The sequence below is a fragment of the Lepidochelys kempii genome, chromosome 10 (assembly GCF_965140285.1).
Source record: "Lepidochelys kempii isolate rLepKem1 chromosome 10, rLepKem1.hap1, whole genome shotgun sequence".
NCBI classification, from domain to species: domain Eukaryota; kingdom Metazoa; phylum Chordata; order Testudines; family Cheloniidae; genus Lepidochelys; species Lepidochelys kempii.
The window spans coordinates 7910937-8053663 of NC_136389.1; the positions used below are offsets into that span (position 1 = coordinate 7910937).

Genomic DNA, 142727 nt, shown 5'->3' on the forward strand with positions numbered 1-142727 from the left:
AGCCCCACCAAACCCCTCCGGCCGGCAGAAAGTGGCACCCCACTAAAAAAGGTCAGTGATTCCCAACTTAATTTCCCTCCTGCCCTGGCCTGACTCCCTGGGGCCAGTGGCTCCAACCCAGGGGAGAATTGGCTGGAGCTCAGCTGCCCTGGAACATGCTGCTCTGAGCCTGGAGGCTTTTGCGGAGCACTCAGCCACCCTGCATCCTCTGGGCCTTGTAGTTCTCTGCACAGAAGCCGCTGGGAAGCCTGGGTGGAGGAAACTACACTTCCCAGAATGCCCTGGCAGGGTTTAAAGTGATAACCAGGAAGCAGGGCTGGGTGCTTGCTGGGGGGGAAGGGCTGTCACAGCTGATCAGGGGGTGAGGGCGTCCAGAGGTTCCACTGAATGCCCCTCACCCCCAGCCTGGGCATGGTTTGTGTCCACACAGGTTATAAAAGGCTCAGGGCCTGGTCAGTTTAGGAGATAAGCTGAACTTTGAATGCTGGTAGGTGGTGCTTTGCCATCCCACTTGGACTGCTGTGGAGGACTGAGTAATTTGGATTATAGCAAGGTATTGGTTGCAAATTTTGCTGTTCATTTGTGCAGTGGTTTTGTGTGTGTGGTGGGGGAAGCACGAGACGTGCTTTCATTCGCTAGGATTTAAATCTAGGGCTTGGAGAGCAGCTAATGGTGTGCATTAACTAGCTTCCCTGGTCTGTAACATTGACACACACACCCAGGGGTGGGGTCAGGCAGTTAGTCTGTCAGTGGATTTCAGTTTGTACTTCCTGATTTAGGGATAAATAGGTAAAATCAGGGGCAGTTCTGTGTGAGGCAGCTGTGTTAACTAGACTGTTTTGCACAACAGAATCTGACTGTAGGAATCATAGTTATGACCTGACACTAACATACAAAAATATTGTCATCCATCAGCGTTCTTATGTTCTGTGCAGAGCTGCACTGATAAATATCTTCTCCTCCCCCTCTTCCCCCTGCCTGTTGTTCCTTTGAAATTGGTGCAGGGCTAGGGACCAGCTCGGGACCAGCTCGGCTTTAGTGGGAGGCGGTGGAGGGAAAGGGCCTTTATCTGTCATTAGCTGCTGCTTTGGGGTTATGTTGACCTCACATCATTTGCTTTTGCTATCAGTGCTCTGGCAGTTACAACTAAGCCATTAATAGCCAAGGTATTTTTTGTCTCTTTCAGAAGTCTTTCTGAAGAGTTTAATAACAATTTGTATGGAAGCACTGCTCTTAGTGCCTCACCTCACCCCACTCCCGTGTTATTGCAAATGTCAGTGGTTTAGGAGGAGTGAACATTCCTAAAATGATCTGACCACATTTTGGCAGAGTATTGTGTCTTGTGTTTACATTGTAATTCTTGCAGCTGCTTTGCTCCGTATTGAGACTCAAAGCAGGGAGGAGGGGGAGGTTGTTTTCTCAGCTGTTATAGGCCATCCTCCTGCTTGTGAGCTGCTGAGCACTCTCCAGTCCTGCTGACTTCGGTGAGTGTTATTTGGGGCTCTCGGTAGTTGGAACCCCGTATTGCTGCAGACGGGCATGCTGTAACATGGATTGTTGTAAAGATGAGCAAAAATGTGAAAGCAGGAGCGCTGTGTCACACAAACCATATGTTACTTCATCAAACTATGCTGAAAACAAACCAGTGTGCGTCTGGTGAATGCTACGCTCCGGCTTTAGGAAACTGTGTGTCTGCTTTCATGTTTGTTTGTGTTGGAAGAAATCTCCAGGGTATATTTAGTTCTTCCCTGTGCATAGATATATCTGTGAGTAGTTGTGGTATTTTCATTGCCTACAAAGCTAGTCACACACTATTTCACCCTTTATTTCAGTGACCTTTTAGGGTGCTAGTTTCAATATTTACCTGGATACGGAACTCCCTTAACTTCAGTGGAGGTACATCCATCTATTCCAGGGCTCAGTGTGGTCCACTGTGTATATTTTAGGTACTATTGCCTTATAAATGACTTAGACGGTCGAGCCCAATGGGTGTAGAATCAGAGTCCGAGCCAAGGCCGCTTTAGATGGGCACTGAGAATCCACTCCATATAGCGTACCTGGTTTTTCCAGCACTCCTATAACTGAAGTGTGACTCCCAGCATAATGTTTACAAAAAATTATCCAGTGGCTTGGCTGAGGAGCAACTGGGGAAAGCTGTTACTTATCTGTGTAATTACTAAACGAAATAAAGAATAGCACGTGTGCAAAAATGTGATCCTCTTCCCCTATCCTTTCTATGATATTTGCCTTTTTAAATTGTAAATTCATCAAGGCAGGGACCATGTCTACCTCTAGGGCCATGATCCTACAATGGATGGACTGCTGAGTCTACGGCAGCCTCACTGACATCAATGCAGTGACCCATTACAAGAGTGCCCCCGCTCTTTGTACAGTGCATGGTCTGATGCTGGATCAGGGCCTGTGTCTGTACAGCGCCTAACACAGCAGGGCCCTGGTCTTGATCCAGGCCTTTGGGCAGAGCCATAGTATAATCTAGGCCCTGTTTCAACTCTTCTATCCCCCTTTTTTAGAGCGCCCCTTTGCAAATCCTGCAGTGTCTATGATTTCTGTTGCTATCTTTGGGAGGAAAGTGAACAGCCCTTTTGCTGACATGAGTCTTTCTTGTCTTACACATACAGTTACTTAGTGACTGATGTGGTGCCGAGTTCAGATTGTGCTGCGTTTGTTTTAATTTCATAACAGTACAAACCCCTTGGAGAGACACCGTCCTAATGACTTGAAATTAGACGAAGGTTTCTAACCATCAGAGGAGTGAAGTTCTGGAACAGCCTTCCAAGGGACGCAGTGGGGGCAAAAGACCTATCTGGCTTCAAGATTAAGCTTGATAAGTTTATGGAGGAGAAGGTATGATGGGGTAACATGATTTTGGCAATTAATTGATCTTTAACTATTCATGGTAAATAGGCCCAGTGGCCTGTGATGGAATGTTAGAAGGGGAGGGATCTGAGTTACTACAGAGAATTCTTTCCTGAGGATCTGGCTCGTGAATCTTGCCCACATGCTCAGGGTTCAGCTGATTGCCATATTTGGGGTCGAGAAGGAATTTTCCTCCAGGGCAGATTGGAAGAGGCCCTGGGGTTTTTTTGCCTTCCTCTGCAGCATGGGGCATGGGTCACTTGCTGGAGGATTCTCTGCTCCTTGAAGTCTTTAAACCATGATTTGAGGACTTCAGTAGCTCAGACATAGGTCAGAGGTTTATTGCAGGAGTGGGTGAGTGAGATTCTGTGGCCTGCATTGTGCAGGAGGTCAGACTAGATGATCATAATGGTCCCTTCTGACCTTAATATCTATGAGTCTGTGAATGAGTTCCCCCCCTTGGCCTGCGAAAGCACAACCAAATCTGTTTCATGTTGGCGGCAGTGAATTTGATGGGTTCTGGAGGAGAAAAGAAATTGAGCCTCCTATTAATGATGTTACTGACAATGAGTTAATAGGTCAACAAGCCAGGATGTTGCTTGTCAGGTATTGACGGGGTGCTCAGTGCTATATGAAATGGGGGGGAGAGGAAGTCCCTGTCCTTGCCCCTCAGGGCTTAGAATTTAAATTAGGTACAGACCATACAGTCCAGACATGTTGTGCACTGGATTATTAGAAGACGGACCATTGGTTAATGCTGAGAATCCTTGTCTTTTAAGGAGACACTTGACTGAAAGGAGGACTGGTCTAGCCTTGTGTCCACAAGTCAAGGACCGCCACAAGGTCAGCCAGCAGGGATCACAGTAATCTAGGGTTGCCAACTTGGTAATATTTAAAAACCGGACACTCCCGCAGGAGTGCTAGACCCTCCCCTGCCCTACCTTTTCCCTCTGAGGACCCACCCTTGCCCCACCTCAGGGCCCTACCCCTGTCTGCCCCCATCACTCCCTGCTTTTCCCTTCCCACCCGCTCTGCCCGGGTCAGGAGGGACTTGCCTGTGGAACCAGGTCTGGGAGCTGCAGCCACCTGATGAAGGTAGGAGGCGGCCCTGGCTGAGTAGGGGCTGGTGAAGGTGATGACCTGGCGCCTCCCCCCCATCAGTAACCGGGCTTTGGGTGTCCGGTCAGTAGATCTGACTGGACACTGTCAGGTCCCCTTTTTGACTGGACTTTTAGGTGCAAAACTGGGCACCTGGCCACCGTACAGTAATCGGTAGAGCTAGGATTGATAGGAAAGGGTCCGGGTCCGAGTCAGGCTCGGGTTGGAGACCGGAGGTGTGGAATCCTAGCAAGCTAGACCTCTTCGTGGTTACCCAGACAACTTCCTGGGGCTGGCCTCCAGAGTTAAATAGAGAACATGGGCCAATCAGAAGGCCAGAGGGTGCTGTTGCTCTGATCCTTTGGGCAGCACTTCCTGGGGTGCCTAACTTCTACAGTGCTCCTTGGGTGTGGCTCTGCATGGCCTCCAGCGGTGATGCAGGAACGCCAGTTGTCCCAGGCTCTGCAGGTTCTGGTCCTATGGATCTGACCTTTTTGGGGGCAGCAAGGAGGCTTGGAGAGGAGTGGCAGATGGTGGCTGACATGGAGTGCAGCTTGCTGGTAGGAGTTAGGAGGAAGGAAGACGTGTCGGCAGTAATGGAGCAGGCCTGGTGCCTGGAATGTGACCATGAGATGTTGGAACATGGCGTGAAAGGCGAGGCCTAGCTGGTATAGGGGAGAGGAATATGGCTGTGCGACCAGGGAGAGGAAGATGGGTTTACTCGCAGCATTTTGTAGAGGCTGGGGGTGTGGAGGGAGAAATTAGAGGCACAGAAGCCTGGCGGATGGTGTGAGTCAAGGCACAATAGAACGGTTGCAGTGGGAATGGAGAATAGGGGATGGATATTAGATAGGTCTTGGTATCCAGTATAGGCCTGAGCCTACGTTGGGAGTTCTGTCTGGGCAAGGAAGGGCAGGATCAGGCCTTGTGTGAGCTATTCCTGTAGCTTTGGGTGACCAGATGTCCTGATTTTATAGGGACAGTCCTGATATTTGGGGCTTTGTCTTATATAGGCACTTGTTACCCCCACCCCGTGTCGATTTTCACATTTGATATCTGGTCACCCTACTGTAGCTCCTTCCAAGCACTGTAATTTTCAGAAACATTCTGTAAGTGAACCCTTGCGGCCTCCTTCTGGATTCAGTAATTCCCCATTTGTCCGTGATTGTAAAGCATCTGAAAGACGCCCTTTGAAATAGCTTGTGTAATTCTAGCTTTAAAGCGAAAAGCATGGACAGGTTGCTGCTGAAAGAGCACAATGCGGGAATGGATTCCCGAGGTTTGAGAGAATTCAGTTCTCTGCAGCCCTTTAGCCTTGCAAAAACGGGGTTGAGCTGTAAATAAATTGCATCTGATCTAATGGCCCAGCTCTTCCCAAATCGCACTGCAATTCTAGATAATTCAGAGGACCCACGAGGCGGTCGGGAGTGCAAGTGAGCTCCTTTCTCTGTGTGTGCAAGATGAAGCTATTTCATGCTTAGTGCACTGGGTACCCTTCAGGGAAGAGGCCTCTTGCAGTCAGTCATTGCTCTCTTTTAAATATTGGTATTACTTGCATGGTGGGATCTGAGATGTGGGCTCTGAGAATCAGACTGCAGTTGGAGCTCCCATCTAGTCTTTGTGTGGCCCCTCCTTCACGAGAGTATCTGAGTGCCTCACCAACAGAGTGGTTCAAAAAGTGAAAACCTTTGATGGCTTGAAGTGGTCTTAGCTTCAGAACTGTTTGAAACAGACCCATTTTGCGGGGTTTTTTTGTTTTGTTTTTTGTTCTGAACTGTTTTTCAAAGTGGTTTGCAGAATGTTTTGGTTTTGCTAATCCCCAAATTGAGCTGTTTTCAATTAAAAAAAAATTGGGGAGGGGAAATAAAGGTAGGAAGAGTTTTTACAGAAAAATTGACAATATCGACAATTTTCTTTTTCAAAAAAGACCCCCCCCCTTTTTTTTGGATGAAAAATGTCTTGCTCAAAAGATCCTGATCCGCTTCATTCGCAAACATGGATGAATTTATTCTCCAGACACCCGAAGAGGCAGGTAGGTATAATTCCCACTTCACAGAAGGAAAACCTGAGGGCTGGAGTTGGGGTAGTAACTACCAGGTCACACAGGAAATCTGTGGCAGAACTGGGAACTGAGCCCAAATCCCTGGAGTCTCAGTCCAGCTTTAACCACAAAATCACCTTTCCTCCCTGGTAGTGAGCTGAGGCACTAGGAAATACCATGCCCTTTTATTTAGCTCAGAAACATATATTTGGATTTCCCGCACGACACACCCTTGTGGTGCCTACCCAAATACCACCCCTCCCCCTTAAACACGTTTAGTTGTGTCTGAATCACAGATGAGAAATCTACTGTGGGGAGGGGTAGCTCAGTGGTTTGAGTATTGGCCTGCTAAACCCAGGGTTGTGAGTTCAATCCTTGAGGGGGCCATTTAGGGATCTGGGGCAAAAATTGGAGATTGGCCCTGCTTTGAGCCTGAGCCTCCTGAGGTCCCTTCCAACCTGATATTCTATGCTATGACAGGATGGAAGTGGTTGATGCCCTTGTCTCTGAGCGCTTGCAACTTCTACTGGTCTGGCTCTCAGAAGCACTCAGTAATCCAGTCAGGGGCAGGAGGCTCGGTATTAGGGTCACACGCGGTCCATATTTAGTACCTAGCATCCTAACTCCACAAAGCACTTTGCATACCTTTCCAACATCCCTTGGGGGCAGCAAAAGGATTTGTCCACCAATGCCACTGAAGCCAGTTCTGGGGTTACACATGGCACAGTAATGCTTCGCCACAGTTTAGGACAGGAAGTGAAGAAGAATACAATATCCAGCTGACGCTCGGGAGGGAATCTAGAATGCGACATCAGAGTCCCGATTTCAGCAGGACACTGGCGATAATGGGCCCCTTTTACCTAAATAAATCAAGCTGTGGGTTCTTCATGATTTCAACTTTATCTCTTTTGTTGGTGCTTCTAGCAGCACAGCATCCTTTAGTGCCCCCAGCCTCCCGGAGGTGCCTTCTACTGATCTGTACATTTCCTTCAATGTCCATTGGAGGTCTCCAGTCCAAGTACTGACCCACTGCAACCCTGCTTAGCTTGTGGGAGCTCACGGGACCAGAACGCACAGCGATAGGACTACAGACATTTATGTGGCAGGAATATACTGCAGTAGACTCAGTTGCTGGAAGAATCTGATTTACCCTTCCCATGGGCCTGTATTCAGCCTTCTAAAAGATGCAATCTAGAAGATAGCTCGTGACCATGCGAGACGGATGCCCCTGCTGACTTTGTTCCTTTCCCGCAGGTTGATTCCTCAGCCATGACACTGCTGCTCGGCTATGTCAAAATGACCGATTCCACCTTCGCTGCTGCTGTCCTTTGCATTGCTTTTAACCCGCTTTTCTGGAATGTGGTAAGTGTGCTATCCAATGTTCCCTCTAACTTTTCCCAGGCACGTGTGGGATGAATTTTGTGATGTGTACCAATATGGAGGTCATGTGTGGAGGGGGTGAAGCCGAGGGGTTCGGAATGTGGGAGGGGGCTCCAGGCTGGGGCAGAGGGTTGGGGTGTGAGTGGGGGGTGAGGACTCCGGCTGGGGGTGTGGGCTCTGGTGGGGGGGAGGGGAGGATGAGGAGTTTGTGGTGTAGGGTGCCCTGGGGCTGCAGCAAGGAGAGAGGACTCCCCCCAGCCCTCTCTCGCCGCAGCAGCACCCGGGGACAGGTGCCTCTCCCTGCCGCGGCAGCTCCGCGCCTGGGGAAGAGGTGCTTCTCCCGCTGTGGCCCTTGATAGGCTGCTGCACAGCTTAGAGGGAACTTAGGTGCTATCCATTCCCAAGCCGATAGATATTAACTTGGTTGTTCATTTTGGATGCCATCTGGGGCAGTGACCGTGTTTGGCCTGGTTTCCCGACTGGTCGTTTAGTCTCTGATTCCACCTGGCAGTTGGCTTCTTTTTCCTCCTTAGTAGAAGCCTGGAGGATTTTCAGCCCCCCGACTTTCTTTTTCTCCCTTAAGGGTGTGTTTAGTGCTCTGGGGACGTGGGAGGGCTGCGATGGGATGGGGTGGACTCTGTGATGCAAGTTGAGTGCTTTCTCCCTGAGAGTTTGATTCTGCCCAGTGCAGATGTGGAAAGTTGGGCTTAGAAACACGCAATTAATAAGGGGTGAATAAAGCGGAGACTTGCCTGCCGAGCGCAGCCTTCCAGTTCAGGAGCGGTCTGGGCCTGACTCAGTAAAAAGAGCACTGCTGTGAGATTACTCCTGCCTAGGGGCATCAGCGAGCCCCAGGAAAGGGAGTGCTTAGCTTGATGCCTTATTTTAGCACAACGAGGATCACGTTTAAGCTTCTGCTGCCTCCGACTCACCCACCCCTTGCCCCTAACCTGCTCCCTTGAACTCCGTGAATAAGGGAGAATGGCTTGAAACTTACTACCTGTCAGGCTGGAGGTTGCTATCCTTACATGGGCCTGTGTGTTGCTTCTGCTTGCACTTGTGCTACAGCCTTACCCGCCCCTGTAGCAAGTGGCAGGATCTAGGTCTCGCTGTCTGCCCACCTGGCTCTGCTGCAGGTTGCTTAGGCCATGGCGTACACTTCTTCTCCACAGGAGGCCCAAACAGAGGAGGAAATGCAGGAAGGATTTATCTTCATTTTGTTCTTGTTACTTCAAAAATGCTTCCTCTCCTAAGCCTGCCGGAGCTAGGATGTGTCTCTGTTACATTGGTGTGCAACTGGAGAATAACTCCCTGACTTTGGCCCAGCCACTCCAGATTTATGGTCTGCAAAACAGAGAACAGAACGTGGCGCCTTTGACGAAGTGAAATTAACGTCATTGACTGCCGTGGAATTTGGAAGCCCAGGGACCGTGTTCTGTTTGCAGCTGCTTTGATCCTTTAGCAATTGCGTTTCCTGCTGAATTACTGTGAAAAGGGCTACTTAGGAAGTTGGCACGATCCCTCTTTAGAAAAAGATTAGCACCACTTCTAATACCTTGAGATGCAGATTTGCCATAATGCCTTACAACTCGGAAGTATCTGGCATCTCCTTTTGTCCCTGTTTATTGTACACTGGCTCTATACAAAGAAGACACAGTCCCTGTCTTGAGTTCCTTAAATCAAAGGCCCTGTTCCGTTATTCCTTAAAACTCCTGAATTAACTTCAGTGGGATGGCTCACATTAGGAAGGTCTGCAGGATTGGGCCCTGGATCAGATGCAGACCGTACAGTAGAGGTAGGTATAAGACACACTGGCCGGAGGATCAGTCGGGAGGTGGTGAAGATCAAGGCTTTTGCAGCAGAGCGTTTTCCGAGGGAAATGAAGGGAAGGAAGGCTGCTCACTGCTGAGGAGTGGGAGGCAGTGCCAAGTGTAAAGACAACCCAGAAGGTGTGAAGATGAGAAGGATGGAGAGGGGAGTTAGGAGTGGGGCTTGGGAGGTGCATAGCAGGAGGTGAGCAAGAGGAAATGATAAACATTATTCAATCCTTTATACAGCACCTATCACCATGGCAGCCAGGCACTAATAGTTACAAATATAAAAACATAAACTGCATTAGCCACCCAGGATGATTTGTTAGATAAGTCATCTGCTGCTGCTGCCAAAAATATGTTGACAATCAAGTCATGGGACATTAAAGAAACAAAAACAATCAATGAAAGGCTAAACCAAGTAAACACGCTTTCTGTCATCTCCTGAAGTCCAGCAAATCGTTTTTTGCATAGGCCACAACTCAGTGCTTATGGATCCCGGGCATGGCTGAATGCATGAAACCAACATTGGTAGCTGCTGTCGTGTTATGCCCGGTGGGACCTGCGGTGGGATAAGCACTGTCCATCCCAGGATCATAAAGCTCTTAATAGGCATTAATCAATTTTAATTTCACAACACCCTTATCAGATAGGGAGGTATTATTAATATCCCTCATTTAGAAGGTCACAGGGCAAGTCTGTGCAGAGTAGGGACTAGAACCCATGTCTGACTATAAGCCATGTGCCTTGACTACTCTTTCTCCCTGGGTACATCTAGGGGCAAATCCTCAGCTAATACAAATTATTGTAGCTCCATCGAAGTCAGTGGAGGATGCTTCTGTCATGGAAGCATTAATGGAAATTAGACTCAAAGTGGAATTTTGGCCCAAGGTTTTCAAACGTGACCAGTGATTTTTAGGTGCCCTGATTTTTGGATGCCCAACTTGAGCTGCCCTAAAGGAGCCTTATTTTCAGCATGAAGTTCCCTAATTTTTCAGGTCACTCATTAAAGAGTCTAGTTGTGTCTGTACCTCTAAAAGGAAGATGCCAGGTGAATTCCTTATTGGAATCATTATTTAGCATAACTCCCCCCCCCACCCCAAATTCAGACGCTGGTCTGTTCGGAAAACATGAACTCTAGGGGAAAACCTCATTTAAAAAGGAGGGAAAAATGCTCCATGCTCTTGTTTTGTTTCTGAGTTTGCGGGCTAGGGTTCCTGAGGGTTTGGATTTCTGACTCTTGGAATGTTTGTGAATGCCTTGAGGGATGGCTAAAGGACTAACCCAGGTTTGTATCACCACCTTGTCTGCTCTTAAAGAAGAGAGAGAGGAGATGTACCAGCAGAAACTTCAAAGTGCTTTTTCTGGGTCCGTTCTAACAATTGAAGCACTTTGTCTTCACCAGTAGGTGGCACTGCAGGCAAAATGTGGAGAGTCTCTTTCTGGTGGCAGGGGGAGGGCTGAGGATGGAGCCATAAAAAGGAGCCAGACATAGGTTTGTGTTTATCATTTTTAAAGTGGCATTGGGTATTTCTTCGGGTGCAGGGGATCTGATGGGACTGTTACTATCTACCGCGCTGCTGCGGATGGCCAGCTGATTTACGCTTCTCTGCTCGCTGCTAATGCTGCTCTGGAATGTATCATGAGGGGTTGCAGGTTTCGAATCCAGCTCTGGGGGGTCCCCAAGTGGTACCCAGACTATCACCGCTAACCGACAGCTCTCTGGCACCAGCAGGGAAGGGGGCTAGCAGAACTCTGGCCCATCAGAGGCTCCAGCCCCACCAATTGGCCCAGATGCGCTAATTAAGCCAGATAGAGGCACAGGAAGTTGTCTGAGCAGCTGAGTGGACTCTGGATCTGCTGCTATACTGGCCCCTGACTCCTGGCTCTGGTTTGACCCTGCTACTGTTCCCTGACTCCTGTTTGACCTTTGGCATTGCTGTCTGACTCAGCACTGCCCTCTGGTTCCTGACTCTGGCTTGACCCTTGGCATGGCTGTCTAACTCCAGTCCTGACCCTCAGTGTGACTCCTTCCTGACCCTGATTTTGGCTCAACCTTTGGCATGACTCCCGACCCCGACCGCAGCCCTGACTCTTGGCATCAGCCTGACCCTAGCTCGGGTTCTGACTCTGACTTTGTTTCCTGGGTTCCAACCCTGTTCCGTCCGCTAGGCCTGACTGCCCACGCTCCAGTCTCTACATATATCCATGTACTTTCACCTCGCCAGGCACTACATACTCAGTGTTGCCATGAGATGGGGTTTAAGTATTGTGCTTGCTTATTTCTGGGCAATAATATCCAGTAACTAATGCTCCTGTGAGTTATCACAGTGTATTCTGTCTGGGAACGTGACCTGTCTGAGGGTTTTCTGTAGTAGTTGTTGCTATGATAACTGAATGCTTAGGCTGAGATTTTCAATGGAAGCCTAAGGCACCCAACTCCTACTGACTTCCAGGGGGACTTGGGCCACTAGCTTCCTTAGGCTGCTTTGAAAATCCTAGCCTGGGACGATAGTGCTCAAAAGACTTGCCTGGCAATTTTAGGAGCACTTTGGACTCAATTCAGGTCTGCTATAAGTGGGCGCAGTGCTATTGGCTTCAATGGAGTTGCAACTAATGGCTCCACTTCTGGATTTGCCTTTGTGTCGTCTTAGATTAGTAAAACAAATAGGCTTAGAAATGGAACCTGATTCCCATTTTTTTGTCTTGCTGTAGTACCCAGGTGCCCTAGTAATGCACCAGGCCCCATTGTGCTTGGCACTATAAAAATACAGAATAAGAAGAGGGTCCCTGCCCCAAAGAGCTTCCAATCTAAGTGTTTGACAAGGGCCAACAGCTGGATACTGTCTCTGCCTTTGCCCTTCCCAGCCCCCTTTCTTTGTATCCTCCCCTGCCAGACTTGTCTTTGTCTTCTTCCATGCTGCCAGTCTCCCCTTCATGCACCAAACCACCTGCCTTTCTTCCTCATTCCTTCCCGAAGGCCATTCCTGCAAAGCCTGTCAATAATGATCTCTTTGATTTCTTTACCAGCACCCAATGTACTATGTGTCTGAATTGTTTTGTCTGTGTCTGCACTAGATTGCAAGATCCTTGGTGCAAGGCCTGTTTTTCTGTACAGTGCCAAGTACGCAGTCTGAGCTCCGTAAATGACGGGATGCTGGCCAAAGGGCTGCTTGCGTGTTAAAATACGGACTGTGTGGTTAGAAGGTGATTTAGCAATTGGGTGCTCCAATTTATTTTGCCTGTCTCACTGAACTTCTTCCTGTGCAATTTCTTGCAGTGGTTGACCTGGGTTTTCCATCTTTGCTTTGCACTGTGTTAGAATAAAGACTTAGGATGCCATCCTGGCCCCACTGCAATCAATGGCAAAACTCCCACTGACTTTAGTGGGCACAGGATTTCATCCTTGGGCTTGATACTTAGTCCTTCTGTATTTGGGCTGCGTGTACTTTCATGACAGCAACCAGACGGCAGCTGGGCACCTTCTTTCTGTTCTAAAACCAGGTGTGTTTGATATGCATTTGTTCCTATAAGCACAAGTCTGTGTAAATACAAGGGTTATTTCTTCAGATCGAGATCGATGTGCAAATGAAGCAAGAATTTGTGTGTGTGAAAGAGAGAACACACCTCTAACACAGAATCCCATAAAACTCATAGGGACAAATCTGCTCCTGGCATATCTCCACTGGCAGTCAGAGATACACTTAAGGATGCATTTGGCCCATATTGTCTAACCTTTCAGCATCCACAGCTGCTTCTCCCTCTTCTGGTAGCCACATGGATGAAAACTTAAAAAGCCATCCCAATTAAAAGCCAACTCTGTCCAACAGGTGGCCACAGAGTTATGTTGCTCTTGGACATGTTCTTGCAGTGATTTTCCCCCCCGCCCCATCCATCACCTCCAGTTTACCGCCTGCTGCTGACCATTATGAAATAAGCTGTTATGTGCTGTGATTCCCTGAGTCAGAATCCAAGAGAAGAATGGGAAGGAAATACGGGACACGCTGGAGCTTCTGCTTCATATAACTGATTTCCTTGTGCATTTTTTTGTGGGGGCCAGTGATGGTATCCAATGGTTAGTACATGGGACTGGGAATTAGTACATGGGAGGTGATACGACCTAGGTTTTGGAAAGTGACTAGTCATTTTGGGTGCCTGACTTGAGACACCTTAAAAAGTCCCTATTGTCAGAGGGGTGGTTGCTCAGTGTTTTGTGAAAATCAAGCCCCTTTAATGTGTCTTGAATTGGGCACCCAGAACCAATAGTCAACTTGGAAAATTGTGGCCATGTCTAGTCCCACCTTGAGCAAGTCTCTCAAAAGTCACAGACTGGGATTTTCAAAGGGGCCAAAGGAAGTTAGATGCCCAAATCCCATCGAAATGCACTGGAACTCAAGTACCTAACCCCCTTGGGCTACTTTGAAAATCCCCACTTCCTCTGTTTTGTAAAATTAGGGATAATAATGTTCACTCACCTTTAGGAAAGTGCTTTGAGATCCTCTTATGAAAGCTGCTACGCAACTGTGATTATTATTTGCTTGGGCATGTAGAGATTGTCAAATCTAATAAGGGTATGAAAGATACATTTGTGGGCCAATAGAGTGGTGAGGAATTTCTTTATTGGGGGAAATTCGATGATGGAGTCTCAAATGCATGCTGACATCTGCTTTTACGTGACCCAGCGTAAGATCTGATACATTTTGTCATTCTTTGTGCTGGGAGAGAATTGCATAATCATCGTCCTCAGCCTTTCAAAGCAGCCAGTGATAACTGTCTTCATCTCCTACGACTCATGGCAGGACCAAAGATGTTCAAAGAAAAGTTACGGGTGATTTTTATCTGTGTGGCTAGTCAAACCATAGTGGATTTGTGGTACTTTCTACCTGATCGGGCAATGTAGGTTCAGACAGTCCTGCGTAATGCTTGTTGCAGGTATGTGACAACTATCATCTTGGCTAACTCATAAGAAAACACCCCAGGATCTCGATTGTCAGGACTGTAACATTCTTTGTCTGTGCCAGCACACCTGTTTAGCAGCTAAATTTAGAGTTTCAGCATCTATGCGCCGGCTCTGATACATACAACAGGCGCTAAAATCTGGGTCAGATATCCTACTGTATTCAGTGTCACAGTTGGGAGACTTTGTCCTCCTGAGACAAAGCAGTGCCTGTTGTCTGAATACAATTGGCAGAGGGGGAGAGTGTTTCTCTTTGGTATTATTTTCTTTCCTCTGTATATTAAGTAATTTTGTTTTTGTTTTAATCCTCTAGAAACCATGCAGCGTCCGTTAAGGTGACCAGATGTCCTGATTTTATGGGGACAGTCCCAATTTTTGGGTCTCTTTCTTATATAGGCTCCTATTACCTCCCACCCCTGTCCTGATTTTTCACATTTGCTGTCTGGTCACCTTAGCATCCGTTGTTAAATACATCGAATGGCTCGGATTTTTACAGATGTGTATGAGAGGAGGGATGGCTGGATGGTCAAGGTGCTAGCTGGGACTTAGGAGACCAGGGTTCAGTTTTCTGTACTGCCGCAGGTTATGTCTACACTACAAGTGCTTCGGCTGCAACTAGGCTTCTGTAGTGTGGACATTCACAACAGTGACCGAAGGGGTTTTCTGTCACCATCCCCTCAAAAACTAGCATCAGTACTGGGCCTTAGCTTGGCTTAACTTAACTCTTTCACACCCCTGAGCAACGTAGCTAGGTCGACCTACATTTTAGGCGTAGGCAAATGTGACCTTGGGCAAATGTTGCTTTAGCTGTGTTGGTCTCAGGTTATTAAAGAGTCAAGATGGTCAAGGTACACTAGTATCTTTTACTGGACCAACTTCTGTTGGTGAGAGAGAGAAGCTTTCAAGCTACACGGAATTCATTCACCTCACCCACCTTGTGTCTCTAGTGACCTTGGGCGAGTCAATTAGAGTATGTCTACACTGCAGCGGGGAGCGTGTTTCCTAGCACAGGTAGATAGACCTGCATGCTATTTTTAGCATGCAGGTCTATGTGGCCTGGGCGGCAGCTCATGCTAGCCACCCATGTACATAACCAGGGAGTACGTGTGATTGCACTCAGGCAGCTAGCCCCATCTGCCACTGCTGCCCTTTTGAGTATGCTGGTGCCTATCTGTCTCCCTGCCCTGGGAAGCACGTTCCCAGCTGCAAAGTAGACGAACCCTAATTAACTCATTTGCTGTCTGGTAGGGCAGTGAGCTGAATCCTGGTTTTCTAGGTCCCAGATTAGCACCCTAACCACGAGTACCATCCTGTCTATCCTACCATTATAAAAATCTGGGCCATTAGAAGCAGTTAACAAAAGATGGTGCAAGTTTTTCTACAGGATTCTATTATTATTATTATTTATTATTATTATTTTTTAAAGAAAATGCTAAGGTAATTAGAAGCATGCCCAGAAGAAAGGAAACCATGAAAGGAAGGAGAAACCCCTTTCATTTTGCAATGGAAACGTGTATCATTTTATGGTCTAGAATCCTGTGGCACCAGCTGAAAGTCTGATTCTGTCCATTTACATATTTAAGATTTAGAAGCCTGTGGGGGAACATTTACAAAGCAAGTCTGAGAGGTCCACTTTCGTTGGCACCCAGGGAAGAGATGCACACTGTACTTTGGGGGTCTCCGGAGGTGTCTAAGGGTCTGAGACGTCCCTGTCCTTACAACAACTCTATAGTGTATTTAAAGAGCAGCATACTGTATCATCCCCCTGACTGTTAATGATGGCGCATATTTTGAATGGACCAGTTGTGTAAGAGCTTCTTTGGTACAGGATAAAGATGGCTTGAAGTACAATAAGTGCTCTTTCCCGTCCAGTCGCCACAAGCTGCTGGTTTTTCAGATTTCATCTTCCGATTCGTAGGCATTTTGTATTCGGCTGTGAGCCTTATGTGCTGCCAGTCACTGGCTCCGTCATTTGCTTAGCAGAAGTTCTAGAATCTCTGATCCCACTTGGTTGGGAAGTGGTGGTTTCCTCTTTGGAAGAGAAATGCGTGGACCCAAACTCAGGCTATTCTCGCTTAATCTGCTTTTGATTTACGAACGGATGTACACACCACCCATGCTGATTTGCAGAGCCACTGTGCGGCTGCAGCTCCCATTGGAGTCTGACAATTCTGCTGTGCTTCAGATCTGGCTGGCAGCTCCATTACCGCTTTGAGGGAGGGGGCTGACGCAGCAAAAGTAGCCACCACGGTCACACCGTTGTAGCCTCACAGGTAGAACTGGGGCAAAAGCACTCTGTGATTATGTCTCCAGCCAGACTATAGCTTTTCTGTGCCTTAATTCTGAGACTCCTGAATGCTTCGGCTCATTGGTTTGAGATACTAGCCGCCCGGCAGCTTTTATTCCTGTCTTTTGCTATTTTAATGCAGACTCCTACTATTGGACCAGATTCAGACTGGGTTTGAGAGGCAGCAGGTCCGCTGAAGTCAATGGAATTAAACCTGCCTACACCAAGAGGCAGAATTTGGCTCAGTGGGCTCTTCTTAATAAATTGGGAGGCAGGGTGGTCTAGTTTGTTAGCGTAGGGGACTGACCCCATTGAAATCAATGCAGGCTAAAGTCAGTGGCAAAATGGGGCCAGCATTTCACCCCAGGAATCTTGATTTCTGTTCCTAGTCTGTGCAAGCGACTTGCTGTGTGACCTTCGGCAACCACTTTGCCGCTCTGTGCTGCTTGTGTAAAATGTGAGTAATGACACTGAATGATACAGTGCTTTGAGAGCTGTGTAAGTGTGGAGTGTGCTGACGATGCATTTACTTCTTAAACTTCTGTTGCTAAGGCATGAATTACTTTGACAACACAAGCACTAGACAGTTGCCCAATAGTCTTTTTCTCATGCTTCCCTTTAGCTGGTGGGCCTCCTGCCGTTCCTGAGGCATCTCCCTGATTTTACCCTTTCCCCGATTAGGTCTTTCATAGCAGGAGGAATGGACTGGCCTTGTTTTGGAGCTAGCCTGTCATTTCTAAAATTGGTCAGCAGGGGGCGCCGAAGCAACAAGATTCCCCCCACCCCCTGCCATTTTGATCTCATAACAAGGTCTGGGTAGAAAAAAATCCTATATACTGAAATTTATCCCCATTGATGACCCCTGAAGGATGTTTATTACCAAGTTCTTGAGCTCAGTGGAAAAGAGATAACAAAATATACTTGTCTCTACCTTTCTCCGTCTCCTTTTTAGTAATCATTGTTTCACTTACAAAATAGTTAGTTTTAAGATGACACTCGACAAAAGTATAGTGTATTCATGTTATAGTGTGTGTGAAATAGCTGTTTAGTGCTTAGATGCCAATATGGCTCCTGGACATCTGCCATTTGGCTCATGGCTACTTATAAGTCACTTTCTGAGCGTGCCATGCAGTCGGATACTATGGTGATCGGGACCATGGAAGTACTAGAGAGAGGATGCGGAAAAAAACTCTTAAATTGACGTCTCCAGGTTTCTTTAGACTTACGATACTCCTTCCTTTCCAGAACAAGTTTGTTTGTTAGGTCGGTTGTGTCATATGCCTGCTTCCCAAGGATGAGCTTCTGATCTGACTGGTATTTTGTGGGCATGGGTTTGCCTATGAGCTGAAGGAGGGGAAGGGACTGGCAAGCAGGGCCAGAAATCCCTCTAGAGAGGTTGGACTAGATACTCTTTCCATTCCCTGCAAAGCCAGTGTCGTACTACTTCTCACAAGTCGTCACTCTTGCTTTGCGCACGGGGTTGTGAATTTCACTCACAATGCATTGCTAGCCCGGTGGCATGTGAAGTATCAGGAATTCAGACTGATCAGGAAAAAATACTAAAGACCCAGTCAGCAAATGTATGATATAAGCTTTCTCACTTTCCAAGTGTGGTGTCCCTTTCCCCAGAATGAGGCACAGCTCCCATATGTGGGTGGGGTCTTTTTTCCCCTCTAGTCATGAAGCCTAAGATCAGATCCACCATGTAACTGTGCTGACTCTGTGCCATAAAAGGACAGAAGTGTTTTTAGAAACAGGAAAGTTCCTCTGGCCCAAGTGCTGCTCCTCTTCAAATGATCCTTTAGTGCTACCTTCCTGGTCTTTCCCTGCCCTTTTTCAGAAGTAAATGTATGCATCCCTTGAACTAATCTGTGCTCTTTGCTTTGGTCACCTTCTCCAGCAACTGTGAGGTGAATTCTGCCTTTGATGCACAAACATTAAAGGGTTGGAAAAGATGCCTTGTAGTGAAAGACTCAAGGAACTCAATCGATTTAGGTTATCAAAGAGAAGGGGAAGGTCATGGTCTCCTAGCACCTGCATGGGGAATGGAAATTTAATTGGCTCTTCAGTCTAGCAGAGCCAGGTATAACAATATCCACTGGCCAGGAGTTGAAGTTAAAAGAAATTCAGACAGGAAATCAGGTGCAGCCTTTTAGTGGTGAGAGTAATTCACCATTGGACCAACTTACCAAGGACTGGGTGGTGAATTCCCTGAATTAAAACCAGTTAGAACAGGATGGAGAGAAGTCCTATGGCCTGTATTATACAGAAGGGCTGAGAAGTTGATCACAATGATCCCTTCTGGCTTTATAATCTATGAATACATGGCTCCTATTCCAAAAAGGATGTGACTGCTGTTTTGGAAGGCAAGTTCTTTGCCTTCATAGGTTAAATTAGGAGATATGTGGAGGAACATCAAAGAAAGCGAGAGAAGCAGAAGAGATGGGTAAATGCTTCACCCTACATTTGGGTATAAATACACCTAAGGTTTGTCCTGTTTTTTGCATTGATCATCCTGTGTTCAAGTTCTGCCTGCATTTGCTACTTACTCTTGGCTTGCTATGGCCTGATTCTTATCTATGCTGGGGAAACTATTTATGGGGGCAGGAAACTGAGTTTCTTCCCAGTTATTCTGGTGGGCTGAAGATTCCTTGTCCTTGCAGAAAAGGACCCCATGGAGTCTTGATGCCTGCCAGGGCAACACCGCATCTAGAAGCCAAATTACCATGTGGTCTTCAGCAGCAGACAATAAATCTACAAAATTCAGAACCGGATTTTGAACAGACAAAGTCTTTGGGAGGATGGGATGTGGGGGGGTTGATTTCAGATCTGCAGTTCCCAATGTATCTGTTAAATTCAGGTCTGGCTTTGGATTTCAAATAGCCCTAGAGTTGGGATCGAGGGTTTGGGTTCAGACCCATCTTTGATAATAAAGATGCTCTATCTTAATGTCCGACTATAATGGGGAGAAAATTGTAACATACTCAGAATATATCTAACATAGGAAGAGTACATTTCTCTCCCATTTCCATTATGAACATCACACAATAGATGTCCCTGAAAGGGGGCAGAAGTAGGTTAATGCTTGTTCAGATTGCTTTGGGCCTAACACGGCCACTTGTATTCAAAATGGGCTTACTGCACCTTCCCCAAATTAGATTGCACTCTGAACTGTGAGCTGTTCCTAGTAAGTGACCTTTCTGAGGTGTGTTTTTTGTTGTTTTTTGGTTGCTGTTTTTTGGAATGACAGTATGGCCAGTCATTTTAACTCTCAAGGCTGGCAAATTAAATGGAACTAATATTGTTCCAAAACTTTCTCAGGTGTTTCCCAGAGGTGGAATTGCTCAGAAGGTAAAGCGAGCAAATCACATGTGCCGCAATAGGCGACAGCATAGACAGGAAGCTTGGACACTGGCATGGATGCTGTGATCTCGTTGAAGGATCCAGGAATTCCTAATCATTAGCAAGCAAGGGTTTGTGCCATGAATTGCTGACTTGGTAAATAGTACGTGCTCCAGAATAATGTACCAGGTGGCTCTTTAATATTTACTGAACCAATAGCCCATAACAACTCGGGGTGAGCCACTAAAGGGTTTCATGCCAGGAGCTGGTTGGGAACGCTTGGTTTCACAAAAAGTTGATTTCTTCGTGTGTTCATTTCCCCTTAAATAGCTTGTCTTTTGGAGTTGTTGTGGCCTTGTATGTCAAGGTCTAGCTACATAGGCAGCCCTTTATGTGAACTTCTGACATACTGTTTGTTGCTGGTGTGTCTGTAGAAGTGCACTAATGCTACTAAAACTCCAGGTTCTGCTTAATGACATCAGTTTACCGGACCCATTACAGAAATACAGTGGCTTTTCATTTGAAATCATGGATACAGCCAATGACATTTTAGACCGTACCACACTCTGCGATGAGATAAGTTTGGAGGTACACAGATAATGAAATCAGAGTATTGAGTGAGAGGGTCTGATTCTTTTTTCATTTACATTAACATAAATCTATGGACTTCACTGGGGGCTCTGTGAAATCAGCGGTGTTATGCCAGTTTTATACTAGTATAACCAAAAGCAGAATCTACTTGAATCTTGTCCTCCAAGTTTGACGCTTCTAGCCACAATAGTTTTCTGTGCATAATGAGTCAACTACATATGTTTGTCAACTCAGCATTTCTTTATAACGTGCCCACCCTGAGTTTGTCCATTGACTGTGCTCTATCGGCTTTGTGTAGGGTAGTAAATTATGGTGTGAATCCTTGTGAAAATCGTTCCACATGTGAAGCTCTCCTATCCATTTGCCAGACATGTTTCTCAGATAAAAATGTGTGAAGACAAAGGCCGTTTCCTGTAGAACACTCTTAAACTTCATACAAGGGATTTATGTACACTGCTTCCCTTAGCGTGAAACACCCAGGCTGTAAAATGAGAATAAACTCCTATGCAAGAAGATCATTATTTCTATTAAAGACTCTAATAGTTTTTTATTTTTGGTTATATCTTTTGCATTGAGCATACACCTATAAGTGCGTGCAGACTAAAACTGGTGTCTGCTATAAATATTCCAGTGATCAAAATATACCTGTTTCTTTATCCCAGTCACTGCTTTTCCAATCTACTTTATGTATTTAGCTCTTTGGATTCTTTCTTGCAGTTGTCTAAAAAGCAACTCTACCCCCGAATATCACTCACATTGCACTGTCTCCATTGGAGTACAGTACTGATTCCATTACTATGAACCATTATGAAAAAAGTAAGGCAAGTCCAATTATTTCTGCAGTCTCTTTGAAAAAGAAGCTTTAAAAAAAAAAAAGACCTTTTTCTGAGCTAGTCTCCTGCTTGTTATGTTATGGAGTTTGAACATCTCATCCCCAAGGACAGAAGAACAGAATGCTGCACTCCCTGTATTAGATAAAGATCAAATTGTCCTTATCTATTGTTGGCCTTTCAGATGACAGCAAAATCATAAACATTCTTGTCCTCAAAGATCCATGGGAAATGTTCCAAAGTGTAAGTTACCATGGAACATGGAACATGATATTTTGAACGGTGGTTGTACATAGAGAGAATCAGAAGCCCTCTAGCCGAATTTTGTGCTCAGTTGAGTGAAGCCAATGCAATAAGTACTCTTTTCAAATTAACTCTCACTGCTTTGTGAAGGGGTATTGGATTTCTCTCTGGTTTTGTACTCTGAGGGTTTTTTTCCCCTTTTCCCCTTAACACCCTTTGGGAGAGCTTACGCCAAGTACAAAGTGTCCATAAGGGTGGACTTATGAGCTCTCATTTGCAATGCAGAGTAGTAGTCCGCAGACTGAAACAAACGGTGGCGTAAAATAATTCATTGTTTCCCTTTGAATTTGTTTTTAATCTGATTATTTTGCCCTATTGAAATGTATGCACAGGATTCTAAACATTGGTTTTTCCCCTCGTTCTTTCTGCTAGACGTATGCTGCAAATTAAGGCTGTAGTCAGCAAAGGGCTGCACTTCCATAGCTACTGATTGCAGAGGCTCCTGAGGATAGCACCCAAGGAGATGAATGCTGATTTAACTCCCTGCCTCAAGGAGACTTGATGGCAAGTGTGGTTCTCCCCCCAGCCCTTCTTCAGCAGAACGGTGTGACTTGCTGCACATGGGGCCACACTTTGCATATGCTCACAGGCCGATAAGGTACCCCATTCGTCGCTGGGTATGTCCCTTTTATCGTCCTGACCAGGACTTCGGAACCGTCAAAGAAAAGACTGCTCCCTGATCATCCATACCATGTTTTACACTGAGTCCAGTGCATGCTGGGGCAGGAGTTTAGTGCTGTGTGGATACACTAAGCCCTTCACAGCCCTTGCGCTTTCTCTAATTGTGTCACTGCAGGCACCTCCACGCTACCAGTGATGTCCGTCTGGATGCCCCATTCGTCTGTTTCTCTGACAGCTGCCTGCATGCTGCCTTCAGTTACTCTCCGGAGTGTTAAATTCCTTTCCGTATCCTCATTCTCCAGGCCACATTCTGATTCCTCCTAAAGACCCAAGTTCCACTCCTTCCGCCCCGCTCCCCGCAATGCCCCATAGAAATGAGTGAAAGACTTTATAATATAAGCTTTACAAACACAAAAATCTGAGTTATTCTCCGGGCTTTCCAGTGCATCTAGTCTCCCTTGTGCCTGATTTACTCAGCTTGTGCTTGGGTGCAGGGCAAGTCTGAAATTCATGTCTGCAGCACACTCATCGAGAAGACCATTCTCCTTGTTGCAATCTCATTTCTAGAGACCTGTGCAAAGTGAGCTTTAACACAGTGCAGTTCTTTGTCCCCCTCTAGCAGTTAGGCCGTGTATAGAGATTAATGAGTGGTGCTCTTGCCTCTAAATCAGTGGTTCCCAAACTGAGGTTTGTGAACCCCTGGGGGTTCGCAGAACATTACAGGGGGTTTGCCAGAAAAATTTCACTAAGGGCGGCCAGAGGACCCCGGGCACTGAAGGCAGCAAGTGGGACCTGTTGCAGAGCAGACAACCCAAGCCCCAGGGAGAGCAGGGCCGGGCAGTTGGGGCTGGCAGCCCAAGCCCTGCCCCCATCAGCAAGGGAGCCGGCCGCCCGAATCCCAGCGCTCCGCACGGGGCTGGCAGCCCGAGCCCCAGGGAGAGCGGGGCCGGGCAGTTGGGGCTGGCAGCCCGAGCCCTGCCCCCGTCAGCAAGGGAGCTGGCTGCCCGAACCCCAGTGCTCTGCGCGGGGCTGGCAGCCCGAGCCCCAGGGAGAGCGGGGCGGGGCAGTTGGGGCTGGCAGCCCGAGCCCCGGCAGTCATCGGGACCTGCAGCCTGAGCTCAGTGGAGCTCAGGTGACTGGGGTGGTCAACGGGGTCCAGCAGCAGGAGCCCCACGGAGTGCAGAGGAAATTTACATTTAAATTCCTGGAAATATTCATTTTTAGGAGGGGGTTCATGAGATTTCAGTTTAGTGAAAGGGGTTCACGGGCTGTTAAAGTTTGGGAACCACTGCTCTAAATTAAGTCTCTATCCTTTGGCACAAGCAGTAGAAATTAACCCTTTTCGATCCAGAGGTCCCAGCTTCAGTCCCAACAAATGATCAAACCAGGGGCGTCATTACATTTAATGAAGATCTGTGATTTGCATAGCGTTGAATATACATTGGTGTGTCCTTTTGAGAATGTGACATTTGAAATAAACAGTAAAGAGACTGCAAAAGTAATTGCAGGCTAATCGTCAATCATTTCCTTTCCATTGTAGGTTTTTTGTTTTGTTTTTGGTTTCTATTATGGGGGTGTATTGTGTTTTTATTTTACATTTCAACATTTGACACCACTAGCTTTCTAACTGCTCCATGTATATAACACCTTTAATTGTTTCCTGTCGAATTAACTGTTGTGCCTAATTACAAACTGCTGCAGGACATTCTCTGCATTGAAAAGAGAGATGCTAATGGAGAACATTAGGTACCATATTAAGGGTGAGCAAGGCTCAGGCTTGTTGAGATGTGTACTTGGCATACTAATCATGCCATCCGGGCTGTTTAGGGATAGCAACACAGTTCCTAATGTAATCAGCCACTGGCTGATTATTGTAATTTTTACTTGCTGAGGAGATGATGGACTTCATTAAAGGCCACATGAAACGCTATCAGGACTACACTAACGCGCGCGCGAGAAGAAAACAACCTCTGTCTGCACGGTAGGTAGCAATAGGAATGATCTCGATTTAGTATTGAATTCGACTGTGTGGCTAATGAGGTGGGCAGAGCTGGAATCTAAGCAGAGCAGTTAGGGTAGACAAATTGTAAAGCCCTGTTTAGGTTTGAAAACCAACATGTCAAATTTACACAGAATGAATATAAACAAATAACACAAATATGTAGGGACAAAATTAGAAAGGCCAAGGCACAAAATGAGATCAAACTAGCTAGAGACATAAAGGGTAACAAGAAAACATTCTACAAATACATTAGAAACAAGAGGAAGACCAAGGACTGGGTAGGACCATTACTTAATGAAGGGGGGAAAACAATAACTGGAAATGTGGAAATGGCAGAGGTGCTTAATGACTTTTGTTTCAGTTTTCACCAAGAAGGTTGGCAGTGATTGGACGGCTAACGTAGTGAATACCAGTGAAAATGAGGTAGGATCAGAAGCGGTTAAAATAGGGAAAGAATAAGTTAAAAATTACTTGAAGACATCTAATTTGTCTAAGTTACCAGGCATGAAATGCATCCTAGAATACTCAAGGAGCTGACTGAGGAGATATCTGAGCCATTAGCAATTATTTTTGAAAAGTCATGGAAGATGGGAGAGATTCCAGACAACTGGAAAAGGGCAAATATAGGGCCCATCTATAAAAAGGGAAATAAGGACAACCCAGGGAATTGCAGACCAGTCAGCTTAACTTCTGTAACCGGAAAGATAATGGAGCAAATAATTAAGCAGTTTTCAAACATCTAGAAGATAATAAGGTGATAAGTAACAGCATAGATTTGTCAAGAAAAAATCGTGTCAAACCAACCTGATCACCTTCTTTGACAGGGTAACAAGCCTTGTGGCTAGGGGAGAAGCGGTAGATGTGGTATATCTTGACTTTAGTAAAGCTTTTGATACTGTCTCGCATGACAGTTTCATAAACAAACTAGGGAAATGCAACCTAGATGGAGCTACTGTAAGGTGGGTGCAAAACTGGTTGGAAAACCATTCCCAGAGAGTAGTTATCAGTGGTTCACAGTCGTGCTGGAAGGGCATAAGGAGTGGGGTTCTGGGTCCGGTTCTGTTCAATATCTTCATCAATGATTTAGATAATGGCATAGAGAGTACACTTATAAAGTTTGCAGACGATACCAAGCTGGGAGGGGTTGCAAGTGCTTTGGAGGATAGGATTAAAATTCAAAATGATCTGGACAAACTGGAGAAATGGTCTGAAGTCAGTAGGATGAAATTCAATAAGGGCAAATGCAAAGTACTCCACTTAGGAAGGAACAATCAGTTGCACACATACAAAATGGGAAATGACTGCCTAGGAAGGAGTACTGTGGAAAGGGATCTGGGGGTCATAGTGGATTCAAAGCTAAATATGAGTCAATAGTGTAACGCTGTTGCAAAAAAAGCTAACATCATTCTGAGATGTATTAGCAGGAGTGTTGTAAGCAAGACCCGAGAAGTAATACTTCCGCTCTACTCTGTGCTGATTAGGCCTCAACTGGACTATTGTGTCCAGTTCTGGGTGCCACATTTCAGGAAAGATGTAGACAATTGGAGAGAGTCCAGAGAAGAGCAACAAAAATGATTAAAGGTCTAGAAAACATGACCTATGAGGGAAGATTGATTAAGAATTGGGTGTGGTTGGGCTGGAGAAGAGAAGACTGAGAGGGGACATGATAAGTTTTCAAGTACCTAAAAGGTTGTTGCAAGGAGGAGGGAGAGAAATTGTTTTTCTTAACCTCTGAGGATAGGACAAAAGGCAATGGGCTTAAATTGCAGCAAGGAAGGTTTAGGTTGGACATTAGGAAAAACTTTCTAACTGTCGCGGTGGTTAAGCACTGGAATAAATTGCCTAGGGAGGTTATGGAGTCTCCATCATTGGAAGTTTTTAAGAGCAGGTTAGACAAACACCTGTCAGGAATGGTCTAGATCAAAGGTTCTCAAACTTTTGTGCTGGTGATCCCTTTTACATAGCAAGCGTCTGAGTGTGGACCCCCCCCCGCCCCCTGCCATTTAATTTAAAAACTCATTTTTTATATTTAACACTATTATAAATGCTGGAAGCAAAGTGGGGTTTGGGGTGGAGGCTGGCAGCTCATGACCCCCCCATGTACTAATCTGGTGACCCCCTGAGGGGTGCCAACCCCCAGTTTGAAAACCCCTGGTCTAGATAATACTTAGTCCCATCCCCTGCACTCATGGCAGGACTAGATGACCTCTCAAGGTTCCTTCCAGTTCTATGATTCTATGTCCAGCTGAAGATTTGGTGTGGTTTGGTTTGGTTTTTCTTTGTTTGGTCATAATGGGCTGATTGTATGTTGATGTGTTTGCAGTTTGAGAAGCTTATGTTCTAGTTTCTCCCAAACATCCAGATTGTCCCTCCCCTTCACCCTCAACCCATTAGTGGAGCATGTTGGAAGAGCTCTCAGATTCGTCTGAATCTCTAATGATTGTCCTACTTGACGTCTTGGCTGGTCCATCTCCCCACCCTAAATTTTCAGGTGAATGAAGAGAGAAGTCAGAAATTAACCTGATTCCAAGCTACTTGCACAGTGAGAGTACAACTCAGCATGAGCAAAGGTGGCAAGATAGGACCCTTTTACAACCCCTAATGTCATGAAGCGTTAGAGAAACCACTGTAGTATGTTGCAATGTCCTATGGGAGAACAAGAAGCAACTCAAGTTTAGCTCTCATACCTTACTAGAGCAATGATCAGAAGATTTAATAAATGTCAGATTCCTCAGATTGCTTCGTTTCTATTACATCTGGAACCACTTGACCTTTCAAAACTGGCTAGGAGTGATTTCAGAGCTCTGTCACTAGAACACTATGACATCTATTGATAATGCGACTTTTGAAAGATTGGCAGATTGTTAAAATACTTACTGGTTCTGCGGATGCCTCAATGGAGATTTGGCCAGTCAGATATGTTTGTTAGGTGGGTGCATTTGCCAAGTGCTGTTGACCATTTTTCATCTAGCCAAATCCCCTAATTATATTTGACCAATATTAATTGTTACTGCAGTGGTGAGTGTGGCCACAGATTTGCATTTATTATTTGACAGCATCCAAAAGTGTGATAGGTGCCTCACAAAATAAAAAGACATGAACAAACCCCTAAAAATCTAGGGCCCCATTCCTGCAATCAATTCCACCTGGGCCACACCATTGCCTTCAGAGGGATTCCATCCAGGTGCTCGATTCTGCCCAAGTGGCCCAGATGTCAGGATTAGGGTCTGATTTCAGAAATGTCACAATGGAGATTGGGGGACAGGAGAGGAGGGATGGTCTCTAGAGGAGAGATGTCATAAGTGAATTAACGTGGTTCCTTGGTGACTGCTAATACACAGCATGGTGTAGCAAAGAAACTTGGTTTAGTTTCTATATAGGATCTGTAAATATCATTGTTAAATAACTTTTGTAGATGTCACAGTAGAAGCGGATCTTCAGACTAGAGATAAGGCCTGTTTCAGCAAAGCATGTAGGCATCTTTTTAAATCCCATTGAATTCAATAAGACTTAGGCACTTCCTTCGATGAATCATGGCCTAAACCAGGAGAGGGATGTGACTTTGTGCACTGGCTCAGGAAAGATGCTCCGTGCAGAGAAGATGGCATGAAAGCAAACACAGTTAAGCTTAAGAAAGAGGTGGTCAAATAAGCTGCCAAGGGTGATCTCCTTGGTAAAGAGGATGAGATGGGAGGGCAACGTGATGCAATAAGATCTCTGATAACCCGTGTGAGAGTGATTCTAAACATTGTTCTGCAATGTAAACTCTGTGGGCTAGAATGTTAGCGTTCACCAACATGGGGAAGGGTGAATTTATATTAAAACAAATAGTTCTGCTGACTTTTGTAATCTAGCCCGAAGCCAGGGGCTTTCAGAGGTTTGGCGAAAGGTGTTCTGCCCTGGTTTCTTGATATTAACGTTTGTCAGCAGCACTCAAATGGAAATAGTGATTTTGATATTTTTTTCTCCCCAAAATGTATTCTTCAATTCTAAGTCTGGAAGGGACCATTACTATCATCTAGTCTGACCTCTTGTCTAACACAGGCCATAGGACTTCCCCGAATTAATTCCTGTTTGAACTAGAGCATCTCTTTTGGAAAACCATCCAATCTTGGTTTAAAAATTGCCATCACAACCCTTGGTAAGTCATTCCAATTCTTTGGAAGGTAAAATGGCTTGTATGAAAGCAAATGCAGGTTGAGACCTCTAAACCACTTGAAAATCCCCTCCCCTCCTTTGACCTTTTGTTATGAATTTGAGCCTGTTCTGTGAATTTCACAAGTTAAAATGGGCCTATATTTGTGGGTGAAAATGGCTTTTGCATCAAAAATGGGAAAATACAGGGTTGGGGGAGTTAGTATGCAGAAGTAACCATTTAATTAGAGTTGTAAGTAAAGTGAAGTTCATTTGTGCACACAGTCGCTGAAACTGAAAGTCCCCCCCCTCCCCCCGCAAATAAAAAAAAAAAGTTAGGCAATATTCCATTAAACAAACATCTGTGACTTTCTGTCCTAGGAATAACTAAAATAAGTAACATCCAGCTAGCCCTAGAGCGAGTATTCTTCCAGGTGGCCTCTGGTACAAACCCCAAATATTGATACATTCCCTGAACCCCTTCCACCTGCTCCATCTGGGCTCATTCTTTTGCTCTCTCATACTTGTTGAGGAAGGTAACAGTTTCTGCAGCTGGCTTTGTTTTTACACCAAGAGACTCTGCTTGTGGTTGTAGAGGGAGTGAAGTGGGTATTCAGTGTATTTTAGCAATGTGGTCTGGTGACTTAAACACAGGACTGGGAGCCTGGCACTCCTCCATTATATCCTGTACTCTGTCTCTGCCGCATAATATGATCTTGGCCAAGGAACTTTGCCTGTCTGTGCCACACCTTAAAGTGGGAGTTCAAATCGCTTTCCACCTCCCCTGGGGTGTTGTGGATAAATTAGTATTTTTGTAGCACTTTTTTGTGTGTAAATTCTAAAGCCAGAAGGGACCATTGCAATCATCTAGTCTGACCTCCTGCCTGGCACAGGCTAGAGACCCTCACCCAGTAATTCTTCCATTGAGTCCAACAACATCTAGCTAGACTATATCTGTGTGTAGAAAGACACATAGTCTGGATTTAAAGACTCCACCACCTCTGTTGGGAAGCTGTTCCAATGGTTAATTACCTGCAATGTTGGTTTTTTAAATTATGCCTTATTTACAATTTGAATTTGTCTATCTTCAGCTTGGATCCTGTTATGCAAACAATGGGCTCTCTGCTCCGAAGAGCCACTGTTCAGATTTTTGTGATGGAAATTGCTAGTGAGTGTGAGATTATATTCTGCGTCATTTGTTTTTGCTAAAGCGGAAGAGGATTTGTCTCATGGAACATTTACAAACTTACGCTGCTTTAGAGAACATTGAGTGGGGCTTGTTTTTATTGCAACGGGCTGATGAGATGGGACTTCCATCACCAGAAATCACATAAGCACTATTAGAGAAATTAAATTATTATCAGGCTATTTATCATGGATGGATGGATTTAAGGTAAAAGGCGCGTTTGGAAGTAATCTCAAAAGACTACTCTGAGGTAAACTGCACTCTAGTCCTTATGAAACCCTTCTCTGTTTACCTGAGGAACTGTTTTGTTTCCCCAGCTCAAGGCCATTAAACCGAGGTGACCTATGTCGTTTCAGTCCAATTACATTCGCTGGAGATAGTTTCTTTAGGCTACACTCCTGCATTGTTTGTTTAACCCAGCTTTCTTTAGTATTGATTTTACCCCTTTTAAATAACGAGAGTAGTCTTACTCTTGTCTCTGTTGTTGAAGATCTGACACCAGCCTCAAATGACCTCTCTAGTATCTAACATGCACCAAGCTCTTTGTAGAAGAGACACCAGAGAAAACCATTTAATTTCTGGTGCTTAAATTGCCGTTTTCAGCATGGGATATTAACAGTAGCTGGTGCTTATGTTGTCATACTAACCCCTTTCAACACCGAGAGATGTGCTAGTATCTTCCACTGGAAAAATGAGACCCAAAAACCTGCTCAAAGTTCCACCAGAGTTAGGGCCAGAGCTGCTCCGGCTGCTAGGCCAAGCATCTCTCCCAACAAGACACATACACAATCTTGATTTTGCATAAAAACCCTTGATCAGTCTGCTGTTTACTGGTGTTTCTCTTCTTCAGTTTTCTCAGGTGCTAGTGTCTCTCATGTCCTTTCTTGAATTTCTCACCTTCTGCTCTCACAGGAATTCTGCAGATCCTTATTTTCTCTGTGAAACTGTTTCTTCACCTGCTGGTGTAATTCTAGTGGAGACAAGAGTTGGCACATGAACGATCAGTTTACTATTTTACCAGGCTAGGAAATGCTACCTCATGTGTGAACTGTCCACTGCTGTTTCTTTTGGCTGAAAAAAAATAACAAAAACTCAAGGCCTCATCCAAAGACCAATAAAGCCAGTGGAATAACCTCCCTTGACTTCAGTGGCAATTGGACCAGCACCTTCCACCTGAGGATCTCAAAACCGTTTACAAATATTAATGAGTTAAGCCTCTCCTCATTCATACAAGGGGAATCTGAAAAACAGAGGGGTTGATTTGGCTTAGCCTTCTTGTGTAACCTTGGACATGGCGGAGTCAGGAACAAAGCCCAGATCGTCCATGATCTAGTCTGAAGCTGTAATCAGAGGGCCAACCACCTTCCTGAACAGAATCATATATATGTTTGCATTACTGTTAGGACCTAGAAGTAAAAACAAACAAAAACAGAAGACTAATTCCATAATGAAAGTTGATTACTCCAATTTGTTGCTGGATAATGTCATGAATGGAAAATAAGAAGGGATGGTCCTATGTCCTATCAAGCTACTGGGAATTACACTTTTCACTGTGAAACATGACCTCGTAGATTTTGCTATGGTACATTTTATATCTAATTATTAGTATTATTGGCATAGCACTGTAAATGGACTTGGCTCTTTACAGTATGTGTAGAAAGACAAGCTCTCCAGTCTAGAGGTCCTGACGCTCTCTAAATCAGACCATTCATTTGATACCTTGGGAAATGTTTTAATTTGCTTTTTTAAGTTGTATGGATTGGAAGCTGGTGGTCCACTAGCTGATAGTGGAAGATTCTTGACTAAAATTGCTACATAGGTTTGTTTGTTCTTTTATTTTTAGAAATATTCTTTTATTCTTTAGAAATCCATTGCCAGCTCATTGCTGTCTGTAATTGACCACCTTGCTGCTACAGAAACAACTTGCAGTACAGAGCTGCTGTTTCCCTCTGTGCAGGAGGGAAGCAATCAAATAGCTTTTAGTAGCTGAAGACAGGAGCAGAACCTATTAGTCTGAGATCAGCTGATGGTAGCTTCCTCAAGAGTGCTGGAAAACCGGATGGATCATCCTGCGTTTATCTGATCGATACTGGGAGTGGAGAAGCACTTTGTCTGAGTGGCCTCTGTGAGTTGGCATTTCTGGGAATGGCCTTGGCATGGCAGCACTCAGAGCCATTGCAGCAGTAAAACACCAGCTCTCCAGGGTCAGGTTGTCAAAGGGTGATGCCCGGAGTATTGGGAATGGCCAGTGGAAACAAAACACCTAACCCTTTCCATGGACCCCCGTTTATGGAGAGTGCATTTTCTAGATTTGGTTTGGCTCTTCCTCTTCCCTGGCCCACCCACATCTGGACTTTGCAGTGTCCTCATTGTGATGACGACTCCCAGGGTTCGCGTCGTTTACCATGTGTATATTTCCCCTCAACAAACTCTTGTTTGCTTGGGGCCAGATTCTGATCCCCTTAATTGCATGGAGTAGTACCTGACTCCTCAGGCCCCTTGATTGCAAGAAGGGTAAGGTTCTACTCAGCAGAGACCTCTGCCCACGCAGTTCAAGGCATGGACATATTTGGCAGCCAGTGAAACTGAAATTCAGGTTTACTGCTGTACCGCTATCTATTTGCAGCAGGAGCCATTACGGGACTGGGGTCATGGTTTGTCCATTTCATCTGTGCTTTGTGTGGCAAAAATAGTTGAAAACTTTTGTGCCTTTGCAACTACATTGTCTTTATCTGGGGTGGGCAGAACTGAGGGGCAGTTGCGTCACCTGAAAATACTTTTAATTCTTAATTTTTCAATAGCCTTATTAGTCATGAGTTGCATTAGCAGCCCCAGTCATGGAGGAGAGTCCCATTGAGGTAGAATCATAGAATCATAGAATATCAGGGTTGGAAGGGACCCCAGAAGGTCATCTAGTCCAACCCCCTGCTCAAAGCAGGACCAATTCCCAGTTAAATCATCCCAGCCAGGGCTTTGTCAAGCCTGACCTTAAAAACCTCTAAGGAAGGAGATTCTACCACCTCCCTAGGTAATGCATTCCAGTGTTTCACCACCCTCTTAGTGAAAAAGTTTTTCCTAATATCCAATCTAAACCTCCCCCACTGCAACTTGAGACCATTACTCCTCGTTCTGTCATCTGCTACCATTGAGAACAGTCTAGAGCCATCCTCTTTGGAACCCCCTTTCAGGTAGCTGAAAGCAGCTATCAAATCCCCCCTCATTCTTCTCTTCTGCAGACTAAACAATCCCAGCTCCCTCAGCCTCTCCTCATAACTCATGTGTTCCAGTCCCCTAATCATTTTTGTTGCCCTTCGCTGGACTCTCTCCAATTTATCCACATCCTTCTTGAAGTGTGGGGCCCAAAACTGGACACAGTACTCCAGATGAGGCCTCACCAATGTCGAATAGAGGGGAACGATCACGTCCCTCGATCTGCTCACTATGCCCCTACTTACACATCCCAAAATGCCATTGGCCTTCTTGGCAACAAGGGCACACTGCTGACTCATATCCAGCTTCTCGTCCACTGTCACCCCTAGGTCCTTTTCCGCAGAACTGCTGCCTAGCCATTCGGTCCCTAGTCTGTAGCTGTGCATTGGGTTCTTCCGTCCTAAGTGCAGGACCCTGCACTTATCCTTATTGAACCTCATCAGATTCCTTTTGGCCCAATCTTCCAATTGGTCTAGGTCCTTCTGTATCCTATCCCTCCCCTCCAGCGTATCTACCACTCCTCCCAGTTTAGTATCATCCGCAAATTTGCTGAGAGTGCAATCCACACCATCCTCCAGATCATTTATGAAGATATTGAATAAAACCGGCCCCAGGACCGACCCTTGGGGCACTCCACTTGATACCGGCTGCCAACTAGACATGGAGCCATTGATCACTACCCGTTGAGCCCGACAATCTAGCCAGCTTTCTACCCACCTTATAGTGCATTCATCCAGCCCATACTTCCTTAACTTGCTGACAAGAATACTGTGGGAGACCGTGTCAAAAGCTTTGCTAAAGTCAAGAAACAATACATCCACTGCTTTCCCTTCATCCACAGAACCACTTATCTCATCGTAAAAGGCGATTAGATTAGTCAGGCATGACCTTCCCTTGGTGAATCCATGCTGGCTAGGTAGGCCCGGTACACACACAATGAAATGACCCCAGGATCTTAGAATCTAAGGCTAATAGAAGAGACCACCGGGGCGTTCAAGGAACCTGTGAGGCCCACAAGGTAACTGTGAGATGACTGTGGTCAATGTAATAGCCAGCACTAGTGGAACACCAGCTGCCTCGCTGTCATTCAGTGTTTATGTAGGCACCGCAGCAGAGGTGAGCTCGAATAAGAGACTTGGAGGGTGATACTGTAATGGCGTTGCAGATGTTTATGGGGAGCACTGCTGTGGGTAAGGGGTAGCATGGGAGAAAGGATGCAGGCGGTGGAGGAAGCATGGGACTGCTGAATGGTAAAGACTAGCATTGTAGGTGGGGAAGGGTGGGGAGTTGATGCTCAGCAGTGCACAAGGGTCGATGGGGGCCAAGGAAGAGGTGAAGACTGGTCATTTGTGTCTGATGTGCTGGAAAAGCTGATGTCCCTTTAGAAAGTCAGAGGGACATGAACGCACTCCTTCATTCAAGGCAATCCTGCTCTCTTTTCCTCTTGCGTCTGTTCTTTCAATGGCACCGGGGGAGGCAGACGTGCACCTAAAGGGGAATGGTCTTAATCTGAAAGATTAATTCAGAAAACCAGACCCTCAAATGGATTCTTGATATCTATTCTTTTACTATACTATGGAATACTATCAAGGTGAGATGATGGCTAATTGTAACAGCAAGTCAATTACTGTTTAAGCAGCTAATTAATGTCTCCTACTCAGCACTTGGTCTGTCGAAGACTGCATGGCAATATCTCATCTGCAAAAATACCTTGATAATTCCTGTATGATCTGCACGGAGAACATATTTAAATAAACTCATTAGAGATTTCATACAGATAGCAGCTACAATTATCAGCTTGTACAAATTAATTTGCGGTTTCTGTTCTGTTCTTTTTTTTTTTTTATTGCCTCTACTGCCCAGAGCTTCTGCTGATCACGTTCTTGCTGACAGTGGAACATGAGTCCTGATGGCAGTGTAGTAAATGCCTTCAGAACTCTTGCTGATGGATGAGAACACCCCCTGTTGTGAGGGTGCAGGTGATGGTCGTAGGTACAAACTGTGATGAATGTAGATAGAGACTTAGAAGAGCTCCTGCTGGTTGAGTCTCCAGCTGCCAAGGATGTCTAGTTGAAGCGTTGCTAATACTTTCATTCCCTCACGGCAGACAGCTGTCGCTTTGACAACACACAGAGTAGTAATGTCCAATCCTGGCTGAGCATCCATTTCATTCTCAAGTCCTTCTTCAGTTACGTGGAAGTGTGCCTGCTGGGCCTTGTCAGTAGCTGAACTGACAAGTCAGAGGGGAGGGAATTGGTGTCAGGTCAGTTAAATGATACAACTTGGGGTGATTTATTAATGTAGTCCCCAGTGACAGCCACAGCTAAATATAATCCGACCAACTGCGGACAGCTACTTACCACGGTTTGTTGCTGGGTGGTTATGGGTTATACACCCCGTCTCCAATCTTAGTCCAGCAGCCATTTGAGAAAAGCATATGCTGGTTCATTGGATCCTCTAGACTTAAGGGGAAAATGAATGATTCAAGGAAACCATCCAGCAGCAATCAGTGTTTGTTGTGATAGCACACATGCAATTCGGGGGTTCAGAACGGCCAGATGTAGGCATCCTCTAGGCCACAAAAAGCAGAAGCACAGACAGGTGGCTTGAAAGGTGATTCCTTTCCCCAGATTTGCACTGAAGTCTTGTGTTTGACTTATGAGCAAGATAACGCCAGATACTCAAGAGCTTTGTGCAGGTGATGTACAGGCGAGCAAACCGTGCATTGCTAGGGGTCTTCTGGTAGAGTTGCAAGGATTTTATTAATTTACAAGGATCAACTCAGATGCTATACTGCCCTTTACTCCCGTGAGGTGTAGGTAGCAGGGCCCAGCAGAGTGAGTCCATAAAGAGATGTTTCTGCCTTCCCCTCTAACCATATGGAAGTCAGTGTGGACTTAGTCTGCCTTGACTCTTGTGGGCTCCCTTGCCTCAGATTAAATCCATCCATGAATGGCATCTGCCAGCGGACAGCATGATTTCTGGGATTGTGCTCCCCTACAGCTCGGGGGCTTGGAGACAGGGTGGCTCTGATCTTTGGCAGATCCCCTAGGATCCATGAGATCAGCAGGGCACTCTGCTCCGCCCCAGACTTCCTCCTTTGCCTCCCTTTGGGGCTAAGCCAACTAGGAGCAGCTAGCCCTCAGTAGCTTTCATTATATTTTTAACTCAGTTGCACTGACTACAGCTTAGAAACCTAGGAGTTGCCAAACTGGATCAGAACCAAGGTCCATCTATCCCAATGTCCTGTCTCCAACAATGGCAGCACCAGATGCTTTGAAGGAAGGTGTAAGAACCCTGCAGCTGGCAGATGTGGGGTGATTTGCTCCCCTGCCCCTCTAGGTCTCATCCTGGTGTCTACTAGTTAGAGAATGGCCTGAAACATGAAGTTTAATAACCCTTCACAAGCTTTTGTTATCATGAATTATGTTAATGACACATCACGCTAATTATGCTTGTTTTACCTGCCCGTCAGCTGGATGGCCCCTCTGCCAGTGTGAAAAGAGTTCACGGTGTATCGTTTCCTAAACACTGCATCGGTAGAATTCCTTGTGCGGTGAATGAGGCAATATACGCTAGGTCTAGGGACAAATCCTCCCCGCTTCACTCTTCCTCCCCTAAACCCAGGGAAAGGGGCAGAATGAATTGGAGACCAGCTCAAGAGCACCCACAGATCCCGGCACCCCTTTCCTTACATGTGCCGTGTGTTGGAGCACACCTCTGCAAGCGGGAGACGGTGCTTGCTACACACCAAGGGCGAACACGTTAAAACACCCAGGCCATCCTGTTTGTCCCTTATGGGCATCAGGGTGGCTTGGTAGTGAAAGCACCAAACTTCGGTGTCAGGAGATCTGGGTTTATTTTCCAGCTCTGGCACGTGCTCCCTGTGCGGCTTTGGACAAGTCACTTGGGCCTCGTCTACAAGGCACCACAGTCCAGACTATGGGGATGTGAACTGTAGAGCGCTGTACTGTGTTGCATTCTGGTTGCCGCATGTAAACCCTCCTGGTGTGAACTTAAAGGTAGTGTACATTGATGTAGTCCTGTTTCTACACAATGCTAATCCTTCCTTACCTCATTGCAGGGGTGAAAGTAAGTCGAGTAACTTACCGGTATGCTGGGGCCAGCTCTGGCCCCCAGAAGGGGTGGGGCCTAGGGCAGAAGGGGCGGGGCTGAGGGGGTCAGAGCCATCCCCAGCCCACCCTGTAAGGTAAGTGCCGCCCCTCCTTCTCCCTCCCCCCCCACCGGGGTAGCCGCAGCAGCCCGGAGCTCCGGGGGCTATTTAAAGGGCCCAGGGCTCCCCTGCTTCTACTGCCCCGTCCTTTAATTAGTCACCGGAGCCCTGGGGAAGCGGCGAGGCTCCAGTGGCTTTTTAAAGGACCAGGGCGGCAGAGGCAGCTGGAGACTCGGCCTTTTAAATAGCCCCTGGAGCCCCCACTACCCCAGGGCTGGGGGACTATTTAAAGGGCCTGTGGTGCTTCTACCACCCCGGTCCTTTAAATAGCCCCCGGAGCCATGGAGTAGCGGGGCTCTGGAAGCAATTTAAAGGGCCTGGGGCTCCAGCCACTGCTGGGAACCCCAGACCCTTTAAATTGCCCCTGGGGACAGGGCCGGCTTTAGGATGTTTGCCACCCCAAGCAAAAAAATTTTTGGCTGCCCCTGTTGTTTTTTTTTTGTGCCCCCAGCTCTGCCCCAATTTAGCCCTTCCCCAAATCCCTGGCCCTGCCTCCTCCCCCAGGCATGCAGCATTTCTGCCCCCGCCATTGCTTCCTGTGGCTCCCCCCTCCAACCCTAGCTCACCTCCGCCCCCCCTGCTCCCCTGAACACACTGCCGCTCCACTTCTCCCCCCTCCCTCTCAGGCAAGCAGGGGAGCAGGCGGAGTGGAGGGGAGCCAGGGTGGGGGGAGAGCGCAGGAAGTAACGGGGCGGGAGGGTAGACGAACTGCTCCCCGCCCCAGCTCGCCTCTGCTCCACCACCTCCCGTGAACGTGCCGTCGCTCAGCTTCTCCTCCCTCCCTCCCTCCCAGGTTTGCCGCGCCAGACAGAAGCGGAGTGGCGGCAGCGTGCTCAGGAGAGCGGCCGGAGGCAGAGCGGAGGCGAGCTGGGGCAGCGGGGGCACATTTCTAGGGGTGGCATGGCCGGCGCTGGAATGCTGCCCCTAGAAATGTACTGCCCCAAGCACCTGCTTGCGTTGCTGGTGCCTAGAACCGGCCCTGCCTGGGGAAGGCGGGCTGCCCCAGTATGGGCTCTTGCCGGTACGCCGTACCGGGTGTACCGGTTTACTTTCACCTCTGCCTCATTGGTGCATTGTAAGGCTACATTCACTAATGATTGTGAGGGGCTCCGATACTGTGGAAATGAGGGTCAGATAAGGACCTAGACGGTTGGATTAGCATAGCGATGGCAAAGATATCTCGGGCTCAGAGGCATCTGGTTTCATGCTGTACATCTGTGGTAAACCGAATATAAAAATGGAGTCCCATCAAATAGAACCAAGCCTCTATTTCAAAGCCGGAGCAAATTAAAATGTAACACATTTAAAAGTCACCTCGCTTGGATGATGGAATAAAATCCATTTCCCTGGAACAAACACTACATATTAATGAAAGGCTATTGTCAGTGCCTTAACAGAGCAATAAATAGCATTTCCAGTTGATTAAATGTTTAAGCAAATTTGAGAGCCAAAGCTGCTTTTGAAGTGGATGTCACGTTTGTAATCTGATTTTTACAGTCCTGCTCAAATTAAATGATTTAGTTGGGGATTGGTCCTGCTTTGAGCAGGGGGTTGGACTAGATGACCTCCTGAGGTCCCTTCCAACCCTGATATTCTGTGATTCTATGATTCTATGAAATAAATGCTATAAGATTTTTGCACCTATAAAAGACCAGGCAATCCAAATCAATTTCTTGTTCGCTTCAGTGGCAGCCATTTGAGCTGTGTTTTGTTTTTTTTCCCTTTACTTGTGTTTTGAGCATTTGTACAAATCGCTGGGAAAGGGCTCAAATCGAGTATGAATCATGGTTTGTGGGGAAACATTGGATCACTTGGAATATTGCCAGGATGTTCGAGTCAATGTAAAAAAGTTTAACAAGAAATGAGACCGAGTACATTGGAACCTAGAGCATGCTTTCAAGAGGCTCCTACTGCATTACTTTTATTCTGAGTGTTGGAAAATGTTACACAGATAACTTTCAGTCATCACTGGACTTATCAAGAGTGGGGGAAGCATGACCAGGTAGTGAAAGTCTTGGGCTATGTCTCCACTAGAAGCTCTGCAGTTGTGCTGCTATAGGTTAGATCGGGAGCAGTGGAAATGCCCTAAAATTGGGGGGACAGATGCCCGAACCATGCCACTGCCGTGCTGCCCCCGAGGCCCCGCCTCCACTGCACCGCCCGTTGCCTCCCAGGCCCCGCCCCCACTGCGCTGCCCCCAAGGCCCTGCCCTCACACCACCTCTTCTCCCCGAGCCCCCGCTCTCGCACAGCTCCTCTCCCCAAGGCCCTGCCCTCGTGCCACCTATTCCCCCAAGACCCCACACTCCACTCACTCCTCTTCATCCTCTCCCCGCGTCGCTTGCCCGTATGGCTGGTAAAAAGTGGGTTGGCCCTGGCCCCCTGACCTCCCCTGTTCTGGCACCCCTGGTTTAGACACATCACTGTGATGGAAGAGGTTCTTCCATCGCGGTAATAAATCCACCTCTTTGAGGGGCGGTAGCTAAATTCTTCCATTGACCTAGTGCTATCTACAGTGGGGCTTAAGTTGGCTTAAATGTGGCTCTCAGGGGTGTGAATTTTTTCTCACACCCCCATTGTGACGTAGCAAGGTCAACCTAAATTTTAGGAGACCTGGATTTAACTGTTGTCTACATCCAGACTTTTGTTGTGTGACCTTTGGGCAAGTCACAAAACCCCTTATTCAGTCTGCAAGACTTAGCTACCTCCCTCACACGGGCACTGTGATACTATAGATGTAGGGTCAGATTCTCTGCGGTTGTGACTGCAGCTAAGTAAAAGAAGGCATGGCAGCAGAGAATTTGTGTGACTATTGCACTTTGAGATCCTTCTAGCCACTCCGTACTCATGTATCGCTGAGGTATCTGGACAGCAGGAGGAGGTGCTGTAGAAGTAATAGTCATCTAGTATACCCCAAATCACTTAACATTCATTTTTGTGGTTTGTATCATTTATTATTTGGAGTGGGGTAGCACCTAGAGGCCCCCAACACACTGGGGTGGGGCCCTGTTGTGCTAGGTGCTGTGCAAACACATAGCAAGAGACAATCTCTACCTTGAAGCGTTTGAAATCTATCTGTCAGGTGTTCGTTCTCAGCTGAAATTAATTGAAAATTTATCAGAGATGCAGAGGGTTTTTTGTTTTGTTTTGTAAAGGCCAAAAGGGACCACCATGGTCTTCTAGGTAGACCTCCAAAGATTTGTATTTCAGGAGAGACTAACTGATGCACTCCACTCTGATCCAGCAGGGGCAGCCTTGCCAATCTAGGCGCCGTAGGAAGTGTGTGTGTGTGTGTGTGTGTGTCCTGATTTGCATTTGACCTACTCCCCGAGCGAAGTACTCTCTGGATGTGTTAAAAGCTTCCAAAATAAGCCTCAAGTCACAATCCAACTGAGTGCAGCCAGAATAATTCCCATTGAAAGCATCAGTATTAGGAAGTTTGCATAAATTACCAGCATATGGCTACATTCCCCCCCATGACTCAATCACCTGTTGTGGTCCCTTTTTTAAAAAAAATTCAAAAGGCGGTAACTCATCCGACCTGGTTTCTTCCTTTGACTGATTCAAATAGCAGGTCCCTTTTTAGCAGCAGCGTGACGCACTGAGCTTTAAATTCAATTTAAAATCAAACTATTTATACCAGCAAGCAAGAGACTATAAATCTGATTTCTCTGTCCTGAAATTACAGATCCACTAATGACTATCGTTGTATAACTAATTGAATCAACTCTTGGCATGCAAAACCGGTGCCCTGCTTATCTGAGTGTTGCATCTCTTCGCCTGGCGAAGCCTGCCTCACTCGCAAGAGGTCGCACTTTGTGCTTTTGGACCAACATTGCCTTTCAAATTCCCTGCTCTCTGCTTCTATGAACTGGTCATTTATCAAATACACTTAGAATATATACATAGATGGAGTTGCAAGACGCATGCAAGGTGGGCCATGTTCAGTCCTGGTGTAAATAGGTGAAACTTCGTTGAAATCAAAGGCACGACATTCACTTCTTAGAGGTGAATTTGGTCCTAAATATGCCACTGACGTAGCTGCAGCCACTTCCCAAACATGTTACATGTTATCTGTATGTAGTGAACTTGGGCTGGTGCCAATCCTGTGTGTGGGCCTGATCCAGATTCTGTTGAAGTCACTGGAAAAAATTCCCATTGGTGATCCATTGATGAATTCCCAGATGATTGAGGAGCAATGCTCTTTAGATCATAAGATCTCTGGGGTAGAGGTTCTGCTGTTTGTTTGTCTATACAGCCTCATTGCATCTGTGCTGCCTCAGAAATCAATGGAAATTGAAAACAGTATTGCTCTACTGCGTGTTAATTCATTGTCCGGGGATACACTATGCATGTGTGGGTGCGCGTGAATGAATACAGAACCATTACTAACAAAAAACATATAATAGAATCTTAGACCTGTAGGGCTGTAAGGGTCATCTAGGGTCAAGAGGTCCTTTACTCCATCCCTGTGTGCGGAGTCAAGATTAAGGGCTGATCTATGCTGAAACCTTATATCTGCATAATTACGTCTCTCAGCACTGTGAAAAATTCACACCCCCAGAGATGTAACTATGCCAACCTAACCCCAGCTGTAGACAGTGCCAGGTCAATGGAAGAATTCTTCTGCCGACCCAGGAGGTGGATTGTGATGGGAGAATGTCTCCCGTCGCTGTAGTGTCTACACTGAAGCACTACAGCGAAGCAGCAGTCCTGCTGTATCATTTTAAGTGTAGACAGACACTAAATATGTCTAATTTATCCCTGACAAATGTTTGTCTAACCTGTTCTTAAAAGCTTCCAGTGATGGGGATTCCACAACCTCCCACGTAACGTGTTCTATTGCTTAACTATCCTTATAGTGAGAGAGTTTTTCCTAATATCTAACCTAAATCTCCCTAGCTGTAAGCTAAGCCGTTTCCTTCTTGTCTTACCCTTGGAGGACATGGAGAACACTTGATCACCATCCTCTTCACAACAATCTTTTACCTATTTGGAGACTGTTATCATGTCCCCCCTCAGCCTTCTCTGGACTAAACATGTCCAATTCTTTCAGCCTTTTCCCATAGATCATGTTTTCTAAACCTCTTCTCTTATATGTAATGGTTCTAGATAGCAATGGACAAAGATGACACAGGAGAATAGAGAAGACCCCAGTGATTAAAACTGGGAATCACTAACAGGCAAAGGCACAATGGACATGCAGAGATAAACCAGTGGGTTTATCTGAAGTGTGTATCTGTCATTTAAGGAATATATTGGTTCACAGGAGTTTGAGATAAAATGTACATCTGGCATCAGACCCCTGAACTCCGCCTCAAATTATCCTGCAGAGGATCAGCCTGGGGGAGCGATACCTCGGCAGGGTTGGGGCCCAATCCAAAGCCTTTGATATCAGAGGAAAAATTCCCATTGACTTTAGTGGGCTTTAGAGCAGGGTCTTAGTGAGGTGCCAGAACTGGGAGGGGAAACTGTACAAGCTGAATTTCCCCCTCTTGGCCACTTGTGTTTGCCTTTGCACAGCCCAAGCCCAGACGTACAAGCTCATTTAGTGTGACCTAACTCAGTCGCTCAGCATCACTTCTCTCCTCTAGTGACAAGGGTTTTAGCTTGTGAGGCCTGGAGTTTGTATTTTTGAATGGCTTCAAAAGCCAAAATAAAGTATGGGAGCAGGCAAGGAATTGCCATAAATTGGGCCATGGCTTATCTGATCCAGGGCAATAGAATTGGGAAAGTATGGAAGGATTGGCATGAACAAGGAGAATAAATTGAGCGGTAGAAAAAGAAAATACCACCTTAATATTTCCCCCTCTCTACACAGTAGCAACAGTCCTGGCTAGTGTGTGTTAGACTCTCCAGGCTTCCCTATGAACAAGTCATTGAGGTTCTAACCTGATGGAAAAATGTATGCACTACTGGGGTTTAAGGGAGGCTCCCAAGAGGGTTACAGAATTTAGAAAGGGGTGTTCTCTAATGTGTTCTTTTTAAGCCAAGTCAGTTCAATATCTTCTGCTCCTTTCTAATCAATTATTAAATGATCATTCGGCTCCTGGTACTTTTTAGTTCTTATAAAAGCCTGTGTCTAGTTCGGGGGTAGCATTGTCAGCACTAAAATAAAAGCAACATGTGTCTCACTGCCTCAAACACCCTTTGTTTTTTGTCCGTTTAGGTAGCAAGATGGGAACACAAAACCCGAGTTCTCAGTAGAGTCTGTGGCTCTCCATATACTGCATGTTACTGCCTGGGCGCTGTCATCCTGCTGCTTAACTTTATACGGAGCCATTGGTAAGGACCCTATTCTATCACTTCAAGTTAAAGCAGGGATCAGGGATAGTGACTATGGAAACTGGGCTGGCAATATCATGCCCCACTTCTCTTTGAAAAGCCATCTTCCTATTATGCCAAACCAGCCAAATTTTGGAGCCAAACCCAGACCCCTGCCCTTTTTTTCCCCCCCGCAACTAAGGAAAAAATAAAATCAAAGAAGGAAACAAAAATATTTCTATTTCCAAGGCAGGAAGGGTGGGGAGTAAACAGGAAAATCAGAAATATTTCACGGTGGCCTCGTTTAACTGTATTAGTCACTGAGGTTCAAACTTTCTTGCTTTGTATCCCTGTTCTACAGAGAAAAAGGGTGGCTCAGTAGTTTGGGTGCAAACCTGGGATCTGGGCCTTTGGATCTCAGTTCCCCATTTGTACACGTGGGCCAATAGTCCTGCCCTGCCTCCCAGAGGGCATGTGAGGGTAAATACTTTGAAGATTGTATTCAGATACTACGATAAGGGGACCCTAACCCTATACAAATGTAAGATCAATAGATTTCTTATGTCTTTCCACTGACCTGATCATGACTGATAACTAGCAGATTTTTTTAAAAAGATCATTATACAATTCCTTGTAAGTTTTATTTTTTGTATTACTATTTCATGAACTGGATGCTGGCCAAAGGTGCTGGACTGTTGGTGTTTGGAGAGTAAAGTCTTGCAGGGGCAGAACAGGTGTGGCATAGCCATTGCCTGGACAAGGTTTTCCCATGCTGCCCTGGCAAGACCTTCATTCTCCCTGCTCCAGACAAACGTGGGTCTTTCTGTGGAGACTCTCAACAAAGGTGCTTCTGGCTCTGTGATCTGGATGCCTGTCGACTAGGCGCTGCTGGCTGAGATCGCCAACTTATTTCACATGAGTCACTACATATAGCCCTTAGGTTGTATCAGCTTTGGGGGACCAGCAGCCTGGGCTAGATTTGAAATGGCAGAATTGGGGATATGACACCAGCTGGGTCCTAGTGTCCCCAGAGTGTGCGTGTGTGTGGGGAGGAGTTTCTCCCCTGCACAGTGTTGGGTCCAAGGGGATGTTGCGGGGAGAGGTGGCCCAATTTTATCTCCTCCCCTCCCAGTGGAGCTGCATAAAAAGGCAATGCAATGGAAAATTGAGCCCACAAAGTTTACATCACGGTCTTAGTGGCACTGTGTGTATTTAAATCTGAAGTTGCTTCTTATAGTACATCTGCTACTGCAGCTGACTGAACAGACCCAGATACATGGAGTATGTGCTGGTGCAATGCTTCCTTTCCTACTAGGATTGTTGAGGCATTTTTAGCTCCCTCTATTACTCAGCTGCCTCCAATTAAAAGATTTCATAATCTAATCACATGGAATCTGAATGCTGAAATATTTCAACAAACGTGCCTATGATTGAAATGCTTAACTGGAGAAACATAAGGATTTTGTGAGAGCTTAGATGCCTAATGGGAAACAATAACCCACCCATGCTAGACCAAAAGGAATAATTTCATACCGTGTTAGATGATGATAATTTGGGAGGTGTGTCCATGGACCAGGCATTTAGCAATATGGAGCTTTTTGCCTTTCGCTCACTGGTTGGAATAGAGCCCAAGTTACGAACAAGTGCTTACGTGAAGTGGTGTTGAGACGGAGCAGTGGATTGAGTGGCAGGAGAGCTGTGCGCTTTCCCAAACCTTGCCACTGACACGCTATTTCATCCTTGACAGGTTGCTTAACTTCTCAATGTATCCGTCTGTTTTTTTTAAAAAAAGAAACCCAATCCCCAAAATAAAACACCGGCTCTCTGGGGCGGGGGCTTCCTTGATGTTCGAAAAACACATGGTGCACTTTGCATGCTTCAGCGGTGTAAAGAATAATTCACCCTTGGGTCCTTGGCAAGTTATGCACAGAGCCGTCCCTGGGGTATGGCGAATCTGGGCGACCGCCCTAGGCCCCACACTTGGGAGGGGGCTGCGCTTTGAAAAAATCATGAGGAAGTGGGTGGGGAGGTGAGGTGGGAGGGGAGTGAAAGGGTGAGCGGGGCAGGTGAGGAAGAGCCCCCCCCCTACCAGAACCTCCCCCCAGCACCTCCTGCCCTCTGGTGGGCCCTGCCGATCAGCGCCTCCCTCTCAGCGCCTACCACCTGCTGCAGATCAAATATTTCGCGGCATCAGAAGGCAGTGCCGGGGAGGGGAGAGGAACGGGGGCACAGCCTGCTTTGGGGAGGGGAAGGAACTGGGCAGGGGTAGGAAGAAGCGGGAAGAAGCAGGGCAGGGAGGGGCCTTGGGGGAAGGGGTGGAGTGGGGGGAGCCCCCTGGCAGATTAAAAACTCTGCACCTATGTCCCGGGCCCTGCCACCGCCTAGGGACACCGCTGGGTATGCAGCACCTTTCATCCAACTGCAGAGCGTTAAGTGAGTTGATGGCCTCTCTCTCAGTGGACAAGAGACCTTGTGGCAAAGATCCCTGGTACAACGGACATTAAGGCTGGGACGTTTGAAGGAACCTATGGGAGTGAAGTGCCCAAATCCCACTGCCGCTTAAGCCTTTGAAAACCTCCCCTCAGCTATTTTAAGTACTTATGTGGTCTCTGTTACCAAAGTATTTGAGTACTTTACAACACCCCTGTGAGGTAGGGTGGTGCTGTTATCCCCCTTTTAGCACTGGAACCCGGGTCTGAGACACCTAGGGCAGCTGATGTTCCCATGTTGCCACCAGGAGGCCGTGTAGAGCCACATCCAAGGAACATCATGGAGATTGAGCGCTGCAGGAAGTACCACCCAAAGGGGCCAGAGCAACAACAGTCTGCTGCCCTCTGAGGGTATGTCTACGCTACAGTTAAACACCCGCGGCTGGCCCGTGTCGGCTGACTCGGGCTTGGGCTATGGGGCAGTGTAGATGTTCAGGCTTGGGCTGAAGTCTGGGCTCTGGGACCTTCACCCCTTATGGGGTCCCAGAGCCTGGGAACCAGCCTGAGTCGGAATGTCTACCGTGCAGTTAAACAGCCCCTTTGCCTGAGCCCCATGAGCTTGAGTCGGCTGACGTGGGCCAGTTGCAGGTGTTTAATTGCAGTGTGACCCAAGGTTACTATTTAACCCTGGAGGGTTCCCCAGGAAGTTGTCTGGGCAACCACGCAGACATTCTGACTTGCTGCAGCTCTTGACCTTGCGTTGTCTTTGCTTTCTGATTTGCTGTCTCTGACCCTGACTTTTGCCTCCTCACTTCAGCCTGATAAATAGTCCTGATCTCTGGTCTCTGACCTTGGTCTTTTGATCCTGGTGTTAGCGGTTACTATGATCCCTGTTCACCTACTGCCTCATGGCCATTCTTGATTCGGTGACATCAGCCTAGCAGTGACCACTAGGCCAGACTGCCTATGCCTCAGTCCTATACACCCATTTTACTGATGGGAAACTGAGGCACAGTGAGACTAAGCAAATTGCCCAAGGGCACAGCAGGGAACTGAACCCATGTCTCCAAATCTGCAGCTAGCCCTTTAACCATTGGGTCATCCTTCCTCTCTGGTAATGGCACCTGAAAAGTCAAAGAGTGGCATGGGGAATGAGAGACCCTCTCGCTCTGAGAGATGATCCCTCTAAGTTAGGACTGAGGTGCACTGGAAAGGCAGGATGATTAGGGAAGCTCACACTGTTGTGGTCTGTCTTGTCCCTGTTGCATGTCTAGAGGATATCCATCTAGCTCTAGCATCTTTCACCAATGGGTTGGGGTGCGTATATGGAGGGTAAGTTTTGAATTCTGTATTGAAAACAAACAGGGGAAAGCAGAATCGCTTTGTGTTTAGTTACTAGAATCAAATGATCTCTGTTAGCAGCCTTTAAGCATCATGTTTTCTTGTTCTGCTCTCTCTTAAGGTTATTTACCCTAACTGACTAACTGTACAGCTGCTGCTGTAGGCATTTTTTTTAATCTTCAGGACCAGAAGAAACAAATCTGTGCATACTCATTAAAAGTTAGAGTATTTCCTGTGTAGAAGAGCAGGGATTACCTGTGCATTTAGCAAGCAGGCTGTTTAAACTCTTATCTGAGATCTGCCTTGATAATACCTATGTTAGCTAATGATATAGAATAGATGAGACACTGTACATTATGGTAATATATCCTTAAATGTTAGTTCAGTGAAGGTAACACACAGATTCTTACAGACTTCCCCCTTGCCACATTTTGTCTAGGAGTTGATAGGCTAGAGTCACTCTAGCTGCACTGCAATAATTAAAGATGGGTCTGAACTAAATTCCCAGATCCAATTATGCCAGGGTCAGAGCTAATGGATTGTTAGTACTTCAGATAATTTCCATGGCATAAAAATATGAGTGGAATTCGTATATGGATTTGACAGATTTTGCTTCTTAGAAATGACACTGCCCGCTGCCCCCCACTCTCCTGTATTCCTCAAGGCCACCGCATGTTGCTGAAACTCATGTAGGGAAGCTTGTAGTTAGTTTAGACCATAATTGAATTTAAGGCAATAAAAAGGGTCTTGTGTGTAGTCAGCTTATGTATTCCGGAGAGAAGTCTGTTTGGATTTCACAGGGGAACGGTCTCACCAACCAGTTTCACAGCTGAGCTGGTTGCTGGCTTTCTGGGATACAGTACAAAGCCTTCTATCTGGTTTTTGACACATACAACAGCCAGTTCACAGGTGGAGTACTCCACATTTTCAGAGGCTGTGCCAGCTACTACTAAACTAGTTGGCATGGCTTGACCATTGGCATACACAGCCCTGGTAGAGCTCCCTTTGTGGACACTCCCCAGGCTGTTGTTCGGGTCCCCTATGCTAGAACAGCATGGTCCTAACCTTCCCTTAGACTGCAGCACTGTTTTTCCCCTGGCTTCTCTGGCACAGGCTTTCTGTCTGTTACCCCTTCAAGGAAATTGGGTTCCACAGCCCAGCTGCTCTAGGCCCCCCGGTAGGCCCATTGAGAGAAATTTGAGGCCATAGTACCTCATGTTCACAGGGCCTCCCCTCCCATTTCACTGTATTTACACAGACATTACAGACCTGGTTGGGAGCCTGAACTCGGGGGTTTTAACCACTGCCTTTAGTTGGTACCAGAGTAGGTTCAAAAGGTGCTCTAGTCCAAACATATGCCTCTGCCAGGTAATCTTGAATGGAGAGAGCTATGGTGTCAGAATGGTGGTGATACGTGTGGATGAGTTTTGTTAAGAGCCATCACCTCTCCAAAATGAGCCTGCTTTCAGTATTGCAAGGCCCCTAGTGTAAATGCTGACCTTTGTTTGTTTGCTCAAGATTTGATAAGTTATGATGGCTTTCAATCCTCATTTCTGGCCCCTGCACTTGCATAAAGACATCAGCAGGCTCAAAAGACTACAGAGCACAGATGGCAAAAGAGCAACCAACATGTAACGTGAAAACCATAAGCAGTGCCCCGTTGCCTAATGGAGATGCTGTAATCTCAACGGCTGATTATGTCAGGAAAGTGAGTGCAAAACACTGTCTTGCTGTTCCATTCTCTGTTCCTTTCTTTTCTTTTTCTGAGTCATGTCTGCTTCAGTGTGGCAGAGCCAATCTAACTAGTAAAGAGCAAGCTGTGCTTCATACATTAAATAAGTTACTGGGCAGGTTCCTAGTCCAGAATCTTTGGGGATGCACGGTGGTTAGTGAAGCAAAAAAGAGAACATCTTGTGGTTTGGGTTTTTTTGGTGGTTGTTTCAGATGCCAGCTTGAGACTGTAATGCTGGCCATTTAAAAAACAAATCCATTGAATGTCTTATGTGGGCAAGTGGTATCTGTGAGCAAGAATGAACTGTGGACTCCACCAGGTGTTTAATTTTTTCAATAGCTGCGTTTTTTTATTTTAACTGCAGTTGCAAAAGACTCTCTCAAAGTCATGGGGAGGGAACAGAGCATCCCTGGAGAAAGCACAAGAGGTTAAAATAAAGTTTTGCAGCGTGTTAGCTTTTCCTCCAGTCGTGGAAATAAATCTTGCTGCACTGGACAGAGAGGACAGTGAAAAGCAACGACAGCCTTGTGTGTCTTCAGTGTAGTTGGAAATGAATATCTTGGGTCTAACTATATTTTGCACCTTAGACAGTAGGTGCTTCCTATTTGGAACCTTCTTTATCAAACTCAGCTCATTTCTTGGAAATGGCTCCAGAATGGCCTTTGACCAAGGGAACTGTTTAGCAAACTGCGTAAGAGAATTAATTGCTTTTGTGCAATTGTTACTGCTGTTAGATTAAAATTCTCCGTGATCAAAGTTCTTTGTTCTCGCAGGGCCTCTCTCACCTGTAAAAACCTTTTCTGATCTTCTGTTTGGCCGCCCCAGAGGTTTGCGACATTTATCCTAAGAGTGCCTGACTTGACGAGCCTTTATTCTCCCCTTAATTTATGTCCAAAATGACTCTCCAATGCATTAGCCTAATTGTTGGTATCTTTCCCCTGTGTGGACTCAATACAGTCTCCCTCCAGTGCTGTCACCTGATCCCTCTAGTTTCTCTTTTTGCTGTGCTTTCTGAATATGTATACTAAAGTCCCAGTTACTTTCCTCTCTCTCTTGGTTTCTATGTCTTGCCCCCTCACCATGGTATCTGAACACCTCCCAAAGTTATGAAGTGAACATTCACACCTAAAGAGAGAGACTTCTTCGGCTATCAGAGGCTGGATTTTGGTTGTTTTTGGTATGATTTTATTTTTAGATGGAGTGTTATGGTGTGTGGGCTGGGCAAAGTAAGTGGGGTTTACATTTTGCTCTGCTGGCACTAAGGTTCCTGGCCATCCTGGTGTCTTCTGGGAAGGAGTTCCAGATCTATGAGCCAATCGCTGAGCTCTGTCTCCTGCACGCTGAAGTTTCTCTCCTAAACTTGACAATTCCAGGAGAATGACGCCATCCCAATGGGATCTTGCCAACCCCTGCCATGTCTTTCAGGCAGGACAGCGGGATTGCATAACTGACCATCTCAAATGCTGCTGAGAGGTCTGGCAATGAGCATTGGATGCCCGTGGCCAGAGGAGAAATCCCGGGCCAGCTCAGCTCCATGCCCTGGGCTGATCAGGAGAAGTCCAGGATATTGGCCGTGTCCAGATGGAGCTGGAGGTGAGCCTTGGTGAGCTGCCCAATTAGCTCGCTCAGGAATAGGAGGGTAGACACTAGGAGAGGATGGTTGCAGTGGGTGATAGCTTCTTAAGCACGGGTTGGATTGTAAGGGGGATGGTATATCTTCCTCCTCAAAGGGGACACTGACAGTCTCGGCAGGCAGGTGCCCCAGCTGCTCTCTGCTCTCTCATTGCCCAAGAAGGGCATAGAAGGGAGGCCTCTCTTTTCCTGAGCTGCTTTTAGGACTTCCTGTTGTGAGTGGGCTGAATTCAAAGAGATGTGTTATTGGGCCGACGTCTCATACGCGGTTCCTGCTTTCCTGAGATGCCGTCTCCAATGCAGGTGATTTTCTCTGAAAAGTCGGATGATAATTTGTCATCGCTGGAAGTGCTGATGATTCATGATCCACACTGGGTGTGAATGAATAACCTGGGGGTGAATCAGATGATCTAACACAGGGCCCTGTGGTATCATTTAAATGGACACTGTCAACTTGAATTTCTTTTAAATGGGCTACTTTTTGAAAATGCATGTCCCTTTTAAAGAGTGTTGGGCAGGAGTATTTAAAATTCCTCTTACAAACACATTTGATAAGGCTTTCTCTCCTCCCCTGCTGCCGTTGCTGGTAAAATACAGCCTTGCAGGGTTTGGGGGAACCGTATCCATGAGCACTGCATGTACCTCCTAGAGCAGGACATGAGAGAGTGATGTCTGCCACAGTTCAGGGTATCTGCACCTGTATTCCCTCTTCGTGGTCCCTCAAAGGCACCCACTTAAGGTTTCTATCTCCCAGCCATAGGCGCCGACTCCGTGTCAGAGAAAAATTAGCAGGTGCTTAGCACCCAATGGCAGCCAAGCTCCCCTCACCAGCGCCTCCCATCCGCTGGCAGCCCGCGCCGATCAACTCCTCCCCCTCCCTCCCCGCGCCTCCTGCATGCTGTGGAACAGCTGTTCAGTGGCGTGCAGGAGGTGCTGGGAGGGAGGGGGAGGAGCAGGGATAGAGTGAGCTCAGGGGAGGAGTGGGAAGAGGCAGGGCGGGGGTGGGGCCTTGGGGGAAGGAGTGGAGTGGAGGTGGGATCTGGGGTTGAGTGGGGGTTGAGTCCCGTCCCATCCCCCTCCCCGGGGAAAATTTAGAATTTGCTTCCAGCCATCACCTCTCTTGGGTGGAGACTCTCATCTCTCTCCTTTCTGACTGTGGGGGTTTAAGGCTGCCTGGCTCCCTGGATTACACTGCGGGATTCCCAGCAAACCAGACTACCTAACAACCAGCGTCTGGGCTTTGCTTTCTCTCTGAGCGCTATGAACAGTGTATCGCCAGCAGTTACAAGTTACCCCACAGCCCATTCTAAGCCAGCATCTTTGTTCTTAAGGTAAAAGCATCACAGAGAAAACATTATTATTTTTTTTTTTTTAAGTTCCTAGATGCATGGTACATGCTTACCAGAGGTGTCTTATGGAACTTGAGGAAGCCAGAATTTTTCCAATCCTTTGGCATGGGTTGGGACAACTCTTTAACTGGAGGTCCTGTCCATTGGCTGGATCAGGAAAAAGGCCCTGAGTCGATTTAAATACAGTCCTTTTATGCTGAAAGCCCTCTCTTTGGCCGCTGGTCTCCAGAAAGCCCAGTTTGAACCAGCCTATGCAAGTCTTCCGAGGGTGGGGTACCTCTCGGGAGACATTTACAACCTGCGTGATTCACCTTAATCACCCCCCACTGTTTTGAGTTCCTGGAGGAGCTAAACGCAACCCTTTTCCCCGCTGTCGCTGTGTACAATCCCTGGCCTACAGTGATACATAAGCCATTCATAACCTTAATACAGTATCTTTGGGGAATATATTGTATGCGGGTTGCAATATCTGTCCCAAATTTGTTGTGCTAGGGCATGAGATAGGAAGTGCACCTGACCATCAGCAAAACAGAGAAGCTGTCCATATACACAGTGCTGTCAAACAAGGGGAGCAAACCTAACGAAAAGATTTCTGAGTAGCAGCCATGTTAGTCTGTATCCGCAAAAAGAACAGGAGTACTTGTGGCACCTTAGAGACTAACAAATTTATTAGAGCATAAGCTTTCGTGGGCTACAGCCCACTTCATCAGATGAATAGAATGGAACATATAGTAAGAAGATATATATATATACACACACATACATACAGATAAGTTGGAAGTTACCATACAAACTGTGAGAGACTAATTAGTTAATTGTAGTGATAATCAAGATGGCCCATTTAGACCGTGGACAAGAAGGTGTGAGGATACTTGCTTAAGGAAATAGATTCAATCTGTGTAATGACCCAGCCACTCCCAGTCTCTATTCAAACCCAAGTTAATGGTATCTAGTTTGCATATTAATTCAAGCTCAGCAGTTTCTCGTTGGAGTCTGTTTTTGAAGCTTTTCTGTTGCAGAATTGCTACCCTTAAATCTTTGACTGAGTGGCCAGAGAGGCTGAAGTGTTTTCCTACCGGTTTTTGAATGTTATGATTCCTGATGTCAGATTTGTGTCCATTTATTCTTTTGCGTAGAGACTGTCCGGTTTAGCCAATGTACATGGCAGAGGGGCATTGCTGGCATATGAAGGCACATATCACATTGGTAGATGTGCAGTTGAATGAGCCCCTGATGGCGTGGCTTGATTATCACTAGAAAAGTTTTTTTTTTTCTCCTGCTGATAATAGCTCATCTTAACTAATTAGCCTCTCACAGTTCGTATGGTAACTTCCAACTTATCTGTATGCGTGTGTGTATGTAATATATATATATATATATCTATATATCTTACTATATGTTCCATTCTATGCATCCGATGAAGTGAGCTGTAGCTCACGAAAGCTTATGCTCAAATAAATTTGTGAGTCTCTAAGGAGCCACAAGTCCTCCTGTTCTTTTTCTAACGAAAAGAGATGCCGCCGCCTTTTTTTTTTTTTTTTTGAGGGTTCCTTGTAGATATGAATGGGATTGTGGGCTGTGATTGTCAACATACTGACCTAAATGACATGCAGGCAGGTGCAGTTAGAAAGGTTAAGTGGTTATCAGGGAGAAGAAGCTGTGAAGAAAATGATGGGGAAAAGGAGTTGTTGATGGTAAAGGCAGGAAGAAACCATCTGCTATTCGCAAAAAGAAAAGGAGTACTTGTGGCACCTTAGAGACTAACCAATTTATCTGAGCATAAGCTTTCGTGAGCTACAGCTCACTTCATCGGATGCATACTGTGGAAACTGCAGAAGACATTATATACACAGAGACCATGAAACAATACCTCCTCCATGGTCTCTGTGTATATAATGTCTTCTGCAGTTTCCACTGAATGCATCCGATGAAGTGAGCTGTAGCTCACAAAAGCTTATGCTCAGATAAATTGGTTAGTCTCTAAGGTGCCACAAGTACTCCTTTTCTTTTTGCGAATACAGACTAACACGGCTGCTACTCTGACATCTGCTATTGTGACGCTGCTGGTTGCAGCATTCGCTGCTAGTGAATTATTGGATCTTCTACCACAATCAGCCCCCGTTGACTGAGGGGTGCGCTCGCTGCCAGTCTAATTATTCCTCTGTAGTAGGACTGCTCTGTGAATAGCAGACTCGCTGCCAGCATCATTACAGCCGCTTCCATATTTGCTGCACCTGAAATCTCTGCCAGGGAAGAGATGCTTGCATAAGTCTCACTGTGATCTCTGTAAATAACCTCCCACCTCTACCTCGACTTTCCAGTTATTAAAAAACTTGCTCAGTCGTGCAGAGACATCCTCTGGCGATGCTCTCTGCCTTCCTATTTCCAGGTCTTTCATGACCATTATTAGCTCTCTGTTTTGAGAGGGTGGCTAAAATTTGTGGGGCGGATAGCAGGGAGCAGTCATTCTCACAGCAGCAACCCAACCTTCTTGACCAGGCCCTGGAGATCTTCCGAAGGAAGGTGCTTGCACAGGGCTATTACTGCAGCTCCACGGGGTCAGGCCTGAAGCCAGCGTGGGAGATTCAACTAATGCAGATTTCAGTGCCCAGTTAGCTGGTGGAGATTCACACACCCGGAGCATCAGGTTGCAGTTCTGCTCTGGAGACTGTACAGGCTTCCAGATCGTTTCTGAGTGCAGTTCAAGGTGCTGGCCTGATCAACCAGGAGTGCTGAGCCCTTTTGAAAAATCAGCTCACTGATTTCACTAGCCTAAATATGGATTTAGGAGCCTAGCTTCAGGCTTCTATTCTTGACAATCTTGTTGTTTGTTCCCTCTGTACCTGGTTGGATTCCCTTCTGCAACCTGTAGGAGAGACCTTCCTTTCCCATAAGCCCAAATAAGCTTTATTCTTGCTTTCGGTGTCTTTATACCCCTGTTAGGGCACAAGTTTGAAAATCATTCCCATCTTTATGGGCTTTATTCTCTGCAATTTCACACCTCATTCGTTAGTTTATTTCTAGTCCAAAGTTAGCGTTGAATGCATAGCAACAGAGCTGTAGCTCACGAAAGCTTATGCTCAAATAAATTTGTTAGTCTCTAAGGCGCCACAAGTACTCCTGTTCTTTTTGCGGATACAGACTAACACAGCTGCTACTCTGAAACCTGTCAATGAGCTTCTCTCTCTTACGGGAACAGGTGGGGAGATCAGGGCCTGTTACCTTGGGTTCTTAATTTAAAACCCCGCATCCATCCCAACTTACAGAAATGTGTTGTGCAACACTATTTCTTTGGACTCTGTGCGGCCTCTCCAGACTGAAGCTTATTGGAGAGTGCCTTAAGGTTTATAGAATCACAGACTTTAAAGTCAGAAGGGACCATCATGACCATCTGGTCTGACCACCTGCACATTGCAGCAACAGAACCTCGCCCGCCCACTCCTGTACTAGACCCCCTAACCTATGGCTGAGTTACTGAAGCCCTCAAATCATGGTTTAAGGAGGTAAAGTTACAGAGTATCCACCTTTTAAACTAGTTTAAAACTGCAAGTGACCCGTGCCCCATGCTGCAGAGGAAGGTGTAAAACCCCCAGGGTCTCTGCCAATCTACCCCAGGGGGGAAATTCCTTCCTGACCCCAAATTCTTTTTTCTGTTTATTGAAGCAGTCAAATAATCCTTCTCTAGCATATCTGCCTATGTGACAGCCACCAGCTTGGCTGACACATCAGGGATTGAACTAGAACTAAAAGGAGGAGCTGCTGTAGCCTGAGCTGATGAGCCAATGCTCGTTAGCTGTGGCTATAACAGACTCCTATCCTGTGCTGATCAGGCGCTGGGGCGCGGGGCTGTAACACACACTCATCAGTTGCACATGGTGCTTTCATTTGTAAGGACATCTGTGGGCTAGGGAAGGGGTTCCTGAAACCTTTCCCACCATGGTGACCACATCTTCTGCGACTGACTCATGGACACCTCACCTCCCACTTGCAATTGTGCAACCTGACAATGATCAAGCCATGGGCAGTCTTGCCTAATGTTTGGAGCAAGCGTCGGGCCTCTGAGTTAGAGCTGAATTCAAGGGTCAGTCCTGAAGTGGAGCCAAGGGTCGGAGCTGGGAATCAGAAGCCAGGACAGAGGTGGGGGCTGGTGCTGGGACAGGACTTATAAACCAGGCTGCTAACCTTGCAGCCAGTCAGGTGCGGCGATTAATCAGGCAGTTCAGATCAGTGCTGCTGTGCCTATTAGTTGCCTAGCAGCAGAGTTAGCAGGGAAGTAGGCCAATAGCTGGTCCTAGTTGGCCAGACCCCTGATACAATCCACCTCCTCTCCCCACCTGCAGCAATTCTTTGTATGGAAAAATTAATATTGGGGAAGTATTTAATGTCTCAGTCTTGGCTTTTGGAAATGCAATCTGACAGGTGGAAACAAGAAGAAGCCGGAACCAGGAGACCTGCCAGCACTTTGTATGCCCCCAGTGAGTGCATCACTGCTCCACGGAGTACTAGCTTGCTATCCACTGGGACAGTCCAGACAGTCTCTTGTATTAGGCTGCACCGAGTGTGCTCTGATCTACAAGCAGGCTGCAGCTGGCAGAGCCCAGGGTGGATCTTCTTGGGGGCTGAGGCAGGGCATTCTTTATGGAGGCCCCTTAGCTGTGTGCTACCCTTCTGCCAGCGGTCGAGTCACCTGAGACCTCAGCACTTCCAGAGTGCAATGCAAAACTCATCTCTGTACACAGACCTTCCCTTGATAAGAGTTGCTGAAAAGTGGCCCAGGGATGCAAATTCCTCTCCCGTGCCATTCAAGCAGCGCCACAGAACATGGTCTTCCATCAAAAAGCAGTAGTGACTTCTTAATCTTTCTGATCGGTCAGGTGCTTGGATCCCACAGTGATCCATGCTTTAGAAATGCATACAGTAGATAGGTAGACGGCCGTTAGGTCAGTGGATCTGGGCCTCCATGCATGTGTTTTGGGATCCCCTTTGATGGCGGTCCACCCTCCTTCCCTGCCCTGATGGCACGAAACAGAGGGAAGTTCTCTGGTCGTGGGGTTTACAGCAAGAAGGGTCATTAGGTTTGAAAGCCATTGCAAATAGGAACCTTATGTGGACACAGCGTGGAATTAATTGTCTCCTCCTCATAACAGATTACATGGCGCTTTGGTAGGACACGGGGCTGGTACAGTACAGATGACCTGTCCAAGACAAATGGTGCAAGGAGCATGACAAGACCTATGTTAAAAGGGTCGTTTTAATGATACACCTACTATGTTTTTCATTCAAATTAAGGGCAGTTGGCTGGTGCCTTACTCACACAACAAGGGTACCGTCCAGTGCAATAAAGATTGTCTTGCAGCTGCCAACGCCATGTTATAAATGCAAAAATGATTAGAGTTGTTGAAGACTGTGTGTCGATTGTCATGGCACAAGTTAATAAATGCTTAAAAGGTTTATTTACCAATTCTGAAAAGTCCTGCAGTCATCATGTATAATGCAAATACAGATTCTGTGCAGGAAGATATAAAACTTTACTACAGGGGAAGACAGTCCATTATCTCAGTGCAAACATGTCCCTCTTAGCTGTAAGCTAAACACCAGGGGACCAAGCAGACATGCTGATTAGAGGAACTGATGTTTGCATGAGTGTCCACGCATAAAAAGAATGGTTGAGATCATTTGGAGATAACGGTAAGGGAGGGGAAGACCCTGCCAAAACAAACCACATCACGTGCTGGCTGTGGCTGGAAAGGCCTGAGATCTGATTCTCAGTTACCTCATCCTTGAGCTTTAAGCCACCTTTGTGCTCCTTGTACTCTGGGGCCATGCAGGGGGTCTCCAGTGTAAGTTAGAGCAGACTTGTGGTTGCTGTAACATAAGGTTTAGGAAGCAGAGAATAGCCTTAGTGCCGTGTGCTCTAGCCATGCTTCTGCTATGCTCCCAATGCACCTTTTATGCTGGGGACTGGGAGTAAGACATGCAGAACCTTGACACTAGCTCTGCACTGGCCAGAGAAGCCCCCTGCACAGAGAGTATCCTTGTGGGGGTCTTTCCTGCCCACTTTGAGACCCCTTTGCCTGCCAGAGCAGTGTAGACAGGCCCTAGCACAGCGAAGGGGAAGGACCTTAAAGCTGTGCAAAGACATTAGCGACCTAATCTGCAAACATCTGCATGACTGAAGAGTCCTGAAGCATCCCTAGAGGATTGCTTTAATAGACTGTGTATTGCTTTGCTTAAGCAAACGTGATTTTATTTTGAGGTGAGCAGCATCTGAGCCTGAGCCAGCAAAGTGACAAGAGGTTGTTCTTTCCTATGGGCAGTGTCCCTTTCTTGCTGTCATCCTCCTTGTTTCACTCTGAGGTTTGTGCAGATCATTTAAAAAAAACTGGCCACACCTGCCTACCCTAACCTGCTTTGACCCAGCTGCCCCTGGGGCCATGATCAGCCTGCTCAGCCATATCCTAGTGCTGTTGAAGTCAGTGGCAGTTTTTGCATTGCCTTTGGTAGGAGCAGTTCTTGGATCTATGCACACAAATATTCCACCAGGGTTGTAAGTGGAAAGAGGTGCTGGATATAATGCTTTCTGTCAGGCCTATTTCCTTTATATGCCATGGGCAAAATATTTGATCTGGCAGATGAAAAACCTGGTTGAGATGTTCTGTTTGATGTAACTTGCTGACGTCCTCCTGCTAATACTGCTCCTTCCGGCTTGTCAGATAATTGCAACCAGAGAGTTTTGGAGTGACCTTGAGCTGGGCGGAACAGCAGGAAGTAGATGAAAGCAGCAGAAGATGGAAGAGATGATAAGATGCAATATGTGACCGTACAACTGTTTGCCTGTAATGTTAGAAGATGCCCACATGACCACTTCGTGTGTTCCATCTGCAGCAGTATACCTGATTCTTTTGCATAGGAGAGTAGATCTGAATCCTAATTCAGGGCTCTTTAAATCACAGCATGATAGTAAATGGGCACCTTGCCTCCCTCTTTCCCCTTAACACAAATGTATAATTAGGGGGCCACATACCCTCAGACTCCCCATATAGCAGTATGTCTACACTACAAAGTTAGATCTATTTTATAGAAGTCGATTTTTAGAAACTGATTTTATACAGTCGATTGTGTATGTCCACACTAAACGTATTAAGTCGGCGGAGTGCATCCTCACTACTGTGGCTAGCATCAACATACAGAGCAGTGCACTGTGGGTAGCTATCCCACAGTTTCCGCAGTCTCCGCTGCCCATTGGAATTATGGGTTAAGCTCCCAATATCTGATGGGGCAAAAACATTGTCGTGGGTGGTTTTGGGTACATGTCGTCAGGCCCCCCTCCCTTCCTCCATGAAAGCAACAGCAGACAATTGTTTTGTGCCTTTTTTCCTGGTTTACCTGTGCAGACGCCATACCACGGCAAGCATGGAGCCCGCTCAGCCCACCGTACGTCTCCTGGGTGCTGCTGGCAGATGCGGTACTGCACTGCTACACAGCAGCAGCTCCCTGCTTTCATGGCAGACAGTGCAGTAGGACTGATAGCCATCGTAGATCTCCTGGGTGCTCCTGGCAGACCTCGGTGAGGTCAATCAGGGCACCTGGACAAACATGGCTATTCTCCTCTTAGAGCACCAAATGGGAGCCAGAGACTCCAGGTCATTTTCTTCTTTAAGTTTTGTCTCGTGGAGATTCAGTCCTGCCTGGAATATCATGCAAACTGGAGGCTTCTGCCTCAGGCTGCTCTCCCAGCCGACAGCACCGCGCGGTCACGCCTACCCCTTGCTCCCAGGGCTCATGAAGCCTGGACCAGTAGTAAGGAGCCATTCAACTATAGGCTGAGCAAGTGCAGAATGGCGGTAGAATGTGCCTTTGGATGTTTAAAAGCTTGCTGGCGCTGTTTGCTGATTAGGTCAGACCTCAGCACAGGCAACATTCCCATTGTTATTGCTGCTTGCTGTGTGGTCCCTAATATCTGTGAGAGTAAGGGGGAGAAGTGTATGGCGGGGTGGGAGGTTGAGGCAAATCGCCTGGTGTCCGATTTTGAGCAGCCAGACACCAAAGCGATTAAAAGAGCACAGCAAGGTGTGCTGCGCATCAGAGAGGCTTTGAAAACCAGTTTCATGACTGGCCAGGCTTCAGTGTGACAGTTGTGTGCGTTTCTCCTTGATGCAAACCTGCCCCCTTTGTTGATTTTAATTCCCTCTAAGCCAACCACCCTGCCCCCTTCGAAATAAAGTAACTATTGTTTTGAAACTGTGCATTCTTTCTTAATTTTTTTTAAAAAAAGAGATAACGGACAAGGTAGCCTGGGTTGGGTGTGGGGGGGGAGGAGGATAGGACAAGGCCACATTGCTTATTGTAGCCACACTAAAAATCAAACTGTTTGAATGACAGCCTTCTGTTGCTTGGGCCATCCTCTGGAGTGGAGTGGCTGGGTGCCAGGAGCCTCCTCCTGCTGCGTTCTTGGGCGTCTGGGTGAGGAGGCTATGGTACATGGGGAGGAGGGTAAGCGGTTGTACAGTGGATGCAGTGGGAGTCTGTGCTCTTGTTGGCTTTCCTGCAGCTCCAACAGACGCTTCATCATGTCCGTTTGCTCCCCCATTAGCCTCAGCATCGCCTCTTGCCTCCGCTCTTCGCGCTCACTTAATTCTTTCCTGGCCTCTGCCACTGAATGCCTCCATGCATTAAGCTGTGCCCTATCAGTGCGGGAGGACTGCATGAGCTCGGAAAACATGTCATCGCGAGTGCAGTTTTTTTCGCCTTCTAATCTGCAATAACCTCAGGGACAAAGATGATAGGGGGAGCTTAGAAACATTCTGTACTCTATGATTCTGGGGGGACTGCATGGTCACCTGTGCTGCTGAGTTCGCCACACTGACCAAACAGGAAATTTAAATTCAAAAGTTCCCGGGGCTTTTCCTGTGTACCTGGCTAGTGCATCGGAGTTCAAAGTGCTGTCCAGAGCAGTCACAATGGAGCACTCTGGGATAGCTCCTGGAGGCCAATACCGTTGATTTGCATCCACACTACCCCAAATTTGACTCAGCAAGGTTGATTTTAGTGCTACGCCCCTCGTTGGGGAGGAGTACAGAAGTTGATTTTAAGAGCCCTTTAGGTTGACGGAACGGGGTTTTTAAGTTTTTAAGTCAATAGGGCCATAAGTATTTTACTCAGTAATAAGTCAATAGAGGATTGGGCTCTAAATGTCAAAGTCAACATGTAATTGTAAACCTGGGCTTGCTTGAAGTTATTGTAGACTACATGTATCAAGTATATTCTGGGAAGAATTTCCCCACTCTTTTCACCAGTCCAGACCCACCCTTCCTCCCTCTTGAATTTCTAATCTCACGTTCCAGCTGCGAACCATTCCTGAGTATGTGTCTAACTCTGCAAAATGTTTTGTTGAGGACATACAGGGAAGGATGGACAAGATAACCCTGCAGGTCTTTCACAGCTCTTAATTCTTGTGTAAGTCCTGCCTTCCCATCAGGCTTTACAGCCCAAAGCAATAAATGTGATTTTTCCCCAGAAGCTCATGGGCGTGGGACAAAATGCTTTTAAGCACGCTACTATTTTTAGCCCTGTGTTGGGTTCCAAGTAAAAATGACTGTCAACCACTGCTCATAAAACTCTGGCATTTGGCTTTTCTCAGGAAGTAATCAGCATGTCCGATGAGCTGTATTCAGAGCTTAGCTCCAGATGGGAAAAAAAGAGTCTTTCTACCAAATTTCTTTTCCATGTTCTATTCCCTACAGATGCCAGGAAAGCTGTTAAAGAGATGCTGCAACTAAAGGTCTCCCTTTTATTTCCCCCCCCCCCCCCCACAGCTTCACGGAAGCCATGAGGAGCCAGCCGAAGCTGGAAGGTCTGGATTGCCTTTCTGTCTACTGCGCAGGCTTGGCTGTTCTGGGAATAGGGTTCTTGTTTGTCATCTCCAGTTTTTTAGCACTGGGATTCATCGGGACATTTTTGGGTAAGGCTGCCATTGGGCACTCCTGGTGCAGTTTTCACAAACCGTGTCTACACTATGAACTAGGGGTGTTGTTCCCAGCGTGCCAACTCCAAAGTATCCTGAACCCTCTAGGTAGGTAGTTGGCAGGGCTAAGCCGGGCTCCTGCTGCCTGTACGACTGCAGGTCCACTGCTGTTTATATTCGTGCTAGCTCTCATTGAGCTACTGCGGGTCTGGGAGTTGAAAACCCCACCCCTAAATCGTGCTGTAGATGTAGCCACAGAAAGTGGTCCTAGGGGCATCTAGCCTATATTTTTCAAAGGTGAGTAGATACTTTGGATGGCTCGGTGGTTTGGTTTTTGGGTTTTTTTGGTTGTCCAGCTTGAGATGCCATGAAGGGACAGGTGATTCTGAAATTCAGGCTCCTTTCAGGTGCCTCAACTGAGAAGCACGCCACCCAAAACTACTTGCTACCTTGGCTCTCTGACCCAGGGAGAGCAGACAGGAGACCAGTTTTTAAGATCTTGGGTAAAATTTTCAAATGTGCAGAAAGAAACTAAGTCCCACTGACTTCCAAGGAGACTTCGGTTCCTAAGTGTCCCGATGAAGTGTCTGGGAAAAAAAGGGGACGTAGGTGCCTAAGTGACTTAGTCATTTTGAAAAATGTTACCAACCCCTCCCCCCCCATCAGAAGGGGGGGAGGTAAAGATCATTCCCGATTTGCAAAGGGGGAAGCCGGGGCACAGAGAGATGTATTGACTCGCCTGAGGTCTTGCAAATAGGAATAGAATCCAGGGCTCCAGAATGCACAGTCTGGCCACTAGTCAGTGCTTCCTCATTCCTTAATAGATTGTACTCCATGTTTGTTGCTTACCCAGCACTCACTGGCTTCCCACCGGCATTTGTCTGACAGCCGCCTTGTGAATAGCTCCTCCGTCACAATTTCCTCTTCCAGTTGGTGGGAACGTGATTGGCTCCTGATATCTAGAGCCTTGAAACCAGAGAGCCAGAGTCCTGGGGGTCTTATTTCCCCTCCTCCCTGTGTCCTGGCGCTGTGTAAATATGGTTATTGGGTCAGGAAATATGAGCCCATTAATAGTTTGCAGTGTTGTTGTAACCGTGTCGGTTCCAGGATATTAGAGAGACATGGTGTGTGAGGGAATATCTTTTATTGGACCAACTTCAGTTGGTGAGAGAGCCAAGCTTTTGAGCTTACACGGAGCTCTTCTTCAGGTCCCTAGATGAACAGGACTCTGAAGAAGAGATATTATTACCTCCCCCATTGTGTCTCTCTAAAACCCATAGTACTCAGCCAGCAGGTGTCACTCTAGAATGAAAATGGGTTTAATACTCCCCACATTTAGCCAGGTCTCAAATTAGTTCCATCAAACCTGAGCCATGGCTGACTCAACAGATCCTCTGGACTTGAATTTCTACTGAAAAATAAACAAATAGGAATCAGATTCAGCAGAAATGCAAAGAGTGACTGTTCTGCTCAGCTCTGGGAAGAGTACTCTCTCTGCATGGCTCCCGCTTAGACCATTTCTTCTGTGTGTAAAAGAGTAGGGAAGAAGGAAGATCTTGGATTTATTAACATTAGTGGCTAGCCTAGATCAAATATTGCATATTCACCTCTTCCCTCAGAAGCTCCCTCTGTCGTGAAGTTGGATTATAGCTGAGATTCCATGGTTTAGAGGCTATCACGGCTCAGCAGGGGAAAAAAATCCCACTCCCCTAATTGTGCAGAATAAGATTACTAGGCTTGGTGTAACGCTCTCCTGACCTGGATGAGACCGTAAGCCCTTTGCCTAGCCACGACTATGGAGGGAACGTCGCTTGTGCTGGTGACCTCAGATGGACAAAGCTGAGAAATCCAAGGAGAAGAATTAACGGTCGTGCAAGGGGAGAATTGGGTAGGGATGAGCAGTGCTGCTGAAACAGAGCATCCCAGAAGGGAAATGGACTTGAGTCTGGTTTATGTGGGGCCCTGGGTTCGCCCCGCTGCTCCTCAGACGTCCTTGTCAACTGCTGGAAATGGCCCACCTGGATTATCACTACAAAAGGTTTTTCCCCCACCCCCGCTCTCCTGCTGGTAATAGCTCACCTTACCTGATCGCTCTGGTTACAGTGTGTATGGTAACACCCATTGTTTCATGTTCTCTGTGTATATAAATCTCCCCCCTGTATTTTCCACAGTATGCATCCCATGAAGTGAGCTGTAGCTCACGAAAGCTCGTGCTCAAATAAATTGGTTCGTCTCTAAGGTGCCCCAAGTCCTCCTGTTCTCTCTGCAGTAGAGTTACTGATATGTGCCACGAACTTGAACTTTACTGCAGACCCAGCTATTGCAAGTGCAGCGCTGGAGCCCTGCTGTTCTCTTTTGAGACTCTCAGACTTTAGGGACCATCATGATCAGCTAGTCTGCACATCGCAGATCACAGAACCGATCCACCCACTCCTGTTATAGACCCCTAGCCTCTGGCTGAGTTACTGAAGTCCTCAAATCATGATTTAAGGACTTCAAGTTACAGAGAATCCACCATTTACACTTGTTTAAATCCACCAGTGACCTTTGCTCCCATACTGCAGAGGAAGGCAAAAACCCCCCAGAGTCTCTGCCGGTCTGACCTAGGGGAAAATTCCTTCCCTACTCAAAATATGGCACTCCAGGACAGCAAGGAAATATTTTTCCTCTCAATTATGGAGCTTTCTTTTGAGTGTGCATTTTTACTTGTTCCTTGTAACTCTGGGCACCTGTATCTTTGAGAGAGAAGCAGGGTGAATTCTCTAGTACTGTTGGGATCTACATTTTGCTTTGGGTAAGAAAGGCTGTGTTTGATCAGCAGGAATGAGGTCATTGCATTACATCCGAGGGAGAGGGAAGCTTTGGTATAACCTGAAACACCCAACGGCCTCGAAAACGTATGGGAATAGGATTCAACCCTTCAGCAAAATCAAGGTCCCTTTTGTCTTCTGTTACAATGATGGGGGCCATATAAGTATCTGGCTAGGCAGATTAAATAATACGTTTAAATTGCTTAGAAAGGGCTAAACTGTGGGAGCCTATGGATGACAATGAGTCACTCTTCCTAAACAAGTTTTTCTGTGCCACTCAATTTTCCACCCAGCAGTGTTGGATCAAGGCTCCATTTTGCGGCTGTTGAGCTTGTTCATTTCGGTTCATGCAGCTTCATTTTCTTTGTCGCCCGCAAAATAATTCTTCTCAGCGGTCACTGGGGCCAGCTCACCAGCATTTCCTTTCCTCATTGTGCCTTCACAATTGGAGCAATTTGCAGAGCTATAAACACTTGCTGGAATTCTAGTTTAATGTTCTCTTCCAGTGCGGCTTGCCCTATTTTCTGACATGCATAGTGGTGGACAGTTGTCTTAAATGAGGTAATGGGGTTTTTTGCATGCGGGAAGGAGTGTATTTTTCAGTCCCTCTGTCTCCCATCTATGCATTATTCCTTCCAGCAAGGAAAGCATTGACCGTGGTTACAAGTAAACCCAACCTGACCAAACGCTGTCAGTTGGGTTACATTGAAACTTATTAGTCTCTGCAGAGAAGCCGTGGTGGTGGGGCTTTATAACCAGCTAACGCAGAGGTGGTTTCTAGAGGAGGCTGTAGAAAGCCTGACATATATACATTAAACTGCTCTTGAACCACAGAGATACAAAATAACCCCTACAGAGTGGATGGGCACCTTGAATTCTTTCCTACAAACATAGGAGCTGAAAGCCCCAACCAAGACTGCAGATCCCAACCTCCCACTTCCTGAGAAAGGGCTGCTCCCTATTTTGGAGGCTTCCTTGAGTCTCAAGTGGGGCCCAAGGCTTGTGCGGACGCTCAGCATAGGGGTAAATTTCACCCTCAAAGAAAGAGACGCTCCAGTGGACAGTCCACCAGAGGTTTCAGGGCTTGGACAGCCAGAGTTCCCTAGTGGTTAGAGAGCTGGACTGGGAGTCAGGAGACCGACCTGGGTTCTAGTCCCAGCTTGGCCAGTGGCCAAGTTTGGGTGGTCTTGGAGAAGTCACTTCTGTATCTTAGTTTCCCCACCTGTAACATGGTGCCTACCTCCTTTATAATGTGCTTTGATCTCTCCTGAAGAAAAGTGCTTTATAAGAGCTAGGGTTATTTATTGTTATGTAAAGCTTCTCCACTCCCCATTGTCTAGATATCTTATCAGATCTGTCCCTGAGATGACCAGGCAATATTGGCATTGTTCCAGCTGAAAATGCCACAAGAAGTTCAGTCTGAGATTGGGAAAAGGTTCAGTCAAGTTCTTTGTCAATCCAGATCGGTGCCCCCAGGCCTTGTAATCTCTACCATCCTATTATTGTTCATTAAAGGGAGAAACCTGGAGTGAAACCTGAGATCTGAGCCCCATTGAACATTGTCACAGCCCTAGCAGAAGGCTTCCTATGGACTTGGAGGCAATGCAACTGATTTCCAGCTTAGGGAGATATAATTTTATTAGAGATTTTAGAAATGACATTTACCTAGAACCTGGGAAGTATCTGAGCTAGAGATCAGTCGAGCCACACATTCAGCTCCTAAACACCCCACAGTCTGAGTCTAAATTTCTGGGGTTTAAATATAGCTCATTAGCAAGACCCAGGGCCATTTACAAAATTGAGATCCATAAGAATGGCCATACTGGGTCAGATCAATGGTCCACCTAGCCCAGTATCCTGTTTTCTGACAGTGGCCAATGCCAGGTGTCCCAGAGGGAATGAACAGAACAGGTAATCATCAAATAATCCATCCCCTGTCACCCATTCCCAGCTTCTGACAAACAAGAGGCTAGGGACACCACCCGTACCCATCCTGGCTAATAGCCATTGATGGACCTATCCTCCAGGAACTTATCGAGTTCTTTTTTTAACCCTGTTATAATCTTGGCCTTCACAACATCCTCTGGCAAGCAGTTCCACAAGTTGACTGTGTTGTGTGAAAAAATACTTCCTTTTGTTTGTTTTAAACCTGCTGTCTATTAATGTCATTTGGTTCATTAATTTCATTTGCCATCCAGGTTAATCTTTCCCATATATATATTTTTGGGGAAAAAATATATATGGGAAATATATATATATATTTTATATACGTTTGGGATCAAAGATTTTAGCCCCTGAGCCCCCTTTTGTAAAGTGTAGCTGGGCTGACTGAGGACAGTATTTTGTCAGGAAAGGCTATTTTGGGCTGCAGAGATTGCTATATCGCTGATATTGACTAAAAGCTTCTTAGCTGAAATGGTCCATTCAGTGTTCTTGGGTTTGTTTTTCATTTCTGCACAGTGCACATTCTATCTTTGGTTTGTTACTTGTTTCAAGGGTTGGCAAATACTCTTTCTTCCCATTATCAGCACTGCCATTGATTTAGCCTCCATACTCAGACTTCATCTCCATTGTGATTTGTCCCTGCCAAAGATAAAACACATCCGTGCAGCAAAAGCATTTACCTTCTCCAGAAGCTCCCAGTAAAAGCAGCGTGGCATTGCCAGAAGCTTTCTTTGCCTTTGCCTTCCTCTGTATGAGGTATTCAGCTGTAGATCAGAGGCTTTTCTCCACAAAACTTCAAGCCTCTTGCAGTAAGAATTAGTTTGAAAGCAGGGCAATGGAATTGATTTGCTGTGGCCCGGTGACAAATAACATGCTTTGCTTAGCAGAGTTGTGCAAGGGATGGACATATGTTGTTGCCTCCATTAATAGAAGCCCAAATGTACTTTAATAGTCAACAGTAAACAAATCTATTGCAGGAGCAAATAGATGCGAGTGCCAGTGTTGACTGAGAGAGAGATCCCTGATTCAAGGCACGTTCACAGAGCTAGGATGTCTAGTTCCCCTTATTTGTATGTGTGGTTATTTGCAGGCAATTTATTACTTATCTGTACTATGATAGTGCCTAGAGGTCCCATCTGTGATCACGGCCCCATTGTGCTAGGCGCTGTACGTACACATAGTAAGACAGCCCTTGCTGTCTGACCAGACAAAGACGGATATAATTTTGCAGGCCCTAAAAGGAGGCAGGTTTAGAAAAGAGATGACTAAGGGGGGAATATGACAGCGATCTAGACAATCATGAGTGATGTGGAGAAAGTGATTAGGGAAGTGTTATTTACCCCTTCACATAACACAAGAACCAGGGGTCACCTGATGAAATTAATAGGCAGCAGGTTTAAAATAAACAAAAGGAAATACTTTACACAATGCACAGTCAACCTGTGGAACTCATTGCCAGGCGATGTTGTGAAGGCCAAAAGTATAACCGGATTCAAAAAAGAATTAGATAAATTCCTGGAGAATAGGTCCATCAATGGCTATTAGCCAACATAGTCAGGGACACAATCCCATGTTCTGGGTGTCCCTAAATCTCCAATGTCCAGTTGCTGGGACTAGACGACGGGATAGATCACTTGATAATTGCCCTGTTCTGTTCATTCCCTCTGAAGTCTCTATCACTAGCCACTGTGAGAGACAGGATATTGGGCTACCTGGACCATTGGTCTGATCCAGTATGGCCATTTTTATGTTCTTATATTTTAAAAGCCACACGTTTTTGCTGCAATTTTTGCTGCAGGATGTCAGCATTCAGGCTGGCCAAAATGAATGCCAGTTTGTTTTTCCTAGGACTTGCTTTTGAAGAAAGGTATTCAAGATGATTTAGTGTAGTGTTCCTTTTGTTTTTTAACTGTGATGATTTAGGTCAGAGATCCCACTGAGTAGTGGTGATGGCCTGAGGAATGTTAATAACAGGCTCCACAAACTCACGGGGCTGCTGCGTGTGTGTTTGTTTGGAACAGGGATTCGCAAATTATGCAGCATTTGCCTCCCTGGAGATCTATGCACTAAAGCCCCAACAAGGCATAACTCCACCGATAAGCCAATGCCAGCAAGATAGGTGCATTTTTTTGCCGTTGAGCCTTGGAGGAGCTAGCATTGTGCAATGAATGGAGGCATTGACAGACAAACACAAAGACAGGAGGGTAAAAAAATATTTGGCACATGGATACACCCTGAAGAAGGTGCAGGAATTGGCTGTGAGACTGAGTCCGTGGCGCATATGTAGCAGGACATACGGTGTCAGTGGTATTTGTGGTGAAGCCTGGAGCATTTCAACACAGTCTATAGAAGTGACTCAGAAGAAGATTGCCAAGCAACTAAGAGAACAGCTCAAATGTATAACATTTGTACCAGGCAATTATTACACTTAGTCGCATATAGCCAAAGCCAGCAAGCCTGGTCTAATTGGACAGGAGCTGTATAATCTTGGAAGCAAATGTTTTGCACTGTGTGAGGCCAAGGAAAATGCAGGATGATCCATGTAATAACAATAATAATAATGATAATGGCTTGCCCTCCTATAGTGCTTTTTATCTGCAGATCTCCAAGCACTTTACAAACGTATATTGAGCCCACTGCACTCTTGGGAGGTATGGAAGCACGTATAAAGCACAGAGATTAAGTGGCTTGCCAAAGGTCTCAGAGCAAGTTGATGACAGCACTGGGAATAATGACAGGTTTCGGAGTAGCAGCCGTGTTAGTCTGTATTCGCGAAAAGAAAAGGAGTACTTTTGGCACCTTAGAGACTAACACATTTATGCATCCGATGAAGTGAGCTGTAGCTCACGAAAGCTTATGCTCAAATAAATTTGTTATTCTCTAAGGTGCCACAAGTACTCTTTTTCTTTTCACTGGGAATAAGACACAGGAGTCCTGACTCCCAGGTCTAATCATGCTCTGGCCTGTTTTATTCTGATTAACAATGTTGCTTTTCTGCCCTGATGACCAACCTCAGAAGCTTAATTGTGCCTTAATATGCTTATTTTGTTTTGCAAATTAAGCCATGCAGGAGTGACATCTCCTCCTATATCAGGGCCCTGAATGAGGAGAGATGTGTTGGAGGTAGAACCAACAAAGCATTTTAGATACCTGTTCTAAAATCTGACTGATTCCTACATTAAAGCTTCTGGGATATGCCCGAGGTCAATGTATGATTAGATAGGCTGCCATGTACTGTCCAGCCCTCTTAGGCCTTGTCTACATGGGGAAATTGACCCCCATAGAATAGACCCCCACAGAATAGCTATAGTGGAATAGCTTCCCACCTGGAGTCTTGGCAGTGTGCTAATCCAGAAAAAAGTAGTTTTTATTCTGAAATAGGGTCCACATGGGAAGCTATTCTGCAATAACTATTCCAGTCAATTTCCTGGGGAGAGACAAGCCCCTTACCCTGAAATCATTTTTTCATTTAGTCCTTCATTCACTCCAAGCAGAGATCTTGCTATAACCCATATTGCAGTCTGCGCTTGATGGAAGTTGAAACTTTTGATTCTACTTCACTGTTGGTGGAGTATCTCTCTGTCCCACTTCTCTGGAGCCAAGTAGCAATGGATTTCTTTCTAGGAGATTATGTTCTTCAGAGCTTCCATATATACAACAAATATTCTCCCCCACCCGCCCGCCCCACACACTTTAAGGTCCCACGTGAGCGACAACCCTGCATTCCCTTCTGTATCCCAAAATAAAATTTAAAAGCAGTTCAAGCTTTGCTTTGCATGCCATATTCTTTCCAGTCTGTTTTCAAAGCGATATGAATGAGTCACCATAAGATAGCGGTGTAAGAGCGATTTATCAGTGCTCACCTGCTGCTGAATGGATCGGGAGGTGCTGCAGTTCGGGTTTGAGGCGCTTTCATGGAGTTGCATCCAGCATGATTTGGCCCCATGCATCCGTTGTGCCATGACATTGAAAAGCGCATGGTAGATGCTTGCAAGGAAAGCCCTAAGAACACTGTATTACAGCTCTGATCAAGGACAAAATGGAATGTAGAGCGTTGAGTTTTCTTGGTGAACTTCATGAATTGTAGTGGCTTATGAAAGTAAGAGCCTGCTAAGCCCTAAGTAGAGACAGGTACATTGTAGGCTTCCCTGCACTCATGCATAGTCAATACACATCAGGTATTCCAGTGATGAGTGGCAATATAAAACCCTAAGATGGAGCCTGAGCCACAGAATTCTCTCTTGTCTTGCCCCCCACCATGATAGTCACCAATGTACCTAAAAACTGACCTGCAGTTCCAGTACTATTCCTGTTCAGGTGACCCTCATGAGCAAATGCAGTCACATTGTGTGATGACGTGGGGTGGCTAAATATCCAGACAGGACTCATCTGAGACCATTGTAACCAAGTCTTCAGAGGAGAAAAGTTAGTCCATTAATTTTCTGGCATATAAAGAGCAGGAAATAAAATACATCACTGAGGGTTGTTAATGTACTTTTATAATGATTAATTTCTAGATGTTATGAAGATGTGACGTTTAGTGATATAAAAACCACAGATATTGCCATATCAGAAGAGTTCAGTGATTCATCTGGACTTATTCTTTCTGTCTATCTATCCATCACATTTCTAAGGTATTTTACCATCATTCTGTCTAAGCACTGACCATGTCTCTGGCAGTGACTAATACCACATCCTTCATAGGAACTGACAATTCTCGTAAAACATGCTATTCTGCGTTGTTGTGTCAAGGGGATCAAGTTCTTCCTGACCTGCTGCTGGTGATCCCTTGAAGCCTAAATATTAGTTGCTCTTGTGGTTTTCATCCCACATAGTGTCACTGCAGATGCTATTTTAAACCTATAAATGTTGGGAATATATATATAATATAAAAAACAACCTAGAGGGCTTGGACATAAGAACAGCAATACTGGGTCAGACCAAAGATCCATCTAGCTTCGTATCCTGTCTTCCAACAGTGGCCAATGCCAGGTGCCCCAGAGGGAGTGACCAGAACAGGTAATCATCAAGTGGTCCATCCCCTGTTGCCCATTCCCAGCTTCTGGCTAACAGAGGCTAGGGACACCATTCCTGACCATCCTGGCCCCTAGTCATCAATGGACCTATCCTCCAGGAACTTATCTAGTTCTTTTTTTAACCCTGTTATAATCTTGGCCTTCACAACATTCTCTGGCAAGGAGTTCCCACAAGTTGATTATGTGTTGTGTGAAAAAATACTTCCTTTTGTTTGTTTTAAACCTGCTGCCTATTAATTTAATTTGGTGACCCCTAGTTGGTGTGTTATGAAAAGGAGTGAATAACACTTCCTTATCTACTTTCTCCAAACCAGTCATGATTTTATAGTCATGATTTTATCTCCCCTTAGTCATCTCTTTTCCAAGCTGAAAAGTCCCAGTCTTACTAATCTCTCCTCACACGGAAGCCATTCCATACCCCTAATTATTTTTGTTGCCCTTTTCTGACCCTTTTCCAATTCCAACCCTCTTTGGCCTGACAAGGACAGAAAAGGGATTGCAGAGGAAACCCCAGTGCCTCTATCCCCTACCAAAAAAATACCAGCTCAGTACATTGTGATGTTAGAGTGGAGATGAAAAACTGAGCAGCAAGCGTGCTGAGTAAAGGCTGTACAGAGAAGGCAGCAGAGTGGAAAGGAGAGATCCCAGGTAGCTTAGACTAGTGAGGTATGTAATGACCCAGCTGTCCTTGAGCCCCTGCTGCGTCCCAGTGACCCTCTGGTGTGCTTGATCAATATTTAACACTAAACTCCTTTTATTGTTCACAGGCGATTACTTTGGCATCCTGAAGGAGGAGAAAGTGACAAGCTTCCCTTTTAATGTAATGGACAATCCCATGTACTGGGGAAGCACTGCCTGCTACCTTGGCTGGTCCATCATGTGAGTACAGCTCTGGGCAGTCGTGGGCCACAGCCTCTTCACCTCGTTCTTTCATCATTCTCTAGAGTCAGTGGCAGTGTTCACTGGGTCTAATTTAGGGCTGAGCTTGTGACATGCTGGGCAGGTTAGCTGGGGAGGGCATTTGCCGCTTTGCGGGAGCTGGCTCATAAGTGCCGCTTGGTTATCACACTCTCCTTGGTGTGTAAGTGAAATCCTGCCTTGTCCTGTTGCTGATACTCAGGGAGGAGTAGGGAAGGATGTGAGGAGTCTTTCACTCATGTAAGAAGCAGGGAAGGATCTCTCCGGAGAGGGCTAGGAGGTCCACTGAGACAATGCCCCACACACCACGTCCTTGGAGTTCCTAGCTGTTGAGCATGTATGATGCAGGAGGCAGCAAACATTAGCTAGGCCTGCATTGTGCTCCTCAGAAAAACCATGAGAGGTGTGAGGAGGCCCAGCTGGAGCCATCCTGCCTTGCAATACTGGATTGGGGCTGGAACTTGTGGGGCTGGAACTGACAGCAGTATTCCTACCAGGAGCACAATGGACTATCTCTGGAGACAGAGGAGAACTCCTTCAGGGTGGGATTGTCCCAAGACCCCGTAGGCGGCTCTAGGCATTGTGGCCAGCCACTAGGGGGAGACATGAGCGCCCGCGCCGGGCGGGGATATTACACGTGAAAGTGGTGGAACTATTTCCTGAGTCGTTTCTGCGGAGCGACGATGTGGAGGTGGCTCGTTAACGTTACTCAAAACATCCTGGAGAGGTGGCAAAGGTAAAAGCTCGCGACAGGGAAGTTCTCTAAATGTTCTGAACTGTGGGGACAATCTGGTAGTGTAGGGAAAGTGCCATGCATTCTGGCTTTTAATTTGCCGAGTATTATCCCACAATCACATAAATCACTCGTCACCCGCGGATATGTTTAGCACTAATTTGAACAAAATAAATACTCTCCACATTCTAGAAAGACAATACTGATCTTGGCATCTGATCTTCTGCAGCGTGGAGTCCTTGGCCAACTCTGTAGAATGGAAAAATCAACATCCAGGGCCAAATGTATTCCTGGTGTAACTCTACAGAAACTAAGAAATTGACACTGAGAATCAGTATGGTCCAATAATTACCTTTAAAAAGGAAAAAGACTGGAGGACTATGGGAACCTTGCAAGAACACTCCTTGGGTAGCATAACAAAGTTTAATAGACTGATTGGGAGAAAAATGAATAGTATGTGGTCTGGCAACTAATGAACAATATGGTCTGTGCTGTATTCTAAGTTTGAAGTGCTTTTTGTGTAATATTGTGTTTAATTTTAGTTGCCCAGTAGCAAACAAAAACCACCACAAGTTATATTGGGAACTCAGATCCATACAACATCACAAGCTATTTATTATTTGTTACTGTACCTGCCACGCAGGAGTACAACAAAATAGAAACTAATTTGGTGATTTTATGACTATATAAAGCCCTGTTTCTTCATTTTCTGCCTTTAATGAATATTGTACTGGTGTAACTCAGTTACAAGTCTTCTCTCCTGGGTGCTTCCCTACTGTACATTTTGCACCTGGACTGCCCACTGAGGTCAGGAGAGCTCTGCCCAGAAGGGGCTAATCCAACTCCTGTTGAAATTGATGGGACATGGTTTGGGTCTCAAAAGAGTGAAGACTGTGTCCTGGAGATGGTGTCAGAGAGAGCGCTCTCCACAGGTGATGCAGTGAGGATGTTGTTGGTGAGAACTCCGCGTACGGGATCAGTGCATGCAATGCAATGGAAATTAGGTTGGCGGGAGCTTGCAAGGGGGACCAGGTGCAGAAGATACAACAGAGCCAGCGCTGGTAGGAGCTCCAACAGCAAGACGCAACCCAGATGCCGCTGGTGGGAGCAGCCCATGCAAAGGATGCAGGGGAGAGCCACGTGACAGAGTCCAGAGGAGAGCTCAGCTGTAAATGGCTGTAAAGAGGCTTTTTAAAATTAACATAAACATTTCCAGGTCTCTTAGGAAACGAATCAGACTTTGCAGAGCTACTGAAGCCCCGGCTCCATCTCTAGGGTCGTCCTCTGTCAGAAGCAGAGAGCAGACTCTGATTTTTTTGTATGTTGCCGAGCTTGATTCTCAGCAATACAGGCCTTGATTCTCCAGCTACGCACATGCTTTATTTATGCAGTGAGAGCAGTCCCATTCCTAAGTGGTCGCAGTAGTTTGCTTGAGGGCTATCTGAAAAGGCTGCCCCTATAAATGATTTACTAGGGGAGGAAGGAATTTAAAACCAGTTGCTTTTAGTGCATACAAGGCCTTCGAAATCTCTGAGTGTTAAATAGATGTGTAGGGAGACACCCCACCTTCCCAAAAATATTTTGTAGTGGTTAATTATCCTATCGTCTGTTCTTTAAAAGATGGCCCACTGGATCCTGAAGACTAAGGGCTTGATCATACATGCAGTGTGTGTCACATAAAACAGACTGTATTTATGAGTACCTGAGTTGTAGATGATTTTTCGAGGTGTGTCGTGGATGATTGTCAGCATATCTTCCAGCGAGTTCAGGCCCTTAATTCTGAGAAAGCGACAGTATCCAGTCATATGACGCATCCCCTTCTCCCCTGCAAACTCACACAAGCCTTCTTTCTCGGTTACAGTTTCTGCTCTTTTAATTAGCTGCTAAATGGGAAGTATGATGAGCTGCTGATGCTTCTTAATGACTCCATAAAATAAAGATGCATAAGGCACCAACAGAGCCATGCAGCGTATCCTGGAGGAGTAAATGGAAGCAGGCACAGGACAGAGCTGTGTGGGTGGAGGCTTTCATGGCTGGTACAAGGAATCTCTCTGAAGGCTGGAGAAATGGCAGGCATTATCTGTGTGGATCCAAAGAGGAGCTTAGAGACATAGCAGCAGTTAACAGGCCTGTTGGCGTGAGGCCTGTTGGCGTGACACCAGTTGGGCACACACTAAATTATGTCTCCCAATCCATCCATTGAAATGGAAATCATTTCAGAGGGACTTGGAAGCCAAGGCCCTCAGTTAACCCAGTGGCTTCTCAGAGCGTTTGGGAGAGACGGGGAGTGAAAAGTCTGAATAGAATTAACACTCCAAAAAGGCAGCATGACAGGCCCAGAGGCCTTTTCTAGGTTTTTTTAGGTTTTTTGGGATGCCAGCTTTCAAAGCAGCCTCAGATGGCACTGTAGCGATCTGTGTAAGCAAAATGCACATGCCCATCAGGTAGGGTGACCCAGATAGCAAGTGTGAAAAATCGGGACGGGGGTGGGGGGTAATAGGCGCCTATATAAGACAGAGCCCCAAACATCAGGACCATTCCTATAAAATCAGGACATCTGGTCACCCTACCGTCAGGCTTTTTGAAATACAGGTATCTGATTTGCACATGCCCATGAAGATTTGCACACACAAATGGGAACATGCGGATAACCTGTGTGCAGAAGGGGAGGCCCTTGGAAGATTTGGCCCTTTGAGTAGAAGGCTCTGCAGAAAACTGAAGGATGAGGGCAAAAAGCCCTGTACAAATGTCCCCTCCATTTTGTGCTGATTATGGTGTCTCTGAAGATGTGCAAACCCATTGCATGAAATACAATCATCTTCGCCATGGGAAGGGTCTACATTACCCTCTGTCCTTGTTACATACACAGACCTGGCCATCTTTGGATTGTTCTCTTCTCCTAGGACCTCCTTTCAAGTTTCTGAGGTATCTGTAGCAAAGGGTTGCTGTGCAAGAGACCTTCATTATTATTCTCATGACAGGGGTGCTTAGCGGCCAAACTCTGAGCAGGCCTCCATTGTGCTAGGTACTGTAGAGAGGCACAGGAATCAAACCAAGTCCATATCCCAAAAGCTTTCAGTCTAAACCGACGCAACGCACAAAGGAAAACGGGCAAAGGGAAGGCAGGTGACTTCCCCAAGATCCTGCAGCAGAGCTGGAAATAGACCCCCAGCCTCCCGATTCCCAGTTGAGAGCCCCAGTCACTGCCTCTCAGAGCTAGCTCTTCGATTGCGATGTAAACTGACCTTCCCTTGGGAGTTGGCATGGGGCTCTCTGGCTTTGAGCTGGGCAGGAGCTGACTTCCCCTCCTGCAAAATAATTTTGTTATTTCTAAACTTATTCCTGTTCCACACTGGGACAAAACTGAGACCTCCTGATATTTTCCATAGAGAGAGAGAGAGACCCCAGAACAGCCCATTGCTCTGGGCACTCACCTGGGTGATAGGAGACTGGGGGATTAAGTCCCTGCTCTTGAACCTGAATCTCTTACATACCAGGGGAGTGCCCTAACTCTGGGCAAGTGGCTGTTCTGGGGTTTTGACCAGAAATACTGTCTTGGACCCAAGAAACTCCTACAGTCCTGCATAAAGTTTTGGTTTGGACAAACTGGCCTTTTCCAACTGTTTTGTTGAAAAATTCCCACCAGCTCTATTTCGACTCCTCAGCCTGGCCTGCCTAGATAAGTGGATGCTGGCATTTTGTGCCCACTCTCTCAGGCAGAGACTTGGGATGAAGATAGATACTGGCCATGTTTTTCTAAGAATATCCTCTTGCCAGTCAGGCTATCTGCAATACATTAAAAGACTGGTATTGGCTCTGGTCCTTCTCTTTATGGACACTTAGATTCATAGATATTAAGGTCAGAAGGGACCATTACGATCATCTAGTCCAACTTTCTGCACAACACAGGCCACAGAATCTCACCCACCCACCCACTCCTGCGAAAATCTCTCACCTATGTCTGAGCTATTGAAGTCCTCAAATCGTGGTTTAAAGACTTCAAGGAGCAGAGAATTCTCCAGCAAGTGACCCATGCCCCATGCTACAGAGAAAGGCGAAAAACCTCCAGGGCCTCTTCCAATCTGCCCTGGAGGAAAATTCCTTCCCAACCCCAAATATGGCGATCAGCTAAACCCTGAGCATATGGGCAAGATTCACCAGCCAGATACCCAGGAAAGAATTTTCTGTAGTAACTCAGATCCCACCCCATCCAACATCCCATCACAGGCCATTGGGCCTATTTACCTTGAATATTTAAAGATCAATTAATTGCGAAAATCATGTTATCCCATCATACTATCTCCTCCATAAACTTATTGAGTCTAATCTTTAAGCCAGATAGGTCTTTTGCCCCACTGCTTCCCTTGGAAGGCTGTTTCAGAACTTCACTCCTCTGATGGTTAGAAACCTTTGTCTAATTTGAAGTCTAAGCTTCCCAATGATCAGTTTATATCCATTTGTTCTTGTGTCCACATTGGTACTGAGCTTAAATAATTCCTCTCCCTCTCCGGTATTTATCTCTCTGATATATTTATAGAGAGCAATCCTATCTCCCCTCAACCTTCTTTTAGTTAGGCTAAACAAGCCAAGCTCCTTGAGTCTCCTTTCATAGGACAGGTTTTCCATTCCTCGGATCATCCTAGTAGCCCTTCTCTGTACCTGTTCCAGTTTGAATTCATCCTTCTTAAACATGGGAGACCAGAACTGCACACAGTATTCCAGGTGAGGTCTCACCAGTGCCTTCTATAATGGACACTGGCAGCATGTGCGGAAGGACCCAGACAAGATTAGTTGGTCTGTCTTGTCTAATGCTGCTTTGGCAGAGCCTGCAATGCAAGAGGTAGAGCCTGATTTTATCTGCGTCCTGAAGTACACATGACGGGAGTAGGGCTGAAATACTCTGTTTTCACAAGAACGTTGACTCAGACGCCTGGAGGAGTCAGTGGGACTCAGTGAGATTGCCATGAAATTTGAGGCCAGGCAGCAGTTGCTCTTCCCTGTGTGCAAAATCATTTAAAAAAAACTGTTGGCAGCCAGCCACTTCCCCATAAGAAGGGCAGTCGGTGTCTTTGTAGCCTTTCTTTGGGGTGCATAGAATGCACAGTGCACTTGTTCCGTCTGTGGGGTGGGGGGGGCGTTGTACTCCAAACAAAAAAAGATCGTTTTTTCCCTGCAAACTGAGGGGGAAAAGAATTGTGTGTCAAACAAATCGTTTTGTCCAACCGAAAATGAAGTTTCTTTTTTTTCTGAAAAGAAAGGAAAATTTGAAACAAAAAGGTGAAAAATTGAAACGTTTGGTTTCCGAAAGTCGGAATGAAAAGTCATTTAGATTTTTGGAGGATTTTTGCTTGTTTGGTTTGTTAGTTTGTTTGTTTTTTTTTTGGTATTGAAACAATTTGACACAAATTTGCAAAATCTTTCACTTGACCTGACTCTGCATTTTTCTGGGGAGAAAGAAGTTTAATCTGAAAAGTTTTGTCCAGCTGTACAATAGACTGATTAGCAGAGTCTGCTTAGAATCATAGAATATCAGGGTTGGAAGGGACCTCAGGAGGTCATCTAGTCCAACCCCCTGCTCAAAGCAGGACCAGTCCCCAACTAAATCATCCCAGCCAGGGCTTTGTCAAGCCTGACCTTAAAAACTTCTGAGGAAGGAGATTCCACCACCTCCCTAGGTAACGCATTCCAGTGTTTCACCATCCTCCTAGTGAAAAAGTTTTTCCTAATATCCAACCTAAACCTCCCCCACTGCAACTTGAGACCAATTTGTCTAGGTCCCTCTGTATCCTATCCCTACCCTCCAGCGTATCTACCTCTCCTCCTAGTGTCATCTGCAAACTTGCTGAGGGTGCAAACCACGCCATCCTCCAGATCATTTATGCAGATATTGAACAAAACCGGCCCAAGGACCAACCCTTGGGGCACTCTACTTGATACCGGCTGCCAACTAGACATGGAGCCATTGATCACTACCCGCTGAGCCTGACAATCTAGCCAACTTTCTATCCACCTTATAGTCCATCCAGCCCATACTTCTTTAACTTGCTCACAAGAATACTGTGGGAGACCATGTCAAAAGCTTTGCTAAAGTCAAGGAACAACACGTCCACTGCTTTCCCCCCATCCACAGAGCCAGTTATCTCATCATAGAAGGCAATTAGATTAGTTAGGCATGACTTGCCCTTGGTGAATCCATGCTGACTGTTCCTGATCACTTTCCTCTCCTCTAAGTGCTTCAGAATTGATTCCTTGAAGACCTGCTCCATGATTTTTCCAGGGACTGAGGTGAGGCTGACTGACTTGATTTGATTTTTTTTTTTTTTTTTTTTTAGTATTGTCAATTAACTTTCTTTCTAAAGTTGCTCAAACCAACAAGTCTTGTTACTGCTGATAATCAGTGGCTCGAAAAGTATCCTAAGTACATTAGCAAAAAGAAAAGGAGGACTTGTGGCACCTTAGAGACTAACACATTTATTTGAGCATGAGCTTTCGTGAGCTACACAGCTCACAAGCTGTAGCTCACGAAAGCTTATGCTCAAATAAATGTGTTAGTCTCTAAGATGCCACAAGTCCTCCTTTTCTTTTTGCGAATACAGACTAACACGGCTGCTACTCTAAGTACATTAGGTTGGTACAGTCCAGCGTAGGGACTCAAGTGACAATCCCTACATTACAGAAGCCATGGTCATGCTAAAGCCAAAACATACTACCTATATTTATAGGTTCTCACCCTTCTGTTACCACATAAATCTGTTAAGCTTTCAGTAGGAAATGTGTAACTTCCACATTGTAGCTTTTCCATGCCTGAGTCAAGCAGCCACCTAAATGAAGTGTTAATTATTTAGGGAATGTTTTGTGTATCCTTTAAAGGGAAATGTTTTAACACATGGTAACAAGCCTTGTAAATCAGTGCTGGAACTGCGGCCAAATGATACAATTAGAGCTCTCACTGTCAACAAATGATCATGTAAATTTGTTCTCTCTGATATGAATCAATAAGGAGACCTGAACAAGCATGTGTTAATATGGGGTTGAGCGGTGGGGAAGCTGCCACATAATCCTAATGAGGAGGGGGGATTGTAATGATATAAGTATGATAGTGTAATGATATTATAGTATGATATAAAGCTCTTGATCTGTGGAAATCAATCTGTAGCTCTAGCAATCAAGAATGGGCTAGACCTGGTTACAGCCCAGTGCATTAGCAGGGTTTGCAGTCAGAATTGCAAGATCCTCTTCATTCCCCCAGGGCATTATTAGAGACGAGGTGATTCTGGGCATGGGGCTAGAGACAGAGAGCTTGTCTACAGGAACAAGTAGGTTGCGGCAAGATGGGGTGTGAATCTACCCCACACTAGCCTGCTGCTCACTAACTATCCACGTGAACCCTGCTAAAGTGCGTTAAGAGTTTGTTAATGTGCTTTGATTTAGTTTTCTTTGAAACAGGACTAGATCAAAGCACATTAACAAACTCTTAATGTGCGTCAGCTAGAGCAGGTTAAATTCATGCCCCAGCTTACCACCACCTAAATGTTCCTGTAGACAAGCCCAGAGCCTCCTGTGGCTTCAGCTGACCAATCTGGATGCAGCATTGGGGTGTCTGTCCAACCTGCTGGAGAACTACCCTTCCCGCCACTAGAACTTCGGGCCACCATTGTAAATTAAGTCCTGAATCTGTCTGACTGCTGAGTCTGCAGCTGTGTTCCCAGGCAGGCGGTCAGATGCCATGGTGATGGGCATGGTATGAATGCCCAGATAGACGGTTAGCGAGGTCTTGGGAAGCCCCGTATTTTGGATGTGTGTCTGATTTCTGCACTTCACTCCCCAACTTTCCTCCTAACCTCACTCTCCCCAATCACCTCTCTAACTGCTGTCTTCATCTCATCTCTTCTCCGGGCCTTACAAGATGGCCCCTGGGGCTGGAGCCACCTCCCTCTTCTCAGATGCCAAAAGCTCTCCTTCCCCTCTTCATACCGTACTGTGTTTGGGGTGGTGTACAGCATGTTTCTCAGTCATAGTTCAATAAATGAACTCGTGGCTTTGCTGGGGCTGAGACTTGAGCCCCGAGACTCGTGCTTTTCATAGATTTTTAAGGCCAGAAGGAACCGTTGTGATCGTGGGCGCCCTGTCTATACTAGGACACTTGACCAGTAGAGGAGTACCATCATACTAGCCTGGCAAAGCACTCCTAGGGTGGATGCAGGTATCCTGGCAGTCCCGCCCCCACCCCCTCCAAACGAAACAAGCTACACCGGCAAAGTTTGCTATTATAACTACATCTGCCCATGGGACTTCTACCAGCACAGTGATATCGGTCAGAGCTCACAGCTCTTCATGCCCCTGAGTGACCCAGCAGGACTCAGTAGTGTAGACGTAGCCTACGTCTGACCTCCTCCATAAGACAGGCCTTTCTGGAAAGGCAGGCGTGTTTCTAGGCGTGACAAGGAAAGCGTGCACACCTCGCCCATTGGTGAGTGTGTGTTACCGGCCCCCTGTTGTGCCCGATCCGCAGAGGATACAAGTCTGTGAAGCCTGGCCTCTTAAACTCAAGCTGCAGCAGCTCGTGCTTTTAACTCTGGAAGTTCCCGGTTCAATCCCTGGTTTGTTAGCCAAGAAGGCAGCTGTCACGCTGACATCTTGCCTGGCTACCGCTGTGTCTTGTACCACAGTCCCTGTGCGATCCTGGTTTGCCCACCGTCCCTGTCAGTCTCTCTGAGAATAGTCTTTCTGCAGATTCTATGCACGAACGCTTGCCAGGCAAATTGCTTTCGTGACCCTTTTTTTCTTCTTCTTTAATTAACAAGAAGGGAGCAATTGCCACTTGTCTGCACAGTCAACAAGGAGGAAAATATATTCAAGGCTGGAGATGAGTAAATTACACTTGTTGTGCCTTATCTCTTCAGCCCTGAACAGCAAGTGGGGTGCAGAGGCTGTTTGACTATTCATAACTCTGGTTTTATAGACTGCCACGGGCAGCCATTGGACAGTCTCTAACGTGAGATGGAGAAGCGGTGGCTCTTCCCCGCCTTGCTTTTGATTCTTCTTCTCCCTGACGTCTGTCGTGTTCTCAGAAACAAAAATAGCGTCTCGCACACGCAGTCGAGTGTGGCGTCTTTCCCGACGGAGAAGAGACGGGACCTCGCTCTGACAACCATGAAGAATAGTTTTGATGGACGCAGCAGCTGTCTTACTCCCAAACTGATTGACACCGAGGCTGTGATTTTTCAAAAGTGGGGGGCCAGAAGTTAGCCCCCTAAATCCCTATTTCAGCACCTAAATCTGTGGCTTGATCGTTAATAGGGCCACGCACCCAGCAGCTGCCACTTGTAACTGATTTAGGTGCCTAAATGTGGACTTGGGAGCCTAACGTTAGCCACCCTATTTTGAACACCTTAGCTAGCCTACGGTGTTACCACGCTGAGGGCGTGTCGACACTGCTGGCAGACCTGTGACCGCAGCTATAGGTGCCAGCTTCCCCCGCCCCCATGCCAACCCTTTCCCCCAAAGTCCCCGCCCCAACTCCCCTCCCTGCCCCTACTGGACCTCCTCCCCAAATCCCCGGCCCCGCCTCCTCTCCTGAGCAGGCCGCGTTCCCCCTCCTGCCCCCTCCCGCCCAGCACTTGCTGGGAGGGGAAAAGCGGTGCCCTTGTGGAGAAGGTGGAGGCGCTGGGGAGCGGGGAACACCCACCAATTTTTCCCCATGGGTGCTCCAGCCCCCGAGCACCCATGGAGTCGGCGCCTATGACCACAGCACATGTAGGCAGCCCCAAGCTAGTTTCAGCCTAGCTCACTCAAATGACAGTAGCAGTGAAAACATGGCAGCACGGGTTGTACAAGCCCCCGCAGGGCCCTGGGTTTGGACTTGAGTGGCTAGCCCATTGTAGCACCTGTGTTGCCAAGGCTTCCCATCGATGGTTATTCAAGCTTGATCGCTCACGGTTAGCTTGGATATATCTACACATGCTGCAGTCACGCCTTGATTGTAGTGTAGACATACCTATAGGGTGAAATCCTGCCCACCCTGGAAGTCAGCAGCAAAACTCCCATTGATTCAAAGGGCCTGGCCTTTCATCCGTTGTCTCATTTAAGTCCTGGGTTCAAGTAAACAGTCACAGATTGGACTGCTGCCGTTCACTACATGCAGTGAAATCTTTTTTGGATCAGGAGGTGAATGGAATACTTCAGTTCCAACTCTCTTGCCTCACTGTCTGTGATCCCAATATTTTAAAAAAAAAATCCCGCACCTCCTTTCATGGGCTGGGTATCTGCTGTACCCAGCTTTGCTTGTTTGAATTGCATGTGCATCTCTACAATCTAATATTACAATAACTGGATACTATCAGGTGCTGCTATGAACGTCATTCATTCATTTATCTCTGCATGGTGACCCATTTCTGAAGGACAAAGCTCAGCTCGAGCCGGAAGGGGGAAATTGGCCATGTTCACCTTTTAACTAAAACATTTCTAAATGGATTTAAACACAAACACAATCATTTCTTGGTCCCCGTTCACTAAATGTACCTCACTACAAGAAACCAAAGCTCACAACACCCTTGAATGGTAGAATCCACAGCATGCCGGCAGGAGCTGAGCTGTCTAGAAGAACAGGCTCCCCACTGGTAAACTGAGAGTAAACAAAAAGTTCCGAACACCCGTGTTTAAATTCAAGCGGTGTTGGAGGAGAACCAGACGGATGAGCCATTTACTTTGGGAAGCGTTTTTGGAAGACTCAGGTTGAGCTTTGGGGCAGATCCCCAGGGGCTATAAAGCACCAGAGTGGTCACTGATGCTTTGCTGATGTACACCAGCTGATGATCTGGCCTTTTTCATGCCCACCACTGGACTTTCCCAGCAGTTAGTCACAGCTTTCCGGTCCCTGATGGAACTGCAGAATATTGCATGCGAAACCTTATGTCGTCATTACGGTAGTACCAAAAACAGCTAAGAGCTTTACAGACAAGTTAGAAGCTAAGCTCCCAACCCCAAAGAGCTCACAATCTATCCAGATCAGGTCTCACATCCTTTAAGAATAGTCGTGCAATTTATATGGGTGGTGGCAGTGTGCCTCTAATCTCTACTCTGCCCTCATACACATGTGATTTAGCTGCTAGAAAGACTCCCATGATTCACTGCTGTCTCTTCTGTAATACACATCAGCCTTTATTTGATGGGGGACCAATAGGATTTTTGCTTGTTTGGTTCATTAGTTTTCAATAGGTTGAAACTCTTGGGTGGGCGGATTTGGAGGTGAGGTTCATCTGGCTGTACAGTACCTACATGATCCATTTTGATGGGCATAAGAAAGATGTAAGTGGCAGTAGGGGGATCTATCAAAGCCAGCTGGTCCCCTTGTGAAGCCTACTTTAACTTGAAGGAACAATGGAACAAAGTTGGTTGACTGATCTGTCTCCACTTAAATGGATTTTGAAATAGCCTGTTTACAACTCCCTGGCCTGTGATCACCTCTGTCAGTTATCCTAATAAGATTGCTAGTTGCCAGGAGACGTGAAGTTTCATGATGCACCAATTGTAATGAAAGAAGAGATGAATCCCAAACAGTAATGTTGGAACCCAGCAGAATATGATCATCCATTTTGTTAGGGCAGATAGGAGCAGCTAGAATCTAACCTCCTTGGGCTTTCTTTCATCAGGGGTTTTGTGGCAAGCTGGCTGATTGAAATTCCTCAGAACTACAGCATCTTTAAACACTCTCTCCCCCTCCTCCCCCCCCCGCCCCACTCAGACAAGATATGACCGTAGAACCCTTATTTGACTCACTGGGGAGTGAGGCGCTCATCAAATCAAAAAGGTTGTAACATGTAACATCTCAAAATTACAGCTGCCAGCTGTAGCGTGATTGCAATGCTGTACGAGTGGTGAACAGCTTTTCAAGAGCAGAGGATAAAATACTTAAAGACAATCTGAGTCCCAGTGGAGAGGGTTTTTTGAATTACTGCACCATGGAATTACAGTATGTACAGTGCATAGCATCAGTTTCTTCTTGTCCTTCATACCACTGCAAAGCGATTTCCAATAAGGCATCAGGACGTGAAAGGATTTTGACTTGTTCTGATTTCTTTTTTCTTTTTCAGGAAAAATGGCCCAGACAACTGGTCATTTGTAAGACTGGTGTTCGTAAAATCGAGGTTCTGCTTTTATTATTATTTAAGTGTTTTGCTGTAGCATCTAGACTCAGATCAGAACCCCTTTGTGCTGGTGTTGTATGGACACATAATGGAGAGACGGTCCCTGCCCTGAAGAGCTTACAATCTAAATGGGCAAGGCTGAGGCACAGAGAGATTAGGGATGGGAATTTCAAATGTGCCAAAGTGGTTTAGGAACACAAATGCCTTTGTTCCTTTCAGTGGGACTTGTGCACCTAAGTCACATAGGTGCTTTGGAAAATCCCACTCTAAGTGACTGAATGGGACCTTCCTAATTCATGACCGTTTATTGTAACTGCTTGAATAGAGCCACACAATAGAGTGTTTAGAAAGGCCCTGGGTGTCCTGTGTTACACCTGTGCCATCAGCCTGTGTTCTAACCATTTCAGTTAGGTATTTCAATCCCATCAAAGCAGAAGTCCCCATCCTTGGGAGCAAATGTCCTTAGGTTGGTCTGGCCGTCATTGTACACACTAGCGGTATTTCATCTCCCAGGAGCTTCTTCCCTCCTGGGTCTGTGTGCATCAGACATTTCCTTTATGGTGCCGGGGCTCCATGCCACAGTCTTATGTAACAGAGTTTTCAGCTCTTACATGGCCTTATAATCTCAGGAGTTATCTTCCAAGTAGCAGCATTGTCAGCACAAACATAGTTAGCTTACCTGAAAGAAGCTGGTCAGGAAATAACCTTTGCCAAGTGACATCCGATGCATCCAATGAAGTGGCCTGTAGCCCGCGAAAGCTTATGCTCTAATAAATTGGTTAGTCTCTGAGGTGCCACAAGAACTCCTGTTCTTTTTGCAGATACAGACTAACATGGCTGCTACTCGGAAATCTGTCGAAGTTTGCATTCAATACAAAACAATAACGCTTGCCCTTTGTTTATTTAAGACGGGCATGCTCTCATGGAGTACATCGTCCCCATGTTACTAACTTACTTACTAACCCATGTTACGTAAGGCCAGTGACTTACCTGATCTTTCGCTTCTCTCTTTTGAAAACAGGCATGCGAGCCCAGCTGGCCTTTTACTGACAGCTGTAGTGGCGGTTTCTTATATGATTGCAATGCTGTATGAGGGGTGAGTAGCTTTTCAAGAGCACACAATAAAATAATTGGAGACAAAGCCAGAGTCCCAGTGGAGCAGTTATTCCAGTTAGCCCATCATGGAGAAAAAGAATGTTTGTTTATTTTTTTCCCAGTCCCCTTGGTAATGGACAGATTTAGGTTTTAAGACGGCGCCTAAGGAAAAAGGAGACTAGGTATTTTTAATGGCCGTCTCTGTCTTGAATTTACATGGCAACGACAATAAAGAAGTCCACAGGCGTAGAATGGGTATCCTGACAGTGCACTGCAAACACTAGTTTACATTCTGTAATTCCTTTTATGGGTTCTTCTGATCTTTTGCACTGCACTCTCCAGGCCCATGCTGAATGTGGCTGCCTGGAATATCCACCAGAGGCATCAATTGTACTTTAGAAGTGACACGTATTTCAAATGCCCTTAAAGGTGATCTGCAAAGGATGAAAGTGGGAGGTTGGGCGTTTGCTTCTGAGGAATAAAAGAGAGCCTGAAAAGTGAGGGGCTTAGTGCCCTAAAGTTTTGTTTCTCACTTGATTGTTCATTTTTCTTTACTTTCATGTTTGTCTTAAAGGGGAGCAAGGATAGATTTAAAGGGCTGGATCCTCCTTTGGCCATACTGCCCACAGCTTGAGCCAGAGCACGTGCACACAAAGGAGGCTTAGAGCTCACCTCTGTGCGGCCCTCATCCTGCTGCGGCTCTGGGCAGAGCCAGTCCGCCTGCACCAGGTTAGAGCAGCCTTGAGGACTGCTCTCATTTATGTCAGCAGCTAGTGTTCCAAAGAGGCTGAAAAGCCCAGGGTTTGCATAGCCCATGATCGTATTTTGGCCACACCCCGCTTCCCAAGCTACACTAGCAGTCAGGAGAGGGTTGTGCAGGAGCCCTTGTGCCCACTCTGTGCCACCAGAGGATCACCATTCCCATGGGGTGATCCTTCTGGGACTGGACAGCAGGCTTTAGGGCAGGAATATGCCTGCAGTGCAATGCAGTGCCCCTGAGAACTTAGCCCAGGCTCTGCACTTCGAAGCAGTCTCATTTGTCTCCCTACGGGGTGAGCCTCTTGCCTCCCCACAGTCAGGGATTCTGGGTATTTCCCAGGGTGGGTGGTCCTAGGAGCTGTCATTAAAGCTGGATGGATTTTGAAGACCTCCAAGTCTTGTCTCTAGCTGTCATTGTCCATTCCCCCTTTGCACACATCAGCGGTAGCTGTAGCGGGACATTATTGAGCCTGCTGCAGAGGGAGCTGGCAGCCTCCCCTGAGGCAGCGAGGGGCACCTTTGCAAAGCACCGGCGGAGGGTGCCGGGGGCATAAAGCTACATTCACACCCTGGGCCTTGTTTTGTCACAGACTTGCATGCTGCAGGCAACAGTCACCATCACTAGATGAATCACACAATCACACATGGGGAGAAGGGGCTGGAACCTTGCTCCTAAAACAAAGGCTAAAGGAGAACTTGGTTAGCTGATGCTAGTAGCAGGTCCCATACTCTCTCTGTAGGCCTGGCCACTAAGGGTTAGTAGTACATATACCTACAAAGCCAGTGCATTAGAGAGAGCCGCACACTGTGCTGCCTTCCAGCCGCTAGGTATGGGAATTACTGGGACTGCTGTATTGTTTCTTGCTCCTAAGCAGAATCTCCCTGATCTCTAGGTGTTAGGAGGGGACAGGAGCAGAGATCCTGGTATCAGTTTAATGGCACACAGTTGTCTTTAATTTTTTTCTACCTTTCCCCACCCCCAACAGACCCTTCACAGAAGAAATCTATCAGCAGAAACGGAAGGCGGCAAAGAACAAATAGCAGCAGCAGGTGTGTTTGCAGAGAACTGAGGAGAGAACAGGAGCTGGGAGATTTCAATGAGGGGAGTCGGTCTGCTGGGCCATTCACCTGTGCGAGATAATTTGACGGGAAAAGAGAACTCAGCCTGCTGTCTAATTATGCCCTTCCCCAAGCTTTGCATTCGCTGACTCTTTCTAATCCCTCTCTCTAGTTCTCAAGAGATTTTCAACTTCAAACCCCCACAAAATCCAGCTAGGAGGGTTTCTTCACAATGAGTTTTGTTCCCACTTCCTAGTTGTTTCCAAAGCAGCCAAGGCTAAAGTGTTTTGATTATAGGCTTGAACATGAAAGAAAGGCAAAACCGGCGGGGAACCTTGAAGTTAAACGTTTAACCTCTATAAATCCGCAAGAAAAACCCAGCTACTGCATGAGGCCAGGCTTCAAACGTAACAGGTAAAGCCATGCCTGACTGCTCCTTTGCAAGTGGAGATCAGGTCATTCCAGACACACATTTGCACATGCTTGTGTTATAAAAATTTAGCCCAAGCGGCCTGTTTTTTAGACTTGCATGTGTAACGGCCTGTTCCAAAAGGCTTGTGCAAGTACCTGACTGGTCTGCATGTGCAGTTACTGCCATTGAACCTTTTGCTAGTCTTAAATTCACCAAAATTTGCTCGAGATTTTCAAAAGTGACTAGTGATTTTGGAGGCCACCATTTTTGGATGCCCAGAGTGAGGCATCTTAAAGGGCCTGATGGTCAGGAAGTGCTGAGTGGCCATCCGGCCCCCTCAACGTGCCTCAAGTTGGGCACTCAAAATCACTAGTCATTTTTGCTAGTCTTGGCCAAAGTTCACTTAAGCTTCCAGCCTACTCTCTAGCATCAATGCGTATCAGATTAGACCTCCCACTGGTCCCACAAAGCATGCCTCATCGCAGCCAAAGGGAGCCATGCGAAAAACGGGTCTCCAAAGAATTGTCCCTTTTTGACTTGCAAACACCGGAAGTCGGAGAATCCCAGGATCTTGGTGTGGATCTGAGGGGTGCTCAGATGGTGGTGATGTAACAGTCTTTTTTATTTTTCTCTCTTTTGTGAGACAAGTTTCTCGGGTTGCTCCACACCCAGCTTGGTTTGCTGGTCCTCTGGGTGTGTGATTTGTCCATTTTCCCTTTGAAATGTATCTTGCTAATTAGCCAAACAAACCCCGTCCTTCCAATTAATTGTACCATGACAGTTGTAACAATCAGAGAAACAGCCAGAATAAGAGAGCTAAAAGCACTCATGGGGACCCACAGTGTAGCTTAGTCTGCCCCTTATGTCTCCTCCTTTTGTCCTGGCTCACAAAATCTGCAGCAGATACACAAAGAAAGTAGCCAAGAAGAAGGAGATTATCTCGGAGGACTATCATGCAGCAGCTTTCAACCTTTCTCCCCCGCATCTTGGGAGGAAGCAAAACCAGATTTTAGAGACCAGCAAAACACAAGCCAGCTGTATTTTCTAACTAAAGGGCCCATGAAATAGTAAACAGGGCCTTGAGGGGACATTTGTAAATAGTTTCTTAGGACAGCAGTCGCCTGTTCCAGCTGATCTTTCATGCAGATGTCCCTGGAATGAGACTGTTAAGTAGAGTGACTTTCAAAAGGCTGTACAGTATTGATGTCCGAAGTATTCAGCTGACACTGTGCACTTTTAATACGGTGCATTTAATCTAGGCATGAGCTGTAATTGCATTGCTTGAAAAGTCGACACCTCTGAATTTGGCAGGCATCCCGGTTTCTCTAAATCCTGTGGTGACTTTGCAAATAGCCTCTATTGTGAAGGAGCGTGAAACACATCATGACTTCGCCAGTCAGTTGGGCAGAAGTTCCACCCTCGCGGATCAGCTGGTGTCCCACAGAAGGTGGCGCTCTGCTGTGTTTGAACGAACTCACCCAACAACGGAGGAGGAAGGGGAGGGGTCTGCAAAGCACTGGGATCATGTGACACATCCCAGGGGAGAAGGGTGAGAGAGAGCACCCTGCCATGAGCGTATTTCACCAGGGGGAAATAATGCAGGCACCTCCGGAAAGGGAAGATGGCAGTGTTGGCGGGGGAGTAGTGCAAGAGGCTGGCAATCGGGGCTCCTGAGTGCCTGAACTCTGCCACTTGCTCAGTGGAAGTTAGGCATCTAAATACCTTTGAAGATCTGGGCCTTAGGGCTCAGTTAGAACTGTTGAGCCCTGGTAACTCCAGTTGCAATCTAGGGGAGCTGCAGGTGCTCAGCCCCCCGACCAATCGTGGCCTGTGCCTCCCATCGGTAACGCTGACCCTTCCCTCACAGGGCTTTTGTGAGGCTTAATTTAAATTAATGTTCGGAAAGCGTTTTGAGATGTTGGGCTGGAAGGTGTCATGGAAGGGCACTGTGTCAATCTGGAAAAGGGTTCGTGCAGAGAATAGAGCCCTGATTCATTGTAGTCTCTGTTGAGCTGCCTTTTGGCTGTCTCATGCCCTGTCTTTTTGTTCCACTCATCGATTTGCTACATCTTTATTGAAGGGAGTGATTGATGGCAGTGTAGGGACAGTGTCTACTTGTTTGGTGCTTGATCAAAGGGCAGGCAGGGTTCACTGTGCAGAGTGAAAGCTCATCAGACCCGCTCATCTCTCTCTCTCTCTCTCACTCACTCACACTCCCACAAACACACACATACACACATTCTCTTTCTCTGCTACAAAATGTTGTACCCTGGATGAAGCAAATGACCTCAGACAGTGTTGCCGAAGCATGGCGCCCCAAGAGGAATGTTCCACTTTTCCTCCAGTCCTTTCTGCAGAGCGGCTGCATTCCTGACTGCCTTTCCCACTGCACACTGCCGATGCTAATGATCTTTTCATCTCTGTCCCGCTGGGGGTTTTTTAGGTTATCTTTCTTCTTCCCTGTTGTTTTCATTAGCACTGAGCCATTCAGCCATCCCCTCTGCACACCAGGGATTGAAATCTTAGCCCTGGTGTCTAGTTATTCAAAAGATACTAGGGTTCGAATTCATTCTGAATGGGAATGGCGAAGGGTTAAAGCTCCCAGCCTGAGTGAATGATGTTTATGGACTCCTGTGATGGTTAGAGGCGCTTTGAGAAGAAAGCCACGTGAAGAGTCAGTTGTAGTGAGAGAATCGAACGCAGCGCGAAGGGGAGCTTGCGTTGTTATTGAGGGGAATTGGGGTTAAAACTAGAGATTGGGAGTTAGGGCTCCTGGGTTCCTAGGATACCATTGACCTACTCCATGATCTCAGGAAAGTCACTTAATCTCTCCATACCTTCGCACCCCCATTTGTGCAGTAGAAGTAATAATAAACCCACTGTCCAGCATTGTTGTGAGTGTTAAGTAATGTTTGTAAAGCACTGAGATCGTTGGCTGGAAAGAACTTCAACACTTGGTATAACTGAGCATGATAATATCCTTAGTAAATTACAGTCATCCTCTTACTCCCTGTATTGTCTGTCATTGTGAGTCTGCTGCCACCCTGGGTTCCTCCTGGATTTCTTCTCTCAGTCGCATCCAAACAGTCTAACATTCACCTGATCTATTTCCTCTGCACATTTCACTTCAAGTCTCTGAAACGCCTCACCTCTCTTTGCTTTTCCTTTCTGAACTTGCTCCAGCCTCCAGGAACCTTTGCGCGGGTGCCAGGAAGGAGGGGGGAAATTGCCATGGCACAAATGCTGTTTTTTCTGCAAATAAAATGAAACCCCCAAACTGTGCCAGATAATGTGTCGCCTACTGGTGGTCCTGTTTCCTCCTCTTGAGTTCACCCCTGTAAACCAGTGGAACGTGCTGTAGCTTTTGCATGGTTGTGATTTGCTCCATTCCCTTTATAAGTCACTGCCCTGATGGTACCAAAAGAGAATTAAATCCGTTTTTGAATCAAAACGTTGTTTGCATCCAATCTGTCCTGCAGACACTGCTTTTCTGTTTCAGAGTTTCAGAACCATTAAGTCGGGGGTGGATTCTGCTTTGTCAGCAACCTTCTTTATAAAGACTTTTGCATAATCTTTTATTTTTAGCAAAGTTTCCACATCCCCTTCACAGCTAATGTTTACAGTCAGATGTTAAAGTGGCCCTGTACCCATAGCAACCAATGAGGAGAAGATACATTATATTCTGCAGACAGTTTATGTCAGAGCTGCTTGTGGTGGCTTCATGTAATTGATATAAACAATCCCACGTATGCGGATGGATAGTTAGGAAAGAATCTTTTCATTTGAAAATACTAAGAAGTAAACATCTAACTAGAATAAAGATAGGGCCTGGTTATTATTTATTTGTATCACCATGGGCCTAGATCCTCAAAGGTTATTTAGCCACCTATTGAAACCAATGGAGCGAGGAGCCTAAATACCTTTGAGGATCTAGGCCATTGTGCCTGGGAGCCTTAGTCATGAACCAGGACCCCAGAGTGTTCAGTGCTGTATTGTCCTGTCACTTCGTCCCTGTTAAGGGTTAGATCAGGGGTCCCCAACACGGTGCCCGCAGGACACCACGCCACCGAAATGCCACCGCCGAGCGCGGCCACCTGAGAACCCCCAGCCAAAGCGCCGCTGAGAAGCGTTGCCGTTTCTTGGCAGCGAGGCTTCTTTCCGCTGCCGCTTCTCGGCGGCATTTCGGCGACGGGGCGTTTGGCGCCCGCCACAGTCTGTTGGGAATAGGAATGTGCTATTCCCACAGAAAGGTTGGGGATCACTGGGTTAGATCATGTAACCCTTATTCTTGCCGATCGGCACTCAGACATCTGTGGCTGGCCTGGGCCAGCTGACTCGGGCTTTGGGGCTGGTTTTATTCCTGTGTAGATTTTGGGCCTCGAGCTAGCGTCCAAGCTCTGGGACCCTCCCATCTCCCAGGGTGCCCGGAAGTCTACAGGGCAATGAAACAGCCCCACAGCCCAAACCCCGTGTGCCCTAGTCGGCTGCCACGGGCCAGCCACAGGTGTCTAGTTGCTGTGTAGAAATACCCTGATCGCCCTGGTCACGTCAGTGAGGCCAGTCGTGTCAGTGCTCACCATTGGGAGACAGGGTTGCACAATCTCCTCCTGAGCTGGTACAATCACTGGGGCAGGAGCAGCCCTTGCTTGTGTTTTTGTGCCGCATGCCACACAGTGGGACCCCTGAGCCTGATTTGGGCCTCAGGGCATCATCTCAATACAGAAAAATCCCTTCCACAGCCCCCTGCAGCAGTCAGTGGAGAGACTCTGGGGAGAACAGGGGTAAGCTCTGGATGAAACCACTGGAGCTTAGTCTTAAGCAATCATAATTCAGAGTTTTCTTTAGATGAAAACAAAGAGCGGGGGGGCAAGCAGAGGCTAAGGACGCTTCAGAGCATGGTTTTGCATCCCTGCCCATCCTGGCTAATAGCAGAGTCTTGCACTTAGGACGGAAGAATCCCATGCACCGCTACAGACTAGGGACCGAATGGCTCAGCAGCAGTTCTGCAGAAAAGGACCTAGGGGTTACCGTGGACGAGAAGCTCGATATGAGTCAGCAGTGTGCCCTTGTTGCCAAGAAGGCCAATGGCATTTTGGGATGTATAAGTAGGGGCATTGCCAGCAGATCGAGGGACGTGATCATTCCCCTCTATTCGACATTGGTGAGGCCTCATCTAGAGTACTGTGTCCAGTTTTGGTCCCCACACTACAAGAAGGATGTGGAAAAATTGGAAAGAGTCCAGCGGAGGGCAACAAAAATGATTAGGGACTGGAACACATGACTTATGAGGAGAGGCTGAGGGAACTGGGATTGTTTAGTCTGTGGAAGAGAAGAATGAGGGGGGATTTGATAGCTGCTTTCAACTACCTGAAAGGGGGTTCCGAAGAGGATGGATCTAGATTGTTCTCAGTGGTAGCAGATGACAGAACAAAGAGTAATGGTCTCAAGTTGCAGTGGGGGAGGTTTAGGTTGGATATTAGGGAAAAAATTTTCACTAGGAGGGTGGTGAAACACTGGAATGTGTTACCTAGGGAGGTGGTGGAATCTCCTTCCTTAGATATTTTTAAGGTCAGGCTTGACAGAGCCCTGGCTGGGATGATTTAGTTGGGGATTGGTCCTGCTTTGAGCAGGGGGTTGGACTAGATGACCTCCTGAGGTCCCTTCCAACCCTGATATTCTATGATTCTATTTTATGATTCTATGACCTATCCTCCAGGAACTTCTCTGGTTACTTTTTGAACCCTGTTATAGTCTTGGTCTTCACAACATCCTCTGGCAAGGAGTTCCACAGGTTGACTATGTGTTGTGGAAAAAAAAAACCTTTCTTTTGTTTTAAACCTGCTGCCTATTAATTTAATTGAGTGACTCCTAGTTCTTGTGTTATGAGAAGGAGTAAATAACACTTCCTTATTTACTTTCTCCAGTCATGATTTTATAGACCTCTATCATATCCCACCACTTAGTCATCTCTTTTCCAAGCTGAAAAGTCACAGTCTTATTAATCTCTCCTCATACAGAAGCCGCTCCACACCCCTAATAATTTTTGTTGCCCTTTTCCAATGCCAATATCTCTTTTTTGAGAAGGAGTGACCAGATCTGCACGCAGCACTCAAGATGTGGGTGTACCATGGATTTATAGAGAGGCAGAAGAGGAATGCTCGGGAGTGGCCCTCAAGGAAAGCCAAAGAGCAGTGCGCTGGGCTCATTGCTGTTTTGGGGGAAGGAAGTGGAACTGGGCCATTGCCCCAAGCTGCATTTTAGTCTTGCTAACTCTTGTGAGGCATCTGGCAGTGTGATAGGTACAAGAGCAATCAGCAGCGAGGCTGGCCTTGATTAACTCTCCACCTGTCACTGTGGGGCTGAGCTGATAGACCCCACCTGTGCTGCAGGCAGGTGCAGTCCATTGCTCTGAGGAGAGGCTATCCCTCTCACTGAGCCAATCCCTCCAGCCTTCCCTTAATTAACTGCCCTGCCCCTTGACTGTGTGCTGCACACCTGCTGGCTATAAAGAGAGGAGGCTTGGCCCTGCTCTGTGTTTAACTCCATAGAGATATGCAAGCAAAGGAGGGACTAGGTGGGAAAATGAGGCCTAGTTTGTTACATATAAGAACAGGGAACTCTGTGAAGAGGGACAGTTTGGGGGTGGGTGAGAGAGAGAGAGAGAGAGAGAGAGAGGAAAAGAAAGAGCCGTGCTGGTCAGCTTAGAGCCCAAGGAGCAGAGCAGGGGCCCTGTGTCCGCACACTGTGGAGGGCTTTGCCTGACACTCGGCAGAGCAAAGGGATTGCCCCGCCTGGGTGCATAATGGCAAATGGGGGAAGGGAGCAGCCAGTGCCTGAGAGGTGGAGACGGAGCCCTGTGGATTGTGGACCCCTTCCCATGATCTGGGGCTTGTGCCGAAGGGGCGGGGGTGGCTGAGCAACCCCCATCAGGATAAAGAGCCTGGAGCTTCCCCAGAGCAGCTGAGGGGACGGTTGCTCCTGTCTTGCTGGGAATACTTGTAGGGCTGGCTCAGGGACATAGCTGGGATGCTGGGTCTGGGTGGGAAAAGGTCCTGAAGGAGAAGGGCCCCTGGACTGTGTGCATAATTAGTCAGCTTCTGGTTACTCATTTACAGGGATGCTAATGATACCTGACAGCTCTGATCTTCTGGCCTATTCAAGACCCAGAGCCAAATCTTACAGCTTGAGACCAGTGCTACCATTGGGTCAGTTAAAATTGGAGTCTTTGCACTAATCTGTGAAACTTCTTTCCCAGTTGGACAGCCCAAAGGCTAAGTCTGATATCGTAGGAGCCGTGTAACTCCATTGGCTTCAGTGGCATGACTCTGAGCTCACACCAGAGTCAGTGTGGGGAGAATCAGGCCCCTGCTTGCTCAGATTGCTTTGCACGACTAAGATCTTCAAGCCCTCACCTCATCCCACCACTAAAAAAAACCAAACAACCCAACCCCATACCTCACCCAACGTGTAAATGCACTGCTCCTGCCACTCTCCACCGTGGCTGTTATTACATTTAACGTTCAGCTTCTTGCCATGATCTTTCCCATACCCGGCTATACCTGATGTCTTACACCAATTATCCAGTACTTCCCTTCTTGACCTTTAAATATATGGTAGACATTTTGTTTTTTCACCTACAAATCCTGTCTGGAGTCCTTACCATCCTTCTCTGTATTTTTTTTTTCTTTCGTTGCTTTAGCCATTTGTGGTGTCACCCCCATGCAGCAGTCAGATGGGGAAAGTACGCTGATGCTAGCTACAAAGGACCCGATTCTCCCATCAGTTTCAGCAGAATCTAAGCTTACTTCTCTCCTTTTTGCCCCTTAAATTAGTTACAAATCCTACTGGTTGCAAAGGCTACTATGCTAATATCACCTATTGCCCTGCTGTCTTCCTGAATCTGCCAATGAACTGTCTGAAACACTAGTTCTGAGAGAGCTGAGCTGCTCTATTTGTGTCTTTGGGGGTGTTGACTCTGAAACCTAACATGTCACCTTACCTTTTCATTTTTTCTTTTTTACTGACCACTTTAAGAGAAATATTCAGCTACTCTAGGCTCGTGGGAGGATCATGGGTTTGTGGGCAGAGTGTGACTAGTGTACACCACCCTGCCCTCCCCCACTCTGACCATTACCCCCCCCCCCCAAGGAAAAGGTTCTTAACTACAGTGCAAAGCCATAGCCATTCTCACTTTAGTTTTGCTTGAAAATACAAACAGATCTGATTATGATTTAAAATCAGAATATTCTAAAAGTTGGGGGGGGGTTGGACCTCAGTCAGAACCAGCCCTGTTTGAGGTTTTGCAAAACAACTTCCACCCTTCAGGTAGCCCGTTTTAAATCAAATTCAAGTTACTTTGATGATTCCCCATTTTTACATATCAGTCATGCACCAATTTTGTCCAAAAACAGGGACATAAGATTTGTCTGGTTTATGCTAAACATATCCTGTTTTTTACTACCTCTTCTAATGGCAGTTGGCATTTACTAATATACTCTGCTGTATATTTGGAACTAGTTTTGCCTGCTGTGAATCTGGGTTTTGCAAAAGTCCATGGGTAATTCATAGCCATTGGCTTTACTCCTTTAAAAAAGAAAAGGAGGCTTAAGGTTGTGTTATAACAAAATTCTGATTGGGATCCAAGGTTTGTCTTTTTTTCCAGGCAGGTTATTGCTTAGATTCCATGGGTACCAGCATGGTAAACTCAGGTGTGACTTGGGCGGAATATTCTTTACTACGAAGGCCACAGTGGAAAAACAAAAAACAAAGGCTCCATTTAGAATTTGTGGACAATGTTTGACTTTCAGGGAAGGATTATGAGACTACCCTCGCCATTTCGAAGGAAAGATTTAACTCCTCTCTGATGACCTAGCACAGTGTTTCTGAATTGAAATTACTGGTTTGATGTCATCTCTGTGTCTGGCAGCCTAGTTCTCACTATTAAAACCACCCAGTAGGAGCCAGTAGTTATTTCCTCCATCAGCACGGAAACCTACTTAGAACTAGATTGGATAAAGTGCTAGAAAACAAAACTGGAAGGGAACAATCTTTCAATAACTTGGGGATGGACTAGATGACCTAATAGACTTGGTGCTTTGGGGTAATACAGCATGTCTGAGAGAATGAAATAGTATTGAATTGCTCCTGGGTGACTGAAAGTCCCAGTCTGGCTACTCACACAATAAGACACGTCTTCCCAAGTCTTTGATCCCATGGTGGGAACTTCCACTTTGTTTTGATTTGAGCAACCAAAGCAGCTGATCATACCACTCAAAGATAAGTGGCATGTGGGCTCCCGTCCCTTCCATGACCTCAAAGGCCAGGACTTAGGGGATGCTGTGTGGTTGACCTTAAACTGCACGGGAGATATTTGTTTAGTAAGTCTTGGAGAACACCCAGGGTTGGGTTGTATCCAGCAGCCTCAACGCAAGCCTCCCCATTAGAGTTAGTGAGGTTGAGTCTTCTGTCTCTCCCCTACAAGAAACAGCAGGAGAGGAGAGGTGAGCCACGACATTTCATTCCTGGACCGAATGTCCCCAGAGTTCAGGAGGATTGAACGGGCCCAGCTATGTTACAGAGTGACTGTTCAGGGACTGGAGGCACCTGGCCTCTGCTGAGACACTAACCTACAGTTCTTTCGCATCAGGTGACTGTGGCCCAAGCAGGGCACTGCATGTTGTTCTGAAAACCAAAGACAAACCCCCAAGCCCTTCCTAACAGCTCTGGGGCACGTGTGATCAGTTGCTAATGTTTGCTTTGGACCCGCAAGCTGCATTTCGTAGACCGATGGCACTGGGAGGAAGGGCTATCAGGCATTCACCACTTTAAACAAACACTGTTAGCCAGTGCAGCCCTTTGAAGAATAAACATGGGCTGCCAGGTAAATAAACCCTGATCTTCTCATCTGAGCTGGCACGAGTGGAAAATGGTTTAAAAAGAACTAGCATTTACTCTGCAGCGCATCGAGTGCTGCTGTACAGTAATAGTATTTGAGAGGCCAGAGGGAAATGAATGCTTCCCGCTGTTTGCCCAGCTCGACTGCATTTCAGCTCCAAGACTCTGCACCAACATTAGCGAATTCATCCTTATAGCTCCCCTAGAAGTCAGGTTGTGGTTCTGAATCTTGGGGAAACTGAGGCACAACAAAGGGACCGATCTTGCCAATGGTCAGACAGTGAGTCCGTGGCAGATGAGCAATGAGGAGTCCCTGAGAGTGACCCGTGTTTCAGTCCACTAGATCATGCTGCTTCCAAGCTCAGGGGGATGCAGCCGTAACAGCTTTATTAAGAGAGGAGGAATCCTCCTGTGTAGGCAAAAGCATTGGAGTGTTCTCTGTGCCAGGAGGGATCAGTTCTGAACAGTTCTACCCACAAACAGGGCAGGGAGTGACAGTGCACTCAACTAAGGAAACACAAGGTAAAGTCCTTATCAGAGATGGGCCCAAACCAAAACCCTGGGTCCTGAGCCGAGCTCGGATCTGAGTTTGCCGCCCAGGAAATCCGGGGAGGTTCAGACTGAGATCCAGTTTTTGAATCTGCGAGTCCCAGAGTGCAGGGATCTGGGATTCTGGTTCTGCTCATTATGGAGAGATCCAGATCCTGGATCTGCAGTTTTGTTTTGGACCCCTCACTGACCATTCCATTGTCAATGCAACTTCCATTGGCTGACTATTGATCTCCTAACCAGGCCAGTGCCACTTAAGCTCCTGTGTACATAAACCTTTTCCTGGGCCCCAGATCACAACTACAGGGGAAATTTCTTACACAAACACCAATAAAGAAATGTGGATAAAGGAAAGAGGCTCTTGTGAAAACACACCTGGCCACATTATGTGTCTTTCTGCCACCTTTTAAAGTGTTGCACCGGAAGTGCTTTGTGGCCAGGAATCTCAGGCTTGTTTGCTTGTGGGAACTTTCAGAACCTCCTAATTAAAACCCTGGGTTAACCAGCACCTCCTAATCAATGCCAGAGAACACCATTTTCATAGTCTTCCTGATCTATAGGAAACTATCACTCCCACATCTGATTCCAATCAGGCTTGCCATGCTATGCCCTGTTCCTTGATTTCCATCCGTTCTTCCCAGTCCATTAAATCTTCTCATAAGAACTAATATACCAGCCTGGGAAAATTATTGAAAAAGAGCAATAACTACAGACCATGGATTCCTGGAGACCATTTTCCTGTTGTACACAGGTGCTGTGGTTGTCGTAGGCTGATTAGCACAATGGGTTCATATTTGAATCCCTATTAAGAAACTAAACGGACAGCAGCAAATTGCTGGGCAGTGATGGGATTTCACCTAGGGTATAATCCAGTGCTTCTCAACCTGTTTACCATTGTGGGCCGCGTATGCAGCTCTCTATGTGTCATATGGGCTGCAGCCACACGATATAAATAAATGTGTTAGTCTCTAAGGTGCCACAAGTCCTCCTTTTCTTTTTGCGAATGCAGACTAACACGGCTGCTACTCTGAAATCTGACAATATATATACTGCCTGTATGGCCCTGAGGATGTTACATGGGCTGCAGCTGTGTGCTGATTGGCAAGTGGCCTGTGGGTAGAGAACCACTGGTATAATCAGTAATGAAACAGTCAAGTGTGCGTGTCTGTTCCTTTTCTCTGCTGGCTGGCATAAGAACTGCTCAGTCATGCATCATCAGCCTTATATTGCTCACAAGTTACTGCAGATTCTGCTTTGGCCAGTGCTTCTGGAGCATGAGGATCTGAATTCCACCTTGATTGTGGCGTGAAGTTCCAAGCCGCCAGGGTAGCGCTGCTGAGCGGTTTGTTGCAGCCATGCCGCCAGCTGTGAGTTACGGGTGGGTCCCGGGTCACAGGACTGCCAGCACAGGTGGTTCCTGGTTGCAGCGCCATGCGCCGGAGTGACCTGCCACACTCAGCAAGAGACTTTCAGAAAGTCCCTGCTGTTCGAAGTGTCCCAAGCGCAGAGGCTGCAGATACGTCAGCTCTACGCACTGTTCTGTGCTAAATATTAGAGGCCACTAAGGATCTCTGCCTGAGACCCTCTTCAGCCATCCCACTCAGCCGAGCGCAGCCAGTACATTATCAGGGAAAGAATCGACATGACAGGCTTAGCTCCAGCCATTTCGCTTCCCTTTAATTCCCTGAGTCCCCTGTCAAGAACAGGCACTGGTGTAAATCAGGGAGGGAATATCTGGGAGAGGAAGGAAATTCATCTTCAATGTAGCATTCATTGGCACAACATCAGCTGCCTGGATGTTTGCCTCTTGCCGATGAATTTCACGGGGGTCAGAGGGTTGGTAGCAACACTGAGACGCAGTTAACTACAGGCAGCGATATTGTTTTGTGACTGTAAGTAAACAGCAAAAGTTGGGAACCTCAGCTGCTTTGGAGGGAATTCTCCCCACGACACGATAATCCCATTATGCCAAGGTGTCTGCCAGGCCACTCCACAGACTGCAAGAATTGTACAGGCGTACTTGAATTACTCCTCACTAGCCAGCACAGGCGTTGGGCTCGTGGAAGTCTAAGGGCCGTCACGCCAACCTACCTTGATGTCATAAGGGACCTACGAAAAGAGGACATTTTCAGAAAGAAAACTGACCCTCTGCCTTCCCTCCGTGGTACAGTTCCATCGGCTTTGCATTGGAGCAAAGGGGTCATTAGTACCAGCTGTGTTATTACAAGGTGACGCCCCCCTGTGAGAAGCTCAGCCGGGTGAAGAAAATGCGGCCAGTCACCCAGTCCAGTCCAGGCCAACCCACGGATGTGCGACGTGCCCTATTACCCTATCACAATTGGATGGTCTCGGTGGGGCACGGCGGACTCAGTCTGATGGCAGCCCAAGAGTGGGAAGGACCAGATTGTTCCCCTCATATCCCCTGTTCTTGTTCTCTGTACCCTCCAGAGAATCAGCTGGTTGCCTGGAAGGCACCTGATAAATCCCAGAATCACCCCAGCTTGAGCGGAAAGTTCCGTTTGAGTAACCAAATCCACAGCCCCATTTGCTTTGATCTCACCAGCCAAGCTAAGTAGGGACAGGCTAGGTCAGTACTTGAATGGGAAGTGCCCTGCTCCACCCCACAACCCTGCCTTGCGTTCTGTCTTTGCTCCAAACGTTACCTCCTCAGCTATCTCTAGGCAGTCGGGGCCGAAGCGAAGGACGTGGGGCAGACAAGTGACATGTCTAAGTCTGTAATATAGTCTTCCAAGAGCCTGGCCTGTCTTGTAGTGGCCCGGTTGATGCTCCCTAGTATGCTACATCTGCCCTTTGAAGGGCTTTGTTTCCGAGATGTTCTATTGGTAGCAGCTGATATTTCCGCAGGAACCTGCTTGAATCCTGCAGTGACTTGGCAGCTGGCTCCCTGCTCTCCATGTCCTATATTTCAGGGAGGGCTGTGCTTTGCTTAGGGTGTCTCTGGTTACAGGTGACATTTTCTCCCTAATCCCAGGTAGGCTGCCATGCTTTCAAAGCAAACAGAAGGTACGTTTCCGGGTACAGCTCTGGTACATGTTAATGCCTCCCTCCCCGCTGGCAGACGGACACTGAGCCATTCTTCTAATCACTGCAGCACAATAGCGAATGCTATTTCTAAACAATCGGTCCTTCATAACCACTGTCCCAGCAGTCTAACTAGATGAGGCTCATGTGAACTGGTTTCACTCAGTACACAGCTTATAACCAGGTAGGTATAAAGCCTCTGGGTATGGGAGACAGAACAAATTAAGGTACATTGCATCTGCTATCCATGTGCCATTCAAACAGCTGTGTTGTTGCTTCTCTATGACTTTAATACCAGCCTGTGGCCCATGTTGGTGAGCTCTCCTGCACCAGCTGGCCTCTGTACCTTCAATTTCATGGGACAGGGCCGTGAGTGACAATGCCGTGCACGAGCAGATTCCTAGTGCACGGTAACATACTGGGGAAAGTACTAAGTGCATCTGAGCCTTGTCTATGCTAGAGCTCCCAGCAGCTGGCCTTGCACCCTTTGGGAGCCCAGTTCCGAGAAGGCCTGGGGCAGTCAGAGAATGAGATACGTTCATGGCAAAGGTCCATCAATAGCTATTGCCAAGATGGTCAAACGATGCACCCCCATGCTCGGGGGGACTCTGAATCTCTGACTGCCGAGAGGGGAAGACAGGAGTGGATCTCTCCAGAACTGCCATGTTCTGCACACTCCCCCTGAAGTGCTGGGAGTGGCCACTGTCAGAGACAGGATGCTGGGCTAGATGGACCACTGGGCTGACCCAGTGTGGCCGTTCTTATATTCCAGCATCAAAGAGCTTTAATGTTCAGTCTGTTACGGAACCAGCTGCTGCCCCACACTGTACTACCCGGTGTCCCTTCAATATCCCAGCCTCCTCCAAGGGCCACCACTTGCAAACCAACAGTGGTGAGTCACACTGCGTGCATCTCATTTGTGCCAATCTCGCCCGCACTCCTGAAAAACTCTTCAGTCAACAGAGGCTCAACACCCAGGACATGTGGGCCGCGTGTTTCCTCCCAATACACACGGTAGGGAGGCAGCGCTGATAAACGGGGGCTGGGGAGGAGGATGCCAGACGATTATCAGCTGTCCCTTCCCAGCTAAGAAGATGACTGGGCCAAAGGAAAAATCCACCGCCTTACACGAAGGCCATTACACCCAAGTGCTAAGCACCCAGGAGGGCTCCTCCTACTTGCCAGTGTTTCTGGAGGACTGATGATTAGAGTGAGGAAATAATTGATTTTTCCATTTGGGGGCCAAACGGGAAAAAGAAAATCGCTTCGTTTCGAGCCAAAACTGACATTTTTTCCTGCCAAAACAAAATGGAAAAAAAAAATTTCATTTGGGTCAAACAAAAGGTTTCAAACGTCGATTCGAATCAACATTTGCTAAGTGAAATCATGAAGCGTTTTGGTTTGAAAATGTCTGAATGAGAGATTTCAATGTTTCCAGGTTCATTTTTCCAGGTTTTTTGTTTTTGTTTTGGAGGGGGGGAGTTATGGCTAAAACTATTGGCAACATTTAACCCAAATTCAAGAATAGTTTCACTGCCCCCAAACAATTATTTGGGGGCAAATTCACCAGAAAAATCCAGCAAACTCTGCTGCTGCTGGTAGAGGTCAATTTTTGTTAAGACTTACACAGCAAGAAGAGGTAGATCTCGCCCCATCTCCCTGGCTCCGTCACAACTCCCAGCCTCTGCAGTATCCCACCCGGCCACGGGGTAGCGTGACCAGATAGCAAGTGTGAAAAATTGGGACACTTTTTTTTCCGGGGGTGGGATAGTTGCACATATAGGACAAAGCCCCTAATATTGGGACCTCTGGTCACCCTAGGCAATGGGTAGAGCAGAGGTGGGCAAACTACGGCCCGCGGGCCCATCCTGCCCGGCCCCTGAGCTCCCGGTCGGGGCCCTCCCCCGCAGCCTCAGTGCGCTGCCAGCACTCTGGCCCGCCTCTCCTGCCGGGCAGCGCGGGTGGCATTGCTGGCTCCGGCCAGGCGGCGGGGCTGCAAGCTCCGGCTGCTCTGAGCAGCATGGTAAGGGGGCGGGCGGTTGGATAAGGGGCAGGGGATCCCGGGGGGCAGAGAGGAGGGGGCAGTTGGATGGGGCAGAGGTTCTAGGGGGGCAGTCAGGGGACAGGGAACAGGGGGCGTTGGATAGGCGTGGGAGTCCCGGGGGCCCTGTCTGGGGGGGTGGGAGTGTGGATAGGGGTCGGGGCAGTCAGGGGACAGGGAGCGGGGGGGTTGGATAGGGGGTGGGGTCCTGGGGGACGGGGCAGTCAGGGGACAAGGAGCAGGGGGGGTTGGATGGGTCGGGGGTTTTGAGGGGGGCAGTCAGGGAGTGGGAAGTGGGAGGGGGCAGATAGGGGACTTGGGCCAGGCTGTTTGGGGAGGCACAGCCTTCCATACCCGGCCCTCCACACAGTTTCTCAACGCCGATGTGGCCCTCGGGCCAAAAAGTTTGCCTACCCCTCAGCTAGAAGAACAGCCCAAAGGAGGAAATGAGGTGCAAAGTCTTGCCTCCACGTGCAATCAGGCAGGGGATGACCTCCATCGGCTGCCGAACATGCGGACGCTTTGTGCAAGCTGTGGATTGCTGGCAACATGCACGGCTTGCAAGAGGCCTATCCATGAAATTGTGATGGGGAATTCAAAATGTAACAGGACCTTATCGGAGGTGGAAGGGAGTTTTGTGGAAGAAGATATGAATTGCCTTGGAAGGCTATTGGAAGGGATGCTACATGTCCAATGCTCTCTTCCTAGCCACCTTTCTAGCAGACAACTTTATCTTTACAATACTGTGACTGTACTAGTGTAAAGACAGTGCACTTCTGCTTTTGATGTCACGCTGAAGCTTCTTTGCAGAGTGATTTTGCATCCTTCTCCACCCATGGTATCTTCCAAAGTACTTCCACTGTGGCTGCCATAGGCCTTCCTTGCCTAGCCTTGTGTTCTTCAAGGCTCTTTGATTATATCATAATGTAGCTCCTTGCATCAAAGAAGGGACTATCCCTCACTGTGACCCACCAAAGAGCAAAGGGCCCCACAGTCAGTAGAGGAAGGGCCTAGAAAGAAAACAGCATTTCCATGTCTGAGCGGTCTAAGATGGGTTTGAGTTTCTGGAGTAGGCTAATTCTTTGCTGGGAGGAAATACAATGGACCCAGACTGCATGGAACCTGGAGGGGGAGGCATGAATTGCAGTAGGGAAGAGTTTGGAGGAGACGTCAGGAAGTCAGTCTGAGTACACGTGGCTGGAATGTTAAGCAGCAGCTGGAACAGCTTTGCAAGTAGTTGCCAATGAAGAGCCGAGCCAATGCTTAACCCCTCAAAATAGAACTTGCCACACATGGGTGAACGGCATCTACACATCTCCCATCCACCTTGTAAATCCTGTTCCTCACAGCTGGGTTCCACTCAGACTAGCTCAACCCCACCCCAGCCACTTCTGTGTTAGAGGTGCCACCCTTGAACCCACTGTCTCAGTATTACCAACCCCAAGCATTCAAAAATCAAGAGATTGCCTTACAAAAATCATGAGATTTTTTTTAAAAAATGCGGGTTGCTTTATTTACTTTCTGGTTTTTGCCCCTTTAGGCTGAACTCTGGTCTTGTTAAGATTTTCTCCCTAACCATCAGGAATAGAAACTTTTTTTTTTTTGTAATGAAAGCTGAGAGTCTCATATTTTCACATGACTTGAGTGGCTGGAGCTGTAAGAAATAGACCATGTCTCATGAGAATCAGCAGCACTGCTCCCTCAGCCAGTCAGAACCAGTGCCCAACCTGTGACACCTTGTCTTGAACGTGCCAAAGTGGAGAATCAACCTCTTTTCTGTTCTTATTTGCAGTGGCCCTGCCCCCTCCTCCGCAAACAAAAAGCCCAGCAAAATTACAATATCTTGGGAATAAATGCAGTATGTCTGGAGACAATGTCATGCCATGGGTCTGATCCAAAGCCCGTTGAAAGAGTCTCATTGTCTTCAATTTGCATTGGCTCAAGAGCTGTTTTCAAGATGATTAATTAGTGATTTCCCTGCTTTGATGACTCAAGAAATTAGGGAATTTAGAGATGTCTCAGGCTTTCAAGGTGGTTCTGTACCAAATCCCAAGTACTGGAAAAAACGGAGATATGCAGACAATCATTGCCAGAGAAACGGGCAAAAACCCCCACAATCCACTAATGAACTACTTAGGGTTCTGTATTGCATTCCAGCTGGGAGAAATGATGTGCTGCAAACTATGTACAGCTGTGGAAAAGTCTTAGAGGTGATTTAATAAAATGAGGCAGGCTAATAATATATGGAATTAATAGAACCAGTGGATGTTGCATCTTGATTTAATCAGATGCTTTCCCCCAATGGATTTATCTGTGGTGCCACTTGGGCACTTTTCCTGTGGGAAAGAGGAGGCGCATGGGTGGGGACAGGGGAATGAAATATACAGCAACCCCTCCCATGGATTTATAGAGCCCTTCCAGTGTCCAGCTTTTGACAGAGATGACCCATAGCGCCCGCCAGTGCAGGGCGGGGTGCAGAGTGAGGGCAGCGGCTTCAGCAGATTGCACTGAGCATGCTCACTCCGTGTTAGCCTGTGCAGTACAAGCCAAGCAACAAATCATGCTCCCCACATGCTCCCCTCCCTCCCCGTGCCCCCCCCCATGCATTGCTGCTGGCTTTTGATGACCAGTTACTGCTCCTGGGAAACACCACTGTGTTTTTAATGATTATTATTTAGTATTCATATTGCAATAGCGGGCGGGGCCTCAATCACGGACCCCCATTGTGCTAGGTGCTCCACAAATGCAGACCCAAAAGACAGCCCCTGCCCTGAGCAATTCACCCACTCCCCGCCAAGGAGACGCACAGCCCTGTCGTCGTCCCCGGCCCAGAGAAAGGACAGACGGGCAGAAAGTTGGGAAAGTTTCCGGAACGCAAGTGACAGCAGCAACGGCCTTGCGGAGAAGAGCAGAAGGAAGAAAGAGAGAGCTCTCCCGTTAAGAGGACTCTGTGGGGCCATAGCTCATCACTGGCTCCACGCTGACGTCAAAAGATTGGCGAGAAAAAGCCCAGTGTAATATTTACCAATTGCTTTCCAAGCCCCCTCTGTTCCAGCAGGGCGAGATGTTGTTACAGCGCTTTGGACGGAGCATAACAGAGGGCCCTTAATCAAGAGAGATGAAAAAAACCCTATGACACAATGCACGTGGGGCTCTTTATTAAGCTAAGTGAAGAGGGATAATAGAATCAATGCACTCCTGGTAACTGTATGCTCTGATGAAAGCAGCGCCTTTTAGAGAGTCGTGGTGAGTCAGCAGCACAGCCCCAGTGGGGAGACATCAGGAATGAAGTCCCTCCCGTTTGGGGTTGTCTCTAGAGGCTACAGCAAGGGACTGGAAATCCGGACTCCGGGGTTCTGCTCCCAGCTCTGGGAGGACGTTCCATGGACTGGTATGGTCAGAGCAAGCAGACTGGGAGCCAGGATTCCGTTCCCAGCTCGAGGGGAGTTTGATCTAGTGGTTAGACCAAAGAGGGACTGGGAGTCAGGACTCCTGGGTTCTGTCTGTCTCCTGTCATTGATGCTCATGTGTGATCTTAGGCAAATTGCATAAGCCCATTTGTTCCCCCATCCACCCATCTGTAAAATGTGCAAAAGACACAATACTATCCTCCCCGTGCGGCATGAGCCCAAGCAGAGCCAAACTGGATAGCGGTGTAATAACAGCCATGAGATGCTGATCAGTGTTACCGTCTGCCAGCAAGGGGCTGTGTGTCTTAGATCCAAAGACAATCATGAACCTTGTTAAACCCAATGGCTGTGTCACATGCTTGCTGTCTGACCACCCTATGTTCATCTGACGTGTGTTTGTAGGGACTCAGCAAGCTCACAGCTACCACCCCCAACCCCCATGATCGAATTCTGCTTTGAACACTGTTTAAGCTTCATGAACTCCCACCAACTTTTGATTCCGCGGGGTAGAAATCTCACAAAATCATCTCTACACCTGCACTTTCTGCTGCCTTGGGTCCTGCGAGAATGGCTGCTCCACCATCTTGGGGTGTGTGCAGCCAACCGTGGATGGGAAAACAGGGTCGCCGGAAAACAGTTGAGCCTGGCACTGTACCCTGAAAAACAACACAGTTGGGATTTGTCTGACTAGAAAGGCCAGTGGGTCAGATGGCCCTGCATTGAGAGCTCCCTGGCCCTGAATGGTTCCACCTGGGCATGGTTAGCAGACATTACCTAAGTGTCCTCAGTCATTTCAGTCATAGGACAGGGCATCTCAACTAGCTGCAGACTCATGGAGGGCCTCAAGAGGTCATCTAGTCCACCCGCCCTGCACTGAGATGGCTTAAATATAGTGAGACCATCCCTGACAGGTGTTTGTCTAACCTGTTCTTAAAACCGTCCAGTGATGTGGATTCCGCAACCGCCCTGGGTCACCTGTTCCAGCCTTAGCGTTAGAACGTTTTTCCGAATAGCTCACTTAAATCTCCCTTGCTGCAGATTAAGCCCATTACTTCTTGCTCTACCTTCAGCCAATACAGAGAATAATTGATCACCGTCCTCTTTATAAAAACCCTTTACATCTTGGAAGTCTGTTATCATCAGCCTTCTCATCTCTAGACTGAACTCGCCCAATTCTTTCCTTGTAGGTCATGTTGTCTAAACCTCTTATTGTTTTTGTTGCTCTCCTCTGGACTCTCTCCAGTTTGGTCACATCCTGCTTGCAGCTTGCATCCGAATGAAAAACCCAAGCTCATTCCTGATCCTAGCTGGAATTGTCCAGATTTCCGTGCACCTGGTTTTGCTGTTCAGCATGTGTTGATGGCATGGAGCTGCCTCTGGATGAAGAACACGCTGCCTTTCCTATCACCAAGGAGCCTCACAAAGGGAGCAAATGGATTTTCCACATACTGAGAAGAGCCAACTTGAGAGGAGGCTTTGAACAAGCTATTTTTACTCCCTCTGGACATGATTATTAAGTGTGTGGTTAGCAATAAATTCTGATGGAGATGTTCGATTTGTCTATCCGTGAGGAACAGGCACTTCCTAACTCCCTTGCTGTTTTCAGTCAACCACTTCTATTAAGTGATCTTTGTTATTCTGGGGATTGATCAACTTGTGCTTTAGGACTGGCTAATAAACCTCCTGACCTCGCACTCTCATTTATAGAGCAATAACATTCCCATTTTGGGAATCATATGCTCTGCCTAAAATCCCCCTTGCAGCTTCAACTGGCTATGATGTTTCCCAACAACTGGGTTTCTGTGGGCTGTTTAAATGGCTGCTGCATTCCACCCCAGAGGCAGCTGCATTTTATAGCTGTAGAGATGGCCAGTGTTTACATTCGCTTCTGGATTAGGATTCGGCTAGAGTCCAGATTTACGGCCAAAGTGGATTAGGTTCAATGGCATCAGATTTTCATGAGCTGTTCTTGTGAAACATCCATCATCTTAAATCTTACAAGGCCAAATATTTGGGGGAGGGGAGGATTTCTCTCCAGCCACATCTGAAAATAAACCCTTCCAATACAGGGTCTGCTCTACAATAAAAACCACATGGCATTTTAATCCAAGCCAGCTCATCTCCGTGCCCCAGCTATGGTGATCCTGGCCTGCACCATAGCGGCAAAACACCCATAAGGCACCAGTTCAACAAGGGTCATACATTCCCATGGGGTACCAATGGGGTACTTAAGCAAGCAAGTAGGTTCTATCTCTTTCTCCTCTGTCTTGTCTGTTTAGATTATAAACTCACCTGGCAATTAATGTGGCTCACTTTTTGAGCGGCTTGTGGTTCCATCCTGGCCTAGGGAAACTTTGTTTCAAGCACTTTTTCATTTCCTGCTAACGCTGTCTTTTGGCAACTGATGCAAGGGATTGTCTGCAGTCACCTGCGTGGATGACTGAGTTTGTGGGGATCCATCTGCTCACCTCACAGCTGTTTTCTCAGGTGCCTTTTGACCTGTGCACCCTTAATAAAATCCAACATAGCGCTCAGGAAAAGGGACAAGCAAACCGCACCCTCTGCTGTCCTCTAGCGGAGACACTCCGGATTACAAGGCACTCAGTTTGGCCACATTCTGATCTCGGAATCTCTTCTTTTAGGGGTTTGTTTTTCGAGGCATCATTGTTGTCTTAGCATATTTTAAATTTTTTTTTAATGGTCAGAATAACAGCCCTGCGGCAGCAGGCCATAAATACCAGCCCACGAGGCCTAATGCGCCAGCGGAGTGGCCCCTTCTCGTTTGTTGATGCTTGTCGAAGACAAGGGGGGGGGAGGGGGGCTTTTGGGCTGCGAAAAGCAGCAGGCAAGAAGAAGAGCCGGACTCCAACAGGGCACCGCCAGAGCTTCCACCAGCCAGCACCAGGAGGATTGGAAAGCGTCCTGGGCGCGCACCCGCAAAGCCGGTTCTGTGAGCCCTCTTACCCGCAAACTGTTTATTCCCGGGGGGGGGTACCCGCAAACTGTTTATTCCCGGGGGGGGGTTACACAGAAACTGAAACCACAGCGGGAAACCAAAGGAACTCGAGCCCCCATCCCCCCACAGCCTGGATAGCAACTTGGGGCTACACTGAAACGGGGAAATCGCGGTGGGGAGGGGGGGGGAATAAATGGCAATCATCATAATAGCTAGGACCCGTCCGGGCGCCCGCCGGGCTCTGTGTGTGGGGCGTGGGAGGCTAACTTTGGCACCTAGAGAAAGGGGTGGGGGGAAATACACGAGGCCAAATCAGTCGCTCTTCAGTGTAAGTGACAAAGGGGTGAATCAGACCCTAGATCCGCGTGTGCGTAAACAACAAGTCAACGTCTCCCGCTCCATCGACGGCCTCTTTTCAACCACTGTGATCGGGAAATCTTCCCCCCGTTCCCCGGGCTGCCGTGCTCACAAAGCCTGGCCAGGCACCGTTGTATGTAATTGACCGACAATATCCATCGATTCTTCCCGCTTCTCCCTCCCCCCTTCTTCCCGCAGGCAGCCCCCTTCCCTGCCCGGGAGCGCTCTGGGCTGAAACAAACCAGCCCGGAGCTGGATGGCTTCTGGCGTAGCTGGGGCGGGGATCGTGTAGCCAAGAGGAGGGTGGCACCGAATCCAGCTGGGAGGGGTGGGGTGGGGTGGGGGGGCTAATTGCAAAGTGCCCAGGACCATTGCACGACGCCCCGTCTCCTCCGGGGGGGAGGGGGCTCTGCAGCCCCGGGGACCGGGCTCCAGCAATGCGGCAGGATGGTGGTCCCCCCGGGTCCCCAGCGCAGGCAGAGACAGGCGGCCGTGCGCCAAGCCGCGCCCCCGGCCAGCCAGCTGCAAGCCGCCTCCCCGGTCTGTGACGCCGCCGAGGGGCGGGCGCGCCCGGCGCTGTATAAAGCCAGCGGCGTCCGGGGGCCGCTCACAGCGGACTCGCGGGCTGCTCGAGGAGGCGGGCGTCCCGCGGCCAGCCGTTCCCCAGATCCCCGCCGCCCGCTCCCATGAGACCCGCCGCCATGATCAAGAAGCTGTGCCAGAGCGAGTCCGAGCTGAGCATCCCGGCCAAGAACTGCTACCGCATGGTGGTGCTGGGCTCCTCCAAGGTGGGCAAGACGGCCATCGTCTCCCGCTTCCTGACGGGCCGCTTCGAGGAGCAGTACACGCCCACCATCGAGGACTTCCACCGCAAGTTCTACAGCATCCGCGGCGAGGTCTATCAGCTGGACATCCTGGACACGTCGGGCAACCACCCCTTCCCCGCCATGCGGCGCCTCTCCATCCTGACAGGTACGGGGGGCCGGGTCCCACCTCCCAGGGCTGGGGCCGGGGGGAGGCTGCAGCGTCCCTCTGGGTAGGGAAGGGAGCTGCTGGGGGGGGGTCCCAGCTGGGAATGCTCCTTGTGCCAGGGGACACTCCGCTCTCTGCCTGCAACGTCTCCCGCTCCCTCAGGGAAGATTTTGTGAGTGCCAAGGCGCTCGTGGTGCCGGGCGGGATCGAACCTGGCACCGCTGGAGCTTAGTGCAAGAGCCTCTACCCCATGAGCCAAAAGCCAGCGGCCCGTTAGCTAAGGCTGTAGAGCAGACTCATTAATCTCTGGCTCTCAAAGTGGTCTTGGTGTCACTAGTTGGGACACAACACCACGCCTGGAAGGTGTGTGGGTTACACTAGGAAAGTGAACCAAGCAAGGGCCGGGCGGGTGTGTTTACCCAACACCCATGCAGGGGGGCTGGAACAATTTGTCTAGTGGGGGTGCTGAAAGCCATTGAACCAAACTGTAAACCCTGTCCAGGATGGAAACCACTTCAAGCCAGGAAGTGCGGCAGCCCCCCTACTTCCAGTACCTATGCCCCCAACTGTCCGGGGTGGCTTGGATGGGGTGTGTGAGCCGCTCACACACAGCACACCTTGCAATGTAAATCTGAAAGCGCAGCAAAGCCTGGAGCTCGCTGGCTGCTTCTCTCCGCAGCTGCACCCTCACAAGCGAGCTAAGCCCCTCCACAGAGGCTGGCATTTGCATGCAAGCTCAGCAAACTGCCTAGGGAAATAAAGTTTGCTAACTCCCTACACCAGGCGAAGGTGGGAGCAAATAGGGAAATGCAGAGCACTGCTTCTGGTTCCTGCCAGGGCTAATTAGGGGCTGTCCATAAATTACCGAAGGCATATTTTGGTGGTCTTGTTTTTCAAGAAGACCCCCCCGCAACTCGTAACCCTGAAACAAACACACAATTCCATCCTGCGGTGCGGTAGTTTATGGTCAGCCCTTAGGGCAGTGCTGAGGTTGGGTGAGCTGATTGGGGACAGGGCGCTATCTCCACCCAGGACCAGGTCCTAACGTGCCCCCTCTCTTTGCCCCCTCTCTCCTGCAGGAGATGTCTTCATCTTGGTGTTCAGCTTGGACAACCGGGACTCCTTTGAGGAGGTGCAGCGGCTGAAGCAGCAGATCCTGGAGACCAAGTCTTGCCTGAAGAACAAGACCAAGGAGAACATGGAGGTGCCCCTGGTCATCTGTGGCAACAAGGGGGATCGAGACTTCTACCGGGAGGTAGCGCCCCGGGAGATCGAGCAGCTGGTCGGGGCAGACCCTCAGAAATGTGCCTATTTCGAGATCTCCGCCAAGAAGAACAGCAGCCTGGACCAGATGTTCCAAGCACTCTTTGCCATGGCCAAGCTGCCCAGCGAGATGAGCCCGGACCTGCACCGCAAGATCTCGGTGCAGTACTGTGACATGCTGCACAAGAAGGCGCTCAAGGGCAAGAAGCTGCTGAAGGAAGGGGCCGAGGGCAGCAGCAGCAGGGAAGCCTATGGCATTGTGGCCCCCTTTGCCCGCCGGCCCAGCGTGCACAGTGACCTCATGTACATCCGGGAGAAGGCCATCGGCGGCGGGCAAGCCAAGGACAAGGAGCGCTGTGTGATCAGCTAGGAGCATCCTGCCGCCCCACTCCTCCCCTCCCCAAAAAGGGAGGGAGATACATGGGGGGGAAGCTTGTTTCATAATAAACTCTGGCCGCCCAGGGGTGGTATGTGCCCTGGCCAGGGTGGCATCTGCCCAGGGGGCAGGTTACCTCCCACCCCCAGCCCAAGGGGATGATTTGCATCTGCTGTCCTCTGCACCCACTTCTGGGGTGCAATGGGGGGCTGCTGATGATGCTGGGGACACCCTCCCCCCCACAATGATGAGAGACTGAGGACTTTGTGAGCACAGATGAGGAGCCTGGTAGTGGAAAGACATTGACTCTAAGGCACCTCCCCACCTTCGCCAGCATAGGCCAGTGCACTGCCTTACAGAAGAGACTTGGGGTGGGAAGATATGGTTTGGACTTGAGAAACCAGCCAACACTGAGCTCTGGAAAGGGGCTTTGTGTGTGTACATTTCTCTGAGCCAGGAGAGCTGCAGGAGGACACTTCCCGCTGTCGCAATCATCTGGCAGGCCCCTCCACTGGCCTCTCTTACAGAAGCAGAGATGGGTGTGTGTGAAAACCTGACTTTTGTTTACATTTGTCTTGCCTGATTTGGAGGGAAAAAAAAGCTTTTTTTTTGTTTTTGTTTTTTTTTAAATAGGCACTTTATGTAGGGTAGTGTGCGTCCTGGACATGAACAAAATCATATGCAAGTGTTTTCTACGCTCCATGTTTTAAGTTTACTATTTTTTTCTACAAAAATAAAACCCTTTTTTAAATTAATCTGTTCCAGGTTTGTCTTTGATTCCTCATGGTGTTTCTCAGCATTTGCAAAGCCTCCCCCTATGAGGTATGGAACATCTATATTGAAGCTGAGCAACTGTGTTTACTTATGATAGCCCCCTCCAATCAAAACCTTCCCTCTACTTACTTCCCTTCATCCCCAGTGCAAAGGTTCCCATTACTGGAAGTGCATGACAAGATTTATTTCAACACAACAAAGTAATTCGGAGGAGAGGTCACATGAACTGTGCTGCCAAAACAGAGCACTGATTGGGCTAAAACTTTTTCTGATTACAAAAAGAAAAGGAGGACTTGTGGCACCTTACAGACTAACCAATTTATTTGAGCATAAATTGCTCAAATAAATAAATAAATAAAAGCATAAATTGGTTAGTCTCTAAGGTGCCACAAGTCCTCCTTTTCTTTTTGCGAATACAGACTAACACGGCTGTTACTCTGAAACCTGTCATTTTTCTAATTACGGTACCTTGCATTGAACCATAGGGTGACATCTAGAGGGCAGATGGAAAAGTGAAATATTTTCGCTCCTAGCCTATAAGTGCATGTGATCATAAATACTAGTAGGACATCTGTCATAGGAAATGTGGGTAAAATGAGATGTGACACAACTTCATAATCAATTAAAATCGCTCCTAGGACCAGGCACTACGGTAATAGAAGTAACAATCTCCTGCCCTGTTTTTTCGCACTTGAAACACACATGCAATTCTATCATAAAAGGCTTTTTACCAATAGTAACCTGCACTCAAATCAGAGAGACCTTTTTCCCTTTGCAACACACCTAAAGGAAACATTCCACTTAAAAAGGCCCCATACTTGCATTTGAAAGAACTACTGTTCCAAATAGCCAAGACTGCCAGAACTGAAAGAAAACGGGGAAGGAATAAATTCTCATTTTTTTCTAGTTTGCTTACTTGGTGATTTTGAAAACACGTTAGGACTGGTTTCTCAGGGCTGCTGGATACCACCAACTCCCACTGATCTCAATTGCTCAGATCCTCTGGAAAAATTAGGCCTTTTGTGTTTAGCCAGTCTCCTTGTTTCACTAGTCAGTTCCCCCTGTTATTTCCCTTGCCCCCTACCCCAGCAATCGAGGCCAGAAATATATCGTTAATTTAAAGATAAGGAAAATGTGCTTCTGAAACAGCTTTTAGTACACTTAAAAAAACCCAAACCAACCTGACTGGATTTTAAGTTGAAGGGGTGACTTTCACCTGCAATTGCACATTTCTCTGAGCTTACACTTGATTCTTCCATCTCTAGTACATGCACAGTTCATGGAATGTATATTGAAAACTAGATGGATTATTTCTCCATGTGAAATAGATGCCAAATTTACTGATCTTAGACAATGGCTGGCAGAAATGCACTGCCCACGTTCATTTTCTATTGCGTATTTTAGGGTTCGGTTTCACTGAAACAAGAAAGGTTTATCCCAGGCCACCTTTGCGTCTTCCCAAAGAAACAAGAGCGTAGCGCTATTTTAAATGGGGTGCAGAGTGGCATATAATAAGCAAGCTGCTGGTAATTTGGACTGTCCCAGCAGGGGGTCCCTGCCCTTAGCAGAAACACTTTCCTTCTGGCTGGCAAAGGGAAAGCAATTTCAAAACAGAATTTGTTGCTGCTCTTGACAGGAATGAGCTTTCTCTCTCTTCCAGGGACTCTACCGGCTTCTCTGTGTCCTTGTGTTATATGCAAATAACCTGCATTCTAGTGACTGGCACAGTATTTCATCATAATTTATAAGAGCACTTCACAAGAAAGGCTGGGACCCAGCCAACCCTGGGCACACATGCTTGAAACTGTACACATAATACTTTTATTAGCCAGTGAGGTACAGTGAGATCTCCTATGATAACCGTGTTTACCTCCATTTCCCATGGAAGGGGCAGGCAGGCAGCAGGCAATTCCGAGGTAGGACTCAGCAAGCTCTATTTGAACATGATCCAACGTTCAGCAATTTTCATTGGTTGTAACCGGAGGTGCCCTCAGTTACTGCCCTGGAAACCCACTTTCTCATCTCTGCGCGCCCCTGCACTGAAGCCAGGGTGTTTACGTCAGGGGTGAATCAGACCCATCCAACTCTGCTATTTTACGTGGGTACAAATAAGGTGCAGAATTGGCTCACACCACCTCGCTGCATTGATGGACTAGCCGATGGCCCAACCCACCACCGCCCATCTCCTCAATCTGAGCACTTGCTGGACTCTTCCCCGTCAAGTTGTCTTCTCCTCCTGCCTCTAGTTTATACAGTTGAAATATTGGGGGGTGAATTTGCTTCTTGTGAAAGCGAAGGCAACAAAGGCCTGGCTAGCATTACTGCTAATACCGGCAGGCACTGCACAAACTTCCCCCTGCCCAGCCAATACATCCCAGTCCTGGTCAAGTCCCAGGCTCCCCTTGAGCAGAGACCAGGTGGTGTGCTGTAGTGTGTGGTGGCCGCAGTGTCCGTGGGGCGAGGGAAATGAACCCACCACTGTTTTTACACTGGTGACCAAGGCCCAGATCCTGCAAACCTCACTCCCGTGGCAGGGCGGTGCTCTTAAACAGGAGTTGCACCCAGGTCTCAAGAAATGAAAGGCTAGAGGCCTTAATCCAGAGTCACCAGCCTATCTATGGGCCAAATTCTTCCCTGGTGCAACTCCACTGACTTGAATGGCCCAGTTGCTGCTAGCTGGCTATAGGCCAATCTCCCTTCCCATCTCCATGGGGCTGTTTACTAGATACTTGCCTGGGCCCCTGTGTCCTGCACTGGAGCTGCACAAAGCACTTCATCTCCCTCCGCAGCGCGGGGGCAGGGGTTAACACAGCACAGGACAAGTGTCCCAAATGCTTGAGGCCGATGTAGGCAGGCAGTGGATCCTCCCCTTGATTAAAGTACTCTGGGGCACGCAGCTGGCCTCTGAGAGATTCTGCGGTCAGCCCCGCTGGTGGAAAGTGTAATAACCACTACAGTCAACAGGGTTACTCAGACTGACTCCAGGGCAACCGGGAGTGACACTGCTTCTGTGAGTTGGGAATCGAGGTACCTAAATCCCTGTGACATTCACTCAGAGCTGAGCACTGACTACTCCTTTAAAAATTCCCAGCCTACATCTACCAGGCTATTTGGCCCCAGCCCTGCTTTTAGAAAAGCAATGGAAGGAGAAAGCACCCAGAGCAGCTCTGTGGTCTCCTGTGCTTTCAGAACGATAGCCCTGTGCCGTCCGCGCATGCTCGGTACAGATGCAAGAAGTGCCACTCAGGGTTTTCAAATCTTTACTTGGATCATCTCAGATACAAGCATCACTTATGGAAGAAAAAAAAAAAAATCAAGGTGATAAATACAAAAGCAGTTGTAATCAATCCTTTCTCTCCAGACACACACTCTGCAACCAGCGCACGGGGGACCGTGTCCGCTGCCTCCGGGGGGCAGGGCAGGAAGCTCCATTCTGCCGATTTCCACAAAAGGGAAGAAAATGCCCCCTCTTTCTGGTTGCAGGCAGTAATGTTGCCACCAGATCATTTACTCCTCATAGCAAGGTGGGGAGCGTAATCCCTCCTGCGTGCTTGCATTAAAAAAAAAAAAGAGACGCACTCCAGAATAGAGAGATATATAAATACACGCAGTCCCACAGCAGATCAAAGCAAACGAACCGCTGCAATCATCATACGTCAGGTACACAATGTTCTCCCGGGTTAATGTCACATGGCTGCGATCCACACAGCAGCAACCTTGTAGGAAGAAGACAGAAAAGAAGGGGAGGGGATGTCTTGCTTTCCCCTGGGGCCCGGCTTGTCCTGTCCCTTCCCTCCTACTCCTTGGGGATTTCAAACATGCAAAGGCTCTTGTATTTCTGCAGCAGTTCGTTCTTGGTCCTGACTTGCTCCCTCAGGCTGCGCAGCTGCTCTTGCTGCTGCTCGGGGCTCACACCGATGCCAGGCATGGCGCTGATCATCTTTCTCATCTCCTGGAATTTGGTCTTGAGTTCGTTCAGCACCTGGTGGACATCCTGGCTGTCCTTGTCCATGCTGCAGGGAGGCAGAGAGCAGATACGACAGCTCACACCTTGCATCAGATGGACTCAGGGGGCTACGTCCCTCCCGACACAGACTCCTCCGCAGCCACCCACCAGAAGCCAGCAGGGATGAGAAGAGGGGCGTGGCCACGGGCGGTTAACTACATATGCCCAACTCTGACGTGACTGCTGATATTCTGGGCAGCCCCAGTCAAGTGACATTAGCCCTAAAGCCACATGGCGGCTCTGGATCACTGTGTCTTGTTGAACGCATGCACCCACAGAATAGTCACACGGGTCAGGAGACGGCTTGAGGCTCTAACGTTGACCATGAATCAGGCCCACTTTCCCCCCCTGTTAAGCGCCCATCCCCCTCCGCCCATCCCCCTCCCTATAAAGAAGTCCCATGTCACCACCACGTTCCTCTGGCTAGAAAGGCTGCATGGGATCCCTTCTGGAACCTCTCAATGGCATTCGTTGACCAGCCAGGGTGTGTCACCATAATATGATGCACACTGTCCTCTTCCAGCAGAGCTGGCCATACCCACCCTCACCCCCGGGGCTCTTCTCTCTTCTTAGCCCGGAGGGTGAGACAGAACCAGTGCCCCCAGCTGTCCTGGCAGCCGAGCAGCAATGCTGAAGGGCCACTGGCCTAGATGGTCTCCTCCAGCTTCTGTGACTCATGCTCACAGAGCCTGCCTCCTGTTGCACTTTCCAGATGTGATAAAATGGTTTCAACTGTAATGAGCAGGAGAGGGGCTGGGGAGAGGAGGAGGGACCGAGAGAGCTGACGGGAGCCGGACTCGGGGCAGGGAAGCTGCGGGAGCACGTCCCCAAACGCAGCTCTGCTAATGCCCCTCACTCCAGACCCGCAGCCCCAACATGCCTCCGCCTCGACCTGCAACACACCTTGCTGCCTTCAGCCTGCCCTCCCCACCCACTCCACAGCCCTGCCAATGCTCCTCTGCACCCGCTCCTGCTATTCCAGTCCACGGCTCCCTATGTCCAACTTTGCCTGCAGCATCCTGTTAGTCCAGCCCTGCGTAGCACAGAATCAAATCTGGTTTGAGGCAGCACTGTCCAGCGGATAAGGACTCAGGAGACTTGGGCTCTAGTCTATAATTTGCTAGGGGACCTTGGGCGAGTCACCCCCTTCTATGCCTCAGTTTCCCCTCCCACGTTTTGCCCGTCTCCTCTACTTAGACTGTGCCCTGTTCAGAGCAGGGACTGGCTCTTACTACATGTACATACAGTGCCTAGCACGATGGGGATCCGATTTTGGTTTGGGGCCTGTAATACAAATAATTAATAAACAGCAACATCACTGGTAGCTGACAGGAATCAGATGCATTCTGCCATTCAAGCTACAAACAGGTTCCTTGAACTAAACCATAAGGAACGCCAGAGAAAATAACGCTCCACACACTCAGAAAGACTCACTCTCTCTCTGAGGGGACATTAACACCCCCAGAAAGGAGAGAGGGTGCCCTGTTTTAAAACCAGCTGCTTTCTCAGCATGCTCCATTTTTAAAAATAGCTTAGCATCTGCGATGCCATTGCTAACACTTAGAAAAGTCTCACCTGGCTCAGAGGATTTGCTTCCCGGCTTTGGAAACCCATTGCTAATGGGTAGAGTGGGATTGTAAAGGCCTTTGAAAACCACAAGCCTGCTCAATAGCCAGCTCTAAAAACAAGACGGGCTTGGCATTGCAGGGGCAGAGAGGGATTCAGTTATAACTTTGGGGAATAATGACACAGCCCAAAGGGAAATGTTTAAGCAGATGGCGCCCATTGGTTTGAATATTCATTCTTTCCAAGCTTACTCAGGTAGGACATTTTACCGCCAAAATATTCATCACTCCCTTCCTACGTAAAACTGCAGCTGAATGCTGGAATGGGCTGTCAGTGAGCAAGCATCTAAATCACAATCAATCATGAACACCCAGGTAGAATTGAGTGACTGTGGGTAGGGCCCTTCGGAGAGAATCAAGTTCATCTGATCATTGACTGGCTTCCTCGCGCTCACGCTGGTGTAACTCTAACTTCAGTGGGATCACTCCTGATTTACACCACTACGAGAGCTTAGAAATAAGGCCCTACACTTCTGCGAGGGCCTGCTCCACTAGTGGAAAGAGTTCCACTAACTCAATGACATTTGGATCAAGCCCCGAGAGTGGTGGAGCTTTTTAGACCGAGGGCAAAGAGTTGGCAGAAATTCCAGGGACTGAAACAATAGGCAAGGGTGTGTGCCCTTGAATGTCTGTTAGTTTACAACACACATCCCCAGTGACACTGCAGATGAGAGGCACACTATCTTATGTTCAAGTCCTGACTTTGTGATAAGCGATCATTTGAAAGGAAGATTCATTTGCAACCTGCCAGGGTTATGAACGAATACACCCTAGCACAGGAAAGCTCGGCTCCCCAGCTGTCAGCTGGATGAAGCATCACTCTCTAATGCTAGCAGTTAGAGAGAGGCTGGGCAATGGGACACCTGGGGCCTTTCATCTCTTGCTCGCAAGGTCATTGGCTGATGGCTGTTTGGTGACCTCTGTGAAATGAGTTGGGCGAGTCTCAGTCCAGTTTCCAGCAGACAAACCTTCTAATTGAAAAAAAAACCCACCACCACACCTGGCACTAAGTACTTCCAATGCCGGTAGTCTCCAGGGGTGGGGGCAAAGGTGACACCTTGTTTCCTTTTCCCACCGCCTTCTCTGTGCCATGATGCCCCACGCATAGAAACATGCACTCGCCTTCCACAGCCACCAGCGAGATCCTTCCTGAAACTCCTCTCTCCCATGACACCCACCAGCCTGTGAGTTCAAAATGATCACTTCCGTTATTCCCCCTCCTGTGTTCCCCCGTGTGTCCTGCTTTCCCTGGGCCTGCCTGTCAGGCTGCAAAGGCTCTGGACATGTCTACACTGCAATTAGATACCTGCGGCTGGCCCGTGCTGGCTGATTCGGGCTAAGGGGCTGTTTAATTGCAGTGTAGACGTTCATGCTGGGGCCTGCACTCTGGGACCTTCCCCTCTTTACTAGCCCCTCCAAGTGCTCCCTGCCAAACAGGGTTAAGGCACAAGGGTGGAGCAGCGTGGCGGGAGCTGGCATCAGCACCCTCTGTGCTGACCCTGTTTTGTGCGTACATGGCAGTCTTCAGTGCCCAGGGCTGTTAAGCCAGCCCTGACTTCACACAAACAAAACATGTGAAAGGGGGGTTATCAGAATGTCAGGGCTAGAACTCCTCAGGTGGCCTCAGATCTACTCCGGACCAATATACTTGTCCAGACACTGATCCTGAATCAGAAAGACAAAATTCCAAACGCTACCATGAGATGATCCACCACCCTCTTTTTAAGGGGCTAGAGCAGGAAAACGTTCCTGAACTGGCCTGCGCTGACCAGGCCCTTTGCCAGGACTGTGTGTTTGTCTGGCACAGTTAGATGCAACTTAAACACTAAACTGGGAGGAGTGGTAGATATGCTGGAGGATAGGATACAGAGGGACCTAGACAAATTGGAGGATTGGGCCAAAAGAAATCTGATGAGGTTCAACAAGGACAAGTGCAGAGTCCTGCACTTAGGACGGAAGAATCCAATGCACCGCTACAGACTAGGGACCGAATGGCTAGGCAGCAGTTCTGCAGAAAAGGACCTAGGGATTACAGTGGACGAGAAGCTCGATATGAGTCAGCAGTGTGCCCTTGTTGCCAAGAAGGCCAATGGCATTTTGGGATGTATAAGTAGGGGCATTGCCAGCAGAACGAGGGACGTGATCGTTCCCCTCTATTCGACATTGGTGAGGCCTCATCTGGAGTACTGTGTCCAGTTTTGGTCCCCACACTACAAGAAGGATGTGGAAAAATTGGAGAGAGTCCAGCGGAGGGCAACAAAAATGATTAGGGGTCTGGAACACATGACTTATGAGGAGAGGCTGAGGGAGCTGGGATTGTTTAGTCTGCGGAAGAGAAGAATGAGGGGGGATTTGATAGCTGCTTTCAGCTACCTGAAAGGGGGTTCCAAAGAGGATGGATCTAGACTATTCTCAGTGGTAGCGGATGACAGGACAAGGAGTAATGGTCTCAAGTTGCAGTGGGGGAGATTTAGGTTGGATATTAGGAAAAACTTTTTCACTAGGAGGGTGGTGAAACACTGGAATGCGTTACCTAGGGAGGTGGTGGAATCTCCTTCCTTAGAAGTTTTTCAGGTCAGGCTTGACAAAGCCCTGGCTGGGATGACTTAATTGGGGATCGGTCCTGCTTTGAGCAGGGGGTTGGACTAGATGACCTCCTGAGGTCCCTGCCAACCCTGATATTCTGTGATTCTATGAAATCCAAAAATGGACAATGATTTTTAGATACTAGGTTTACACTTCAGGCACAGTTCGGCTACTGAATCCGACTGACCTATGCGCACGAGGGAAACAATGCCTGATTTAAAAAAGCATTTCTTGAACGCCAGACATCAGCCAACTTGAGACAAACTTTCTCGGAAACTCTGGGCCAGATTGTCAGCAGGTGTAAACTCCATGGCACCTGCCCTGATTTACTCCAGCGGAGGCTCCGGCCCACAGGGTCAATGCCAGAAAGGTACAACTAGATCAAGACGCATCAAATGAAAATAACTTAAAACTAATCAAGCCTGGAGTAAAGCAGCCTCATGAAATCAAAGCAGCATAGAATCATAGAATCATAGAATATCATAGAATCATAGAATATCAGGGTTGGAAGGGACCCCAGAAGGTCATCTAGTCCAACCCCCTGCTCAAAGCAGGACCAGTTCCCAGTTAAATCATCCCAGCCAGGGCTTTGTCAAGCCTTTGTCAAGCAGGTTGAACTGAAGGCGCTGCAGAAGGAATTCCATCACCCTCAATGCAGGGCCGTTCCTTACGTTTTACCACCCATGCCAGGGGACTCCCATCACCTTCCTGGATCCAAGTGACTTATGGTTCCCACCCGATGCGTGGCCCCGGAATGCCATGCTGCTTGGCTCCAGATAGCAGGCTGCACGCTAGAAACACTCCTCTCTGCCAGGGATGCCCCTCCCTGCTGAAGAGAAGGGCAGCCCACGCCTTCGCTCCGAATGGCTCCACAAGCAGAGCCTTGGCCATCCTCTGTAGTGCGGCTGGTGGCCTGGGGCAAGCAGGGGACCTGGGATGGAGGGGATCCCTGGAACCCTAGTGATCTCGGCCCTCTGGAAAGCAAGGTGGATCGTCCACTAGTTCTCTACTTGTGAGAGGGGGGGATATGGAGAGATACCCCACGATCTCTGGGACAGCAGGGGGGGAATCCCTAGTGATATCTCTCTGTGCTCCTTGTGGGGTGAAAAGATTCCCCAGATCTCTAAAGGACAGGGGAACCCCAGCGAGATCTCTGGAGCAGTCCCATGGGATATCCCCAGTGATCTCTTTGCAGAACGGGGCGCTGGAGGGACCCCCGGGATCTCTCCCCGGAGTGGGGCGCTGGGGGGGGAACCCCAAGGCTGGGCGCTGGGGGGGGGACCCCAAGGCAGCGGCGCCGGGGGGGCGGGGGGGAAAGCACGGGCACGTTACCATTTGATGATATCATGGACCAGGGGCAGGAAGGAGAAATCCTCCTGGCCCTGCTGCTGGGGCGGCGGCGGCGGCTGGAGCTGGGGCTTCTGCTCTCCCTGCTGCTCCGGGGGCTGCGGGGCTTGGAGCGGGGCCGGCGGCTGCGGCTGCTGCTCCTCCGCCGGTCGCACCCCCACACCGGCCCCGCCAGTAGCCATGGTCCCCGGGCTCCCCTCCGGCTGCAGCCCGTCGCGGCTAATGCGCGTCCCCCAGGCCCGGCCCCCTTGCAGCCAGACATAGGCCGATTGCAGCCGCGGCTCCTCTCTAACACGTCAGCTGCGCCGGGGGTGTGGACAGGGCTGGCTCGCCCTGCCTGCCTGCCTGGCGCGCCGGGGCTCTCTGCAGCCTGCCGCCCCGGGGGGCTGCGCGCCAGCCGGGCAGCGGGCGGCTCCAGCCCGGGCGTGCAGGAGCGTGGTTGCGGTGTCTTGCCCCGCTGCATGCAGGCATGAGGCCCGGGGAGTTGGGGGCGGCTGGGGTACGGAGCTGCCGCCTGCCCGGCCCCTTAGCGGAGCTCGCTGCCCAGTGCCCGAAACGTGGGGCCCCCTTCCCATGGAGCGTTCCACAGCCCTGCGCAGTTCCCTGGGTCAGGGGTTCTCAAACGTTTGGCCTGGTGACCCCTTTCACACAGCAAGCCTCCGAGTGCGAGGCCCCTTATCAATTACAAACACTTTAAAATATGTTTCAGAGCAGCAGCCGTGTTAGTCTGGATTCGCAAAAAGAAAAGGAGGATTTGTGGCACCTTAGAGACTAACCAATTTATTTGAGCATGAGCTTTCCTGAGCTACAGCTCAGTTTAACGCCATGATAAATGCTGGAAGCAAAAGGGGGAGTGGGGCTGGAGGCTGACAGCGCGGGACCCCGCATGTAATAACCTGGCGACCCCCAGTTTGAGAGCCCCGGCTCTGTGGGCAGACATCCTCTAACTCATGTTGGGTTAATTTGAAGTCGTTTTCAAAGGCCTTCCCTTGAGGGAGGGTTTTTTGCCCTTCCCAGGGATCAGTTTTAAAGATCGCTCATTGGCGACCCTATTTTTGTGGGTAAAAATTAAAGGGCCCAGTTCGGCAACAGCGTTAACCAGCCCCTCTGGCTGGGGTAGTATCAGCCTTTGGGTCAAGTATGTAGTCCCTGATTTGTGTGTTAGAGGTTTGGGTTCAACGCTGCAGAAGACCGCTGTGTGTGTGTGTGTGTCCGCATATCACACCCACAAACAGTGAACAGAGAGCTGTTTATAAACAGTTCAGTTAGGAACCCGCAAGGAAAAATCAAATGCGCGGACACAGAATGGGGAAGAGCAGGGGAGCCTCTGGTCGTGCAGAAGAGGATCTGGAGGTTATAGTGGATTATGTAATGAATATGAGTCAACAACATGATGGTGTTGTGAACAAGGCAAAATATCATGCGGGGGTGTATTAACAGGAGTGTGGTGCGTAAGACATGGGAGGTCATCAATCTGCTCTGCTTGGCTCGGGTGAGGCATCAACTGGAGTATTGTGTCCAGTTTTGGGTGCCACATAAAGTTGTGGACAAATTGGAGAGAGTCCAGAGGCGAGCAGCAGAAATACTAAAAGGTTTAGAAAATGCGATTTATGATAAAAGGTGGGGGTTTTTTTAAGAAAAGGGTATGTTTAGTCTAGAGAACAGAATGCTGAGGGGGAACCTGGTAACAGGTTCTAATATGTTCAGGGCTGTTATAAAGAGGTTGATGATTGATTGTTCTCCATGTCCAGTGAAGGTGGGACAAGAAATAATTAGCTTAATCTGCAGCAAGGGAGATTTAGTTTATTTATTAGGGAAAACTTTCTGACTACAAAGGGGGTTAAGCAGTGGAACAGGTACCTACGGAAGTGGAATCCTGGAAGTTAGACGAAGAGGGAAATGCAACCTAGATGGAGCTACTGTAAGGTGGGTGCATAACTGGTTGGAAAATCGTTCCCAGAGAGTAGTTATCAGTGGTTCACAGTCATGCTGGAAGGGCATAAGGAGTGGGGTCCCGCAGGGATTGGTTCTGTTCAATATCTTCATCAATGATTTAGATAATGGCATAGAGAGTACACTTATAAAGTTTGCGGACGATACCAAGCTGGGAGGGGTTGCAAGTGCTTTGGAGGGTAGGATTAAAATTGAAAATGATCTGGACAAACTGGAGAAATGGTCTGAAGTAAATAGGATGAAATTCAATATGGACAAATGCAAAGTACTCCACTTAGGAAGGAACAATCAGTTGCACACATACAAAATGGGAAATGACTGCCTAGGAAGGAGTACTGCAGAAAGGGATCTGGGGGTCATAGTGGATCACAAGCTAAATATGAGTCAACAGTGTGACGCTGTTGCAAAAAAAGGAAACATCATTCTGGGATGTATTAGCAGGAGTGTTGTCAGCAAGACACGAGAAGTAATTCTTCTGCTCTACTCCACGCTGATTAGGCCTCAACTGGAGTATTGTGTCCAGTTCTGGGCACCACATTTGAGGAAAGATATAGACAAATTGGAGAAAGTCCAGAGAAGACCAACAAAAATGATAAAGGTCTAGAAAACATGACCTATGCACTGCCCACCCCACATTGGGTCAGTTGGGTGGCTCAACATGGGACCTCTGCCCCCATAGTCATCAGTCTGGAACTTTTCCCAAACATTGGATTCATCAACAAAAAGGGATGTATGGTGTGCTACACCAGCGCATAACAAAGCTTTCAGACAAAGACAAGAGTATGTAATAGTGTGGACAAAAGGCACTTCTTAGTATGACTAGGGAGGATAATTTCACCTTTGATTTGGTAATACAATTGACCTGCAATCCAGTATGTCCTATTTTTCCTCTATATAGTTTTGATTGTCATTTTTAATATAATTCAGTTGGCCGGTGCTCAATTCCTGGAATTTTCAAATGTCTCAAAATTGCCGGATCCCTTATGTCTTAAAACCATCTCATAAATTCATTTCTTGTTCAAATGGTTACTTAACCTATTTTCCTGGAGACCAGCTGAATAAATTAACCTTATCTATATTACTAATATAACATCCCTTTCTGTCATCCCATTATAAACTGCTTTCCCGCCTCCAAATTCGATCTAGTTTCAGAGGTTGCTTTCTGTCTCTTTAGATTTATTATCAATCATTTCATGCAACATCATCCAGTTCTTTTTACAGGTCCCCTCTATTAGATTTTATTCATTAATAGCCTCATATTTCAACTTGATCTTTGTGTTGCCATCGTGGTTTTACTCTGGCTATTATTATCAGCACCATTATGATTTTTATACTATGGCCAATACCGTTTGCAGCTTTATCTCATCCCACTGCAGCAGACTCACACATTTGACCTTCTGGAAATCTCACTGGGTGTTCTATTTAAAGCTTGCAAGTCTCAAAGATTCTTCAGAGGTTGTGTTCATTTAAGTACCACAAAGTCTTCAAATGTTCACCAGATTCTGGACCTGATTCTGGTGCCATTGAATTCCATGGCAAAACTCCTACTGGCTTTGACAAGCACAGAATTCAGCTTCTTTAGACTCTAACCCTCAGCTTGCAATGCCACAGGAACTGGAATTTGCACAAGATTTGTGCTATCCCCAGCTCCTGATGGGTCCAGAATTACCCTGAGAAGTAATATTTTGACTTTCAGATCCAAGAAACACAACTGTGAAAAAGCAGGCATAATAGGGGAATAAATCCTTTTTGTTTGGTTCCTGAAAAGTTTACCTTAAAATTCAGTGCAAGATGGGGCCCTGTCTTTAGGAGTAGAGCTGCTTGAAAAACATTTGATGGGACAGTTTTCCATCAGAACATGCAGCTGAGTTGAAATGGAAACATTTCGCAGAGCGTGAATCTTTCAACACAAATGTACCTGGGAGAAAGTTGAAATGAGTCTGTCACAGCGTAGCTGACCTTGGAGGGGGTCAGCCCCCAGCCTACTTATGACAGGCTCCAGTAAGGAGAACAAGCCAACCCAGATCCACTTGTGAGTTATTAAATTGCCCAAATGGCTGGGTGGCAATTAGTAAGTGAAGGAACACCTGGGCCTTTTAAAGGGTTATGAGGTCTCAGGCAGGGCACCTAGAGCATACAGAGGAATCCTCAGGAGTGGGATTTCTCAGGGGAGCTGTGTAGAGAGCTCAACAGAAAAGGGGACCTGGGAACAGTGATCCTAGGTGAAGCCGGTTCCAAAAGGTTAATGAGTGGCAAAGCCCCGAGGGAGACTGAGTCCCACTGAAAGGACCTTCCCCATAGCAGCAAGAGGTCCAGGTTGTTGGGGAACCAGTCCAGAGAAGAGATTCAGTGGTTTGAACTCTGCAGGGCTCTGAGGTTAGAGAAGGAACCCTTCCCCAGATGAGGGCAGGAGGTCTGACTCCAGAGTCAGGAGTCAGGCCAAGGATCCAGCGAAGTCAGGGGTTGGGTGTAGGAGAAGGGATCTGGAGCGAGGCAGCAAAGCAGGAACCAGGAGCGGAGGAGGAGCCCGGGCAAGGAGGATAGGAACAAAGTGGCCAGTAAGTTTCAAAGGAAAATAGCGATTGGTCTAAAAAAGCTGCCCAACGTGTCCCAGAACATCGGGGGGGGGAGGAGGGCTATGCGATATGCATCCCTGTGTCATCACGCTGGGTGGGGTTTGCATCCCTGTGTCATCACACTGAGCCTAGGGTGGGGCGCAGAACAAGAAAAATAAAAGCCCACAGAAAAAGCAGCCCCAAAGATAAAGCGAAAAGCCCCGCAGGCCACAACCAAGTAAAAAATGCCACCCAACCTTTAAAAGATAAGCCCAAAAGTCACTTGGAACAGGGGGGAGCACAGGGCTCAGGACTCAGGTGACAAAGTAGAGCCCTGAATGGGACTATTTTTTAATCCCACGCCTGCTGTTATAGCACCGGGTCCTGCGGGATCCCAGTCCTGCTGCAGGGCTCTATGCTAGTACCGTGCAGGAATCTGTCCATAGTGGCACCAGCCAGCCAGGGGTCCACACTCTCAGACTGGTGCAGGGCACGTTCCCTTGTCACTGAGGATGATAGTCAACGTAGAGAGTTTGATGTTTCCTAGCTCATGTTTGCTTGTTTTGCACGTCTGTGATTTTTTCCATCCCACTGAGAGAAGGGAGGGGGAAAGTCTGGAATTGCAGGGGGCTTCCCGGGGAGAGGCAGGGGAGAAGAGGGAGCAGATACAGCCATCAAACCAGGGGACTGTCAGGAAAAATGGGCATGTAGGTCATGTCAGCAAAGGGAAGTGAATATCCATCATCAGAGTCCCCTTGCGAAGGATCGCACAGCTGTACACACATGGCACTTCCCCTTTCACAATGACAAACGAGCCTTGTAACCTGTACAAACCTGACAGCTCAACCCTTCAAAGGGTGGCATTTTTCCAGAGGGTCAGACAGATGAATGCCTATGCAAATGTCGGTACAGTGTAGTCCTTTTCTCCAGAGTGTTTGGCATCTGGACAATGTAGGCAGCTTGGGGGCTATTTTTTGGGTAGGGCTCTTGTTCCGCAGGTTGGTGCAGTTAAGGCTGTGATGTTTTGTTTGCTTGCATATGTATAACCAGTAGGCAGCAGCTGTACACTTAGGAATGATATTTAGAGAAATTTAGGCAGGGGAGATAGACATGTTCAGCTTCTTCAAAGAACCTGCTGAACCTGCACGACAGCTGACATATGACATTCTCCAAGATCTAATTGCTTATTCATTCAGATAAACAGAACTTACAACACTATGTATAATCATGCTGTCTGGTAACTTCCAATATAGTTACATACACTCTGTGATATTCCCTGAGTTCTTTAATAACCAGAGTATGAGAAAAACAACACAACAAATTTAAAGGCCAGCAGGAATTAGAACGGCATGAGCAAGCCAGCTATACTCTTCCAAAAGACTATGGGCCACTCTCAGGACTGTCTCCAAATTCACATATTGAAAGTATGAACATAAGGGAGCATTTATAAACTCTAATCCTTTAACACATATCCCTTCAGGCTGCCCATGCTGGGGATCTGGCATATGACCACCATACAGACAATTCCTGCACGCCGGTGAGTATGGAGGTGGTAGGCGTGTCAGCTGAGATGCCCATCCTCTGGCAAGGTGGATGAATGCTGTGTTCAGAGACATTTGCAAAGGATCACGCCAGTTTTTTGCTGCTCTGGTGGGAGCTGACCAGCTATCCATCTTCCCCAGAGAATGCTTTGAGGGAGTGGGGAAGGGATTGCTGGTCCATAGAACGAAGGGGTGGGGTGCTCCAAGATCCCCTATTCAGACATAGAACAACTCTGTCCAATACTTGGCAGAGCAAGTAACGAGCACATGCTTCAGCAGGCATGAGAGTGGGGAGCTGCTGAGCATTCCTTATCTCCTTAGGGTAGCTGGGAGTGGCAAGGGGGGGTAGGGATGAGAGGCAGCTACTGCAGCGAGGACAAGTGAGGGTAGATAGAGGGCACTGGGAGCCAGTACATCTACTATTTTAGGTGGCCCCAGGCCTGCAAATCTGGTACTGGTACTGGATGTAAAGTGCCAGCAGAATCTATACAGGTGGAGGGTGTGGAGACCCCACCTTGTCCAGTTCCTGGCAGGTGTAGGTGTCCCTTAAGCTGCAAAAACAAACCATCAGCACTCAACATGCCAAATTCCTTCTTGGTGAGACTACACTGAGGTCTGTGGGGCTCCACCAGCGGTGGACTTGGCCCATTGTCCGATGCTCACTGCCAGGTATTTACATCTGCCGCTTGTCCTTCCACTCAGCAGACCGGCTTCTTAGTCTCTGCAACAGTCTCCACCGCAGCGCTCCCTGGGCTAAGGTGCCCGACGCTGGTTGCCTTCCCCACTATGCATGTTTAGCGCCTCTTGAGCATGCTCATTGCCTTGGTTAGGCGTGATCCTGCTGCCTGGGAGGGGGTGACGCTCACAGCTCAGGGGTGAATGCAAGTGCTGATGACCCAGACCTTTCACAGCAGCACCGTAGCTGGGACAACAGCTGGGAGGCAGGGGCGGGAGTGGAAAGCTTGGCCTGGCTCTGGGGGCACCCTGTGAGCCCTCCCAAGCTGGTCACATAATCTTGCAGGCAGGGGTACTGACCATACGGGCAGCCAGTGAAGGTCAGCCCACCCATGCTGCCAGTCACTAAATACTGCAGAGGGGATTCGACCGAGGGCACAGCAGTGTCTAGAGGTCTCAGGCTGGTTGCTGATGCCAGCCTGTAGCTGCCCAAACACAGCCAGACCATGTGGCGTCCATCCATCCCCGTGATGAAATTGTTACTTACTGGGCTGTGCCCGGTGTGTGTTGGAATGTTTGTGACCTGCGGCTCAATGCAAACGGAGGCAGATAGAGGCTGCCAGCAGCTTGGGATCATGGCTCTGGAGACGTGTGTAATAAGAGACGGGGTTGTGATATAGCCATCTGAGCACTGATCCAGGACCCAGGAACTACTGGCTCTGTCTCCTGTTGCCTTGGTCAAGTCACTTATCTTTTCCACCTCCGTTTCTCCACCTGGAGGAGAGGGTCAGGAATACCTGCCTAGCTCCTGGGCATGAGGCAGTCATGAGGATCAGTTAGTGTTTGGGAAGCACTTGGAAGGGGAAAAGTGCGACCGGAAGTGTCACTGTTACGGTCATTTCTGATTGTCAACCCCGGGCACCAGCACAGGGTGTCTTGGGGATACCACCCGTGGACCCTCTTCTGTGATCTGCTAAGCCTCTGGGAGGATCCCTTAGGCAACAGTATCTGTGATCACACTGCCCTGGTATCTTGGAGCAAGTCACTGTCCCTCTCTGTGCCTCAGTTTACTCATTGGTAAAATGGGGTTTATGAAATTTACCATCCGGGCGGGAGCGTTGCAAGGCGTAATTAATTCACACTTGTGAACTTTGGGAGTCTCAGAAGAAACCTGCTATAGCAGTGATACTGTGGGGGCAAATTCACCCCGATGTAACTCCCATTGGCTTACTCCAGGAATGGATTTGACCCGTTATTCGTATTTGGCAAAATCAGTCTTTAATTGAGAACTAATTGATTCAAGCATTTGTAAAACGGGCCACTGTCAAACAGAAGCCATTAGGTGATTGTAATGGAGAACCCTGTATAATCCCTAACATGCAGACAAGGGCCTTCCTTCCTTGTGTGAGGAATGCATACAGTACATGTGGCAGATTCTGTATTATTGCCCCCAGCATGTACCTGTGAGAACTGTTCTGATTGCACTTTATGCACATGGAGAGTGTATCGTAATGTGCTGACCGATGTGCGTGTGTGCACGTGTGCTGCCCACTACTGGATGGGCACATAACAGCGCACCTGTGTTTCATAGGCAACGACACACCTAGCATATATTTCTTTTCAGCTGAGTTGGTGGGAGCCTGGGCTTTTGGAGCTGCAAGTCCTGAGACATTGCACAGTGCCATCTTGGAGTGGCTTGGTGCCTGTGGGTTTGTTCGAATGTTTTCATGATCCACCCATTGGGTTTGGCCTCTCTGCACTCTGTCAGTCAGGCAGGTGCCAGCCCACACTTCACTGGCATTTGCACAAGTCTGCTCCTGCTCTGACTTTCCTCCCATAAGATCCATTGCTGCAAAGGCGTGTGGTGGTCCTACCTAGGTATACTCCTAGAATCGAGTCGAACAGCTCTCTGAACAGACCTCGCCTGGTGGTCACCTTTTATTCTCACTAGTGGCTACAGAGAGAGAAGGAATGCTGGAGGCAGTCCCTTCTCTCGGTGAAAGGTAATGGCAGGGCAGGGAGTCCGCAGGCTGGTCAGAACTGGAACTGAGCAAAATCAACACTGGCCTGGACACTGTCCTCCTTCTCGTTATTTATGGCCCTTTTGTTTTGCAAACCAAACGGCCTTGCACAAAAGCCTCTGGCTGGCTATGGCCCCGGGCGTGTCTCCCAACACGGAGCACGGCAGACAAGGTTTCCTGTGGACAGTGAGGGTGGAGCTTTGCTGCCTGGCTCATCCACCGTGTCCCAGCAGAAGCGATATCAGGGTCAAGCCAGGATTTGCAGTGACTTAGATGAGCTTTGCTTATTCTTGTCTCTGCTAGAATCTCCATCCTCTCTCCAGAGCCAACCCTGATGTTCCTCCCAGGGATCAGCGTGGGCTCATTGCAGTTACGATGACACAAACTTGCTGGGTAGTTTTCAAGCCTTGGGGAAGTTCTCCCAAATGGGAGGAGACAGCAGATGGAGCAAACGAATGGGCCAGTGTTGGCTTCACCTTGACACCTAGCAGAGTGTTTCCAGTCCTGGTGGGGCATGTACAGACGGAGTATTGCCGGCTACTGCTATTTGTGTAAATGAGCCTGGCATGCCTGATTGAATGGGCTCGGCCAGTCAGGATGCAATGAGGCTCAGTCTAATGCCTGTGCTCTGGAGTGGAGATTGCTCTCCTAGGCTGCATGTGCCCAAGTGTGGGGCTTTCAAACCAATGCTGGTTTGACACAGAAGCTGGGAGGTGGAACCAGAGAAGTGTGGGGCATGCCTCCCTGTGCAAGATTGGGGCCCGAATCAGTTGCAAAACCAGATTTGTAACTCAGGCATTCCCGGCTCCCAGGAACACATTAATTCCACTAGACCACATTGCTTCTCAGTAACCCACAATGTAATGCAAACTGATGTATTCACAGCAGCCTGGACCCAGTAAACCCTTCTAATGAAAGCAACCTGGAAATGAAGTTGGATTTATGATACCATAAAATGACTTCTTACCCAGTGTGAATTCCCTCTGCTTTCACACCGTGTTTTTTTCAGGCAACGGCACTTTACAGAGACGTGTTTGTCTAGATCTACGCGGCAGGGACTTGATAATGGGGCTCTGTTATTTTCCAGGATGCTGTTGAAATCCCACATGCTTCTTGCTATTGTCCTTATTTTGCTGATCTGGGTCAGGTTGAGTGGGAGTGTTGGTTTTCTCTCAAGTCCCATAGGCAAAGTAATCTCAAAAATCCATTTTCACAGAGCGAACCCTGTGCATTCCATTTCTCATTGAGCAGGGCAGGAGACGGGTTTTGTTTAGACTTTTCGTGGCCATTGTTGAAATGGGGGCAGGTGATATTTCATCCAGAGCTAGGCACACAGCCTTTCATTGCGAATATTGTGCTTCGATAATTGGCCTAATTACTGCAAATAGACTAATATTATGTACTCTTTGTAGGATGAATCAGGCCTCTTTGGAGAATATGTTTTATGTGCCAGGGCAGGGGGTTTCTAGGACAGCAAGGCGTCTGGTAGCCGACATAGGCAGAGCCACCTCTCCGCTCTCTGTTTTATGCAAGGACGTCTCTCATTTTTCACCCACTTTTCTTTCCATTCCACACAAGCCTGGTGCCCTTGTGGTTCTGCTAGTCTGCAGATTATTTACATCAGAGATGCTGAATGGTCGAACTGGAGTTAGGCTGAAGATGGAACCTAGAAGTTCCCCACTTCCTGTGAGAGAGAGAAAGGGATAGATAATAAGACAGAAAATATCATATTGCCTCTATATAAATGCATGGTATGCCCACATCTTGAATACTGTGGGCAGATGTGGTCGCCCTGTCTCAAAAAAGATATATTGAAATTGGAAAAGGATCAGAAAAGGGCAACAAAAATGATTAGGGGTATGGAACGGCTGCCGTATGAGGAGAGATTAATAAGACTGGGACTTTTCAGCTTGGAAAAGAGACAACTAAGGTGGGATATGATAGAGGTCTATAAAATCATGACTGGTGTGGAGAAAGTAAATAAGGAAGTGTTATTTACTCCTTCTCATAACATAAGAACTAGGGGCCACCAAATGAAATGAATAGGCAGCAGGTTTAAGACAAATAAAAGGAAGTATTTTTTCACACTGCACACAGTCAACCTGTGGAACTCCTTGTCAGAGGATGTTGTGAAGGCCAAAACTATAACAGCTTTCAAAAAAGAGCTAGATAAGTTCATGGCAGATAGGTCCATCAATGGCTATTAGCCAGGATGGGGAGGGGTGCTATCCCTAGACTCTGTTTGCCAGAAGCTGGGAATGGGTGACAGGGGATGGATCATTTGATGACTATCTGTTCTGTTCATTCCCCCTGGGGTACCTGGCATTGGCCACTGTCAGAAGACAGGATACTGGGCTAGCTGGACCTTTGGTCTGACCCAAGTATGGCCGTTCTTATGTTCTTATTTAACCTTTTGTTAAACTCAGACGCTAACTCACCACTGGGCCCTTTGTGACTCCAAACCAGCTCTAATGAACACATGGGGATGGATTCTCTGCTCTGCCAAGGCCACATCTGCTCCCGTCACCCCCACCCCACCAATCATGGTGTGAGGGGGACATAAGGGGCATTCCAGGGCAGGGAATGGAGGGGATATGGTGGAGCAGAAGCAGAACCTCGGCAAGTCCAACCTCTGCTGGGGCTGAGACACAATCAGCTCCTTACAGCCCTCCTCTCCCCTCTGTCCAAACCCACCGTGTTTTGAATGGGCTAGCTAGTGGGATAGCTCTCTTTACAGTGCTGCGTAAGGGAATGCTTTTTGGGATGAGCTACCCAGAATCCATAACAGGACATTAGGTGCGTCTGCCTTGGGAGCTGACTTCAGTTGCGTTGCTCAGGTGATCGGAGCCATGTTGGGCTCCCAGAAATGGAGGCACCCAAAACCAGCAGCCGCTTTCGAAAGGCGGAACCTTCGCCTCTCTGGGCCAGTGTCCCCATCCATCAAACGGGTTTGATAACGGTAGCGTCCAACCTCTGAGCAGTGCTTTGAGATCCTCGGATGAGAACGCTCTGGGCACCGTCAATGCAGAACTCACACGCGGGAGCCAGATGGCACACATCTGCCTGTCTGATTTGCAGGCCAATTGGGCTCTGCAGATGTTCCTTTCTCCAGCGGGCTTCGCCAGCATCCCCCACTGGCAGCCCTGCCCCCTCTTTGCCTCTGACATTCCTTGGGTTACATTTATTAATGTTGCAACGGGTCCCTGCCCTCGGTAAGCGGCTTTCACGTGGCTCTGAACTGAAACGTGACTTTGTGCCGGCCGTAATCTCTCTCCACAATGGGGCGTCCATCCACCAATTACAGTTGCTTGCCTTGGAACAGGATTTATTTTTAATTAAGCCTGGAAGAGTGCAAGCAGTGCAGAGAGGAAAGGGCAGCTTTGTCAAGGGAACGCTCTTCTGTTTTAGTGGAGATCTGAGTCTCCTAGTGATCCTTGCCCAACACCCAAGGTCTAGCCTATAGCCCCAGCTGGGTCAGCTAGCCTGGGTTGAAAGCACCACCAAACTCAGATAAGTGGGTTTTGTGTGTGGACAGAAGTGGGGCTGGAGCAACACCCAGGAAAGAGCCGGGTTAACACCGCAGTGGAGACATATGCTGTGTGGAATGGGGTACTTCCAGGCTCTCAGGAAGTGACGAAATCAGCTGCTAAAATGAATGATGCAGGGAATGGGTGGGCTCCCATCTTAGGATCCCCAGCCACACTTTGGACTGGCTAAGCTGTGCCCTCCACTCACACAACCCACGCTTCTCCCAAAGTTGTGGTGCTTCTGGGACAATTTTTGCATCTGTCCAGTTTATGAGTTGCGTCCTTCCCCTCCCCACCCCCCCCCACACAGATACACACTATCCCATGATCTCCACAGACAGTTCAAAGGTGTCTTTGTTCCACCATTCAGTGTAAACGTTCTACATTTCCCTTAGTGTGTGTCCCTGGAGCAGAGGTGTTTTGGGATGGCAAAGAATTTGCCTGTAGGAGGCAGGGTCCAGCCCCAATCAACACCCGCCCTCGCTGCTTCTGCAAGTTGTACACTTTTCGAGCTGCATTCATGACCCCTTGAATTTTTTATTCTTTGCAAGTCTGGCTGGCAGCTGTACTGCATTGCAGACAGGTGCAAAACTCTCTGTCTGTTTGGGGAGCTGCTGCAGACCCAGTTATGGACCACTAGTTCAGCAGTGATGGCAAATAGAGGTCTGGCAGATGCTGCCTCAGGCAAGCTCCATTCCCAGGATCCTCCCAGCAACAGTGTGTGACTTCTTAATCTTGCACTGGCTGCCCTTAGTGAGAGGCCAAGCTGGGACAAGAAGAAGAGTAAGTTGCAAAAGCAGGGGTCCAGGTAATGGCTTCCAATTGGTCTTGGGCGAGCCCCCAAAAGAGCATGGATTGGCTAAGCAGTTTGGATGCAGAACTGTAACCGAACCTGTATAATAGGCAAAACTGCAATTGCCCTAAAGCCTCCTCCCAATCCAGTCATCCTCAGATCTTTTAGGAGGGACTGAAATCCAAGCGTGGATCCAGAGCAGCGTGTTGGGTCCAGCCCCCTGCTTGACTGAACCCCTCCACATCCGGTCACGCGCCCCTCCCACCGTCCTCAGGCTAGGGAGTGAAGTACCGATCCCGTTGTTGGGTCTCAGGCCCGTCTGTGGGGGGAACAGGCTCTCTGGTGAGATTTGAGCCCTGCCAGATCCAAGGAGAGCAGTGGCCATGGAATAGGGAGGGGAGCTGAACTTTTCCAGCCCTCACAGAAGGTCTGGTCCAATTCCTGAGGGACTCTGTGGGTCACTTCCTACTTTAGCCTTTCCCAGTGTGTATCCCTGGGCTGGTGGGGAGGCATTTTCCCATCGTTTGCCAGCCTCACACATTCCCACCCCGCCAACGGGGCTGGCCCAGTGAAGGGGGGGTTCACTCCAGACACTGCCCAGCAGGGGCACTCCATCCTGCTTCTCCTGAGTGCTGAGCTCAGGGTGTATAGCAAACATAGGGAGCTGCCCTCCTCCAACGCAGGCTGGAAAGGACCCATCTCTAATTTGTCGCAGCTTCCAGACCTAAGGCTGAGCCAGGGCATCCTACCAGAGAGTTTGCTGCCAGAGCCAGGCCACTGTTTCCTGAAAGCCCTCTGGCCTACCAGGCATGGGGTCTGGCTGTTCGCCAAGGGCACTCTCCCTGAGTAGGGGATTGGCAGGAGAGAGAGATGTTGGGGGAGGAGGAATGATGGAGGGAGAAGAGCGGAATGCAAGAGGGAAGATGGGGAGGGGGTGTGAGGGGAAAGGAAAGGGCCAGATCCACCATTTCTCATTCAGGCAAATTCCCATTGCTGATCGGTTCCAGAAAGGGGGAGGGGAAAGAGAAGAAGAGATGGCGGCACAGAGTGAGAAGGAAAGAAAAAAATAGAGAGAAGAAGGAGAAGCAGGAAAAGAGGTCACCTCTGCAGCATTCTGCTCTCAGTCCCACTGATGTAAATCAGGAGTGACTCCACCAACTGCAGCCGAGTGACTCTGGAGTGATGCTGGTGTCTGTGTTGTTGGGTGATGCCCATTGCGACAGTTCAAAGCAAACACTGCATTTGGGAAATGCAAGACTTGACGGGTGAATATACTTTCCGTTTCGGTATCATCCTCCACTGAGGATCTTTGCAGATATTAGTGACTGAAGCAAAAATCACTCTGGGTATGTCTACACGGCATTTCAGAGTTGGGCCCAGAGTGAGGTTTGAGACCAAACCCTCCTACCATCCGCACACTAATCTGTCTGACTTGGGTCAGCAAGCACCCAGGACCTGGCTCCTAGGACCCATCCGGAAGGAGGGGAAGGTCTGAGTCCAAGCCCTGTAATTTTGCAGTATGGACACAACTCAAGCCACTGATCCGAGTCAGAAGGTCTGTGCGGTGCAGTATGGATGGTTAGAATGGCTGTGAGACCCGGGTCCAGCAACTGTAAACCCAGGGTTACATGCAATGTGGACACTCAAGCATGGACTTAGACACTCAGTCCACACGCCCAGGTCCATGGAAGCAGGTTTACAATGCAGTTTAGACATATTCCCCCAGGCCTTGGGAACGGCCAGGTCTGGATCACGCTTGACCTCCAGGTCTATAATGGGCTGAAGCAAGCTGCTCTGTACGGTGCAGTGTCCTCCACAGCATGCACTGCTGTTCCCGCCTTCAACAGTCTCTGAAATGCCAGTCATGTCAGCCAAGCCCTCTGGCCCCTTCCCTCCCCACACTAGCCGGCTGCCCAGCTCTCGGGGTAAAGCTGTGAGGGTGGGCAGCCCCTCCCATTGACTGGTTGGATTCACGTGTTATTTTCACTCCTGGGGCACATCACAGTGTATTCCTATTTCTCCCTTTGCTACCCTAAAACATTCTCCGTAACTCATTCACAGGTGACACACGTGTGTGCAAAGAGGCTAAACCAGGGATCGGCAACCTTTGGCACGCGGCCGGTCAGGGAAAGCCGCTGGTGGGCCGGGACGGTTTGTTTACCCGCAGCGTCCGCAGGTTCGGCGGATCGCAGCTCCCACTGGCTGCGGTTCGCTGCTCCAGGCCAATGGGGGCTGAGGGAAGAGGTGGCCCGGCCCGCGCCTCTTCCCACAGCCCCCATTGGCCTGGAGCGGCAAACCGCGGCCAGTGGGAGCTGCGATCGACCGAACCTGCGGACACTGCGGGTAAACAAACCAGCCCGGCCCGCCCGCAGCTTTCCCTGACGGGCCGCGTGCCGAAGGTTTCCGATCCCTGGGCTAAACATCTGTCCAGAGACAAGAGTGTTGTCACCCAGGTGGAATCTAAACAAAGGAAGATGTGGCCACAGAAATGCCTTGAGCTTGGTTCTCAGCTACTAATTTCTTTATTGTAGTGATAATAGCAATAAAAAGGAATCACCTGGAATGTAGAGAGACCCAAATGCCATCGGTACGTTCTTTAAAAGAAACTAACATCACAGCTTAAAATAAACAGGCATCTATCTATCTATCTATCTATCTATCTATCTATCTATCTATCTATCTATCTATCTATCTATCTATCTATCTATCTAAAAACCCCTGACATACACACAAGATGCAAAAGGTCAGGCTGAAGCAAGCACGCGCTATAGCAGGTGCCGTGGGGCTGCGGTCAATACCATCTAGCCTTGCAGCAGGGGAAGGATGGGTCATGAGAAGAGAAGGGCATGTTTTCCTGGCAAAGTCCGATGCAGGAAAGGCTCGGCTGAGTTGGGCATTTGTCTGGAAAGCCAAGAGTCAGGCTAAGTTCGTTGCATGCATTGTGGAGGTTTGCAAACCAGCTCAGGGCCTGGAGAGGAGCAAGCCTGGGGGTCTGGGTTTGGGATGAGCCCAGAGCCTGAAGGGGGTCTGTGTTTGGGGCAAGGCCAGAGGCCAATAAAGGTGTAAGCCTGAAGCCTGCAAGTTGGGCCTGAGATAAGAGTAAGCCTAGGTCCCATAGAGGTGCAAGCCCAGAGTCTGGATTCAGACTGTGCAAAATGCTCAGGTGACACATCCATGCACGCTGTGATATCAACGCCATTTTATAGAGTTAACAACCCCTGCGCTTTCCCACTGGTGGCTGGCATGAGGCGCCCTCCCAGCAGAAGAAAGCCCGGTGCGACCAGCATGCACCCTGGACCTCGCCTCGAAGATCAGTGAAGCCAGATGACCTACATATGACAGTGAAACTGGCACATTGAGCTGAACTCAGAGCCGTGATTAAAGATCGGAACGCATCTCATCCCAGGCAGGGCTGGTGATCCCATCCTGGCTGCCTCCATCACCACAGAGCTGGCATCAGCCACATCCCTCTTCTTCCCCCCCACACCCCCCGCCCATGGCGTACCTGGCTCCAAAAGCCAATGGTGCAGAGATCATTCCCCAACCCTGGTTCCCAGCCGGGCTGTGTGACCCTGTTGCCTTGGCCCTGCCCCACTTCTCTTTTGTGCCATGGTGTTATTGAGTTCTGCTTGTAAGGGGATTAATAATGAGCTGCCAATAAATAAATTACATTGGAGACTCATGGGTAAGCACTTGCTGACTTGGTAACAAAACTTTTCCATGGAAGTTTCCCGTCTCTTACAGGGCAAATAGCCCCACGGCACTCCAGCATGGCTGCCTACCACAGACACTTGCTGATCAAGTAGAAACGTTCTGTGTTTTCCTACAGCTCTGTTCCAGAGATCGCAGGAAACTGAGGCTCTTAAGCTATGAGGAAATGCATTTCTCAGGGCCAAATAACATCTCATGTGTCTCCCCTGATACTTCGGGGAGATGGCAAATTTACCAATTGCCCCCCACTTCACCCAATCTGAGCCAGCTCTGCCTCTCCAGGCATGACAGTTTGTAGTAGAAATCTGCTGCACAATTAAAACTTATAAAGGTGGCCCCAAGACTAGTGGTTAGAGCAGGACAGCTGACTTCTATCCCCAACTCTGCCACTGTCTGACTCTGGGCCCTTGTGCCAGTTAATTAGCATTGGTTTCCCCACCTGTAAATGGGGCTGGTAATACTGACCTGCCTTTGAAAAGCAGTTTGAGAATCTTGGATGGAAGGCGGTAGCTTCTCGAGTAGGTAGAACTGGAACTGCTCAGTTGTGTCTCATGGGCTTTATATTACTAACAGCTAATGAAGATTCTCCTTCGGCTCAGGAAATGGGGCATCTGTGATTCTGAAGCACATGGAGTCACCATGAAGTTCCAAGTGGCTTGCATATGCAGCAGACAGTCGTGGGTGATGTGGATGTGTTATAATACATGGTTCTATAACATTCCTGCAGTATAGATAGGGTTGAATCCAGCTTGGCTTGTTCACAGGAGTACCACGGGTGAAGTTAATGGAAAGAGACGTTGGTGTGTTAGACAAAGCAGGTTTTCGGCCCATAACATCATTTTCCAGATCTCCAGCAGAGCTTTCAGTTACACAGATCCACTTTTCTAACTCAGTTGCCAACAATTAATGGGAAGAAATGCGTTTGGAACTTTTTAATATAGAATTTGACATGTTCCAGGCTCTGGAGAAAGACTAGCTAGAAAGAGAGCTGAGTTTCAAAAGTAAAATAAACTCGCCCCCAAACCCCAATCTCTCTCTCTCTCTCTCACACACACACACACAAACCCCCAAATCTTCAGGCATTGCAAGAGAAGATCATGGCATGTTACATTTTTTAATGATAAACACAGCTCCTAACAAGCCCAGGGTAACATTCTCTGCTCAGAATTATACAAGCAAGCCAGCTGCCGGCTGACCCATTCCAGTCTCTCTCAGGAACTGCAAAGGTAATTGGTGTGAGTCTAATTGTTCCTGCTAGATAATGAGCATTTTGCATGCTCATCACCAGCTGACTGGAGCATCATTTGAGTTGCTATTTTGGCGCGTGGAATGCAGCAGCTCTGGGTTAGGAAAATGTGCACAAAGCTGGCTTCTACCCTTATAAAAAAAAAAAAGCTTTCACTTAACCTGGAACCACAGAGCATAGGACATTATGAGGAAAGGCGCTCTCTCTCTATTCTGACCCAAGAGGTGAAAAATGGGCCAGATTCTCTTCTGGTATAAATCTGTGGAGCGTCATAGAAATCAGTGGAGCTGCATCAGTTTATATGCACCCAAGAATCTGGCCCAGCTGCTCTTTAGTAGACCTGGCAGCAAGTTTTGGGTCCTTCCTCCACTGCTCATGGTCAGCTGATATGAAAAGGAAGGGAAGTTGCTCAGATCCAATGGGGTGAGTCCCATAGAAATGCTTGTGACTAAGGACAAGTAAAGACTGGACTTTTCAAAAGATCTCATGGGAGCTGGGAAACAAACTGGCTAAAGGGTGGCTTCCCTGTGGCCATGGTCTGTTAGAATCCTTCATATTTATTAATCCTCACTGTTCCTCTGAGGGAACGGGTTATTGTCCCCTATTGTCCCCTGACACTGAGGCAGGACCACGTATACCTCGGCATCCCTGAAAAGTGTTTGTCCAACCTGTTCTTAAAAGCTTCCTGTGGTGGGGATTCTCAGCCTCCGTAAGTCACCTGTTCCAGTGCTTAGCTATCCTGATAGGTTACAATGGTAGGCTGCAGAGATGGACTGTATTATTTGGAAAAAGGACAGGAGTACTTGTGGCACCTTAGAGACTAACAAATTTACTAACAAAGGTTGCCTCTTACAGTTTGTATGGCAACTTCCACCTTCTCTGTACGTATATATATATATATCTTCTCACTAAATGTTCCATTCTATGCATCCGATGAAGTGAGCTGTAGCCCACGAAAGCTCATGCTCAAACAAATTGGTT

At 47.8% G+C, this 142727-nt stretch overlaps 3 protein-coding genes across 8 annotated transcripts; 2 read left to right on the forward strand and 1 right to left on the reverse strand.

Moving 5' to 3' along the window:
- The first annotated feature begins 304 nt into the window (after window positions 1-304).
- On the forward strand, window positions 305-91977 carry PEMT (phosphatidylethanolamine N-methyltransferase). Of its 5 annotated transcripts, XM_073361843.2 has the most exons (9): window positions 305-553; window positions 2704-2865; window positions 5903-6007; window positions 7271-7378; window positions 43073-43188; window positions 61466-61611; window positions 72172-72283; window positions 86223-86297; window positions 88042-91977. In XM_073361843.2, the coding sequence occupies exons 3-9, from the start codon at window positions 5930-5932 to the stop codon at window positions 88094-88096; spliced, it is 690 nt and encodes a 229-aa protein (XP_073217944.1). In that variant the 5' UTR covers window positions 305-553; window positions 2704-2865; window positions 5903-5929; the 3' UTR covers window positions 88097-91977. The 5 variants fall into 5 exon arrangements, with proteins under 5 accessions (XP_073217944.1, XP_073217947.1, XP_073217945.1 ...); XM_073361846.2 differs by lacking the exon at window positions 5903-6007; XM_073361844.2 differs by lacking the exon at window positions 2704-2865.
- A 19395-nt stretch (window positions 91978-111372) lies between these two features.
- RASD1 (ras related dexamethasone induced 1) lies at window positions 111373-114141 on the forward strand. 2 transcript variants are annotated; one of them, XM_073361849.2, is made up of 2 exons: window positions 111373-111747; window positions 112901-113269. In XM_073361849.2, exons 1-2 carry the CDS (start codon window positions 111462-111464, stop codon window positions 113182-113184), a joined length of 570 nt encoding a protein of 189 aa, XP_073217950.1. In that variant the 5' UTR covers window positions 111373-111461; the 3' UTR covers window positions 113185-113269. The 2 variants fall into 2 exon arrangements, with proteins under 2 accessions (XP_073217950.1, XP_073217949.1); XM_073361848.2 differs by having other exon boundaries at window positions 111374-111747; window positions 112827-114141.
- Window positions 114142-117406: 3265 nt separating this feature from the next.
- On the reverse strand, window positions 117407-124070 carry MED9 (mediator complex subunit 9). The gene is made up of 2 exons (XM_073361377.2): window positions 123710-124070; window positions 117407-118173 (listed from the first exon to the last, which is right to left on the reverse strand). The coding sequence occupies exons 1-2, from the start codon at window positions 123904-123906 to the stop codon at window positions 117957-117959; spliced, it is 414 nt and encodes a 137-aa protein (XP_073217478.1). The 5' UTR covers window positions 123907-124070; the 3' UTR covers window positions 117407-117956.
- Window positions 124071-142727: the final 18657 nt, after the last annotated feature.

Coding starts and splice junctions, on each gene's coding strand:
- PEMT (XM_073361843.2), top strand. CDS start 5,930: ATGTCTTGCTCAAAAGATCCTGATCCGCTTCATTCGCAAACATGGATG. Junction 7,379..43,072: donor ACCCGCTTTTCTGGAATGTG/GTAAGTGTGCTA, acceptor TTGTCCGTTTAG/GTAGCAAGATGGGAACACAA. Junction 43,189..61,465: donor AACTTTATACGGAGCCATTG/GTAAGGACCCTA, acceptor CCCCCCCCACAG/CTTCACGGAAGCCATGAGGA.
- RASD1 (XM_073361848.2), top strand. CDS start 111,462: ATGAGACCCGCCGCCATGATCAAGAAGCTGTGCCAGAGCGAGTCCGAG. Junction 111,748..112,826: donor GCGCCTCTCCATCCTGACAG/GTACGGGGGGCC, acceptor TCTCTCCTGCAG/GAGATGTCTTCATCTTGGTG.
- MED9 (XM_073361377.2), bottom strand. CDS start 123,906: ATGGCTACTGGCGGGGCCGGTGTGGGGGTGCGACCGGCGGAGGAGCAG. Junction 118,174..123,709: donor GTCCATGATATCATCAAATG/GTAACGTGCCCG, acceptor GCCTCCCTGCAG/CATGGACAAGGACAGCCAGG.